At 33.3% G+C, this 127,482-nt stretch overlaps 2 protein-coding genes, 2 long non-coding RNA genes and 1 other non-coding gene across 14 annotated transcripts; 1 reads left to right on the plus strand and 4 right to left on the minus strand.

The window, feature by feature from the left end:
- Positions 1-3,121: 3,121 nt before the first annotated feature.
- LOC122519585 (protein hunchback-like) lies at positions 3,122-5,261 on the minus strand. Its single transcript, XM_043639147.1, has one exon. The coding sequence runs from the start codon at positions 4,195-4,197 to the stop codon at positions 3,661-3,663; it is 537 nt and encodes a 178-aa protein (XP_043495082.1). The 5' UTR covers positions 4,198-5,261; the 3' UTR covers positions 3,122-3,660.
- Positions 5,262-5,310: 49 nt separating this feature from the next.
- On the minus strand, positions 5,311-6,439 carry LOC122519586. The gene is made up of 2 exons (XR_006304323.1): positions 6,195-6,439; positions 5,311-6,042 (listed from the first exon to the last, which is right to left on the minus strand). It is a non-coding gene; the product is annotated as an uncharacterized LOC122519586 (long non-coding RNA).
- Positions 6,440-17,496: 11,057 nt separating this feature from the next.
- On the minus strand, positions 17,497-120,839 carry LOC122519931 (ecdysone receptor-like). 10 transcript variants are annotated; one of them, XM_043639745.1, is made up of 5 exons: positions 120,684-120,839; positions 119,411-120,381; positions 72,855-72,907; positions 54,715-56,125; positions 23,145-23,212 (listed from the first exon to the last, which is right to left on the minus strand). In XM_043639745.1, exons 4-5 carry the CDS (start codon positions 55,196-55,198, stop codon positions 23,160-23,162), a joined length of 537 nt encoding a protein of 178 aa, XP_043495680.1. In that variant the 5' UTR covers positions 55,199-56,125; positions 72,855-72,907; positions 119,411-120,381; positions 120,684-120,839; the 3' UTR covers positions 23,145-23,159. The 10 variants fall into 10 exon arrangements, 9 of the variants coding, with proteins under 9 accessions (XP_043495689.1, XP_043495688.1, XP_043495680.1 ...); XM_043639750.1 differs by having other exon boundaries at positions 119,411-119,745; positions 120,684-120,810; XM_043639748.1 differs by having other exon boundaries at positions 120,743-120,757.
- Positions 109,114-109,522, plus strand: LOC122519932. The gene is made up of 2 exons (XR_006304404.1): positions 109,114-109,205; positions 109,357-109,522. It is a non-coding gene; the product is annotated as an uncharacterized LOC122519932 (long non-coding RNA).
- Positions 120,840-125,650: 4,811 nt separating the features above from the next.
- Positions 125,651-125,734, minus strand: Trnal-cag. The gene has a single exon. It is a non-coding gene; the product is annotated as a tRNA-Leu (tRNA).
- Between the last annotated feature and the right edge of the window lie 1,748 nt (positions 125,735-127,482).

Raw genomic sequence — 127,482 nt, forward strand, 5'->3', positions numbered from 1 at the left:
TATCGATCATATATTATTAATTATACATTTCTTTCTTTTTCTTTCATGTATAAGTCGAATGAAAGAAAAGAAAAGAAAAGAAATTAAAAAAAAGAAACGTGTTATTGTTAGTAACGAAGAGTATCGACTAAAACAAAATTTGACTATAATAATATTATCCAATGATCGTGGATAAAATATATGTGTATGATGAAGTAGCTGGAGAACGAAGGTATTCCATTGAGACAATGTTGTTGCAACGCGATATTGAGAGACCATGACCTTGACGAAGGGACACATGAAAATGATACGACTGTGCGAGGAAGAGGAGAATGCATAATCTACATATATATGTACATGATAGCGTGTATATAGCATAATCGATGGGAAACACGGCATCCGGTGATGGTAGCGTTGCTACAATGGCGAACAGTAAAGGAAAAGAGAAACAGAAACAGAAACAGAAAGAGAGAGAGAGAGAGAGAAAACGAAGATATAACGCACATCACGCCAATTAAGCCATTAAATGCGTCAACCATTATAGTTTTATTGTATATATTCGTTTCTTTCCTCCTCTTTCTCTCTCCCTTATTCTCTTTTTCTTCTTATATTCTTTTCTTTCTCATTTTAGAGGTTATGAACGTTTTCAATGGGTAAAGCGACACAACTTACTACACGTACATAAGAATAAATATTGTACAGAGTGGTCCGAAGTAATTAAATAACTGGTTTAGTAAGGTCGATAAATAAATAGCAAAGAGGAAATAACAAGAAACATATACATATATATTTTTGTATGTATTTATATATATGATATAATTGTCCCTGTGTGTATGTGTATGACCGAATGGCTGACCGAGTAAACGAACGATGGAAAACTAATTGAATACGAAAGAATTATTCTTTTTCTTTACTTCTATATTTGTCTGCACGAGTTCCTTTCGGATGATAGGCAATAAGTGAAAAAGATAGAAAACAAGAGGCAAAAGCGCACGCGCGTTTAATTATACCACGTAATACAAGGTTACGTTTGATAATTTGACAATGAACGTAATGCCATTTAATTTCAATGAAAATTATAAATCCATGGTAGATAAAAATATGTTTAATATATGTATAAAATGGTAAAATATGTATAATATGTATAATAAACGTTTATATCTCAGAAACGGTTGATCTTCCGACTTATGTTGACTACAGCTTTTTTACTCAGTACAATGTATCCTATATAATATAAAAATATTGAATAGTTTTTTTTTGAACATCCTATATTCTATATATAGAGAAAAACGTATAACACAATAAAAAAAAAAAAAATCGAAAGGACATCATTCTACGAATTTGTATCCGAAACTAGAAAATTTCAATAAGATATCCTGGAACGCATTTTCCAGGTCAAAAAAATATAAAAAGATAGAGGGAGGGTGAGAGATGGAATAGAGAAGATACAAAGAATTTCTTCAAAGGGCGTGGTTGTTACAAAAAGAAAAGAATCAGAGGTTGAAGGATTTGTTAAATTTTCATGCTACGACTTACCAATATCATTGTGTCAAAGACTTGTAAGAATAGCGAATAAAAATTTCCAAAAAACTAGAATTTTAAACGATAGATTTAACCAAACAGTTTAATCAACATTTAACCAAAATACCGCTTTCATTGACAAATGTTACGATAGATTTGACCTAAAAATTGAATTTTTCTATCGAACGAATATCGTACAACATCAAATTGCATCATTTCTCGCAACGCGGTACAATAAACTATTATTTTTAGCTCCTTTTCTTCTCACGTTTTTTTTTTCCCCTTTTTAGTTTTCTTTCCTTTTTCTCTTTGATAAACAAGACAAATTGATTAAAAAAATAAAACAAGAATATTCTATACGTTGTAATGTATTTATTTTTAAGAAGATATTTTTGCAACCGTTTTTTTAATCAAAATTGTATGGGTTTATCATAGTTATATCATTAAATCGTAATTAAATTTCCAATTGAACTGAACAAAATTGTTTTTGATCAGTTGATTGCTATTAAAAAAGCTTGAATTCTGCAAAATCTCTTTAGAATAAAAAATAGAGCAAGTATACACATGCTTTAACAAAAATATCAATCGATTTAAATATATTATTAATAATTTAAAAGTATTTGCTTATATATATATATATACTGTGTTATCTAATTTGAGTAAACATGTCAGATTGCTTTTAAACATTACATTATTTGTATCAAGTAAAGATCTTTATTTTGTTTTTCTCTTTTCTTCTTTCAAATTGCAGTCTCGAGATAAATGAGCCCGCAGCAGATTGCATTTAATGTGTTTAATTTTAAAATACGATTCTACTTGTATAAAAGGGAAGAAGAATAAAAAAAATAGCGCATATCTTCGATGGATGGTTTTTTTAATAGAGAGGCTAAAAAGGAATATTCGTCGGAACAAACAGCAATAATTTGCTTATTTATCTTGGGATATTATCATTCTCGTTTCATTTTCCAAAGTCAAGTGATATTTTAACAAAAATTCGTACTGAAATATTACTCTTCGTTAAGAAGAAACGTTTTATAAACGAGTAAGTAAGGAAGAGAGAGAAGGAAAATAAGAGATGACTTCAATCGTTTGAAGATCGAAGATAACGTCGAGGTTTAATTCGTCCATTAAGTTTCGTTTCGATTCGAGATCAAATTGGCTGGTTGCGTGTACACGCCCGCGCAATTGTTCCAATTAAATTAATAAACGAAAGTATTTATTTTCTGCTTTTCATTTTAGTCGCGCAAAATCTAATAGGAAAACAATCATTTAAAATATTCGACAAAACTAAAGGCAGGGACAATAAAACAAAAAAAAATAAACTTGTAATTAATACGGTATTTAAATTTAAATTTTACATAACGATTTATGAATGATATGAAAAATATTTAAAAGAAAAAAAAAAAAGAAAAAAATACGTGGCATACTAATCAATTTTGCAATAAGATTGAATTTTTATTTTCAATAAAATTCCAAACAATATTCATATGAATTCGATTAATTTATTACAATAGAACGAATCGAATAATATAAATGCAGTACCGTCTAATTTTTATTATTATTGAAAGAAATTTATTGGGATGAAAGATAAAAGAGAGAATTTAAACACAAAAAAAAGTTACGCATTTTTAAAAACGAATTACTATTTAGGAATCGCAAAATGCATTATTATAAAATCCAATTTCAATCCGTGGCATGATCAAAAGCTTTCCCAAGTACGATCAATTGATGATAACACGACAGACTTCGCTTATTCGTCCTTCAATTTGTATATGTGTGCTGTGCATATTGTGTTTAATCAAATGACACGTTTCACTTTCCATTAACGTTGATCCTTACAAACAATTTCATAAACCGATTTTGTTTTGTCCATCAATTCCTGTCATCGTGTTTCTTCTCATCAACAACGAAATTCGACTCTTCCATTCCTCATCCTACTGCCATTTACGACAATACACCCACACTCTCTCTCTGTTTCTCTCGATTATCCATAAAAACAAATTTTTTTGAAGATTTACACCATTGACCAATATTCGATAAATTTTAGAACAATTTTGGATTCACATAAAGAAACAAGACCTAGCGAATGAGATATTTCTTTATGCAAACGAAAAGATATATAATAAATACAAGAAATGTAGAATACAACAAATAAATAACCTATAGATAAATTATTATTGGTATTAGTTGTGTAGTGGCAGTAGATGTTACAATACCTTCCGAGGTACTTTGATACGGTGAGGCAGGATGATGATCATTGGTAGTTGCGATGATATTACTTGTAGTTGTAACGTTAGGTGCAACGACCGTGCTAGTCTTATTGTACTGATCGATTGTCGTCGTAGTAATAGTGGTAGTGTTCGTTTGTTGTTGCTGTTGTTTTTGTTGTTTTTGTTGATGGATCTGTGCTTGTTGGAGCCCACGTTGAAGGTCCAGATCCCATAGTTGAAGATTCTCGTTACTTTTGACAGGCGTCGACACGACAACGTTAGTTTCCGGTGTCCCAGAACGATAACTGGTTGGTAACGGAGAAAGTACACCACTGCTAGAGACTTCCGGACAAGATTCTTGAAGATGATGATGATGATGATGATGATGATGATGATAAGCTGCCCCAGTAGTGGTATGTTGTCTACCACTGCCACCCCATCTTCTTCTTACACCCGCAACGGGTACTCTTGGAACAGTTTGAAGCATATTCACAATACCAACTCCAGCTTGTTCTTTCTCAACTTTATCCAATACCACCACCACCGTTTCTTCCTCCGCCAATTTCGCCTCCAAGGATTCTTCCTCCCCGTCGCCACCTTCCTTTTCCTTTTCCAACCCGTTACGAGTCCTCGGCTCCACCGTATCAATCTTTTCGAATTCCACAATCAAAAAAAGTTTGGCCGTCCTTATGAAGGACGGCCTTGAAAATAGAACTATCTCCCCCCGTCGTACGCTTGAATTCTTTACCACCTCCACTCTCGTTACTACCACCACCGCCTCCCCCTCCTCTTCCTCCTCCTCCTTCTCCCTTTTCGATCCGACCGTAGTATCCCTTGCAAACTTTCACCGAAAAGCAATTCGCTGTCAGGAGTCGTGATCGATGATCCAAGTTGAAATTCTTGTCATCTTTACTCGTAACTTTTCTTTAATATAATATAATTCGAAAGCATTAATTAGTAATACATTAGAAATAATACGAATAATATCAAAATGTCAATAGAATTTGAGAATATAATTGTCTTGATAAACGTAAAATAATAATGTTGTTGTTGTTGGTTGTTGGTTGTTGGTTGTTATTTGAAACTCGTCGAGATTGCTTCTTTATTCTCTCTTTTTATCTCGGAGTGTTTCACCGCGGTCGCGGGTAATGGCGTTCACCAGTGAGTCGCGGTGTGTCGGTCATCGAGGAAACGAGGTCACGATCGCGAAAAAGGGAACGCGCGCCGTCCGTTCGTTCGTTCGTTCGTTCCTTCGTTCGTTCATTCGTTCCTCGCGTTCTCGTGTACTGCACCGAATGAATCGAGTTCAAGCACAGTAGAAAACCAAAAAGAAAGAAGACAAAAATCTTAGTCCATCGTAGACAAACAAATGAATTTTTTGTATTCGGTTTCCTTCCTTGCTTGTTCTACTTGCTGCTTTGTTTCCTTGCTTCTTTTTTGTTTACTTTTTTTACTTGCTCCGATACACTTCAAATTTGTTTCCTGAATTATTTTCTTCTTCTTTTTCTCGTTTCGTTTATTTTTCAATTTAACGTTTTACTTTTTCTCCTTACCACCCCTTTTTTCTATCGAACTTTTCTTTTTACGTTCTTTAATAAAATTTTTCTTGAATATGTAGTAGTAGTAGTAGTAGTAGCAGTGGTATAATACTTCCTTAGTGGCCTTCGAGAATAACGCTCGATTCTCGTATTGAGGTCAGGTCCAGCCTCTCCCTCTTTTGCACATACACACATGTATATGTACACGCACACATGAATACACGTTAAACACTAAAGTACTCTTCTATTGGTTCGCTCTACTTTCGTGATATCTCTCTCTCTGTCTCTCTTTTTGTTTTTCTTTCTCTTTTCTTCTATTTTTTCCACTTTTTTTATTTTCCTTCTTATTAACAACAAGATATCTTGATGTATTTCTTCTTTACTTTTACACAGTTAATTAAAGTAATCCAGAGGAAATAGAAAACTAACAACACGACGAGTAATAACACAACCAATTGAAATTAATATCGGTTTGATTCAATTTGGTATAGATGCAGTAATGCACACGTGCGATTCCGATCCTTGCGTTTATTTCATACACAAAAAACGATAACTATTTATATAATATATTTATATACATATGTGCGCGTGTCGTGTATGTAAATATAATGCATATATATATTTATTTTATATATATATATATTTTTATATCTTCTATGTATAATTGTAGAACACTGATAAGTATTCACGAGAAATAACTAAAATTGTTGGAAGATACCAAGTCAGACGATCTCTTTCTCTCTCTTTCTCTTTCTCGTATTATTATAATGCACAGATGTTTTTCTATGTGGTTTCTTTCGAAGAAAAAAGAAGTGACATAAAAAGGAGAAAAAAGTAAAGGAGATGAAAATAAATTTCACTTATTTTTGGATAATATCATTTTAAAACGTCGCGAGAAAATAATGTGCAAGGACAACAGGATTAGATATAAATAAAAAATATTCACAATTTAAATGTCTCTTTTCTTGCCGATATTGTGACTTCTGTTTTGGGGCGTAATGTGTATATTACACACACATATATATATATTATACATATATACATTTATATATACATATTTATATATATATATAGATAGATATATATATATAGATATGAACAGATCGAAATAAAATGGCAGGTGAACGCGCAATCGCGTACTATACACAAAGCGATACCGCAAACGGTTCGCCACTGACTAAAGCCAAGCGAATGAACGACGCCGTGAGCCACTGAGCCAGCCAACCAATCCCCCACCTTTTCTTCCTATCCGCCAATCGCGTGAGCCGCCTTGTCAAAACTTTCACTGTCGACGCGCACCCTGCATCGGGTTCCACTCTGAAGAGAGATAGAAGTATCTCTCTCTCTCTCTCTTTCTTTTTCTATTTCTTATTCTGTTTCTTTCTTTCATTATTTCCTATTCTGTTTGTACCTGCTTGCCTGCTTGCTTGCCTGTCTGCCTGCTTGCTTACCTGCCGCCCCTTGCTCACCTATTAGCCAAACGAAACTTCTCGAGCTTTTCTACGATTCTTCATTTCTATCTTATTTTTTGTTTTCTTTCTTTTTTTTTTTTCCTATTTATTCTATCCTCATCGATATTGCAAATTATTGCTCTTTTATTTTCTTTTTATCAATCATTTGTCATTTTCGTTGCATATATTTTTTTTTTCCTTTTTTCTTTTTTGTATCCTATCCATTTTTGTTCCCCCATACTTGTCTTCAATTTTCTGTTTCTTTTCTCCATCCTCTCCTGCTCTACCCCTCGCTTACACGTGTGCAACGCGCTCAGAACGATGACATTGACCTTGAATCAAATACCTTTTTCTCCCCTATTTTTCGTCCCCACCAAAATTCTTAGAAAAAATCACTAGTTCTTGGCCCTTTTAACAAAAAGATGTGGGAATCTGAAGAACCGAGTTTGGATTCTATCGTTAGATCTTATGCGTTTCATCTTGAAAGTGTGAGCTTTCGTTTCAAAATCTAAGAAAATTTGTATATGCGTTACAGAAGTTATTATTATTATTATTTGAGAATAATAAGAACGGTGAATTGCTTTTTCTTATTTTTTTTCATTTTGTTTCTTTTTATTTCCACGAAAGAATGTCATCGATGTTAATACCGTAGACAAAAATACTGGATGCATTTGTATAGTTTTAGGTGTCATATATTACGTTCTTTCTTCGCAAATGTGATTCTCGTTCTTCTCTAATTCACGATTGAAAAACAACGATAAGTGGGAGGGAGAAATGAAAAAAAAAACAAGAAAAAGAAAAAAGAACAAGAAGAGTAAAAAAGGAAACAACTGATGGATTTCCAGGAAACAACAATAACGCACATTTAACGATCTTCGCGTTGAATTCGCAAGCATGTTGTGTTACGAGAAACAACAATTTTCATCGCACATTTTTCACTGTCTACTCTCAAATTATCATGAAAAATTTTTTAATCATTCCTCGTGACCTTTGCCCGTTGTTTATTGTTACACTTCTATCTGAAGTATAATACAATACCTTGAAGATACGTTACGATAAAGTATTACTCTCTTTTTCATTATTTTTTTGTTTGTTATTCCTCAATCAAATCTTTCTATTTTACGTCGAGAAATTAATTTTTCAAATCTTTTTTTTTCCCTACAATTCTCCTCGATGAAGACAACAATTTTATTTTTACGAAAGAATTCTAATCGGTCCCAACGAAATATAATCCATCCAAATAATTGTTTAAATCAAATCGAAGCCACTTGTTTTTTCTTTTCTGCGAGATACAAAAATTTATTTCTCCATCGTTTTTTTATTCCTGACATCGGGTAAGATGACGATATCTAGTTTAAAACAAAACCATAAAGTAATACGCATCGTAATGTATCGAAAAATTTCTCATCGGAGCACTGACCTAAAAAAGCCAATCAAACGAAGATACAAGTAAAAACATATATATACACATACTTACGTCAAGATTTGCATCATATTAACGTAAGAAATATGCTCATGCATGAAAATGTATTTTAAAAAGACACGTACGTGTATATAGGTAAATATCTATTTTTAACTCTCGAACTTGCAACTTTGTGCATCTCTAAAGAATTCTAACCTCGACAAAAAAGAAAAACAAGAAGAAAAAAGAGTAAAAGAGAGAAAAAATCCTAGAAAGAGATAAAGAAGAATAAGAAGATTTTTCCTATGCATGCATGCACACATACATATATAGATATCTATACTCGAGTCGCGTTTGCATTTGTTTAATGACGTCGACGGCACAGCTATTTCGGTTTACAGGGTTGAAAGAAAAGAGCAAAGATGCAGGGATGTGCTTTCTCCGTGGTTGGTTCGAGATAAATCGAGAAAGAGGGAGAGAGAGAGAGAGAGAGGGTTTGCTTGCTATCCTGTCGATGACGTCATCCACCTGTTACACCCCAAGCGTACACGAGAGCAATCCTTCTTCACCACCACCACCGCCACCACCACCACCACTACCACCACCACCACTAAACCACTACATTGAACACATTGCCATTTAACTCAGCGTCCTCGAAAACTTCGCGTGGAAACTCGTGACGACAACACTAATACATATATATTTATATAATATAAATAAGTAAACACGGAATGTGGAAAATGAAATTGTGTATGGTGTGAAAATGCAATTCATGTATCCTATTAAGTAAATTTTATCTTATAAAAGTCTGTGTTTGAACCTGGACTATCGTCAGAACAAGGGGTAGTAGTAAGTGGACGATACCAAGTTGGTATAGTGGTATATTCTAGTAGTTATGGTAGAGGTGGAAGAAATGCTGGTGCGGTGGTGGTGGTGGTAGTGTAGTAGTAGTAGTAGTGGGTGAGTGGGTCACGGCCAAAGAGAAATGAGGACGACCCTCGGTTCCCAGCGAGCCTGGAAAACCGGTCGGGCTAAATTCCAAATGTCCTGCACGTGTTGACGAGATCGAGGAAGAAGATTAGAAGGGGGAAAATAGGATCTTTTGAAAAGATATTTCAATGGGCTTCGAAATCATTGACCATACTATTTTCTTTTTTTCCTTACAATATTTTACTTCTTTTTTTCTCGTTTATGTTTATTTTATATTTCAATCGAGGATTGTGGTAAAACGTAAAATTTGAAAATTGGGTCAAGTTATTGTGGAAATTTTTAACAACGCGTTTACGATTACAACAAAAATAAATTCGTTTGACACGATTACAAATCGTATTTTTCTCATCTATACGCGTGTTAACTTTATTTAGTACAAAATTCAAAACCACGGAGAACAACTTTTACCATACACGATTATTAACATTTATATTAATTAATAAACTCCTTAAACGGATATATCGTAAAAGACAATAACGAGAAATCAAATGTAATTAAATATCCAATGGAGGAGAATAAAGTTAGGTTTTTCTATTTTCTTTATTTTTTCAAATGAAAATCTTGAATCCAAATTTATTCGATTTCAAATTATTTCAGATGTTCGATAAATTTTCGATTACTATGAACATTTTTAAATAGTACTTTTCTTCTTCTAATTTTTATTATAACAAACGTGAATGAAATAAAAATAATTGACGTAACCGATGACAATAGATCGATGATCCTGTTTTCTTTTTGTTATTTCTCACTCTATTAGATATACGCGTCATCTATAAAATACTTAAAGCGAAAAAATGATTACGTCGAATGAGTCTCTTGGAAAAAGAATAAAAAGGAATAAAAGCGTAAGCGTGGAAATAATTGTTATATCTATTACGTGTACGTACATATATGAAATTCGTCATTCTCATTGTATGATGGATCAAGGCACGCGCGTGTTATGATATCGATCTAATACTCGCTATCATAAATGTTATTTTCGAACGTCTCGCGGTGTGACGTGCGTTATTAGTTGCAAATATAAACTTGAACTTGTTTTCTCTCTTTTCGTTATAGAAGAAAGGAAAAAATACAGAAAAAAACGAGCAATGTTATTTTTAAACAACTAACTTTATAGGAAAGGATAAAAATGACTGTTACGACGTAAGAGACGTCTTCGATCTATTTTCAACAATAGATTTCTTGTTTTTCAATTAAAAAAAAAAAAAATAAACAAAAGAAAAGGAAAATATAGAATAAAATTTGGAAGAGAGAAAAAAAATATTCATGGATGATTTTTCTTTTCTGTTTCTTTTATTGTATAATGTTTCTCGTTATCCAATGATCAAAATTGGATTTTATTTTTGAAAACGATTTAATGGTATTATCGATTCAATAAATCGTGCTCGGTATCGAATTGGTAATAAACGTCAAATATGAAAGTGTAATTTTCGTATATATACGATGTCCTACTAGTTGACCTGGCATAGTTCAAATATGCAGGTAATATGCTAGACTGGAGATTAATCGTTTCTATGTTGGTTGTGTCAAGTAGGAAAACAAGAAGAAATTTGGGATCGAGATGAAGTTGACTATTCCTATACAAAGTATGTTTTTGTTATTTTAAAATATCACCAACTTCACACCTTTCATTTATCGGAAGTCCGATCTTTTCTTCATTCAGAAAAAATATCTTTCGATTTTTACTTAAAAAGGGACTGAAATGAAATAAAGATATTCACAACCAAATCCCATCGTACCTTGACATGTTGGGATCCTTTTCATTGTAAAAAAAGGAACAAATTTTACAGCTTTTAAAAACTTGTAAACACTTGTCATTTACAATCCTCTCACAATAGTCCGAGTTTTTTCAACACCTCAAAGCAATAATTCAATGATTCGAACTCAGCAGTAGTCCAGAAACCACAACAACAAATCTTTCCATTTTACGAAAACACTTCTATTGTCCCGCATAAACCAAATACATTTTCCGATATATTAAAAAACGATAGAAATCAAATCGAAATGATTATACTCGAATGAAAATGTTATTTCCAATCTTGGGTATTCAGTTTTGTATGAGAAAAAAAATATTCAAATACACCGGAGTATCGTGTTACGAAATGTAATATGTAATAGAAAAAAAAAAGAAAAAAAGGAAAAAAAGGAAAAAAAAGGGAAAAGAAAAAATATCTAATTGTAAGAATTATAGAGGAAAATAATATCTTGTATATTCGTACAAAAAGGACAAACCTTGTCGAGTTAGATTATTTGTAAAAAGAACAGAAGAGTCAAGGTGGAATCGAAGTTGAACACATAGTTACCTATTATAGGTAGCATGCCAAGCGTGACTAATGACGCGGGACCGTAAAAAGAACACTGAACACGTTGCCAGGAATTCATTCAGAGAAAAGTTTTACGCATTAGCTTGCATCCAATCACCGATCACGGAGGGGTAAGGTTATTGTCGGTAGTGGGAGGGATAAAAAAAAATGTATGTATTTAATGTCAATCGAAATCAAGGTCACTATGCGTATCCTCTCGTCGTGATAATTATTTTCTTCTTCTTCTCCTTTTTTTCTCAAATAAAAATAATCAAAATAATAATAATAATGATTTAATTGGTTTTTATCTTGTACAGAAAATAAAATTAATATAATATGTATTTTTTTTATATTTTTATATAATATGTATATGTCGAAATAAGTTATAAGAAAAATTTCAGTTGTGCTGATGAAATCCCAATGAAAAGGAACGAAACGTTCAACAAGATCAAAATAACGTTCAACAAGATTTTTTAACCCGTCCAATCTTCCTACGACACCTAGTTTAATAATAATAATAATAATAATATGATAAAAATAAAAAAAATAAAAAAAGAATAAAAATATATAAATGGCAGATGATAGATCGTAATATAGAAGTAGAAGAAGAAGAAGGTAAAGAAATAAAAAAAAAAATAAAAAAAAAATGAAAAGAAGAAAGAAGGAGGAGAAGAAGAATGAATAATAAAACCGAGAAGAAAATGTGTTGTACTGGCAAAGGCCGATTGTGCAACATGGAATGACCGAGTGTCAAGAGCACGAGAGCTAACTCCTCTCATGATTTTGTTTGAATGTATGCGTGTAATACGTTGCGTGCGAACGTATATCTCACATACATACATATCAGCATGCACACACACATATATATATGATCGTGTATATACGTTCCGTGTGAACGTACGCGCGCACTCGAACGTCTCGTTAGTAACATTATCGGTGACTAACGACTGCCATCTCGTCAAGGTCTTCTCGCCTCTCGGATGATGCACCCCTCCCTACCATTCCTGTCTGTCTTTATCTCTCTGTCTCTCTTTCTGTGTTTCTTTATACGTCGTCCATCAGTCACCAGGACGCTCCCCTTTTTTTCTCCCACTGAAAGTTCTATTTTTCTCTAGAATATTCGCTTCGAATAGATATTTTTTTTTTTTATTTATTTAATAATATTTTATTGACCCTAGAGCCTAGGCTCCCTAAAGGCCATTAATTACAGTAAAGTACAATATAATGTATAGATAAAACAAAACAAAAATTAAAATTATGTAGTTATTATTAAACTTATCATTATATTAGTAGTAACGCACAGTAAGTAGATAAATGTAAAAAAAAAAAAAAAAAAAAAAAAAAAAAAAAAAGAAAATAGTAAATAAAAGAAAGTTAGTTTAAATGAAAAAAAAAAAAAAAAGAAAGAAAATAAGAAAGAAAGAAATTATTATTTTTTTTTCGTATATATTTTATAGGCACATTTTTTTCCCCCGAGTGTACGTTACTGGCGGATACGAAATTCTTTTATTACGGATATTATGTGGATTTTTATTTTTTTTTTTTTTTCTCGTATATTTTTTTCCCAGGACACAATAGTTCATCGATTTTTATTAATTTCTTCGAAGGTATTGCACGTAGGTTTATTTTCTTTTCTTCTGTTTTTCTTTTTTTTTTTTCCTTTTTGTCAAACAAAAAAGTGAAACCTTTTCTTTTTTTTTCTATTCATCCTTTCGCATCATTGCAAAAAACGAAGAATTCTATTGTTCGGTTCGTTAGCTGACAATTGGACAGTATTAAACGCGAAGGATGCAACTGTATTATCGCCCCACAACAACATCCTGTCGCGTTTCCGTTTATTGAAAGATTTACATATTTCTATTTAATTTCTCTCTCTCTCTCTTTCTTTTCTTCGGATCATATTTTTTCATTATTTTACATATATCATGAGAAAATAGTAACATTTTAAACGGGTCACAAAGAGTGAGAGAAGAAAGATCGCAAATAATTAAAAAATTTGTTAGAAACATAACTAGAGAAGGAAAATATTTGTTATACAATTTTATAATTTATAATTTCGCAAACGAAAAATAATAAAATGGATTAAAAAAAAAAAAAAAGAAAAAACTCAAATAAATGTAAATGTGATTCTTTTTTCCTTTTCTTTTTTTTTTTTAGATAAACGTAGCAGTAATAAATTAAAGTACTCTATTACCCATGAACGTAGGAACGAAAATTAAACGTTAATCCTAATCATTACCTTAACATTTTTAATCCCGAAAATGAATAAAATTCTTTCCTTGAGAAAAGAACAATAAAAAAGGAAAAAGAAAAAGACTACAAAAGAAGAGGGAAAAAAATGTATAAAAATTACGTACATATATAACCAGATACGTATTGTATACACAAATTTAATATATGTATATACAAGAAAGGCCGTTATTATATCATGGTCATATATATATATATATATATTGCACTCGATCGCACTTATCTCACATTTCAGTCGCCCACAATTGTCCGCGAATCGTATTTTACAATGTCACACATGCCGACAGAAAACGTCATTTCACGAGAGAGTGAAGGCTTACTCATATTGGTCGGTAATAACGTTCGTTTCTTCCACGATTTTAGAAACGTTAAAATATCCGCCTCTCTCTCTCTCTCTCTCTCTCTCTCTTTCGTTTTCATCCATAAATATACATACACATACATAATCGTATCCTTGGTTCACTAATTTACTTGCTTATCCGTCCATCTGCATTCGTCATTTCTGGTATTTACATACTTACACATCTTCGATAACACGTATATATTTATTCACAGCTATACACAAATATTCATATAAATATATTATATACGTTTGAACATGTGCGAGGTTATCGGCTGCGTTTGCGAGTCGTTTGCTCTCGCAAGCAAAACGATATTCCTGGAAAGAAACCGCGATGATGACTCATTTTTGGCAGTCTCGCCGGTACTCTGAGGTTCATTCGCATCGACTCGTTTACACGCAACATATATATATATACATGTATATACATATATATATATATGTTATCACGTATACATAATTTTACAACATATATATGAGTTTACAAAGTGCATAGCTTAGCAAAAAGATACGTAAGATTTTGTTCTTAGAATATTCCATTTGACTTGTTAGAAATAAAGATTTTGCTATTACGTCCTTCCTATATATTTATATATGTGTATGTGTATTCGTAGATAAGTGTGCATAGAGAATGAGCATAGCCCTCTTATAAGAGCGGTGCAACGATCCGTTATTTACACAGTTTATGCATTATAATCGAGATTTCGAGGACTTCGAGAGGATGTATCGTTACAAGGTCGAGTTAATGCACGAGGAAACTGAACACGTGATCGAAGATCGAGAAAACTGGTTAAGTTCGAGGCTCCGAAGGAACTTTATTGCATGATTTTTAACGTTGACTAGAATTTATTTTCTAGACTAATCACTGTTTTTTGTTAGTTACTTTTCTGATAACGTATGGAGAGATCCTATCGAGAAGGTTGGCCTGTTAAATACTTAGGAAAATGATCGTCGTATATTAAGCAAAGTTTTTTCTTTCTCTTTTTTTTTTTTTTTTTTCATATATAGTCAATACATGTATATATATATACACCAAGTCAAATTGCATATAATTGTGCAGTAATATTCGTGGTTATAGGATTTACAACGGAGCCCAATTATTTACAATGTTAAAATGCACGTATACATATACAAAATAAAAGAAAAAGAAATAATTGTTTTAGTAATAGCGATGATATTAGTGATGACGATGAAAATGATGATGATGATAGTGGTGGTAGTGATGGTGATAGTGGTAGGAAGAAAAAGGAACGAAAGAAATAAAGGAAAAAAGGTATATGGAACTTGTGATTAACCCTACCACGAGTCGGCCTTACCCAAAATAGAACTTCGGTTGTTCCCTTCGATACTCAGGGGATGAGTAAGAGTGAGACAGAAAACAAGTATAACTAGCACCAATACCAGGGGACAACCACACTACTACTATTACCAAACAACGGGTCGAGTTAGCTATGAACCAACCAGTCGAGAATGGAAACCAGTGAACTTGAACCCTAAATGTTGGTCAGTTTTATATGTAGGTTGCTGAGTTGTATCAGGTGTGGTGAGGGGACCCCATTTCGACCTACATAAACGAGATCCTCTATCTCTCTCTCTCTCTCTGCCCTTTTTGTATTCCTTCACTTCCTTCTCCTCATACTCCTCCTATTTCTTCTACTTCTTCTTCTTTTTTTCTTTCCTATCCAACGTGCACCAGGATTTCAGTTAAATCAGGCGCACGCGCCACTAAAACGAGAACAGCTGTAACTTTCCTTCCTACTACTACTACTACTACTACTACTACTACAACTATCGTCTTCTCCCATCATCAGTGGTCTCCTTTTCCTGCTGCCTGTCCCCTGCTTATGGCCTTGGCCCAACAAACGTTCATGGGGATTCGGATCATGTCAAGGTTAACAAAATTCTAACTTAAAATTTAAACAGCAAGATTTTCTATTCTTTCTTTTATTTTATTTATTTTAACCCTTAATTTTTCTTAGTTGAATTTAATCTAGATAATTGAATGTTAGATAATTTTACGATACTACTAATTTTTTTCTTCATTAATATCATCGAGATATATTTGATTCAATTACCAGCTTATATGTCGATTCTTTTTTCTATTTCTGTTTTTTTCTTTTTTTTTTCTTAAATAAAAATCAAGAAAATTTATGTCATCCGATACTGAACCATTATTTTTTCCACTCTTACGTGTGAAGGAAAATATTTGATGCATGCTTAAGAAATTTATTATTACTTCTATCTATATAAAGTTACAAAAAAAGTATTGACAGGGTAGATCATTATAATGATAATGATGATAATGATGACGACAAAGATATGATGACGGTGATTCAAGAAAATGCTTAGAAGATAACGTAGGAAAAAAAAAAGGAAACCGCAGGACAAAAAGTGCGTATGTCGTCGACGACATGTCGCACGACCTTGAACGATTCCGTCTAACTATTACTAGTATTAGTAGTAGTAGTACCAGTAGTAGTAGTAGTAGTGTAGCAAATCGTACCTCTTTTTATGTACGTTCCAAGTGAAAGGAATTTTCTTTTCTATTTAAAGAAAATACGACGGATGAATTAACATTAGTGCATTAATATTAAAAAATATTAACAAATAAATGAGAAAAAAAAAGAAACTCATACGTCAGGCCGTTAATAATAATCTGAAAAAAGAAAATAATATCTAAGTAACTTTGAGATATTTCAACGAAGAATGACATCGATTGTTCGATCTGCAATATTATTGTTAGTTGTTAGCAATATAACAAGAAACATCATTCACGACGATGATCATTCGTGATCAGTGATTCATGATCCAGGAATTATAGGATCAATCAATTCGTTACCACGACATTAGTTTGCTAACGATTTATGTAACACGCTTTTGATTTAGACACGAAGAAGATTCGAACTATGATGATGATCCCCTCCCCCCGGGTATTTCTTTTTTATTATATTTAATCGTATTAAATAGAGATCATATTGTTTAAGAAAAATCGATTTAATTGATCATTAAGAATTATACGTAATAATTCATAGACATAGATACGATCTCTTTCCAGGAAAATTTACAAATTTTATTCCACGTCCCGTCACTTTGCATTATGGTTATTGTTAATGCTGTTGGCTTTAACAACAACAACAATTAAAAAATTGAATAGATATAATATGATGCATCCTTGAATTAACCCATACGGACATAATAATATATCAGGAAAGGTTTCTCACTTCGGATTAATTTTTTGTTTGTTTGTTTGTTTGTTTGTCCGTTGTTCATCTTAAAACAAATTTATCGCGGAAAGTTATCGCAAATTTATTCGCATGTCTCTGCTACTCGGGTCTCGTAAAACGAACGTACATACAGTGGTGTATGTCTCTTTAAAGTATTACCAAGCGATGCCGAGGAAACCGGACATGATTACAGTCAAGTGAAGCTTCGTTGAACACCGCGAGGCCTCCGCCACGCATCAAGGCTCTTCCATTCTCTCTCTCTCTCTCTCTTTCTCTCTCTTTCTCTACTTTTTCTTATTTCTTTATCTATCTCTATCTCTATCTCTCTCTTCCTTATTCCATCTTTGAATTTGCCGACTTGCGCCGAGATCGAGAATAATACGTTTGTGATACTTCACAGATCAACGTAGAATTGAATTTGCAAGTAAATTATTGTTAATAATCGTCGAGTATTTCGTTTAGATTAAAAATCATTTCTTTACGCGGCTTAAAACCCTATGACTAATTGTTTTTTTCATATATTTATTTAGTAAAAAAACTGATGTTTTTTTTTTTTTTGGTTTAGATTGACTTGCAATTATCCGAATTATGTGTTACTTATCTATCTATTTATCTATCTCTTTCTTATTCTATTTTTGAATTTTGCCGACTTGCGCCGAGATCGAGAATAATACGTTTGTGATATTTAACAGATCGCGTAGAATTACGTCTGCATGTAAATTATTGTAAACAATTGTCGAGTATTCAAGCGTTTTTTAATTTAAAAATCATTTCTTTGCGCGGTTATAAATTCTATGACTCATTTTGCTAAATTAATGAGAAATTTGTGATGTTTGATTTAGATTGTTATTTAATTACCTACATTGTTGCTTATCGAGTTGTCCTGATTATGGTTACTTCATAGGTCCGGATACTCACCTGAAACATAAGAAAATACTTTTCATTAGTATAACGATTTAAACGTATAAATCATAGTTATTACCTAAGACTATTGTTTTATTTTGTGATGTTTGAAGAGACATTATGACGTCAGATTTTCGCATAACGTCAATGATCGGAGATTCACGTACGCCTATATGTTTTTTTCTTTAATATTTCACGAATTTCATAGCGAATAAGAAATAAAAAAGCATTATTCTTCTCTTGGTTAGTTATTTTTGATAAAAAAAACAAAGTCAACAGGATATTACGAAAACGTTCAGACGTTATGTGGGAGTAAGTATAGTGAAATCTGGATTTGAGGAACCAGATGATGCGTTCATCTACCTACCTACTTCTTATGTGCAAACGTAATCATGGATAACTTTATCTCGTAGAATGTGTTGTTAAGTATAAAGCGTTTGTCAAGAAGAAGGTTTTTTTACGAAATTGAGCGTTGCAAGAAAAAATTTCTTATTATAATAAATATCCCTATTATTTTGTCATCGACGTTGACGTAAATCAAAATCCGGAATTTTTTTTATTTTCGTCTGCCCGAAGGTAGTTGAATACTTATGAGTTTTAATATTTTAAATTAAACAATCCAAAAAAAAAATGATTATATTTTCAACAATTTTTTCGATCAATGATTTTATACAAAAATACAAATTATTTCACGTCAAATACAAATGTGTTTATTTTTCTCGTTTGTGTATGTTTGATATTTTATATTTATATTTAATATTATTTTTGTTTCGATCTTAATAAACGACAATGGTTTATAATTTAAGTCGCTAAATACGTTCCATAATCATCGAATACACGATTGACATTAAATACAAATATAAGTTGATATTTGAAACCTATGCGAATATAAATATATGTACGCATATTATGTCAGATTATTGAATGAAGGATTTTTTTTATTCCTTCACTTTTTACTGACGATCAGATATACAAAAAAAAAATCATGCAAGCTCATAGTGTTTGGATAATGCTACTTGATCGGTTTAACGACACGGCATAGTCAATGTCAATCGAATGATGTATATCAGCGAACCTTAAATGGACACTGGTATATTGCATAATACCTGAAGAATCACGAACTTTTGCATTCAGTGCACGCAGCTTACACTGTGACACCGCTTTTGTTCCTTCCTTTGTCCTTGAATTTACAACACAATTGGTTACATATATATATTCATTGGTACAGGAGTTCTATGAGTTTTGTTTTTAATGATTACTATCTCCACTGGAAAGTATGCTACCTTTTTATTATACTAAATTTATACGGACAACAATCATTCAGCAAATATTTCTTCAAACGAGCTAAAATTTTCTCAAATTTCAATTTATAATTTTGAATAATGATATTGTATTCTTTACAAATACTACAATTTGTAATAAATATTATAATTGTAATATTATTATATATATTATATATATAATTATATTATAATATTTAACAGCCATTCCCCCCCTCCCAAAAAAAGAAGCGTCACGGAATACACTTTGAGAATCACTGTTCTAATCATCAATTTAATTATTTATATACATAAATCATCACATTTAGAAATGCTTGGTTAACGTTAGCTTTTGATGAATCTTTCATCAAAGATAACATTGAAGAAAAAAAAATTGAAAGGAGTAAGGAGAGGGTGAGGAAAATGTGGTGGGGGAATAGGAAGAGTTGGAGGATTAAAAGTCAAGTACGAAAAGTCGAGTTAACTCGGCCACCTGTTGTCCAACTTTCTTCTCTCTTATTCTCTCTAAATGTAATTTTACTTTTCTCCCTTCTTTTCTAGCCTGGATTCACCTAATTGACGAATACTTATAGACTCCGTTCCTAGAATGAAAATTGTTTAGAAACTTTTATGCAAAGGGTGTCTAAAAATATCATGAACTTGTTTTTTTTTATTCATTTTTTATCATATCACATTTATCATATCAAATTACAATCACATGACACATATATGTGGACACTTTCTTTTGGGGCACTCTCTCTTTCATTCATTTATCCATCCATTCATTCATTCATTCATTCGTTCGTTCGTTCGTTCGTTCATTTATTCTTCTTTTTTACCAGACCACATCTTTCTACGATAGACAAATTTTTTTTTTTTCCATTGAACACAGTTGTCAGTGTATGAGAATGAACGAAAACTCAGTTAAGATATTATACATCCGTCATTTTTAATATACTAATCTTAAACAAGATTTTATTTGACCCAATAACGAATCAAACTTAAAGTTCATAGTTCAAAAAATTTCACGATACGGTAGATAGAAAAAATATATTTCAGCTTCCGATTGAAATTCATGATCCAACGAAGATAAAAATAATTCGACAAATTAAATCTAATACATACAAGTTTTTAATCAAAATAATCGCAAAATTAGGCTATCGTTAAATATAAATGACGAGTATGAATAAATAAATTAATACGCGTGATTTTTAATAACACGAAGTCTTGGAAACAATGGAAGAAATTTTCTCTTTTTTCTTCTTTCTGTCCCTTTCTTGCTTACGCCCAAAGTGTCTGCTTTGAAAATCGTATGGTAAAGAATACCGGTTAATTCTCACAGTAATTCCCCTCCTCATTTTCCTTCTTCTTCTTTTTCTTCTTCAAAGTACGTTAGAAATAAGGAAAGAACACATACAGTTTAAAAACAAGTGGCAAACAAACGATTCTTTGGATTCAAACCTCCTTTTCGTGAGAATCGGTTAGAACGGTTGTTCCAAAAAAAAATACGTGTGAAAAAATAAATGTAGGATATTCGAAGCATTAACATGACAAAATACTATGATTGCTAAAGTCTTTCCTTTTTATTTGTATTATTTTTTCTTTTTTTTTTCTCAACAAGAGACTCCACCACCAAAACTGGACTCGCTAACGAATTGACGAATTTACAAAGGACCCCTCTCCTCGACAGGTTCTTTTAGGATTCGAAGAGAGAGAGAGAGAGAGAGAGAGAGGATTTCTTTTCATCATGTGAAGTACGAAAACAATGGCGATCGCATGCGTTTGAGAGAAGAAATTTTTCCAAATTAATCCGTTGGATTACAATCGGGCTCGTTAACGAACTAACAATTTCGAAGGTCCAATTAAAAGAATGTTTTTTTTTCTTTTAACCCTTTCTCTCTGTCCCTCTTCTCTTTCCCTCGCTTCTATCATTTTAAAACTTTTTGTTAGTAGTAACTTCTTGCAACAATTCTCATTCGATTCGATTAGAAACAACTGAGGTAAAATGTAGGTCAATTGAAGTCATATTTTAAGTGACTGCAGAGAGTATAATATTATCAGTTTGTTCCTATCGTGTTACTTTCCTCTTTTGACGTTTCTTTATCTCTCATCTTAATATATTTTCAGAAATATATCTTTGTTTTTTTTTTTCTATTATCTTAATTAGAGTTACATTACGAAATTTCTCCTCACGTTTCTACCACGCTTTACAAATGCGACCATAAATCTCGCACCGTTAAAATATATTCTCTACGATATAGATATATATATATATATTCAGTAAAGTAAAAAATAAAATGTATCGCACATGATAGATGATCGATAAGCGATCGATCGTTCAAAAATTTTCTTTACCAGCACACCATGTTAAAGATTTTTCTCTCTTCTAATTCTCGTATTACTTACAAAAATAGATTTACTTGTTTTTTAAATACAAATCTTTTATAACTGGTTAGAAACAGTTTACAGAATACTTTGGACCACGTAAGATAAGATCCCCTCGCTCCGACTCGACATAAGATATCAATTTTTATTAGGCTGATTAATAAGTCATTCAATTTTATTACAAAATATACTGGTGTTTATCTTCTTTTTTTTTTCTTATTTATACATGAAATAGTAAACCCTGTTTTTTTTTTGTTTTAAATAAACTATATTATCATTAAAATAATTTTATACTATGTCAAGTATAACCCCCTTCCCTCTCCCCTTAAAAAATATATAATTTCGAATACCAACCGACATTGAGAGGTGCATTACGCGATGCTAAATTTTTTTTTTTTTTCAAACGGAGAACATTAGATATTTATTAAATTGGAAACAAAGCGACAAATGGTCGTTCACAATTTTCATTTAATCCTTTTTCTATTAGTATTTTACTTTCAATATACGTTTTGAAAAAAACGTAACACAGAAATAGAAAAACCGTCTAAACGCCGTTACTGTTTTTCAACAGAGTTAGAAAGTCAAATTCAATATGGATAAAATACTCTCTGTATCGTTGGTGCTTATCTGATTTCTGTCGCCCCGTTGAGGGCCCGAAGAAGATCAAAAAGATCGCGCCTTGAATTTCATCGATTCTGCTATATGCTCTTTGCCCCTTCTTTCTCTCTCTTTCCTTATCTATCTTTTTCTTTTCTTTTTTTTCATTTTTATTTCCTTCCTCTTCTTTTTCTCGACTTCGAAGAACTATACACCATGAAGCTTCCGTCGACGAGTTTTCAGGAAGTACCGACCCCGAGTATCGAAAATTCGTTCGATGTATCCCACAATGATATATCGACGATCAAGTAAATCGCGTTTGAAAGAAAAATCAAGAATTACAGAGGTTCTCATTTACGAATGAATGCGTGAAGGGGAGAAAAGAAAAAGAAAAAAATATTTCTAAATTGTACTACCGTAATAATAGTAGATTTTGATCTGGAAACGAATTTCATAGCAAACGTGTTTCTTTTATGGGAATATTGATAAATAATAATACATTGAAACTGATTGTAATAATGTGCAGGTTTGATTTAACTAAATTAAACGGAATTGAGAATTCTTTTTGTGAATTATATAAAACAATGTATTGTAATATAACAAACACTGTTGGTTTCAATTTATTTAATATTGAAAAGTACGAGATAGGAATTTCTTCTATATTTTCTTTTTCTTTTATTTAAAAGAAAACTCATGACGAGTAGTAGTAACTTAATCTCCTAAGGAATTCCCATGACTCTCCATTTCGTAAAACGTCCCTGGAGTTTCTCTCTTACAACTATACACGTCCGCATCGTTGAGGAACTTTTAAGACCACTTTCTCAGCTCCGGTCTTACAATCTTTCTGTGCGGAGGACCGGCTGAAAAAAAACCTTTTATGTATTTAAGTTGAAAAAAAAAAAAAAAGAAAAATAACAAGCACGGCAAAATCAAACAACGCAAGCCGGATTCTTTTTATTTGTTCTATGAATTTTTGTTTCATTTTATATAATTTTTTTTTTTTTATAAAATCCATATACGTTACCATGTTATGAATGTGGATAAAAACCATGGATAAAAAGATACCGTAGAACGAAGGGAAAAAGAAAAAATAAAAAAAAAAAAATAAAGAAACCCCAATAAGTGGGGCAGCGGGTTTTCTGGGCGTCCTTGAGAATTAAAAAGGGAATTGACTTTTACTCCTTTCCTTTCGTTCTTCCTTATCTTTTTTCATTTTTTCCCTTTCTCTCTTTTTTTTCATTCTCCTTTACTACTAACGTCCTTCGAACGGGAAACCAGAAAAGGTAGACACGTGGCAGGTCAATATCCTAAACTACCATGCCACCCCCTACTTCTTTGGCTTTTACACGTCCATTCTGACGTCTAAAAAAAAAAAAAAGAGGGGAATTCCTACCTGTGGTGAGTGAGATAGTCGTTGAAAGGGAAAGAGTTAGGGGAAATGTAAAAGGAGATGAGAGATCTTCGATCTAACGGTATATTTAATGTGAACCTTTTCGAGGCTCGAAACGCACGTGGACACAAAAATTCTTCTTGAGGAATAAAAAAGTTGGGATATTTAATCGATAAATGTATTTAACCGATTCAAATGTTGGCTACTTTTTTCGGTTAAAAAGAAAAAAGGAAGGAATTGGAAAGAAAAAAAAATAAATTTTTGTGTAATTCTATCGGAAATCGATATTTGAAATATTTTAACAAATGGTTTTTACCGATCGTAGAACGTAAAAAGAACTGAAATTGAAAAGAAGGTTGATTCTAGATGAAAGAAATAAAACGGGACCACGGATCACGGACTTTTTCCAAGAATCAATTTCGTTACGGCGAATTAATCTTGCGTTATAGGACGAAGAGAAATCGAAGAAGGCGGTGGAGGAGGAAGAAGAAAAGAAGAATGATTCTGCAAAAAAATATTCGATGAACTAGCGAATAATACTACGCAGCGATAATGTTCCTTTTAAATCCGACACAGCTACTAGAATTTCCTTGATCAGGATTCGTTACACTCGGCTTAATCAATATCCCTCCTTTTCTACTTCAGCTTTATTATTATTCTCTTTTAAACTAGGATTGTACAAACAAATATTACGTATCTCCTTAGAATTACTTCATTTTTATTTCGATTTTGAAAAATCAAATAAACGTTACTTTTCGATGATATTTTCGAGAAAAAAACTGAAGTTTTTTAAGAACCCCCCCCGTAAAAGGAGAATTTATCATCGTCAATTTTTAAAACACGATTCGATATTTGATTCGTAACGTGAAACTTCATTTTTTTTTCAAAAGCCATATTTTATAAACTAGTTGTATTTTTGTTGTTCTTGAATAGGATAGTAGTATGAAGTCATTAATTAATGTATTATCATATTTATGACTTATGGTTCATTATATAGTTCATTGTGCGAAAAGTTGGAACTTAGCAAGGACCCCACCACCCATCCCTGACTAGGGTTCGAGATATTCGCATTATTATGAAACGAATTAGCAATGTTACTTATAGATAGATACATTCTAACGACTAACGTTTCTCTAACGTCGTCATACAGCACGTTTAGGACACGTCATCGTGTCGATCGACGATCAGGGTCGTGCATTAACATGCTCGGGTGTGTCTTCCGCGCCCACTCTCAACCTTCAGTTTCTCTTCCCTGCTACTACTACCACTACTACTACTATTACTACTACTACTATTACTATTCTACTACTACTACTACTACTACTACTACCATTACTTTATGAGAAAGAAAAAGAAAAAGAAATAGTAACAATAAGAGTAAAGGAATAAGGAAATAGGAAGAGAGAAAGATGAACGATTGCTTTATTGTCTCTTCACGAACATTAAAAGCATAGCGTGAACGAATGAACGAACGATACTTGTGAAAGAAAAAAAACACATAGGAGAAATGAAAAGGATTACGAAGTAGTCAGAAGATGAAAAATAAGAAGATGGAAATATCAATTAAAAAAATGGTAAATATCTAACGCACTTCGTGTTTATTCTTATTAAAATAAAAAAAAAAACCACGTATGCGTGTATTTTCTTGTCTACCCGTTTTCGTCTAATTGCAAAAGGCATCGATGATGCTGGACCAAAAAGACAATTGAGTAGTTGAAAACAAAAGAGGAGCACAAGTAACATTTTTGAGGTTATAATTCTTTTCGCGCGTTTGGGAAAAAAACGAGGAGAGTGACTTTTTACTACGACGCGAAATTAACAGCATGAAGTTAGTCGACAAATCTTCCTGAAATTTAAGTATATATTTTCTATATACACAACACGTGTTTTATATTTTTTTAATCGAAATAAATACATAACTACGAATTAGACAACGTCTATCTATCATACAATTCCGATTAGTCGTTAAATTTATTGTAGAAAGTTTGATTAAAAAATTGTAATTTCAGTGGTTTTCTAAACAAATGAAAACCATTGGCATCTCTCTAAGAGAAGACAAATTCTATATCACGATTTCGATCAATTTTTTTCCCTCAATTTATCGTTCTCTTTCTCTCTCTCTCTTTTTCTCTGTCGAAATCAAATCCTTTTTCATTTCTGACGACATTCGTTTAAAGATAATACACGGTTATATTTTCTGGGGAGCTGACTATAAAGAATAAAATCTACGAGAAAGAGAAAGAGAGAGAGAGAGAGAGAGAGAGAAAAAGAGAGATCAGAAATACATATTTCTGCCTGCGCAAGGTGGAATAAATTCGTCGTTTTCTAACGTCGGTTTCAGCGTCACAATCCACGTTCAACAGCGCCCACACGTAACCTTCGAGAAGGAGACGAGGAGAACGGAAAACACATTTTCCTCTTTGCCTCTCTCTCTCTCTCTCTCTCTATCTCTGTCTGTCTCTCTCTCTTTTTTTATCCTTCCATCTTCTGCACATATAGAGAGACAAGAATCGAGAAATGTCTATCTACCGTAGTGTGTACGACGTAATTCAAACAACGCATAATGTCGTAGAACGAGAAGTAAATAAGAAGAAGAAGAAGAAAAAAAAATAGAAGCGCATGCTAGACGTTAGCGGACAAATCGTGATCAAAGTTACAACGATTACCGCAGCAATTGTTTGTCACATTAATGTACGACCTATCACTCTTAAGTTGTTATTCATTAACACTTCGGAGACAATGGTCTCAAATCATTTCTTCCAAAAAATAAAGAATATTGAAATTCGTTTAGGCAAGTAGGTCAATTCGTTCAAACAGAAATACCGCAAATGTGAGTAACGCTTAAACCTGGAGAGAATTTGTTTTATTTCTTCTTTCCTCCCCCCACCGCCTTATTAAACCCCAAGTATTTAATATAATTATATTTAATTGACGATAACAATGAGAGAAGTTAAGAAATAATAACCGGCCGGTCGCAGTCACGCGAATGAATTTAAACGCGTAATATTTAATAGCAAAATTTAGATGTAGATAATTTCATTGTGTTTCTACGCCGCTGTAATACCAGTCTCTGTAAGTTTAGATTCGGTAGTGGGTGGAACGAAGAACGAACTTGAACCCTGATCCTTGACCTTTTGGATATCTCCTTCTCTCTCTCTCTCTCTCTCTCTCTCCGTCTGTCTTCCCTCGCATAGCAAACGAGCAATTAATAACGACAATGGCGCTGACCAGCGCAAAAGCAAAATTCAACCTTGATAGTGAAACTAGACTCTCTTCGAAATTGATACTAGTTTGTTAGCCTATCGTGGTTTATATAAAAACTCGACTGTATGCGTAATATGTGTGCATATATATATATACTTGTATGTATAGGTTTATGCGCGTGTGCTCATTTCGTATTTGCATGTATGTATGTATGTATGTATGTGACTATTCCCTGAGGGCTATCACAGTTTTATTCATCAGAAGTTAAAAAAAATACTTTTAGCTGGCCAGTGGATGACCTCAATTTTAAATTCTGCGTTCGAAAGCTACACGTATCGTACACGCGCGCGCGCGCGCGCGAACGCGAATCTTCTTAAAACCCACGCAATACGTATCTCAAGTTTTTCGAGAGTATTCAAAGATTGACGGTTCGTTTATTTAACTCTTGATTCGACGAATTTTTTCTTTTTCTCTTTTTTATTTTCTTGTCTCTCGAACCATCGCGTAACGCGTGAATATTTTTATAATAATAATAATAATAATAATTATTATTATTATTATTGTTACTATTATATATATATATAAAAATAGATTTACATTGAACAAAAGAAATTTCAATGCTTACTTATGTTTAAAACTTTTATTTATATAATAGAATAAACAAGTTTATAGGATTACAAAGATTCATATACCTTTCTACGTATCTGGAGTGTAGAATTTGTGTTCCAAAAAGTTGAATTATTCTATTCGGTTCTCTTTCAACCGAGTGTCTAATTTTTACTATTTATAGAAAATTTAATCAAAATAATATTAAATTTTGTGAATTTGATTTACGCGAGTTAAATAAACTAATGTAAACGTAGATAGTTCTTAAAAGTGCTTATTCACTTTTTGTTAAAAGCGTGTGCGACTTCAGTGACAAGCGTGGACAAAATATGAACTAAAAATATATTAGGGGAAGACCCATTATAGGTTAAATCCTTTACGATCCTATGTCGAGTGTGACTCGACATCGCTTTTTGTTCTGGCGCGTCCTATGTCGAGTGTGGCTCGACATCTTCAAATGTTTTCCAAAGTAAACGCTACCAAGCGACTAGTGAAATCTGTGCGGATCAGCTGGAACGAAATGGTCAAGAGCGCTTGGTCCGAAAAGGGTTAAAGATACGTATAGGTTATAACTCTTTCATGCCTACCTAACAGTTAGCCTAACATAAATTAGTATAAACTGAACTGATATTTCAATTTGCAGAAAAATTATTTACTTTTCTAAATATGATTTAAACAAATAAATAAACATTTATACAAAAATATCTAATAATCGACTCTTATTAAAGATGCATATTTATCTAATGAGTCTTTGATTATCAAAATCGAATAAAAAAACGCGATCGTGAGAATTAATTGCATAAACTCTCATAAACGTATAGGAAGAGAACGCCCTTAATGTAAATTCGGTATGAATGAATCATTAGTCGAATATTTACGAGCAAAAACTTCAACTCTAATAATATCCACGTGTTGGAACCGAATACGTCAAGAAGTAGTTCTCTCTCTCTCTCTCTCTCTCTCTCAATCTCCACTTTAGTCTTTTAATCTAATTCACTTTGATGTCAATGAACAATTTTTACGTAAACAATTTCGTAAATGATTCATAAATGATCGCAATAATTAATAGTAAAATTTCTAAATAAATATTTTGGCGAATGTATTGCAGTGCGAATTGAAGATGTAAGAAGACACATACGACACTGACCTACGCAAAAAGCATGTAGAGAGAGAGAGAGATAGAAGAAGAAGGATAGAGTGGGGGATTGAGAGAAAGAGGAGAAGGTAGGAGTACTACGGAGGGATCCGTGTGGCTCGGGGTCGGGTCAGGGCCGTATGCTGTAACAGGAGCAACGTCGCAGTGTGTCAGTCGGTCGGTGGGAGCCCCGGTTGCAGCTGAAAATCGGGTCAACACCACCCACCTTGACCGCCATCGTCTTTCCTCGGTGTCCCGTTTTACTCCCCATAACGTGGTCGCGAACACCATGACGTAAATCCGGACCTCGACACTTCGATACCTCCTCCTACTACCACCACCACCACTACTACCACCACCAACAACACCTGCTGTTTCGCATGTTTCTCTCAAATGTGTCCTTATTACCATATCTCACGTTTCGTTGTTCCAGTTGCTACGATCAATTACTATTCTTTTAGCGATACGTTAAATATGACTTTTTCTTCAATCCTCCAATCCTGATTCTCCTTTTATTTTATTCAGATAATTCTTTATTTTCCAGGAAGGTATCTGAATAAAAAAAAAAATGATATGAATTGATTAGATAATCTTTCGTGTAATTTATCAAATGATTTTATATTCTTAGAAACGTGAAAATAATTAGTAGTTCTTATTTAACGTTATAAAGTAATATCGTGAGAATTTGGGATAGCTATGGTCTGACACAGTTTCAGAGTTCATCATTAGAGACTACAAGCGCGTTCTTGGAAATCGGTCACCAAATGGATTACCGGTGTGCTCGTGCGCATAGGAAGGATATGAGCAGGGTGGAAAGGCTTGTTGGTGTGCCAAGTGACATCCCCCATTGGGGCTGACCTCATTCGAGGTAGGAGAATAGTAGTGAACCTTGGTATAAGTAAACGAAAAATATCCCATAGATAGATGGGGAAAGGCGTATTACTTACTTACCTATATGTGTTTTCGACGGACCCCTACATCTCTTCAATTTTATTTTGCTTTATCATCAAAATAAAAACGATGTCCTCGCAACAGGACGTATTCTCGTGAGCAAGCGCGAACATAACACTTAAATATCTTGCCTGTATTATTACTTCGAAGGACACATCTGTTCCATCAACCCAGCTAAAGTATTTTCATTTAAGTTTTCCCTTTCCCTTTCACTCTCCTTTATATCATCTGTTTTACCCTTGCCAGCCAACCTACGATCTCAATTTTTCCGACATCCCTTGATAATTATAATGAAAAGGAAAGTGTATACAGATCCTTCTCTCCACCCCTCCAATTCCCCAAGTGGATGATATTTTTTTGTCACGATATATTCTAACTTTATTAAAAATGAATCCAGTATCGTTTCAATTATGTATAACCTTGGACTAAATTTTAACGTCAAACATATAACCACACCATGAATGAATAAAAATAAGATAATCTCGAGAGTTAATGATAAATTTATTATTTAAAAATTCAATGCCGTATGTCAAAGAGAAAAATAGTAAATTGTATAATGTAGTCATCGTGTGAGTCGGTACTGCGAAATGGAATAATTCATTTCTATGATTACCTCGGTGAGAGAGAGAGAGAGGTATAATATTTAGAGATTATTTCTCATATTGGATTATAGTTGAAATAGAAAAGTTGGATAAGGTTTATTAATCTTCATTTGTGAATGATAATTCATTCGGACGATGATTGTTAACGTGTACGGTGAGAAGATATATCTAGCTGATTCTGAAGGGATGAAACGAAAATCGTAGGTTGAAGAGAAGAGAAGGGAAGGAAAGGGAAAGGAAGAGAAGAGGAGAAGGGGTTGCTGCTGAGCGGGAAAGCGAAGGATGTCGATATCTGGCTATGACCCAGTTATCCCAGTCTCCCGGGAGAGTATTGAAGCAGCGATAGAGAATCCTCGATAGCATGTATTTTGAATCAAGCTAAACCAAAGAAAGAGATAGATAGATAAATAGATAGATAAGGTTAGAAATTATATAGATAAGTAGTTAAATTTTGAAGGAAATTATCAAAAGGGTGGAAAGAAAATTGACGAAGTATATATATATATCTATATCTAACAAAGTATACATAGATAAATATATTTTTTCAAATGATTTATTTGGACAGATCAAAATTATAAGATAATGACAATGATTATTCCGAGATTGTATTCTATAAAAAGAAAAATTTGGTATTGAGTTTTATCTGGAGATAAAAGAAATATAAACACATAGCTTCGATCGAATACTGTCCTATGTACAGGGTGAGTCATTTTAATCGACAAAATATTTCCGTTGATTATGGTTTTATGGAAATGGTCATAAATAACGTAGATATTTTGTTTTAACTGGCTCACCTTGTATATACGATACTAATGGAGTATCAAATTTCTTTCGTAACTTATTTCATGCACTTACATGTCGATTCTTTATGTACTTTGTAAATACACATACGCGTATACTCTGGATGATGGTGTAACCGGATAGCTCAGCGATAATAGTTATCTTAAATCAAATCTTGTTCTTTCCCTCATCATAAATATCTTACTACTTCGTGTGGTGACTTTCTTTGCGAATCACATGGAATTCTCTCTACTCTAAGCCGTAGAATTTTTTATTTATTTATTATTTCTTACCTCAACCGATTGAACGCGTTAAGTGTCTTCCCATGTAATCATGATTTTTCTATATCCAATCTTTTTACTCTAACTGTATTTAACAAAAAGTAATGTATATAGTTGTTTCGACTTCCTAGATGTGTTACTACCTTACCTATAAGGTAAAGTAATGAGAAAATGGCCGACCGAAATAAAAGAAAACTCTTAAGGTGTATGATTAATGTGACTTAGGTGACCCCAATTAAGAACTTCCTAAGAACACTGATAAATTAATGGTCGTATTATACAAGATTATTAAAGCACGATATTGTGCTTAATGAACTAATATATTTACAAATTTTTAATAAACTAATTGTGTATTTTTTTATTTATCTATACGTATGCAATCATATGTTTGAACCTTTGTAACCTAATTTTTTTTCGCATTCTGAATAAAAAACATATTTCAGACAAAAGTTATTTATTTTTTCTTTTTTTTACATGGAAGAAAAAAAACACGTTGGCCTACAAATAAAAATTGAAGAACTTAATGCCATAATTATCTCTCCTTTATTAAAATCAATGAATTTTCTTTAGAACAATTTTTTGTCAACGAGCCTTGTATTTTCAAGTTGAGAAAATGTTCAACACTTGTGATTCAAATTTTTCCATCGATAATTATTTATGTAAATACGCGAGAAAGACTAGTATTAGTTTGTTAAATGACAAATAATAATCGTCGTTAGATCATAACACTGATTAGATCATCCATTCTACTAAAATTATAATTACAATATGATTAAACACAACTTAAAGTTAAAAAAAAGGAAAGATACAAACTGATAAAAACTTCGTATATAAACTGATAAAATGAAATAATATTTAAAAGATACACACAGATAGAGATAGAGAGAGAGAGAGAGAGTGTGTGTGTGTTACATAAATGTATTTGTTTATATTCTTAAATCTATGCTTTCAAGAGAGGATTAAGCAATAATATGAAGAAAACGAGAAAAAAAATTCAAGTCAATTATCATACCAAAGTGAATTTTTCTAAGATAATCGAATAATCAAGAGGATGATGATCCGTTATGATGAAGAAATATGCACAATATGCAAAATTATGTGGAAACCAATGACGTTTTAGATGAGAATAGAAGCAGCACATAGAGTGAAGTCTTAAAAGATATCTATCTCTCGGGATCAAAGATCGCAGACGCAAAGAAAACTGATATTATTCGCGTTATTAAGCAGTTCGAGCGGAGATGACACTTTCTTAAGCTTATCGCGTTATTCAAATATGATGGTTTCGTATTACTTGTAATAGGATCGATGTACGTGCCTGATATCCTAATATCTTAACATAAGATGTAATTTGCAAAATGACTATTACTTTCATTACAAAAATTTCATGATAAACTGAATACCAAGGATGAAACATTTAAATAAAAAAACATCCTAATTTTTTAATATAGGTGTAACACCAATAAAATAAAAACCGGCAATATTGTGACGTTTCCCATTTTGTTCAAATGGTTCATAATAAAATTGATATATATTTATTACTATTATTATTTAAAAAGAAAAGAAACGAAAAGAAAGGAAGAAAAATAAAACACGTGTTAGCAGAATAAATATCTTAAATATAAATATCAATCTACACTAAATTTAAGGGAGATTTATCGACTAACTTTGTGCTTTTAACTCCGTGTCGCTATGCGCGCGCATCATAAATACCGACTAACTTCATCCTGTTAATTTCGTGTCGCTGTACGCGCGCATCGTACAATTCACTCTCATCATTTCTTCCCTAACGCGCCAAAATATAACTTCAAAAATACAACGGTTGACGTAAAAATCCTTTCGAAATCACGCGATAGAATATTACAATATTTATGGAGTTATTGTTAAAGATTAAAACGTCGGTAAAAAAGAAAAAAAGGAAAAAGAAAAACTTAAGAAATTTTGTAAGGTGAAATTATTGAGGCCTTGTGTTCAATCTACACTTCGAACAAATTTTTCTATTATTTCTAAAAGACTACAGGACCATAGGTTCGATTGTAAAGGGCAATGCAAAAGTATGAGAGGTTATGTACCTTCTACCTATCATAGCCTCCTCTGAAAAGGAGGCTTGACCAGGCCAGTTAAACCACTCTCAGCTCGGTGAAATGGAAGATGAAGGGGGAAAGAAAAAGATAGAAATGAAGAGGAAGAAGTGAGGGAAGGAGGGAAGGGGAAGGAGAACACGTAAGATCAAGCTACTGCTCTTGCAACTACTACTACACTACTACTACTGCTACTTCCAGGCTAAGCAGCAGAGAGAAGGTTGAGGTCTTCGAGTTCGAGGCCAGCTCCCTCACTTTCCCACACTTGGCTGCCTTCGTTGGTTACGTCTAAGTTGTTTCTCTCTCTCTCTCTCTCTCTCTTTTTCTTTTTCTCACTTGCTATTTTATACTCCTTGTTCTCCTAGACCAGTAATTCTCTCTCTACCTTCTCGATTCTCTTATACACTGTAACGAGACTTTTGGCATTGGGTTATACGTAAATTATGATATTGTTAACTTTTGTTTGCCAAATGTGAAAATAAGTTTGCAATAATATTGTTATATATGAGCTGTTTATTTGTAAAATCGATTTATTCAACGAAACGAACGGTAGAACAAATTTATAAAATTATAATGAGACTTTTTATATTGTGGAAATTACAGCATAGCGAGTATTTTTGTGATAAATATGAAGATATTTTAGTATATTATAGTCAAATATGAATCCATTCATTTGCCATATTCATTAATCTCGCGTAACAAATAATAGAACAAATTGATAAAGTTATATGCATTGTCACATCATTTATTATTTGACTGCCATAAGAATTTATATTATTCACAGTAATGTGTTTTGTCTAATAATCACAAAGTAGAACAGCCAGTTTTAATAATAGATTAAATAAAATCTAACTAACCTATTACAATTAAATTTGCATTGACGTAATGTAGGAAGAAAACAGCAAGAGCACTTGATAATATAGACAACAATAACAAAAATGTAATAACATTATCGACAATCATGGATTCACAGTTGCATATGTAAAAGGAACAGGTTTCTTTTGCAGAAAAAAGAAATTAAATTATTCGATACGAATACAATAAGCATGATTTTCTATATCGAATAAATTCTATCTCGATAGACGACAATTCTTGCGTAAACAAAAACCAACAAAAAAAATATTAGCCATTCCCGATACTTTTATTATTCGAAATAATACGATAAGCGTGAAATATTTCAAGGACACGGTGGAAAAGAAGAAGAAGAAGAAGAAAGATAAAAGAAAAAAAGAATGAATATTCATAGTCAAAAAAAGGCGTGAGAGAAACGTTAAAGGAAAAGACCAAAAAAAAAAAAGAAAAACAAGAAATCGTTAGGATATTTTCCACGAACATAAATTCGTTCCAACAGTTGCAGCAGTATCGCCATAATCCACGAAATGGAGCTTTATGTTGATTCGTTGGGATTTCAAGAGGAGGAGGAGGAGAAGAAGAAGGAAGGGTTGGGGGAGGATTTAAAAAAGAAGGAGTAGAAGAGTTATAGATATACTTACGCATGGCGTGCGAAAATACGCGCGAATTCCGAACGTTCGAGAGTCTACGATTACGATCGGCCGCCATTCAGCCGATTCGCGAAGGGAATTTATAAAAGGTGTGTTAGCGAGGAACAACGTTGCAAACAGCAACACACGAATGGAGAGTGTGTGCTACGAACGGAGGCTGGCTGTTCCCACGAGAGAGAATACATTTGCAATTTAATTCTATCTTTCTCTCTTCCGCGATGTAAGCGAGTCAGCTTAACTCATTATAACACGTCGATCAAAGTTATCTTTTCTTAACGATCTTCTATCTCTTTCTTTATCTTCTAACTGTCATATAAATAGATTGTAATTGTTCGATTGAACAAATATATATTATTAACATTTATATTAACACAAAACTTTCCTTTTTATTTTAATGAAAAGATAACGAATATTTTTTATTGCGATTCGAGTTGAGAAGATCAACAGATATTAAATATAAATCAACTACTTAGATTATTACTGATTATTTTTGCGAATAAATTAAACGATAAATAATTTCATTTCACATTTAAATTGATCATATTTTTAATGTAACTTTTTCTCCAAATAAATATAAATTGAGAAATATTTATATATAATACAATATAACTATTAATTTGTATTTTCGTTAATAAAAAGATATGTAATAAAAATAAGTCGATCCTAATGAGACGTCGATTTTTATTTTACTATGAAATTGATATAAATTTTCAGATCTGTATAAGTTTTACATTTTTAGATTACGTCGATAGCGTGTTCTCCGGTAGCCATATTGCCGGCACGCATTACGACCAATGTGCAGCGCGAATCGAAACGTGTATATAAGTTTCTCCTTCTTCTCATCTTCTACTTCTCCTCCACACAACTTCTTCCTCCTCTTCGTCTTCTCGTTTCTCCTTCTTACACGATCGAGAAGAGAGTGGATATCCTTGAAATGGAGCATTGTCCTCGTGTATGTATCAGTGCCAGACTTACCACCCCTACAAGCCACCCATTCACCCCCTCTCTACTCCCTACTTGTCTTTACTCCTCCTCTACACATAAATACATATATATTTTCTTCAACAAAGTCCACCAAAGTTCGACCGTCCCAAATTTGTCCCGTAATTTGAATACGTGATCAAAATATTCAAGATCTTATCAATTTATTTCTTCGAATAAAAAGACCAATGGAAAGATCTATAAATAATAATAATAAAAAAGAATATATAATAAATTAAAGTAATAAAAAAAAAGAGATTTGTAGGATCTCGTGATAGAGTAAGATCAACGAATTATTGACCCAAATTTAGGATTATCGCTAAAGATATATTGTTGAGATTCAAATCGCGAGGACATGGATAAAGATATGGGCAAAAATGTAAATAGATTTAGAAGAATAAAATTTAGAAAAACGAAAAAAATATAAAACACGTGTTGTGTATATAGAAATACCTGAACTTCAGGAAGATTTGTCGACTAATTTCATGCTATTAATTTCACGTCGCTGCGCGCGCATCGTAAATGCCCCGACTAACTTCATCTTGTTAATTTCGTGTCGCTGTGCGCGCGCATCGTAAAGATTCATTCTCATTATTTTTCCTAAACGCGCCAAAAGGAGTATAACTTAAAAGAAAACATTAGGGATAAAAAGTTATATAAATTGTGTCGAAGAAACCGATCGATTGTCTTCGATAATCATTAACGACAATACCGCGGTATTCTCGTTAGGACAACACAGTAGACGTTATCGCCGTTCATTCGCACGTGAGCAATTCGCGTCCATCGAACCCTATTCGTAAAGCTACTACATACACTGACACATACATTCATGCATATACACGTATATACAAGTCCGATACGATACGTTCTATATTATTTTGACCTCGACTCTCGAATTAGTCTGACGATCGATCTTCCTTTTTCCCCGTACAAGTTTAACGCCGTTTTAGTTCTTGCGTTAGCGCGTACGAAAGTTAGCTAACGTTAACTAACTTTTCCTTATGTCGAGTGTCAAGTGGGTGAAAAAAAAATAAACATAATAAATCATATCCTTCTTCTATTAATATTCCAAATAGTAACTATAAATAATTCTATGAATAAAAATCAATTGTATGGCTTTTCTATAACGGGAGAACGAACCAGTCGAATTCCAATATTTCGATCAAAAAATCTATGAAATTCAGCAACCGATAAAATAAAGCTATTCGATTTCGATCATAAAAGCAAATAGAAGCTAAATCAAGATATAAATAGAAAGATATCAAGATATAAAAAAAGGGTCTTTTCATGAAAGAATGAAAGGAAGGATTAAGAAATAAGAATTGAAGAAGAGTGAGGAGATAATCTCTAAGGATAAGCACAATCTCAGTGTATCTCACGCAATGTGAGGGGTCTTGCGAGGCCAACTAAAAACTGGTTGAACGAGAGTACTACGTCGTTTCATACTTTTACCAGTGCGTTCTCGTGTCCTCGTAAGCCGAGGAGTTAAAGAAGGAAAAAGGAGAGTGTACAGGAGGAAGAAGAGGAGGAGAAGGAGGAAGGAGAGAGTACTGAAGGAGAAGAAGGGAAAAATAAAAGAGAGGGAAGATGAGAGGAGGATTGTTTTTCGTCATTCTCGACTTCTAACGTTCCAACCTGCTTCTAATGTCAGTGTCACGAACAGAGGCACGTTCCCGACCGTGTCGCGCAATAACTCGCGTATCGATGAGCGTCCTTTCTCCCTTTTACCCGTTTACACATACCCTTCCCCACCCCATTCCCCTAATCCTACCTCTCTTGCCACTTCACCACCACCACCACCACACAACCGCCATCACTATCACCTCCTGCACAGACAACTGACACTTGTATTTACGCAAGTCTTATAATGAACTCTCAATCGTATTTGTAAGTACATATAATTGTGTTGCTTTTCTGTAAGTTGAAGCAGCACAAGTAGTTGGATTTTTTCTAACGACTTTATTTTCGATTAGTTTGAAATGTTTACTTCAAGAATATTATTAATTTGTTTTATTGTAATAGCTGCTTGATGTTAGAGCTAAAACAAAGCTGGATCGTTGTTACCGGGGAATCACAAATGGACAGTGGTATTATATTTTTAAATTTATTAAATATTTTTCAGATTTAAATTTCGCGCCCTAAATGTTCACGTTTCTTTACATTTTCTGTAACATTTTAAATGAAGATTAACCAAATATTTCTTAATTACGTTTTATTTGGCAATAATGATCCAAAATTTTGACTTGATCATGTTCGAAGTTCACTTTCGTATAAAACCGGACATAAGTATGTAACACTATAAAAACCTGAATAAAATGTTGCAAATTTTTAAAATAGATGATTGATACTTGTAAAGACATTAAAATGACAATGCATTAAGAGCTAAAAGTTAAGATTATATCGTCGCGTCGCAATGCAAATACACGTTTGATTAAGCACGACAACATTAAAGAGAAAGTAATTTGTAATAATTTTACGAAATAAGGGGGCCGAATAGCCGAAAAAAAAAATGACTAACATTTTTTGCGACGTAGAAAAGATGCACTGCTAAGATAATAGTGGTGCCATCTATAGTTCATGATAAGTACTGCAATAGGTCTTTAAGAAGGATACTACAGGTGGCGCATGTTGTATCGTTACTTCGTTCATATATGCAATCCTAATTTAAATACATACTTTATGGTTACATCGAAAGATAGAAAATGTAAGAAGGAGAGAGAGAGAGAGAAAAAGAGAGAGAGAAAGTAAAAATAAAGAAATAAAAATTTGCTATCTCTATTTTATAATACGTATTTGTATTCTATTCTATTCTACTCTATCTATTTTAAGCACAGGAAATTATTCAACGGATGCACATGCGTACAAACATACACCGCATATGCGCGTAAATAAAACGTTTCGATATAATAAAGGAATTTTAAAGTAGAAATACTAATTGTAAATTACAAAGACGATTAGAAACTAATGAATAAAACTGAAGAACTGTTTACTGGTCAAAACGGAATAATTTTACTTTAAGTAGAACACGTTATTTTCATTTTTAGAGTCAACGAACACTGCTTGGTCGATGATCTTTGATTTGATTGTTTACATTTATATTTAATTTGTTTTAATAATTAAACACGAGAGTATTAAATGACAACTTAATGTTTACATATAAATGCACGTGCACACGCGTTAACATTTTTCACGAGCCCATGGATGCATATGCACGATTACTTTGAAATCTCATAAAAAAATATTTCTTCAAGAAAAATGCCTTTCTACGATAATTTGTATCCCTAATGAAATAGTTTAATATTGTTTCACATTTAAAATGAAAAATATTTCTCTGCTCGTTAGCTATTTTCCTATAACTACGATTCAGCTTTGTTTAAGCTGTGACATTATATGTTTTAATAGTGGGAAGTAAAGGGGGTTGAGAAATATACCATTTATAAGAATAAAAGTCCAATATCGCGAGAGAAAGAGAGAGAGAGAAAGAGTTTATAAGTTTTGCAAATATATATACATGTATATATATATTAAAAAGACAAAAATACGATAACCATTCCTTCTTCATCATAGTATTTCTATCCGTGTCGATAATAACGAAGGAAATTAGTGTGAGCTCGATATAAATTATCGCGTTCTCGTTCGTTTTCTTCTTATTTTCCCCTTTGGCAAAAGATAATGGATTATGCCAAGTAAGTTGCAACACGAATGAAACTCTTATTCGTTTCGAAATTTATAGTATAAAATTGAACAACAACGTAGTATAATAAGATTGGGCTAAGTTATGTAGAAAATTATACGAATCTTCGATGATTTGAAATTCAATGAATATACTTTGTTGATTTTTATTTTAATTTAAATTTGAAATGGAGAAAAAGTTGCTTAGTTTTTATTTAGAATTTTATTTTTGGGTAGATTTTAATAGTCATTAGTATAATTATAATACCATGTTATACTACTTTTGTTTTTATAAGCCTAAAATGAAAATACGCATCGGTAATCTTTTGAAAAATATAAAATTATGAAATGATATCTCTACTGTGTTTAATTAATTTTCTTGTTTTGTCAGTTTGACTTAATTTAATATAATTTACAGAAGAATAAAAAAATGTAAAACATAAACCCATGTAATAAAACATGTTTGAATTTTGTAATTAGTCGATAATATCTCAACGTCGATATATTTTTCATTTATTTGAAATTCTTTCAAAATTCTATCCGAACAACTAATTGTTCCAATGGAAATATATTTTATTATATTCGATAAAGAAATTTTATGATTAATTTCGAAGTACAATCAAATGAAATATGTTTAGATTTATTGCACTCTTTGATAAGATCTATAGCCAATAAATATTTCGATTATTTCATTTTCCATGCACAAGCACGCATACACACACACAGACAGATACTCGTACCACAGTTACCACACAAATATACACAGGTTCAGAAGGTTAAACTGATTTTACAGTTTGATCGATTAATCAGAGCATCGAGCGTGTATAATAATGTTTCGTGAAGATTCTCGTGTAAATTGATTGGTACACATGATACAAGGCTATAAGATTTATACGGTATATAGGCAAATTTCTATACATACTTATATACATAATATATGTAGCGTAATGTACTATAATATACTTAAATATCTAATATATTTAATATAAGTATATAAATAAATATCTAAGTATATATGTATGTGTATTGCATTAGAAACGATTTTATGGTCTACGTGTTCATTTTACATGCTTGCCAAGTTACAAGTTAGCGTTCATATATACATAAATACATATATACTTCTGAGTTGTGTTGTTTCTTATCTGACCCTGATAAAACGAATCGCGATAAAGCGCAGGTAAAGTAAGGCAAGGTGCGTCGAGAACGCTCGTGAGCCTTTCCAAGCAAACTCGAAATGAGTTGCGTGGTGACGTGACCCAAATCCTTGAGAGAGAGAGAGAGAGAGAGAGAAGAATTCCCCATTCGATGCATTTCTATCCTGTGTTTACGTTCTGCATATACATTGTTCTCCATAATCTTCTTTACTATAATACATACATTTATAAATACACATATGTGCACGTATTGGATGAATTTTTAGAAATTTTCATAAAAATTGCTAAAAAGAAATTACCATCCATTTCTAACACTGTGTATATTCTGAATATAAAATATACAAAATGGCATCTTTAATCTGATATTGTATATCTCAAAATATTATCCGAATTTATATTAAGCGTCATACAAAATTATTGATTATATTTTCCTATAACGTATTCCGTAAATTTGTTTAAAATATGATTCTTTATTTTGTTTTAATATTATTTTTTTAAATATATACTTCTTTCTAATCTACAATTAATAACTGAAAAGTCGTTTCTAGCTAAAAACTTGTCTTTAACTGTTTGTCATTTAATTTTTTTTATTTTATATCGATTGAATTTCCATAAATTAAAATATATTATAATTTAACTTTTTTCGATTCGACAAGATCGTATATTAGAAAAAAATGTCTACAGAGACATAGTCTGAGCGAATACTTTTATTCGGCACTGTACATGGATAGAATGATACTTATACAAAAATTAACGTAAGTATTAGAATTTAACGAAACGAAGTAAACAAATTTTGTTATGAATTTATCGTCGCTCATCCAAGTCAATTTCGCACATTTTACGATTATGTGTATATAATGTGAGTGTGTGTGTATATGTAAGATAATGCACGAATACGAAAATGCATAGGTGTGTGTTATCAGTGACAGTAAGAAAATATAGTGAAAACTCATGGGCCGTCGAACTCCAACATATGTTTTTTATTGCTGTTGTTGGTTTTCACGAATATTCTCATTCAGGTATTTTTCTACAAGAAATATTATATATATACATTGATATTATATATGAATTAGTGTATTCCTTTCTCCATCAAATTTCTTTTTTATTGTTTTTTTTCTCGAAAAAATGAAAGAAAGAAAGAGAAAGAGATAAATTACAGGGCAATGTGTCAACGGACTTCGCAGTCGTAAAGATAAAAATGTTAGATCGATGCGTGATCAAATAAATGTGATGCAATGTTTATTTTTATATTCTCAACAATTTTAGAACACGAAAGAGAAATTCGCGAGTTTTCGTTGAAAATTCCCAGGTAATCGGAACGACATTATTTTTATGATTTTGAAGAAATTTAGACGAATGTGATCGCGAGGGACTCGTTTAACTATGGCGCTGCAATCGCCCGTCATCTTTTTTATTTTTGGCGCGCAATACAAACGTTTATAATTTAAAAATTTCATAACAACGTGATCGTTTTAACTTTAATTATTAAATAAATTACGTATAATAAATTTAATCGTTATTTGTCAAAGAGGATTATAAATCGTTTAAAAAAATGTTATTTTCAATCGATCATTTATACTTGGTTATAAAATTTTTGTGTAAAATACAAATTTGTAATGTTTAAGTTAGAAGATACGGTGCGTCGACCTAGATCTGAAAGGGAATCGTTCGAGTATGTATCTCGGTTGGTTATTGCCATGTTATTTTCAGTTCAAGACGGTCAGGGAGTATTAATAGCGAGTAGTGCAGTGTTTAGTCAACGTCAAGTGAACGTGTCTTATCGTTATCATCGATAGAACAAATTAATTGGATCGAGACTAATGTATTCAAAGAAGATTCTGTTTTCGAAATTTAAAATTAATTCGATTGAAATTTTCCAAAATTCACGTTGTATGCATAATAACAAGAAAAAAAAAGAAAACAGAATTGTTAACTTGATTTTTAACGATCTAAACAATTTTTGTCCAAATAATTTCTTTCATGGGATAGAAACTTTCGGTTGTTTCTTTTTTCACGAATAAAGTTAAGGAGAATTGAATTACAGTAGGAGGCCTTTCGAAATCGATCGGTGCTTGCGATTTTCTCTTTCACGCGATAATCGTACCGGTAGTAGTCAGTCTATTACAGGAACTTCTACTATCTTTGGGCAACATCTACCTGTTCCCGGAAGTACTGGATTCTCGCGTGTTTTGACGTAAATACGCTCGCGACAAAGAAAGTAGGACGATTCTCTCTTCCCTCTTTTCCTTTTTAAATAAAAGCTTGCAAATATTCTACTACAATACGAAATTACACTTAGAAGATGTTAGGATGAAAATTAGAAAAGTCATTTATTATTTCTATGGTCACGAAAATTTAAGTTGACAAAGCTGAGCAACGATAATACGAAAAAGAAAAGAAAAAAAAAGGGAACGAATTAGAAAAGGTTTGAAATAAATGTTAAACCTAAAATAGACATTGTTTGCATTTATTTTTTACAAAGTATGATAAATATAGGAATTCTTCTCGTACGATAATAAAAAGTATAAATATTAAATTGAACAAATCTGATGTAAGATAAATTAAAATGAAAAAAATAAGTGCAAATAAAATGTGAGATATGAATAAATTGTTGACGTTTGTTTTATTTTTTTCTTTGGAACACGTGAGATATAAAAAAAAAAACAAAAATAATAAATGTATATATATATAGTTAAGAGAAGTGAGAATTAATCGATATAAACAGTACGAGTGAATATATCGAAGATTTTCTTGTAAATTCTTTTGATGTTTTACGAAAAAATATGAAAAGAAGGAAAGAGGGTAAGAGCGTCCTTCTCAGAAATCGACATTTTTCGATCAAAGAAAAGAATACAACGAACACTCTGGATTACATACTAGTAAAGTATATCGATCTCTTATGAAGAGGAAAGAAGTCTTTGAAAGAGAGAAGAAGTTCGAAAGAGTCTCTTAAAAGACGTGTGATTTATCTTTTCACAGTGACGGATGTGTTCACCGGTATCTTTTTTTCCTGAATCATCGGAGCAGCAACGAAAATGAAAGGGGAAGAGTATAAGTGGGAGAAAGAGTGAGGAAGAGAGACAGGGAGGAGCAATAAATGAAATTTCAGTGAAAAAAGAAAGCATTGAGGATCGAGTTCTGACTTTCGTTTTAACAGTATCGTATCATCAATCATTCAATTAATTTACAATTAGATGTAAATTAAAAAGTACAATTATTTAACGTAATTATAATATGTATATAATAAAATAAAGACATTCCTATAGGAGACTTTTTCTTTACTTTTTTTTAAAGATTATAAAATCGCTGGGATGCACACACACACGCACACACACAAATTTGGACACTTTTTATATATTAAAATAATAAAATAATAATAATAAATGTATATAAATGAGATAATGGTTTATCGTTAGCCATTTAAAATTATTGTACAAAGTGTACAAGTATTTTATAGATTACTATTATATTTTAAAGATTACTATTCTACAGATTACTATATACTAGAATAAAAATGAAAAGGGGAGAAAAATAAAAAATAAATGAATAAAATAGACGTAGTATAAAATTATTAAAATATCCTAAACTTCGTAACTGCATTATATTACCAAAGAAAGTTCAAGTTTAACGATCATAAAAATTATTAACACACAATCAACGTATATACACTTATAAGTTTTAATTTTATATTGCAGAAAGGTCAAGTCAAGCGGCTATAAAAGAAAAAAAAGAACTGTTCTAAGCTTATCAACGAGGAAGATAAAATAAAGAAAGAGGAAAAAAAAGAAATATATAAAATGGGAAAAATATAATAGATAAAAAAGAAACAGAAAATTAGAGAGGTAAGACTATTTTAAAGAGACTAAATACAACACGTAGAAGCTTACGAATATGTTTTGGTACTGATCGTTAGAACAATTTTTTCTTTTTTTTTTTTTAACGATAACGTGCTGTAGTGTGTCTGCCATTTTGAACAGAACGTTTGTTCGCGCGAAGCTTAGGCTTGGAAAAGGCAGCCGCCGGCAGCAGCGTGGTGTACATTAACACACGATGTGGGTCATGCACGCTCTCGGTGCAGATGATAGCGACGATAGATAACAAGCTACGATAAACGAAGCAACTGACTGATTACAAACCGACGACCTACATCAACTTCTATGTTGACTTTATATATATATATATGTGTGTGTGTGTGTGTGTGTGTGTTTATACACGTGTATGAGAAAGTTCTCTTATATACGTAACACTTTTAGTCTACGAATCCAACGATAGGTATGGGGAGAATGATATTCTCAATAAAATGGTATCAATAAATATTGGATAAATAATAATAGGAATAAGTAATATTAGATATTTTTTAATAATACATACGTAAGTAATATTTCTTTTTCTTTTTTTTACTTTGCTTTGAAAATTATTATTTATTTTTTATCTATACAAGAAACGATATATATGGGTGGGTTGAAAAGTTTTGAGCTTAACATAGAAACTAAATAAAATTAATAAAAAAGAAAGTGTATCCTTTTTCAAAAATTACAACTAATATTAGACTTAACGCGTACTAATGGCATTTAAGACAACGAATGATGGCGAACTAAACGTACAACAAAAATTCGCACTTTTGGTGCAATTAACACAACTACACGAAACGTCTTCTGTATTCCTTGGTTTGTTTCGCTTTCATATTGACAGAATTTAACGTTTTTGTAATTTATTTTTTCATTTTTTGTATTGGGCACATTTTTCTTTTCTTTCTTTTCCTTTTCCTTTTTCCTTTTTGCTTTTTAACGAAAACGATGAACCGCGAATACACGATTTATTTATTTTTAGTATTTGCCAAGCGAATTTATAAAGGATCATTATGAAAAATATTTATTTTTAAATATCGAATCAACGCTTAGTTTATATTTCATTTCGGTGATAAAAAATAAACGTGTTTAAAGGAAGATAAAAATTTATTACTCGAAGTTCCGATAGAAACGAGCGTTCTCGTATAATAAAAAAAGAGAAAAAAACTTGAATAACGAAACACCGACATAAATAACATTAATACCTTTATGCGAGATCGTTCAAATAATTTTTTGTTCTCGTTTAAAAAAAAAAAAAAATATCAAATACGAAAGAAATATAAGCAATGATTTATATCTCAGATATATATATACTGATCGAGATCATTGAAAAGAAATATAAAAATGATATTTCGCACAAACAGACAGAAAATAATTTTGATCTATAGAAACGTTGAATGTAGTGAGGTTGAAAAAAAAAAGAAGAGGAAAAAAATAAAATAAGAAGAAAAAAAAAATGGAGAGATGCAAACAACGGCTGTTAACTTGGTTGTCCGATTACGTAACGTTTGAGACGAAAGATCAAAGGCATGGAATATAAGATGAAAAGAGAGAGAAAGAAACAGAGAGAAAGTGCATCGTCGAGTCAACGAATAAAACACAAGGAAGAGGAGGATGAAGAGGAAGACGTTCAAATTCATCTGGAAGTCAGCTTGATAAAACTTGCCTGATAAGTCAGTCGCTTTGTTAAATATAGAATGTATTCGATGTGTTCTTCGGTCATGCTGTCACACACTGTCGATGAAAGTGAATTTTTCTCTTTTTCTTTCTCTTTCTCTCATACGATGATATAACAATAATATATATATATATATATCTTTCTCTTTCAATTGGATAAAACGAGTTTATTTATAGTTTGCTTTGAATTTTGTTTCAAACTCAAAGGAAAAAATGAACGTATTTTTTTATTTAGAAAGAAAAAAAAAAGAGGAAAGGAAATAAAAATTTAATTTCGACGATTTTTAAACATCTCGTACTTCAATGTCAAACGCAACGCATTACAGATTTTATTTGACGAAAAGATAGCAAAAAAAGAAAAAATAGATTAAAATAATTTCAAACGTATCGCACGCTCGCGTTTAACGAAAACATCGTTTTTTTTCGATTTTTAATCATTTCTATTTGTAATAAAAAATTATTTTCTTAAATGCGCATTTTAATTGTGTCTACGTATGTTTAAATATAAACTATATATATATAAAGAGTTTTAAGATTTATTTTTTCGCAATAATTATTTATCGTTTCTTGGTCTCTTTTAAAAAGCATGTTGACTACTAAGAATTGATCTGTTACTGCGAATCGAACGGCACTGCGAAAAAGCGAGATTTCTTTTCAGGGTCAAGGTCACAAACATCGCGGATCACACAAGGAAAAGAATTATTGATAAGAAAACTGGCAAAAGAAAATAAGTATACATGCATGAATACGTAGAAATTATCAATTATACATAGATGCATATTACGCACGAGAATGTGTTTATTTAGATAGGTGTTTAACCGCATTCATGTGACTCCTAACGTTGTGTTCTTGAAAGATTAAATTTAACTGTATTGTATAATTAGATTCATCTAAAATTTATCTCAAAGTTAATTCGAGTTAAAATAGATTCAAAAGTATTTTCTCCTTTCTCTGAATTATTCATTAACTATTTCACTAGGTACATACATATTTTGAAACATAGTTGCGAATAGTTGAAAGATAGAATCAATAAAGTAATATGAATTTTTGGAAGGTAAAAAAGAGTTATAATTCTAGGACAAGGTCATATCGAGCATATAAATTTATTGTCTTACTTTGATGAACTGAAATCATTCCTGAAATTATGCCAATATATTTTGAAATCTCCTGTGTTGTATATAATATATTAATAAAATATATTCATATAGATATATTAAAAATATTCCAATTTCTCTTAAAAGTAAAATTGAAAAAATTCTTGTAAAATAAAATGAATATCTTAATTAAATAGAATACCATTTCAGCTAACCCACATATTAGCAAGATTTTCTAAGTTTTGTCTTTTCATCGTTGCTAACATCTCCTCCACCTCCTTCATCCTCTTCCGTTTCTCTAAGTAACGATAGGAAGGACACAACGAATGCACAGGAAATGTAAGCGAAAGGTCGCCGGAATGTCGTCATAAAAGAGCGCGGGTGTATCACGCTCGTAAAAGTGCTACGGAAAGATAAAAGGGAAAAGAGCGTAAAACCGAGGGAGCTTTTTTATTCTTTTTTCTTTTCTTTTTGTCTTTTCTTTCGTTCTGTAAGATTCTCGTGTCACGATCGATTCCAAAAACCTGTGTGTTCCATAGGTTTTTATTAAAAGTAACCATGCTCACTTAGTTGCCAACCAAAAAATCCGCAATCACTTAGTTTTCAACCCAATAAAACAGTAAGTACTTGATAGTACGACAGATGGAATAAGAGAGAGATCAGTGAGAAAGGCATAGATTGCTGACATGTTGATGACGCGAGGAGTGAGGAATGGGTGATACCAGAAGTGAGGAAGAGGGGATACAGAAAGGGCTCGTACGTTGTATACGACAATAATTATTATATGGGCCAGTGGTTGGTAGGCGTGGGAGGGTCCGTGCTAGTCGACATATTGTCATTAACCTCATGTGTCTGTCGTCCCTAACAGAACAACACAACACAGTATACTACAGCACGGTATAGCACAACGCATAGCACAACGCATAGTGCGTCGTTCGCATCCTCCTCGATGGGTACTATACTCCCATGTGTTCAAGAGCGTGTTGAAGACACGTAATACATTACGTACACGTGTGAGTGCACAGACTCTCCTTCTACTGCCACCAACACACCAATATCATCATCATCGTCATCATCACTACCAGTACTCTAATTCTTCCTCGTCTTCTACTATACACGCATCAACTTTTCTCTCTCTCTCTCTCTCCTACTGTTATTCACGAGTAAAAGAGCATTTGCGAGCTATGCGCGTCCAGAGAACGCAGTCGTGCGCGCATTGCTAGTCAAGGCCGTATCTGCATCCTGCCCACGCGACTTTTGCACCGACGAATGTGAACGTTTTCTTTCTCGTCTCTTGATGAGTATACATTTATACTTTAGATTCCTATTAGATAATATTATTTTTATCATGATTTTTCTTGTCTTTTAACAGTTATCCGTGTTACTAACCACTTGTTATATATATTTCCAATATAATTAGCGTATGATTATAATAAATGTTAGTAGTAAAACATAAGTGTAATTTTTAATATATATGTATATGTTAAATCAGCTGATAAGTTCTGTAATGAAAAAATAATATTATATTTTTTTAAATAAAATTTGATAAAAAGAGATAAAAGATCGAAACGCCCCGTAGCCATCTAGCTGGCGATTCGATCAACTAAACATGAAGGATACATAAGAGACGCTACCGCGCATTAATTAACCTCTTTGAACTCAGTGCTCGCTTCCGATAAAATCATTTTGTTATCTTGGTTCGACGTATCCATAAAAATAGATTTCGATTATTATCTCTGTTATTTTATCATCATTACAGATCTCACATATTAAATATTTATTTTTCTAGCATCAAGTGCACATGTCTACATAAAATTGATATATAGGTATTTATAAATATATATGTAGGTATATATATACTAGATACATATCTACTATATATATAATAGATACATATGTACACATGTATTCATTATGTGGGTCGGATGACGTTAATTGCCACAAAAGTGATATTTCGCGATATGGGTTTACGTGTATTTAGGTATGTGTCTATGTGTTTAGATACGTTGCCAACACAATACCGTGTTAAGATATCATGTGGGTAAAAGAACATGACGTGAGTATCGTGCAGTTTTCTTCTCAATAATACCCGCATGATCGATAGGGCCGTCATAGATGATAGGATATCATTCTTATGTGTACCTATCTATCGTGTCTGTTAGTATTTGTTACATCTATATATATAAGGATAAGAAAACATAAAAAAGTTATCTATTCGTGTAAAAAAGAAGTTTAGAAACGACACGATTCAGAACTATGTTCTCGTGATTTCTCTGAAACGATTTTTGTCAGAGTTTCCCCTGGGAGAGCGCATTCATGGCGGAGAACAAAATTGCTAGCAATCGAGTGGCAACAAGTGAGAATACCTGTGGCTTCGTAGTCGTCACGAGTTCTCGTAGTTTTCGTCGTCAATATAGAGAAGACAACGACTAGAACGATGAACCTGTGCTTTTACTCTATCATAGATAATATGAAAATCGAGGATAGGTTTGCAAAATTAAAATAAATCGTAGTAAACGTATTTGTATCATGTTAAATATTTGTAATATTTCAAATATCTTTTAACATTATTTTTCTGCATATCAACTGTTATACTTAAAACACTATAGAAACAAGCGGTTTTTCCAAGACTTTTTTAGGTTAAGATTTACTTTTAATAACCATAATTTAAATTCATAAATGTAATTAGTGTCAAGAGTCGATTAATAAACGTGTAAACTATTCACATATTTTAATATTTACCAGAACCTATAATATGGGCATCATTACGATAGATTATCGTGACAAAGATAACTAAGAAGACAGACCATTATTATCAATCGTAAGAAAAAGAAGACATTATGGAAGTGCAATGTTAAGAAGAAAATGGCGACTCCACTTCGAAACTTTGAGATTTTGTTAAAAAAAGTAAAAGAAACTTAGAGGAAGGAGAATTCTACGATATAAATGAGAAAAAGTGAAACAAAATGAAAAATAATAAAAGGCTAAGAGAGGAGAAGAACGACAAGCTGGTATTCGAACGGCAACATTGAATAGCACCGCAGTATGGCAGTAGTGCACGCGGTCGCTGGATTGACGGAAGTGGACAGGAATTGCCGAGTGAGTGAGCAAGCGAATAAAAGAGAGAGAGAGAGAGATAAAGAACAGAGGCGGGAGACGAATGGAGAGGAAAAATTATTAGCGGTGAGAGTGAACGAAAGAGAGAGAGAGAGAGAGAAGACCTCGTGACGTCACGTCCGCTCGCCGAATCGGCTGCATTAACCTCTCCTCCTCGAAATAAACGAAGATGTACTACTACATACGTATGCATTATTTCTGCCTACACCAGTATAATAAAAAAAAAAAAAATAAATTAATTAAACTTCCCATTCGTATTTTTCCAATTCAAGAATTTTATTTTACGTTTAATCAGCTTCAGGGGCCGTATTATTAACGACAGCAATAACAAGGTAATTTTTATATCTTAATTTTATTATTTGATAAATAAAGAAATGAAAATATTTTTATCTATATATATATATATATATTGTGAAAGTGTGAGAGATAAAAAAATGAGAATTAATTATATTATTTAATCGATATTCTTTTAAATGTTATTGTTGCGTTATAAAAGACAGGAGAAAAGTATTTTAATTAAGACGTACTATGAATTACAAGTTCGAGGTGACGGAAGCTAAGTGGGCCATCCTGTAAATAGACGAATAGATAGAGGAAGATAGAGAAAGATAGAGAAAGATAGATAAAGAGTGAGAGAGAAAGAGAGATAGTCAGTTGGCTCAAAGAAAGCCCGACGGAAAGAGCTTTACGGTTCGATGCTCGAGCACGAGCCAGCAAAAGCTTTCCTCCTCCCTTCCTCCTCCTCCTCCTCTTGTTCATCTCTTTCCTGACCCTCCTCACCGTGTCTCACCGTCCTTACTTTGAAATATTAATAGCGTACGCATTCTACGTATTCAAATATGCTACGTGTATATGCGTCATCTATTGTCATGCACATGTATTACGCGAGAGCAACTGTGTTCTATTTTAGCAACAGTTCATTATCATAGTCGAAGGGTGAAAATAATCTACGGTATTATTTCTTATCTCCTTCTTCTTACTTACTATTACGTTACTAATCGCAACTAACATTTATATCGATTTTTTTCTAAAAGTACTGGCTTTACCAATAAAAATATTCAACGGATTTTTAATATTTTATATCTAAATAAATTTATATTTACGCAGTATAACAACGATAATATATTATTAGATTATCGATTAAAAAAAAAAGGAATTCTGTGTGTATTTGATATTGGAATAATTAAGCGAGACAAATCGATTTTATAACTTTTATATAAAAATTTTAAAGAAACTATTACTAATATTATTAAGATAAAATTTTAAACATTCCGACATTATTTATTGGTCAATTCAAATAATATCGAATTGATTATGATAAGTTTTTACTTGTAATAAGAAGAAATAGCTTTGAAAATGTTGTTCCAAATCATTTTGTAATCGTTTGCTCAAGTTCTTATAAATAAATATTGTGACATATGTAAGCACTTACATACAATGTGTGTGTGTGTGTGTGTCTGACTGTGGAAAATAATTCAAGAAGAGGGATAGGTCAGGAACGCTGTTCTCTGCTTCGAACGAGGGGAATGATAATGATTTACGACACGATTGGTCCCCTTATATATGTGTATTCGATATTATGTGTATGCTAATACAACGACCAGCCAATGCAATGACATCAATTGGAACGATAAGAGATGTTGCTCGAAAGGGGTGCTTAGATAGAATTAAATGTGCCAAGTAGGATGAAATAAGCATGAAAATCTTTCACAGATTTATAATTATTAACATATTTTGCGTGGGTGAGTAATATGTGTGTTTGTCTGTGTGTGTTACTATCTGTAGTTTGAAAACAGATAAAAAATGTTGTTACGAATTATGTATAGCAATCGAAACATCGGTAAATTATTGCGATATAAAATTTTATTAAAATTCAATGAACGACGAGTATGTTCTGAAGGAAGTAGTCTCGAATGGGACAAAAAAGAAAACTTAAAAAGAAAACTAAAGATCAAGAAGAGAATAACCACGCGATTAAAATTTTTAAAGATAAAGAAAAATAAAATATAGGATTAGAGTTTAGCATGACGCGGTCTCTGAGTTTGCAGAGGTGAAAAAGGAAGACGACGATTAGACGATGCGACTAGCGTAAGATCGTGCGAATTCGAGAATAAGAGAGTACAGAGGAAGTTCGAAAAACAAATAAAAAAAAACTAAAATTAAGAAAAACTTCATCAAATTTACTTTTAACCACGGCGAAATTCTTTCAAATAAACATATTTTCTACTACGATAAGATGATAATTCGAGAATGATGTGAGAGACGAATTTCAACAACGAAATAATGAAAGATTAATCGAAAAGTTTATCAGGAAAAACGCAAAGAAAAAATAATCAATACTCATTGCTACGGGAAAGTTGATTCGGAAGATTTTAGAAGAATTTTGTTTCGGGGAAAATTATTCGAATGGAAGTAGGAAAAGGAGGAGAAGAATACACGAATCGAGGTCGGTCGAACAGGAGCGCGGGGTGAGGTGAGGAGGCGATGGGAGGGGAGAGTTGGGGGGTTTGGGGAAGAGATAGAGGATGGTGGCGGCGAATTGGTGCCTCAGCGTCGCGACGACGACGTCTCGGTTTAAATTCCAGGCCGCGAGAATTGCATCTGGCACGGTAGAGAGTACAAAAAGAAAGAGAGAGAGATCGGTGAACACATCAACGTGCTTCCTCTTGAAAACGTGGACGAAGCGATATAAGAAATCCTATTTTAGTTTGAGAAATACAAGCGAAATTTCGCTTCCTTGGACGGTGACGCGTTTAAACGTTCAAATTTATTTATTTCCAATTTTTTGTTTCTTTATCTTTTGATTTTATTTGTTTTTTTATTCTGTTTTTTTTTTTTTTTTTATTTTCCCACATTTTCTCTCCGAAGAAACGATAAGAAGATATTAAAGATGACGTACGAACGCGACGCGCATACTTTTAGCGCGAATTTTTTTTCTTTTTTGCTAAAGAAATAATAACAAAAAAAAAAAGGAAACTAGTTTACTTTTTCTTTCAAAGTAAACCAATTGTTGTCACTGGTCAGACAAACAAATACGTTTACGTAGTAGATAAGAGATATACGTGGCGAGAATAACGAGAATCCTTTAAAGTGTCGAAGACCATGGCTTCCCTCTATCTCACGGAGAAAGGTAACGAAAAAAAAAGGAAGGGAAAAGAAAAAAGAAGAAAAGCCAAGAAAAAAAGAAAACAAAATAAATACGTTACGTGGTTGAGTTAAGATTGTAACGATCGATGGTATGTACTTATGGATTATAAGAAGCAAGAGAGAGAGAGAGAGAGAGGGAAAGAGATTAGGGTTAATGAAACATTTCCAAGGAGGAAGAGGAGGAGGGAGTTGAGAAAGGAAGAAAACGATGAAGAATCGTTTTTATAGGAAAAAAGAGTCCAAGAATTTGAGAGAGAACAATTTTCGAACCTATCCATGATGATGCCAACTGCTGAAACACAGTGAGCTCTCTGTTTCCCTTCCCTTACAAAGAAATGCTTTAATCAAAACGGTATTACAAAGGCGAAACGCGTCGGCAGAAGCGAACTGTTGCTCTCTTTCTCTCTTCCTCTTTCTTTCTTTCTGTCTTTCCCTCTCCTTCATTTTGTCCGCCTCCGCATCAAAGCTCAGCGTTTGGTCTGATTTAATCGCGCTGACGCGGACATTCTCGGTCCTCAAGCATTTTAATGAGCGTCTAGCTCGCCGGCGTTTTAACACGGAACGAAAGAAAGAAGAATACGCTAAGGGAGCGTTAAACCTGAACGCGTTTAATTCGTTTCGCCCGATTCCAACGACCTCGATTAATCATCGCTGTCGGTGAAACGACGATTTGCCATTATTCTCATTCCACGAGCCAGCGCAACGCAGCGCGGCGCGGCGCGACGGGCCGCACCCGCCATCTTCTTTCGAAACTAGCTCACCTCGCGATTTTGTAAATTAATCAACCAAAGAATATCTTCTCCTCCGTTCTTTTTAATCTCACCTAGAGTAAGAAAAAAATTGAACGAATACGGACGACCCACGTGACTAAGACTATTGTCAAAATAAATTATACTACCAAGAGTTATAATACCAAATAAAACCAAGATGTTCGATACTAGCAGCACATCATCCTGAACGGTGATATTCATCTCACAAAAATTCCAAAAAGTCCATTCCGTTAAGAACCTCTGTTCTATTTTAAATACAGGAGCGCAAATTATAATCTATCAAAATACTTGTCAAGGTGATATATGTTAAAATTGAAATAAAATGACAGAATTTAATGAGTTCTTTAAATCTAAGAGAACAAATTAAACTCACCTATCTTACTGTTGGGACTATAGGGATCATAGCTGCTGGTGCTCATCGGACTCGCGTAACCGTTGTTGCTCGCGGCAGGTTGCTGCTGTTGATGGGCTAGAGGGCTTGAGTGAGCTAGAGGAGGTTGAGGATCGGACAACTGTTGTTGAGGTGTTGTATACACGACATGCTGACTCTGTAGGGCTACCGGAGGTGAACCGGGACTGCCAGTGGCGAGCCAATCGTCCGGCCTGGATGTCTTATTACTGCTGGCGATCCCAGCAAAGAGACCGCTTCCGGTACCAACCGGTCCAGTGACCGCTGATACCGTCGCCGATGTCCCAGCCAGGTGTTCGGGTGCTTCGGCCTTGACCAGCGCCAAGGACGCTGCGCTAGCAACGACGGAGGCGATCGTACTGACCCCGGGAACGGTTCCTGGGACAGCAACACCGGTCGTATTGCCGGTGCCATTGCTCGTTTCCATACTCGAGTCGCTGGTGTCCATGGTGGATGTCGGTGGATCGGCCGCGGCTAGCCTGGACGTCGCTGCCAGGACAACACCCCCTGCACCGACCACCCCCGACGTTTCATCGTAACGCACCGCTACGTTACCGCTCACTAAGCTGGCCACCGTGACGAGTCCTCTTCTTTCTTACCTACGTGACCTCTACAACAGTACGCTTCTCCTTCCTTTTTTTAATCTTTCTTAAAGAACTAACGAAGTCCACCTTTGTCCTTATCCTTCTGCTTCTCCTTTTCGTCTCTCGCCGTACGAGAGAAGGCAGTGTTGATGTTTCGATGAGTCTATCTCTCTCTTTTTCTCTTTTCTTCTCTACCTTTATCTTATCTTTCCCCTTTTACATTCTCTATCTTTTTTAATTGTACGTATGAGCAATATAATGCGTCTTTTAACTCCTGCTCTCCAAAAGTACTCGTTCCTTCCTGAGATCTTTGAAAAGAGTGAGCTACCCTACTCTTCTTCTTCTTTTTCTTCTCTCTTTCTCTCTCTCTCTCTTTTTCTCTCTCTCTCTATCTCTTTACTCTTTCAACGAAACGATCGATACGCACACCCGACGAGACCACCGAGTTTCGTATCGACGTGTCGATGCTATTTCAAACTTAAGAACGACCAGATGATACTTATTTTGTAAACTCTAACCAGTTAGAGTAATGATTATACTTTATTATTGTTAACGTTCTTCTTGCATTAACGTATACGGCTATGTCGTGCTCAGCGTATTTACTATGAACGCCGATAAAAATATTCTCGCGATCTTCGAAGGATCACGAAATGATTCTCTTCCTCCTCCGCCGATTCCTTCTGTCTCCTCCTCATGCGGAAGGGTTCGAGTGTCGCGTGCTCGCGCGCGCATCGATAATCCCTCTCATAAAGTTCCTTATGCAATCGTCGCCAGTTGATGGCTTGAGGTATCTGGAACAAGAGGAGAAGAACGAAGCAATTAGAAAGAGAATCAGAGTGCTATAAATCTTGATATTTGAAGTACGCGAAGATCAGAGTACATTTTCAGTAGTTCTCAACAATAATGACGTATACATCATATTCGTTACTAGTATAAAATATATAAGTATTAATGTGTACAGTGGTCTTAAATCAATATATTATATCAACTTTACCATTTTACCGATAGAAATTCTCAGGAATTCTCATTCATAATCATACGAGTTCAATGTCTATCAAATTCTATCGCATTCGTGAGGAAATTCGTTGAATACTTTTTTGAACTTCGTTGTTGAAACGAGCGTAACGACCCCGATGAAAGGACTTACGTTCGCGTGTACAGCATACTCGTGACCTATTATTTCTGTCAAAAAAGAGAAAAAGGTAAACGGAAACCGATACTACTGACAACGCATTGTGTCACGCATGTCATGCATATGCGAATTTTAAGCAACTGTGTTGTTCACGAAAACCTATGGTTTTAACTGATTGTAAAACACGATGATATTTCGACTCGTGTCCAGTCTAACGTAATTTTAACTGCATTTCTACAATATAAGTATTTCTTTTTTATTGCAAATAATGTTTACTATATCAACTCGACGGGTCATAATACTGAAAAGAAATATTATGATGTTTGTAAAACTATTACATAACGTGACTCTCGTTCGACTTGTTGTATAAGAACATTCCTTAGAAAAAAACATATAAAACGAAAAAAAATAATAAACAAATTAGAAAAAATAATAATTCTTACCGATAAACAACGCTGAACAACTAACTGTTTTTTTTTTTAAATAAATAATATTATTCACATCGAATAAAACGGAGACCAAAAAAAGATATTTAAATTCACGAAAAAAAGAATCGTGGTCAATTCGATAAGATTTCGAAGATCATAAAAGAGAAGTACAATGTAAAATAAAGACAAGTTTGTCTGATAATCGCGATCGTACCGTGTAGCGTGACGCAGTTGCCGAAACTGCGCCGCGATCGCCCCCCACCACCGATTCGACTACGGTGGGCCTTGAAACGAGGCCGTGGTTGGGCGCGCGAGTCGTCGCTCTCAGTAATGGTGGGACGATGAGTTAACGGAGAGGGAGGGGCAGTGGGTCCGCAACTTTCTACGCAACCAAAGGCGAATACACCGGAGTTGGCCCCAAAAAAGTAACAAGACGCGCGTTCCCATCGATATCTCTTGTTTACCCATCCTTTTTCTCTTTCTTTCCGACTATACTTCGTCAACTTCGTCTTTGCTTTGATCCCCAACTCCCTACACCTTCCCCACCTCCTATTCATTTCTTTCCTTACTCTATCATCTGTTCGACTTGACTTTACTTCCAGAACAGAATTCTACCGATTCTTGAAACTTTTCCTCAGCAGATGGTCAGCTCTGACAATAATAACTCCCTTTTTCCAAGAATTCTTCCTGTTTCGAGCCTATATCTGTATTTTCTCTCTTTTTATTTTTTTTTTTCCATAAAAATGATCATATATAATTATTTATTCTATGAAGTCACTGCTGAGGTGATTATACGTATTTTTTTTTTCTAAAATTATTACGTTATTTAATTAAAAAAAGTAATCACTGTAGAGGAAATAGAAAAACATGAGATACCTATAAAACCAAATAAAATCATTATTACATAATAATAAACCACAGATATAATTATAGTAAATAAGAGTAATATTATTTACACTGTATACCAGACATCGTTGTAATAACAGTACATATCCAGTGTCTTACATCACAATTAATTTGTTTCGTGTCAGTCAAAAACGATTAATCAAAATGAGAAAAAATTATTAACATTGCCATTGGCCATGTCAACCGACAAGTTTTGAATAATCGTAAATGATTAGAACCATTTAACCAACACATTAAGAGAAAGTGCTAGAAACGATTCATAAAACTAGATTTACGAATGACCAGGAGCAAAAAGGTATATATACACACAATCATTGAAGAGAATCGAAAGTGAGTGCTTATGTGAGTCCTCCGGAAAGAAGTTAGCCAACTAACAAACTAGGCAAGCTCTAGGCAAAGCCAAGTAACTGGCCGACCTGTCCGACCGGACGCAACTATCGCTAAAACGCTATTTCATTCATCGTCTACGCCCACCTAAGTTACCGCACGAGGAACTACGAGTGCATGGAAACCTCGTTATCTCGCGTTTAAATATAAACTTGCGATCCGGACGGCACAAGATTGCACTTCCTGCTTGCTGTTAACACTAGAGAGAGAGAGAGAGAGAGAGGGGGTGAGGAGTAGCAGAGAGGAACCAGTCTCGTCGCGTGGTCTCTTTTCGACCTCTGAAAATATCGAGAGTGTTCCAATTATCTTCTACTCTCAAATCCCAAAATTAGTTTTCACCTATTTTCCAGAATTATTGTTTTCTTCGGGTGTTGGGTGGAATCAGATATGAAAGAAATCTGTTGACCATGTTTTTATGTTACCACATATACACTTATTTTGATGTATTCGTTATATATTATGATATCTATTAACAAGTTGAATGCTAGGGTCGTGTCAGGGTTTGCAGATAATCCATTTTACACACGCGATGAAAAATATTGGTAAAATTTATTTGCTAACATTTTGGAGATTGAAGTTTGAATGAAGTTTATTGCATAAATAACGACAATTAATTTTTCATTATCTGTTATCTAAAAAAAATGTTATAACGGTTGGATTTACTCGTGTATTTCGAAAGTACATAATCTGCATATATGTACCACATTTATCAATACAACTTCAATCGCTTAATCTGATGATCCTATATTCAATGTAAATACGAAGGAAATATCACATGCTTATCGACAATTAGTTGCAATTCTATGCGTTCAGGTTCATTGCAAATCAAACAACAGCGGATGCATCGTGCATCCGCATAATAATATACATGAATATAGATAACCAAGCTACATTCCCAACGTAGCTTTTATCCAACAATAAAAATATTTCTGATACACAGAAATTACCGTTTGACCCAAAAGCGAAGATATATTTGACGCGATTTCCGATTTCTCGTCAAAAGAATCTTACATTTTTATATTTGTAATTCGTTAAATAAACAAAGATAGAATAATAAACGTATTAATATATATCATTTCGGATTTTATTCGATTAAAATGGAATATATCTATGCACACTGTGTATTGATTCTATTTAATAATACGAACAGAATTCAACGTCCAATTTAAAATATAATTGCTTTGTAGTAACTTGTGAAGCAATCGTAACTCTGCACCTCTGGCTAAATTGGGAGGTTTAATTAATTAACTATTAAACGTATTATGGAATAAATGAACGAACGAAAGTGATTATTATCTGTATGACATTTAAATATATTGGTTTGCTCGGAAAGTTCGTGCCAATTCTTTCTCATTAAGAATACAAATCGACGCCATACTTTTTAGGCAACCCTTAGCATATATAGGAAAAAGAACAAAAAACAGAAACCTTTTAGACGACTAAATAATAATAATAATAATAATAATAATAATAATAATATTAATAATAGTAATAATATTAAAAACCTGACTTAACACAGAAACGTAAAACATAATCGTTTGGATTATAATAGATTCATACATCAGTCGAAACAAGTAGATTGGAATACATTGTTCGAATATAAGAACGAGACAAAAGATATGTCAGTAACTGCAATACGTCCCTCGCTAAATTCGCACGTTTCCAATCCCAGAGATTATCCCCTCGAATGCACGAAACGAAATAGCATCGTGACAGTATCCGAACATTAACCGAGGCACGTGCTCCCTTCTACTACTCCGGGTATGCATATTCTGCGTGCATTTGGCTCGATTATGCACACATTACACACTAAGATCGACACATAGAGAGAAACTGAGAGAGACCGGATATTGAATCCGCGTGATCGGCTTGACACGTGTCTGCGAGATGTTATCCAGAGCACGTCCCAATTGAATTTTGAAACGTTTATTGAACCCTTCGACAATATTTTGATTTTACATTCCTATCAATGAGAATTTTTTAAATAGCTTACAATTTTATAGGACATATTTAAAATTAATGAATTGGTGCATGCTAATATTACAGTAGTATCTCAAGAAATTCTAAGCCCGGTCAATTATCGCTTAATAATAATTCACGAGTAAAGAACTCTTCCCAAAACTCGTCATAGAAACGGTCTAATTCGAGTATTCGATCGAAATATTATAGATCGATCGGCAAACGGTTTCTTTTTTCTTTCTTTTACATTAAAAGAAGATTAGTCAATCTTTCGGTGGAGAGTTTGGCAAATAGTTAAGCACTTGGAAAGGGGATAGAGAAAGGGGTGGGAAGAGGGGTGGAGGAGGAAGAGTTGCAGGAGAAATAGGAAGGAGGGCAGTCGGAAACGTGGACAAGCAAGTGGATTCAGGGTCGATCAATAATACTGCTCTCCAGGTCTGGCACGAACTCTTCTTCACCCCTTTGCTGCTCTTTCTCTCATCGCGTATCCCGTAGGATAACAGGGAGAGGAACACCTCTCTGCTGAGTTCCTGATATCCTGATCCAACATATTCGAATTACTTCTACTAGCCCAATAACAATAACGAGAGAGGTAGAGATGGAAGAGAGAGAGAGAGAGAGAGAGATGTGATATGTTAAGAGGAAGAAGGAACCGTGACTGAAGTCGAGGCAGTTTGTCCAGGGCCAGGGTCTCGTCAGGAGACCTAGTCGAGCTCGTCGAACGAGAAGGAAGGCGGAGAAAGCTAACAGATAGATAGATACGAATAGAGAGAGAGAGAAGGATGAGAAGTAGAGAGGGCATCTAGGTCAATGCCTGCCCTCGCTCCAGGGTTCGCATCCCGGCTACAACCTCCAACCAACAAAACTCTCCCTCTCTCGTTCCAGACTCTGCACCAGCAGCTCCATAGGAAACCACCAATACACCAATAGAGCCCCACTAATACCACCACCATGGTTGCCAGCTAGGCGAGCGTGTCGCCTCTATCAACTCGAAGGCCGCCATAACCGACGCTATCTCTACTGGGGCTTCTCTAACGTTCCCTCTCTCTCTCTCTCTCTTTCTCTTCCTCTGCCTCTTCCTCTCGTTCTCTCTATTTTACTCTCTAGGTCTGTCCTTCTTCTCCTCTCGCTCTCTCCTGGTAACTAGGCCATCAGATCGATGCTGCTGCACCACCACGCCACCACCAGCCACCGCATTCTCCGTCGTCGTTGTCGTCGTCGTTGTCGTCGTCTCCAGCACCACCACCACCACCACCACCTCCACCACCTCCACCACCACTACTACTACTTCCAATACTTCCTACTCCTACTATTAGCAAAGCCAAAGTTAAACACAATGGAACTCGTCCTCATCGTCGTCTGTGTCGTCTTTAACCGATGCCAAGATCAGTGATATGATCAAGATCATTCCTACTATTCCAAAGATTTAGAACTTGAATTCCTTACTTCCTATCAAAAGCGTTTCCACCCTAGATTCTGTTGAAACCAAGAGAATAGGGTCCTAGAATTAAGCGATTATCCTTTGCAAATATTTGGGATATGCTTAAACAGTCATATCGGCGTTTAATAAAGTCATGTTTCATGAAATCTGAATTATCCATTAGCAAATATACGAGATATTTTTTCTTGCTGACGTCACCGTTTCGCATTTAATAAATTAAAAGGAAACGTACAAAATAAGCTGCAGTTTCTCATTCTTAAACTCAAATTAATCTCGATGAATATTTGAAGATGCCAGGATTGGACGATTATCGTAGCGTGATAGGAAATTATGTCGAATATTTGTGATAAACATACGATTCCAACAATGAAAATGAACGACGATATTTTTTAACTGTAAAAGATTCATGAAAGAACGGCTTGAGACGACCTTCTCTGACGTACCTAGCTTTCCGATCTAAAAGTACGATTTTAATGTACGCAAAGTTAAGATAGAAACAATGATTATCTACGATTTGTCGGATTAATCTTTTGTCAAACGATCAATATTTTAAATAGACAAGTTATCATTATAATTGACACAAATCTAGCCTCGTGAATATTGTAAAGTTCAAAGGCAATGAAAGAATTGTTATTTAGTTTGATAAAAAAAAAAAAAAAAAACAAAAAGAGAGAGAGAAGAAAAAAAAGAAACACAAAGAAGACAAAAGGTTAAAACAGTTAATGACTATTAAATGCTGTGCTACGTTCTATCGTTCTACGTTCTATCTAAGTTAGCTAGCTAGAACAGGTTGAATGTCGAGACCTGGACGCGTGGGTGGTGAGCGTCTAGCAATGAGGAGGGAGTGGAGGTGAAGGGGGTAGTCGAAATCGATTCCACCCTTGTAAGCCAGAGTATGCTGCTCGCGAGAGGCATTGCGTGCATGCGCGCTGCAAGTAGGGCAAAGCCGCTACCGACGACCACCCTTCCTTCCTTCCTTCCTTCCCTCCCTCCACTGGCGTTTCACTATTACCATCCTTGTCTTTTCTACACTTCATCCTCTTTCGCATCGTCAAAGCAGCCCCGACGAAAAGGGCCGTAGAGTTTTACTGGCGCCAAACAGACGAAAGGATTGACTTACTATGCAATAAATCCATTAATTATTGTACACTTTTTTTGTTTTTGTATCATACTTGATGTATTTTATGTTTCACATTAGTTATTAGTCATATTACACTACTTTAATAATAATTTTATAATCATTTTAGTTATATAGATAATATGGTTGCTAAAAAAAAAGTGTTTCATTTCGTACGATTATTAATTACGATTAAAAGTACATTTGAAAATAAATAAATAATTTGATTTCGATTTAAAATCAATTTAAATTCTAAATCAAACGTTAGGTTAAATAAATGACGTAGTGAAATTTATCGAATAGAAAAATAAAAATAGGAATTTTTTTTTTATGGTCAATAAGTTTGATATTCCGGTTGGACTCCGTCCCTGATCGAAATAGGAGAGTACACACAAGTGTGGGATGAGAGAAAAGGGTAGAATGTGCTTTGAAGTGGATGGGAGGAGGGCGGGAATAAGGGGTTGTCCGACTAGGTGGGGTGGCTACCCTTCTCTCTGTCAATGCACTGCGTCGTCGGCGATGTTGCACGGCGTCGACCTAGTTCATAGAGCAAGGCTAAACGCCAAGTTGAAACACGAACTAAACTTACAATTCTATTTTTCTTTTTCTCTCTTCCTCTCTTTCACCCTCCCTGTCTATTATATTTTTTGTTTTCTCTCTATATTTTGTTATTACGTTCTTTAAAATTTGATTTTATTTTTAAATAATAATTATTTCAATCTATGATTATTCGATCATAGTAATCTTTTTATTCACTTATTCTTGTCGTTAATAACGATTCATTCGCGTGCCACGATTAAGGCTTGATAAATCCACAAATTATTATCTTATTATTTATAACACAGTATATTTTATGAATATACGTTAAATTATATTAGAAACATCTGTTAAATCTTGCGAGAAAGAAATAGTAAAGAAGTTATCTTAATGTTAAGATCTAACGAAAAGAAAAATTCTAAAAAGATTGGTAGTTAACTCGAGATAGGTTAATTTTTCCGCCATTATCAAAGATTACCGACGCCATTATTGGCCGCCATTTAATGATTCATTTTTCTCGTAGCTCGTTCGTAACCTCTCAACGGTTATATGCCAAAACATAAATCTGTGAGATTTATTTTCACGGCATGCCCTTCGGCATTTCTACCTAATTAAAACATCCGTTTGCAAGAAGGTTAACGACGACGTTAAAGAAACGAAAAAAAAAATAAAGAAAAAAAAAGAGAAAGAAAAAAAAGAAAAAGGGATGAAAGAGAGAGAGAAAGAAGACGATTGAGATGAGCGACACATTTATCGCCGTCAACTCGTCGCCCTCGTGGAAAAACGCCCATGAAAAATTGCGTTTACGCGAGGGTGGATGCACGGCCATTAGTGTCTTATTTTGTGGAAGATTTGTGTTGGTTAAATGCATCGAGGAATTTCTCTCTCTCTCTCTCTCTCTCTCTCTCTCTCACACACACACTTTTACTCTCTTGGGAGTGCGTGCATGCGAAGCGTTGATGCGAGAATTAAATCTTCCAAGCTTGGCGAGGAGTGCTCGTAAAAGTTGTGCGATGAAAAAATGAAAGAATACTAATTTTTTAACCGTTGTCCCCTAGTTGGTCCCTATCGTTAATTTTTTTTGTTTTTGTTTAATTATCAATAGCAACGAGCTCGAACATAATTTCGAAATATTTATACTACGAAGAAATTATATTCCCATAAAAAATTCGGTTACTTTGATATGTGTGTGTGTGTGTGTGAGCGAAAATAAAAAAGAATTCGAAAATATAGATTATACGAAAAGCGTTGGACGATCAAAAGGTATCTGACATTTGGTTTAGTAATGCGGAGGCTAACACTCTGTAAACACAAAGTTGCAGAAACAATTCTGGCGGAGTAGGTACGGTTATCGGGTCAGACGCTAATAATACGATCTTTGATATTGAAATAACTCGGTGAAGCGCGAACTACGTTTCATTACGTTCTCGGTGACCACGGCCAAGGATACCACAGACGTTATTTCACGTAGTAAATTCGCATGATCCTTTTCGACGATAAATAATATTCACAAATACATTTACATTTTAATTATTAACAGGTTGTCGAATAAGGTAAACAAATTTACTGCAAAAATTTCAATAAAGACAGGCGTAACATTTATACCATTATAAATATCAATTGCATCATATATCATCAGCTTTTTTAGGTACCATTAATTATACAACGAATTAGAAAATTTTACATATAACATTTAAATTATACATTATTTCATATATATATATGATAATTCTTTCTTATAATTATTAAAAATTTATTTACAAAGCATTATTATTGTTAATATTTTAGATGATACTTTCTTTTCACCTCATTTATAACAAATTATATTTTTATTTAATACTTTTTCATAATTAATTGCAATAAAAAAATGAAAATTAAATAAATTAATATAACCTATTTATTTTATTTCTAAATATTTTATATTTAATAGGAATTAAGGGAATAGAACCCCGGAAGCTGCCATTTTGTAATCGGATGTCGATCCACATATCCGATTTCCGGTAAAGCCCGAACTCGAGAGCAAAAGCTCGTGAGCTTCTCGTTTTTTTTTTCTTTTTCTTCTTATTCTCTTTCTTCCTTTAGGTGAGACTCTCGAATAGCGCTGAGAAAGCGGCTATAGAGAGAGAGAGAGAGAGAGAGATGCAACTGGGTCCATGTTACTCGAAATAGCGAGTGCACCGCACGCATTTAGAAGCATAGCCCGGTGACTCTACGAAAAAAGAGAGAAAGAAAGAAAGAGAGAGCAAGAGAAAAAGAGTGAGAGAGAACATATGCTTCGTATTTCGCGCCACACGTTTCAAATTTCGCGCGATAATTCTTCTCAACTGTGCAAGCGACCGTAAACGGAATGAAAACCAATGCAAAAATTCAATAAATTGTATTTTGTTGTATGCATATAACAAAAAATTGATTTTATTAATATTCCTATATTTCATAGTCCATTAAAAAAATATATTTTAATATATCGTCGCGTTATTATTAATTTGATCCTAAATTCAATATGGACGACCTTAAAAATGGAGCTGCATTTCAAAAAGTTTGCGTAAAAAATGTATCAAACATTTATATTATTTAATAAACAAGAAGATTTAATAAATATATATGTAATTTTTTTAGCAACAAAATGTATTACTCTTAGCGACATTGTTGAATTTAAATGTTATTTTTATATTTGATTCTTTATTCAATATGGCCGTCACACTAGGTGATTCAAATGCACTTACATAAAAAAAGAATTTAACTACCGAGGTAATAAAAATTTAACGGGGCAAAGCTAAATGAATTTGACGAGTGTTTATCGCGAAAAGTATTACATACTCTTTATACATCTATGTATGTATCGTGTGTGTAATTTACATGGATGTATACATATAGAATGTGAAGAGGCTCACGCGTGCGTTAAAAATTGGCCCGGCATTGAATCACGGAGCATAAACGCCGATGAAAAAGAACGTGCCGACGAGCACAATTGGGTCCTTGCCTCGAAATAGCACGTGCGCCGAGCGCATTTAGCTAGCCGCATATATCGCACGTTCTTCCTGAACGTTCCTTTGCTATCAGGGCCGTACACGATCGTCCGATCACCTTGTAACAATTTTGCATACCTTTTTTTCTTTCGATATTTTAATATACAATTCATATATTTCGTATATAAAGATAAAATTATTCAGAAAGAGGAATGATCGTATGAGTATGAATACGATGATGTTAATAAGAGAAAGAAGAATACATATTAGAAAAAAATATTTGTACAGCTTGCGACGACCCAGTGTTATTCGAAAATATCGACTGCCTGGTGTCAATGCACTAGAATTTCTCTTCTTATTCTTCCTTTTTTTCGTGAACGAGAACATTCACTCGTGAGAATTTATGGATAGGTTAGATTTGACGTATACGTCACTGGCGTGTCCATAGCGGCGGCCACGAACGAACGCGAGAGCGCATAAATAAACGGTCGGTGCAGTCTCGTGCAATACAACGGATTACAGAGTCGCAGCTGGTCAAACAAGGCGGCGAGTCTTCGCGAGCATGCGCTCATGAAAGCTTAGCGAATGCGAGAACTTTACGGAAACAAGCTGAAACGATGTTCCGGCGCCATCTTGGAAAAAAAGCTACGCTCTTCGATCTATTCAAAGTTGTTTCTCCAAATTGTTTAATCATATTTTACGAGATAATCTATAAATTAAGTATACTGTATATATATATACCTTTACACGTTCATGATTTTGAGCATAAGAATGGTGGGTAGTTTAAATTTATAGTGGTATAGAACAGTTGCGTACGAAATTGCGAACCCTTTCGATATTCTCCTAACCTCCTGGTAACTTGTATGTCGCGGTATGCAAATTATTGTGTACGAAGTAGTGATGGTATAATACGTAACTGAACTTTGACTTGGTCGTAATAATGGTCTTGATAAAATACGAGAACTAATGACAAAACCATATTATATATACAGAATACATATTAAAAAAATGCATTCATTAAGAATTAAATTCGAAAGAAAAGGAAGGTTACAAGAAGAAGGACGCTCGTTTGAAGTTTTTTTTTAAACCGACACGTCTCGTCATAATCATTTCACTATCATCATCATCATTATCGTCATCATCATCATCATCATCATCATCACGATCACGACGACGACGATGATTATGATCATCATCATTATTTCAAAGAGGAATGAGTTACATCGAGAGAAACGTGACACCGTATATGTGGTAAGATGATATTCTATGTATATAGATACATACGTATATTCAAACATATGTAAATACATACATCGTCCATCTTCTCGTACGAACCTGTTTGGTTTTACTGCAGGCAACAGCTGGAATTATTAGCCCTCGCAACTAGTTCCACGTGCACGTATCGGCTCTTATCGGTTGGCGCTAAATAAAGCGATAAACGTTTATAAATAAATATAGCTTATACACGATTCATATATGTAAGTATACTAACATACGTGAGATATGTATATCTATATATTTATATATATATGAGAAAGACAAAAAATGTATGTATATTTAAAAAAAAATATTATTATACAATATTTTATCGTAAACCCACGTAAGAAACCACAATTGACGTGGTCCCATATTTTCCGTATAAGGTGCACCCATGTACCGGTATGAATATAATTTATCATCTCATTTTATCAGTCTCGTCTAATTAAAAAAAAACAACTCTTCAACCCCCGTTTAACGAGCTTAAAAATCATTTAAATTAAAACTTATCGTGTGAGAATCAATATCAAATAAAAACTTTTCCTATTTCCATTTGCATTTTTCATCAAACAATCAACCCCCAAACTCATTATCAAGATATTTACGACATGGATACGAATGAAAACAAAGAAAGAAAAAAAGAAATAGTAATGAAAAAGAGAATGATGGAAACAAGAGAAATGCGTTTATCGGAGCTATCATTTCGTGGAAAGATCAAAGAACTCGTCGATGGGTAACACACGCGTCGAACGAAAATTCTGAAACATCGTGAAAGAACGAGAGAGAGAAAGAGAGAGAGAGAGAGAAAGGAGAAAGAGTTGTGCGATTTCACGAGTCTCGGAGTATTGCATCTTGAGAACGACTGAAGTTACTGTAAAATAAAGGAAATACAATAAATTTTTAAACGGAACGAACGGGGGAATTAGTTCAAGATCCACAAATACATTCGCTATCCTTTATCTATCCATCTATCTCTCTCTGTCTATCTCTTTCTTTCTTTCTGTTCCTCACTCACTCTTTTTACTGGACCTCCCGCAGTCTGCGAAAAGATCACTAGCTCTCTTTCTCTCTCTTACTCTTTTTGTCCTGTATTTTTTCTCTTTCCATACCCCTTTTCGCTCTCTCTCTCTCTCTCTTTTTCTTTTTTTCTCTTTTTCTCTTTCAACTCGCACATGGCCGGACAGAATCGGCCGTTTGTGTACACTTTCATGGAGTCAGCGGCCGTTGGCTCTTCTTGATATTTTTGCACGACTCCCGAATAATCGTGGCACGCATGCACGCACGAAACTCGTCCCTCTTTTCCTCTCCCTCTTTACCATTCTCTTTCTCTTTCTCTCTCAGAGTTTTCACTACCCAACCAACGGAGACCTCCTGACATTGAAATTCGTTCCACGAACGTCGAAAATATAACGCGACGTTATTATTTTTTATTGCGATTTCATTCGATGGATATACATTTAAATATTAAAATGATAAAAATGATAGGAACAACCGATGTAGAAGACCTTGGTCGACGTTTTATCCATAATTCTTTGTCGATACGGTCGATCGGTTGACCTTGAAAAAAATATTCTTTTGTTATTTCACGTCTGCGTACAAACCCCGCGTCGTCTGTTTAATATTTCGAAATTCACGAATAGAAGAAGATTGAAAAGATATTATATGTTGAACGAGGGGGAGAATAACTGCATGCGATCGTTAAGGATCGTAATTGGGGTGTACAATTTCGAATTATACGGGCGATTAATTCGATGATCTTTCGACTATTCGAAAGAGAAGAGCGTGCGAAATGGGTAACTAAGGATAAGAAACCTCCTGGGCCTGGCTGAGAAGCGCGAATGAGATAGGCCGGTAAGAAAGGAGGGAAACCGGTCTCTCGCAAAAAGGAAGACATCTCTCGCGGTATGCTCTGACGTTGCACCAACTTCGCTCCTGCTCGGAAAGCCTCTGATGATAATCTCCTCTCTCTTTCTTTCTTTCTTTCTTTTTTTTAATCTTTCTTATTTCACTCCGCTTGTGGATTCTTCGTCACCATTTCTGGCCCCTTAACTCTTTTTCTTTATCTTTTTTACGTTAGCGAAATTTCCCTAAACGAGTCTTCCCACAGATTTATTGAACAATCGAACAGAAATCGTGTCTCTTCGCGAAAGAATAATAAAAAGTTACAGTTTGTATTACCAACGGTAGAAATCAAACGTAAGTACACGAATAGAATGAATATTTATTGAGAAAAAGAAAGGAAATTACGAGACAATTAAGAATATTTGAAATTATAGTGAACTTATCTTTTAAATTTCGAAGATAAAAAAAGAACGTAAGAACCGGATGTACATTACGATTCACCAAATTCCAGAAGCCAATAGTCTAACTGAAAGAGGATATTGTTAAAGTCGTTAAATGATTGGTTAGTCTCGTCGGCACGTCAAAGACTTTCCGCGTTTAATTACATTGGTCTTTGCGAAATCCCCACTCTCCTCTCTCTCTCTCTCTCTCACTCTCATTATTTCTCTCTCTCTTCGTCTTTCCCTCCTTCCTCTTCTATAAACAGATGGAGAAAGGCAACTGGATAAGATCTACGTTTGTTGAAACCTTCGACAGAAAATATTCACCATGTATGAATGAAAAATTCTAAGGAATTTTGGATGATAACACGAAAGCTGAAGAACGCTGATTATATCCAGTCAAAATTTCCTTGAAGGAGAATATCAATTAATTGTATAATTTTCTATCATTCTTCTATCCTAACGAACTATTATTGAAATTTTACACCAATGCGATAAAATGGAAACGTTAAAAGTAACAGAGAATTCAAATAATATTACCATTACTATTGACATTTTTTAACTTTCAACAGAACAAGACTCGTTGATTATTTTCGTTCGTATTTATTGACAAGTATTCGCTGTTTTTCTATGCTGGTTATCGTAATGTGTTTCTTTATGTTTTTAAACGGTATGTTACATAAAAGTATAATAAGTGATAGTTGAGGAATGAAAAATATTGTAAGCATCGCCTATCGTACAGACGTCTACCATATTTACCGATTAGAAAGAAAGGGAGAAGTAGTAAAAGAAAAAAAAACCAGCATCAACAACAACAACACAACGATAAAAAAGAAGAAGAAGAAGAAAAAGAAGAAAAGAAGAGCTAGTAAGGAAGATAAAAGAGAAACGAAAGAGATTGAGAGAATAAATTTGTGCGGGCATTTGTAATGACGCGACGCATACACGAAAGAGAAAGATGCATCTTTCCTTTTGTGTGTATGTATATATAAGTATATGCGTGATAGTCTCAAACACGTATGCATATTCACTATCACTGGATGGCATATTGTGCCAGTGCGGCGCGACAAACGTGCCTCAGGAACATCAAACGCATCATCAGCATACGCACACTTGTTCACAATGCGTTCGTATCGAATCGTCCATTTGTATTCTTCAGTGGTTCTCAACGTTGCATATTTCTTTCTATTTCATCGCCATCCAATGTCGCATTGCGCGGGACGCGTCGTTGTTCTCGAAATAATTATATTTTCTTTGTCAACAATACTCTTAAGTAATAGTCGATGTAAACAAATTTTTTAATATACTACATCACTAATTTTACAATTCGTTTACGATAATTATAAATTACGTTTATAAGTATGAAGTTAATCGATAAATAAAAAAAAAAAAACAAAATTAAAAAAAGATCCATCGTTTCGACTAGAAAGCTAATTTCCAGTTAGATACGATCGAGCGACTTTTAAATCGTTCCCGTGGGATGGATCGCTTTTTCTTCTTTCGCGAAGAAGCGTGACGCAGGAGATTAAAGAAACTGTCCATTCGAGGAAGGTTCGTTCGTTCGTTCGTTCGTCTCGGTACGCGGATTGTATTCGTGCTAAAACACGAATCCTTTTTGTACAAAAGCGCAAGATAAGAGAGAGAAAGAAGTTTCTAGCGACATTCCCAAGAATAGTTGGAAATATATAGGGTAGAAGAAAGAGAAGAATACGACAAAGTGAAAGAAAGAGAGAAAAGTATTCGACTTTTCTTTCGACTTGTACGAACTTTTATCTCTACATTTTCTGACGAAGTTGTACAATATAATACGTAAGAACCGGATCAGCCTTTAATCATAATTATCTCGAGATAAATTATTATTTTCTTAATATTATATACCAATATAATTAAATTAATTGCTTGAATAATAAATTTACGATTGAAATGTTGAAAAATATGATAATAATATTACGCGAATGCGTATACTGAAAGAAAATAAACGATGAGTAAGTAGTTATAGAGTAAAAATGGGGAGACGCGCAAATAAAAGATGGCGTCAAGTTTTTTCGGCCATTTTTGGACAAAATCTCGGAGAACTCACTTCGCGACTTTAAGCGTCGATCTTTTCAAGAATATTCGGGTCAAAATGGACAAAGAAGGTATCACCGGAACGGTCAGAATGGCACGAACAAAGCTACGTAAAGTCTTGTTACTTTTCTCTTGTCGTTTTCGAAAAAACGGAAAGAGAAGTCAGCGGTAGAGGACAGCAGGTTAGAAAGAAGCATGCACGCGCGGTAGGTAAAGAAGATTCACGATCCGCTGAAAGAGATTTTTTAACGCGATAACTTTGTCTCTCGCCTTTTCTTACTCGGGATACAACGAATGTTTCTTTATCGTTCTCTCTTCTTCTCTTTTCCTTACTCTCTTAAGCCTCCGCACCGATTGAAGAAAGAAGGATCCGGGCTCGAGAGTAGGTGCGGCACGGCTCTGATCCCGAAGGAATGTAGTTGGCCGTGAGAGGAGCAAGAGACTTCGGCAAAGAGAAAGAAAGAGAGAAAAAGAGAGAGAAAGAGAGAGAGAGAGAGAGAGAGAGGGAAACAGAGAGAGACAGAGAGGAGCATCGTGCTCTGGGAAAAGAAAAATTAAGAGAGAGAAAAAGAAACAACAAGTTTCGACTCACTACTACTATTCACTACCACAAAGAAACAACTTAAGCCTGTTATATATATGTATATACATGCGCGAACGTATCCGTGAGGAGAGCTTGGCGAAAGTAATAGCGACGACTCGTAATCGGCCTTGAACCTACCAGCAGGATCACCGATCCGTTCTGCGTTTGCGAATGCATCACGAGAGGAAGATGTGGGCGTTCATGAAAAACGACTCTTTCGTAGGGAGCCACCGAAAATGTATTTTTTAGGAACCACGTGTTGTCCTCATAAGATACGTAAAACCATGTAGTAGATAACTGCCAGACGTTGATCGAATGTGTCATAGGAAACGTGTACGTTTTGTAATTGTAGTTTTTAGAATTATCGATGGCACGTGAATATAAAAATTATTTTTAATGTTATCGATTAATCTAAAGGGTAAATTATAAAAAGTTACAAAAATAATATTCTTACTTACATATAACCAATCTATCGTAAGAATGAAAGTGCCTTTCAATATTGGAAACCCACCTGCAATGAGAAAGAAAAAACAGATAGAGATTAGGTAAAGAAACAATATTATCTTTATCTTACACATATATTCTTACTTATAGATACGTTTAGTGAGATAGTATATTTACGACTATAATCCAGTGGTTCTCAAACTTATGATAATGTAAGAGCGTTTATTTTTCTTGATATTAAAAATAATAACAATATTATTGTTTGCTAGCAAGATGATACTACTTTACAACTGAATAGAAGTAGTCTTTTTGTTGATCGCGTTGCAAACGAAAGAAAAAGAAAAAGAAAAAGAAGAAGAAGGAGAAGAAGAAGAAGAAGAGGAGGAAGAAGAAGACATGAACAGAACGTGTCTTCTTCGCGGTATGTATACAATACATACATGCTCTACGATATATCGTACAAGGTTCTCGTTTGCGAGCTTGCTCTCTCTTTCTCTCTTTATTTCTCTCTCACGGACTGAGAAACTGTTTGGCGGGACAATGGAGAGGTTGTATCCGAGTAGACAGAGCCGGTGTATTGTTGCTCGATGTCAGTGAGAAGCAGCAAGTAAAGGAGAAACGAGTAACATAAGTGTGTGAGAAAGAAAGAGAGAGATAAAGCTAAAAAAACGAGAGGAACTAGGAGCAAGAAGGACACAATATCATCGAGGACAAAAGCGAGACAAGTCGCATCGGAGAGGAAAATACACTAAACACTGGCCAAGTTCTCCACGTGCCTCTTCTCCTCATCCTTGTTCTTGTTCTTGGCTTTTCTTTGTGTTCTACCAGACGGGAATATGAATTTCGTTGTTGTACCCAACTGCTGTTAACCCTTTTTGTCATTGCTATATATATATATATATATAAGGATTTTTATTCAAAGAGACAAATTTGGAAATGTTAAATTAACATTGTTAATGTTAATTGTATGTTTAATACGATTAATATTAATGTCAACTGTTGTTGACAAATTGTAAAAATTGATATAAATTTGATTTTAGCATTGTTTTAATTTTTATGTAATTGTTTAAACTCATGTACAATTGTTGTTTTAACGTTCCTGTGCAGTGATTACTTCGGGGGATCAAAATTTCATCGAAAAGAATGTCACATCGAAATTATTTAAATATTCAAAGTACGTTAATAAGAATGTAATGTTTAAAACAAGCTGAAATATAAAGAGAGTACATTAGAGTATTAAAATAATTGTTAATTAATCGATAGAAGTGTTTATTGTTGTTTAAAAGCTCGGAGTATATGTTCTGTGTACCGTCTTCCTCAAAACTCCCCTTCAGATTGGCACGTTATCCTCTACGAAAGTACTTTTATTAAATGATGTTTATATGACTTTCCGAACGTTGCGCATGTTTATAAACGGAATAATCCACTTAATTACTAAAATTTAAGATTATAACGTTCAGATTTTAGTATCTTACCCTTGAATTCATCACTGTGCAGGAGCGGTTAAATAATTACATAAAAATGATAAAAATGCTAAAATCAGAACGTTTTATAATCTTAAATTAAATTTATTAGATGAATTATTCCTTTTATACACATGCGCAACGTTCGGAAATTCTTATAAACAACATTTAATAAAAGTATTTTCATAGAGGACAACATCCTAGTTTGAAGGAGAATTTCGAGGAAGACGTTACACAGGACATATACTCCGAGCTTTTAAGCAACAATAGACACTTGATTAATTAACAATTATTTTAATTCTCTAATACACTCTTCTTATATTTCAGATTGATTAAACACATTTTAGTTTAAACATTACTTTACTTTAAACATACTTTAAGTATTAAATAATATTTCTATGATATTCTTTTTAATGAGAATTTTATCCCCCGAAGTCATCACTGCATTATTAATTGACAATTCAACAGTTTTTTTTTTATCAATTTTTTGTATCAATCCGTGTAAAAAATGTTCATCGAACTTACGCGTTTATTCTGTCGTTTTTCTTTATAAAGATTATATTGTATTATAATTTTCGTATATTTATATATTTGATACGTGAATTTAACGAATTCAAATTTGTTGATGATTTTTTTGTTTTAATCAATCTGGGATCGAAAATCTGTAACATCAAAACTGTTGCCTTAACGTGTTAGTTTTTTCTTTCAGAAAGATTACTTCATTCGTATATTTCAATTCATATAAATAATTTAATATGAGAACTCTCCCCCGTCAAATGTGTGCACGTAAAAAAAGGATTTTTGTTGCTACTGAAATAAGGCTTAAATGTATTTAAATCATGCTCTCGTTTTTCGATCTCTCGGTTATAAGAAAAGAAAAGAAAATCAGATTATCGTCCAAAGGGGGAAGTTTATAATCCTAAAAGAATCTACGGTTACCATAAATGTCAATGATAAAACGTTCGTGAGGACAGATCGGTAGGATTTTCTTTAACAAAATCGTTCAAGTAATTTCTTCGTACTACCTCTTACAACGTTCTGAGAGTTTTTGAAAACAATGCCTCAGCTGGCTTTAAAAACGTACACAGGAGAACATACGCCACGTTGTGGATGAGCTTAATAAAGCTTCGGAGACTTGGCAAAACGATTCTCTTTTTCTCTCTGTCTCTCTCTCTCTTTCTCTTTATTTTTTCTCACGTTCGAATGCTCGAAAGAGAACGAAAGTTGGTATGTTTATGATCGTGTTCCTCTTTCGAAATGTCGGAACATTTTGCATTGTAACCACTGAAATGGCTAACTTTCATACCTTTTTAACGTAATACGTAATAATAAAGTCGTGTGTATTTATTTCCAGCTTTCGAGTAAAAACAATCAAAATCTGAGGATGTGAAAACGTAAAAGATAAATTTAATTAAATTCCCGAATCGGAATTACTTTTTAAATATTGGATAAAATTTCTTTACCGATAGATTGTTGACTTTTGAGATAATATATTTCGTAAAATAGAATTCATTTAATTCGATGGGAACAAAATAAAGGTGTAATATCGTACGTAGAAAGTAATGTTACTTGGTTGGAATCGTAGGATTCGTGACACGTCTAAACGAGTAAAGAAGAGAAGAAAAAAACAAAAAAAAAAGAAATAAAGAGAGAGAAATTGTTATAGTTCATTCGGCAACAATTTTGGCACAAGGCCGTTGCTGTCCAAAATTCGCTAACTTCTACTTTGCCGACCTATATTCTTCGTTGTCGACATCTAAACAGAGACAGAAAAGAGGGAGAGAGAGAGAAAGAGAGAGAAAGAAAACGAGAGATGAACCTAATTGCAATGTTTCTGTTAATTAACCCTTTTAACTCGTACGTCAAACTAGAGATAACAGAAAAGATCATCATTCGTTGTTGTAGCATAATTTTATTGATTATTTAAATGATTGCATTTCGATAAATTGTGTTTATGCAAATTGCCCAGAAGAAAATATTTTATATTAAAATATTTCATTTACATATAAAAGTAACATATTATATGAAATTAAATTGTAAATGAATCTAATATTAAGTTAAAATGATAAATAGATTATATACCCATATATGTGTCGGTAAAGATGAAAGAAGAAAAGGACAAAAATGTATGCAAGTATTGTAGGGAAGAAAAATCGTAGTGAAAAAAAAAAAAGGAATATGTATATATTGATATACGAGTATATTAAAAAAAAAAAAAAAATGAAAATATATAGATGGAAGAGAATAAGAGATGGTATATAAAATTTCATGACGTTTCTTGGCTACCTTGATAAATGATATTTCTCTATCAATTCACCGGAATATGCCGCAACTCACTGTCTGCGGGAGTATTTACGAATGTTTACAAACGCATAACTTCGACGAGTCGAGTACAATAGATTCTTGGCATGAGACCGAAATAGTGCAAACTGCCAAGTGCAAGGACCTATGTTTAGTTATGTACCTTCCTCCTCTCTCTCTCTCTCTCTTGTGATCTACGATCTGACGCATATCGTCTTACTAATCAACCCTGAAAAGATATCATTTCCTTGTTTAGATAATAACGTCATTCTCAATCGTCCACAATACGATTTCTTTTTATTTCGGTAATAATTAATTGAATTTCTTTATTTTTATTTTCCTTTCTCTTCCCTTTTTTTCTTCTGTATATTCGCATAAGCTTCACAATTGAAAATAAAATATCGTTTATTAAAATATCACAATTCGTCAATTAATTTGAGAAATAAATAAAATACGATTGACGAGTAAAATGAAATATCGTTGTTTAAAGGAAAAAAAAAAAATGATATATTATTATAAAAAGAGAAATTTTGCCCGTCACACCCAACCGAGGAAAGAAACTGAGACGCGTCGAGTTCTTGATATGTATTATATATAATACATATATACATGTATATACATACATAGTATATATCCGATAAAACTAATAATAAAGTTCACTTTAAAGTGAGCTATGTATAAAGTCGTTAATCCAAGCTCGAACGCGTTTCTTCTGGCCAATGTACCGTCGTCCTGACTCGGCCTTGCACCACCTTCGCCAACCCTGGCCGTGCCTATATTTAGAAGAAGCTCGAAAGTCGATGTCCAGGTCGTGGCGTACCACAAATATAACGATTCTCTCTCCTTCTCTCTCTTTCTATTTCTTTTAAGAAGAAGAAGAAGAAGAGGTGGGGAGGAAAGGGAGGGGGAGAGTGCATCGAGCAACAAAGTCTTCGCCCTCGTCGAAACTGAGGGTTGCCAAGAGTAGTGTGTTCCACTCTGTAACTGTGGCAGGTGCCAAGAAGCATCGGCTGATTGAGCATTACGTCACCAACAAGAGGTCTTTGTACAGAATTACTTTGCTACGTCTCTCGATCGAATATTCCTAAACGATGTAAACTAGATCCCCCATTATAGCGGTTAAAAGGATTCTATCTTAAGCTTCTGGAAATTTTGTTTTATGTTATTATTTTGAAAAAAAAAAAAGAAACAGGTACGTGAGGTTATATCTAAAGTATTAGGAAGATGAGGATACGAATAAAATAATGTTTATATTGTATAATTAATTAAACGTATTATATATAAAATAAGAGTCAAACGTATAGGGAGATGAACGTTGAAATTTTTTTATTTCACATTGCATTTAAGGCCCAATTTAAAACGAAGCTATAAGCAATACGAATGAAACAATGCATATATTGTATAATAAATAAACAAATTTAGGAAAGTTTAAAAATTATATATAATATATATGACTGTATATTTTTCAAATTAGTAGGGACTTGTATTCGTTGAATCACCACTCAACTTATAATATAATAATATAGGAAAAACAAAATAATTCGTTGCATTGATTTAGGTGATTACAATAAGTAAAACATTTGAACATTTAAATAAAACAAATTAGGAAGGAAAAGAAGATTTCAATTGGTCCATCGATGTTCTACAAATTTTTAATAAAATTGATAGATTATGATAGAAAAAATATAATTATTATATAGCGAAATTTAAAACGTTAAATGTTTCGAAGTTAAGAACTAACAAGAAAATATCTTCTTTTGCAATAGCCGATTAAGGGACTATCGCATTCGTTGGACGTTAAAAGTAACTTGTGCCAAGTAACGGCGAGCGTAGTTTTCCTTCGTGTCGCAGACTATCGGCCGCCGTCCAAAAGCATCATACGAATAGCTTTCAAATAAATACTTACACATAACGAAATAACGTTTAATATTGTAGTAATCGGATAACACTAACAGAGACCATATTTTAATTTATTAAATCATTAAATATGAGATGTGTCCAATTTCTAGCTGAAAATAATCAAAATAATCAGACCTTCCGTATATACGAACTATATGACGATCTAATATTTATAATAATAAAAAATATATACAATAATAATAAAAACTATTTAATATATGACGATCTAATATTTATAATAATAAAAAAAAAAGATTTGTTATCGATCGAAAATAAACGATCTATGATTTGATCGGCCGGATTAATCGATCTTCTTGTAAATTAATTTGTTCTATCAGAGACTGTAAAATTAGAAATATAAAAATTTGTTTGCAGTTCTTGCCTGGATACGAGGATGATTTGAAAAGTTTTCAATTCTCAATAAAATCAAAAATCAAAACGAAACGAATAAATTTAAACGTTGAATGAGAAATTAAGTGGACAATTTTTAGAAAAATTAATGCAACGAGTATTGTTAATCGCGTTCTCTTCGCGTTGCATTGAAGCGAGTTACGAAAGGATAGAAAGAGAAAGAGAGAGAGAGAGAGAGAGAGAAAGGGGGAGTAGAAAGAGAGGAAGGAAAGGAGAAGGGAAGAGAGATCGAGAGTGACCTGGTTACCCTTAAGAGGACCTTGCCACTTCGAGCAGGAGCATAGCTATCGGGTTACCAGTTTCTCTCATTACGCGGAACGCGTGCCAGACTTCGACCTTTTTCTTTACCATGAACGACAACTTCACGTAGTCGATCATCAATTTTTCTCTATTCGACTTTTTCTATTACATCGTATATACCTTTTCCTACAAAACTTGAAAGTTCGTTAAAAAGAAAAAAAAGAGACAAAAAAAGAAACAAAGTTCTTTTTCGCTTGCCACCAATTGAGTTTCCTCTATCGGCAAAAATAATTGGAAATTCGAACTTTTTTAAAATAATAAATATAGTATCATGTCACGTAATAATTATCTTTTATATTATAATGAAGTATTTTATTTTTCATATTTATAAATCATGAAATATTGATATTATTATTGTTATTTTTTCCTATTACAAATAACGGAAAATTGAAACGTTTCAAATGAGTATATCTGTTATAATATTATATTATGTACATCTATAGTAATCTATTGTTAATTATATTTGTTTTAATTCGTCAAATTTAATTCGACGATATCCACGATTTCTTACTGGGAATAATACAAAATTTGGAAACATTTCAAATGGGTATATTGTATCGCATTATGTATTCTAATAGGATAATAAATTTGTGGTCGATAAAATATTTTAGTTCTCGTGAGATTTATCTCGACCACGACACGTCGGTTAATTTATTTTTCCAACGGCAAAAACGTTACGTAAATTTGACAAATTCAAATCACGCGAATCGTACGTCATTTAAAATAATAATTTAATCAAAGTAGGATAAACGTAAAAATTAAAGGGACCAACATTATCGGTGGTAAAACCTTCTATGCGTTACTTCGTTAATAATAATTGTTCACATATTACGCTAATCGTAATGTCAAGATAATTTAACCCATTACAGAAACATCCGATTCATTATTTTTAAGTTAAATAATCTAAAAATTATAAAAAATATACATTGTTTAAAAGAATTAAAAGCCTAAAAACTTGTGCAGACGAAGTTTAAACTTTCACAATCCAATCTTTTAAAATATTTTATCCCATCTTGTATAAAACTGACATAAGATATAAAAAGAAAGAAAAAGAAATAAGAAAAACACAAGAACTAAAAGATAAAACACGTGGTATCTCATCTCGAGATTAATGAAATGTATTCGTTCTCGAGAAGTTAAATCGATCATCTCGGGTTCACCGATCACCTTGGCCCGCATTTTCTTATCGACCTCATATGTCCGCACGCGTTCAACGACAATGATTGTCAAAGACGGCTCGCAAAACGCATAGCAAATAAATCCCCGATAATTAAAGCCCGTTCATTATGCAAGCGTACAAAGAAAATGCAAACGCAAACAACTAGTGCTAACTCAAACGCGTTTATCATTCTCGTTGATCGATTGATACGAATCGACAACGTCATATAACGTCAACATAACGTTACAATTAGAGCTACGTGAATTCGATGCTAAGGCTAATCTTCAAAATTGTATACACATTACTATACCGTTTCGGAATAACAATTTATTTATTTTTTTTTCAAAACGACGACAGAGAAACCATTTGATTATTAATAGTCGTCAAAACAACGGGACTGTCCAATCTTTTGACTTCTTTTGGTCATATTTGAATGAAAAAAACAAAAAGAAAAAACAAAATAAAAACAATTATCTCTGGCCGTAGATTTAAAAGAAAATTAATTAATTTAATTTTTTTGAATGATAATCGTGTTAAGCAAACAAAGTTGGTAAATAATTTAACAATAAAAGTTGAAAATAATTGGACAATATTGATTTACAACATTTTATTATATACTCTGGGTGATTATGATGATGCTTGTAAAAATAGGTCAAAAACGAATAGTGGGGGGTAACAATTTTTTGTCGTTGGAGGCCTCGTTTTCGAGAAAATCTTCTGTCGAAAATTCTAAATTTAAATATCTTCTGCTGTTATTAGATTTATGATGATCATGGTAGGCATCTTACCCAATTAATCTCTGCTCTGTCCTCGGTATCATCCTACTGTCTGGACAGTGATGATTTAAAAATCGTTGATATATAATACTCGACTGCTGGCGTTGCGTGATGTTAACAATTCGACGGATAAACACAAACTAAACTTAAGAAGAAACAAGTAGCATAACCGAAGTCAAAATGTAAACTTTACGAAGGACAATTAATGCAAAAACGTAAACAAGAAATATGTTTGTTGTTATTAAAATAAGCGGAATAAGATAGTTCAGTGTACTTATACTCAACGGAATTTATTAAACGTAACCTGATTTTTTCTGATAACGTAGCCTTGACAAACCAAAAAATATTACTCTATTTTCGACTTACTTTACATTTAGAATCACCCCCCGCTTAGTTGTACCACTCGTCTAGATATAACCCGGATACCAGTGGGTCTTCTTTTTCAATCTTATTTTTACTTCATATATGTATTATATATAAAAAATTAGATATGATAGAAAGTTTGTAATTAACTTTCTGCAAATCCTAAAATAAATTTCTCTATATGCGAATATTGAAGCTTTGCATTACAAGCGTATATGAATTATTTTTAATTTGCAATAAGAGTTGGTACGAATGACTCCAATTAATCATTGTATTTAACTATTAATAATAATATATATTTCATTCAGGGAGCAATTATCTAATCATAGAAATCAATAAACAGTTTTAATATATCATCAAAATTGAAGATAGTTTGAAACAAAAATTACGTTACATCTTTTTGATTACTATCTATTATGAATAATTAATACAAAATATTTTTTTTACTTTCTCCAATCAAATTAATAATTAACGAGATTCTTCCTACTTTACACTCTTATCACGAATTTCAGATTAATTGAAAACAACGTTACGATTTAATTTAATGTCAATTATGTTCGGTAATAAAAATTTTATTTTCGTTTTTTTTTACTTCTACTTCTTCTTCTTCTTCTTCTAATCCATAATTTACGAAATGCTTGCATACTCTCTTTCTCTCTCTCTCTCTCTCTCCCTCTCCCTCTTTCTTTCTCTTTCTCTTCATGTTCTAATTAAATTGGAAAATGTAATTACCACGATTTCGATCCAACGAAAGGGTTGTAGAAACGATAGGAGAATATGAGTACGAGTACGATGAAAAATTAATACCTTTGGTGTAAATCTTTAAAAAGCTGACTATAAAAAAATCATGTTGATTCTATCACCGCTGAGATTTCATTTCTCTCGAGTATAATTATTAAGATTTTCTTCTCTTTTTTTATTTTTTTAATATTCTGTTCTCTCTTTGTTCGAGAAATTACATAAAATCGACGCTGAGAGAAAATTTTATTAAAAGACATTTTTTTCCCAAGTATTGTTTCGTATTAAAATGATAAAACGTAAGTGTATAACAAGAATTATTATTCAAATTAAAAATATATTAAATTAAACATCTCTAATGTGTAGCTAAAAAAAAAAGAAAAAAAATAATTCAAAATAGAAATTTATTGGTTGAACATTTCTGAGAAAAGAGAAAAAGTAATTATTAAAAATGATCAATTTATTATTTATGTATCACCAACTGTTATTATATCGTCTCGATTAAAATTCAAATCAGAAAGAAAATTAAAAAAAAAACTATCGTATCAAAATACGAGAATGGGTTGCCAAGGTTTTCAATCTATTCCTTTCTAAAAGTATAAACATTTTTTAAGTGTAACTTCATAGCCAAAAGTGACGATAAAATTCGATAGTCGATCGACAGTTGAATGAAATTATGGAATGTTTCAGTGTTAGTGTGGTATATGCGTGTATGCGTTGTTTTATGAGATACCTCGATCGATAGTTATTGTACGATACGTTTATTTATGGAACAATAAATGGGGGATGTTACATATCTTGACAATGTTCGACATATTTTAAATGATTGTTAATTAATCGAAAAAAATGTATATATTATAACTTAAAAACACGGAATATAAATTCGACGTACCGTCCTCTTCGAAATCAAACACTATACTGAGTCATTGTCCCCTATGAAAGTTCTTTTATTGAATATTATTTATATGTTTTTCAGAAGAATAAATTCTATTTATTACGTATAATTATTTTTTTTTATACATAAGTTACCTTCGGAAATTTATTATATGGGTGTCATATTAATTATGATATTAATTTTGTTAATAATAATGAACATTGAAGCATCGATATATAATGATGATGATAATAAATGGCTCTTAAAAAGAAATGAAACGTCAATTCTGTTGACTTAAATGGAATCAATGAAAAAGAATAACGCACATGACACGGTCTCAAACACTCGCGCTTTCGCGAGACGAAAGAGAAAGAGAGGACCGGTTTTCCATATCGGCTATAACGGATGTAACAGCTCGTCTGCGCCAGCAGGTAGTAGTACACATAGGAAGGAGAGCTCGAGACGATCATAAAGAACGTTATCGTCTCGCAAATCTTCCTTCTTATCGTGTCTTTCTTTCTCTTCATTCTGTTCTTCTTCTTCTTCTCCTTCTTCATCTTCTTTTATTTATTTTTTTCTTTCCTTAATTAAACGCGATCATCGAAATGATCGGTAATTTATCTTTCGATTATATTACTGTTATACATTATTCATTCACGTAAAATAACATTCGACATTTTATTTCGTAAAAAATGTTATATAACCTACGTAAAGAAAATTGATACTTATTATTATTTAATTATCTATTCATAAAATTGTGATTATTAGATTTTTATTTCAAAAAGAAAATAGAAAATATATTTCATATTTAAATTATTCTATAGGTATGTAATTATTTTCTTTCTTAAATACGAAATTCAGAAATTTGTCGTTATTAATTTATCATCGTCGTCAAATAATTATCCATTTTTTTTTTTAAATTAAATTGATCGAAATTTTTAATTATTATATGTAAGGTGTGTACGTTAACGCACTCACATTCAAAAATCTTTCAGAACGTAGAGACGCGAAAGAAATAGAAAAAAAAATTTCCGTTCCCGAGTAAGCGCGCGGGAGAGCACATACACACACACACACAGACAAACAAATACACGTACGCATGCACATATACATATTTAGTACTCATACGCAATACACACGTAGCGAGTGACAGAGGGAGGCTATATAGGCACCGATGGTATTGATTTCAAGGCATAAATAGACCGCAGTCTCTATTATTCAAAATGCGCTCTACCCGACAGCCCCGACAGTGCCACTCTCCGCGGGAAAATAATCGCAACTCTGACGTTTCCAACGGGAAATGTTCTCTTCCATATCCTTCCCTATCCTTCTCTTTCTCTCATTGTACTTTTCCATTCCTTCCGTTTAATTTCAATGATTTCCAGATGCTAATTTGATCCTTTCTTCTCTGTTTAATAATATTAAAAGCATTAAACGACGACAATAAACCGCCATCTTGACCGTATCCGTCAATTTGGCGGGAGATACTAATTCGTTTATGTCAAAACTTCTACTATTGATCTTTTTCTATCGTAATCACAAAGGTATACTAAAATAATCCTTAACGTTCTAACGGTACATCATTAATCTACATTCTAATAATTCCAGTAACTAATCTGTTAATCTTTCCTCTTCGTATTAACGTTAAAATATGAGAATTAAACGCCATCTTGTCCGTACACCTCAATTTAGCGGGAAATTTTAAATCAACTATATTAAGACTTACATCTACGTAATCAACAATTGTCAACGGATTTATTGTCTTATAATCGCAATGATACACTTCAACGATCTTCGAAAAAAGATCTCCTTAATTATAATACAAAAATAAATTAACGAAGATGAATCGTTTAGATCGACATGACAGCAGAATATAGTTACGTTAAATTCCGCGTGGCGTCTCTCTACTCGACATTCCTGCCATTTTGACGTTAAATCTAGTATTCTTAGAGAATGGATTCATGATAGAATAATGGAATGGTATACACCCGGTAGATGTATAGGCAGGTCGTTATAAACGTGTACTGATACGATGCGAGAACGCGAAGAGCACCGGATATGGACTAGACTACAGCCAGACGGCCCGGAATGGAAATCAATACAGTTTCAACGCTCTCCTCGGCTTCCCTCCCATCCAACCACCCACCCAACACCCTCCTCTTTCTCTTTCTCTTTCTCTCTCTTTCTCTCATACAAACTCGTACACGGCATCATTGGCTCCCGTATTTCCACAGACCAAACGGAGATTACACGGCGTTTCTACAATGGATTCTGCCCGTGAGCTGTTCAACTACTACCTCTCCTACCAACCCCCTTATCTACCCCTAACCACTGTGTTGGACTCCAGTGACTCTTTTACATTACTCTCTCTTTCTTTCTTTCTTTCTTTCTTTCTTTATTTATTTCTTTTTTGTTCTCTCAGCGAAGCTTTTAAATCTGCATTCAGGCCAAAGACACGAGGACCTCTTCTTCATCCTACATTTTCTCCCTCGCCTACGAAGAATTTTTGTTGAATACAACGGAAGAGAGAAAGAAAGAGAGAGAGAGAGAGAGAGAGAGAGAGAATAAAACGTTACTTCGTTGTTTTATACAGAAAATAGTTATCATGTTTGTGTCTACATCATATTTTTTGTATCAGTCAGAAAAAAGCTTCTGTCCAGTAAAACGTTGACATTTTTCTTAGGTATTGGATCGATGAGGGGAAGTTAGAAAGTAAAAAAAGAAAAAAAAAGGAAAGATGGAGACGGCGTGTCGTTGGCTTTTGCTCTTGAATCTTGACTTTGGAGAAAGGAAACTTTTCTTTTTTGATTCTTTACGTAGATAGATAGATACAGTATACATTCAGCGAGCCGTCCGTCAAAAGATAATTATTTTTGGCGCAAAAAATGGATTCACCATCGGCGAGAAAAATATTTGTTTTTGCAATTTATTTTGTTTATCTTAAATTTTGGTTTTATTCTTTTATTTTTGATTTTATTTTTTTAAATTATAATTTTAGACACGTGTGACACTGACCATGAGAGAAACGAAACGGGTACGAGAAATTCGTTGTGATATTTTTAACGAAATTTTTGCTTTTTATTTGTTAATATTTTTTTTTTTTTTTTTTTTTTATAAGGGAAATATATATTTTTGAAAAAATATCTGTTTCAAGCCTATGTTTCTTTTTTTTTTCTTTCCGCCTGTAAACGAATACCAAGTAGAATGATCGCGTGCAACAAAGTGAGCACACGGTGTTTCGAAAACGAAAAGAAGTTATTCGGCATACCACTTTTTCTTCTTCTTCTTCTTCTTCTTCTTTGTCGTGATGTTTCATTCCGACGCGTTTGTCGGAAAATGTTTACCTCGCACGAATACTGCAATGACGCACGTGCGCTTTCGAGATATATACGAACGCGAAGAAAGTAATTATGGTTTCATATATATATATATATATATATATAAACACACGTTGTATACTTATATGAAAAAAATATACGTGTCTGGAAATTGTCCAAAAGTAAATCACTCATTTTCTATATAACTTTTCAATCTAAAGTATAAGTGCTAATTGCAAATAATACTTTTATTTTCCCATTCGTCAAAAGTTTGCAGCATTGACAGAGAAAAAGAAAAAGAGGAAAAAAAAAAAGGAAAGAAATAAAAAAGAATTAATCTCGCTGAAAGTAGAACGGGCTCGAAATGAAGTCGTCCATTTCTTTCTTCTGTAAGTACGTACTCGTTTGAACGATAGGGACAAAGAAAAAGAAGAAGAATAGGAGGAAGAAGAAGGAGAAGAAAAAAACGGTTAAAAAGAGAAAGAATAAAGATCGTGGCAAAGAAGATAGAGAGGAAGGAAACTTCGTACGGGCAAAAGGCACACGGCATTGCCATAAATGGCCTTACGAAGGATTTCAAATGGAGGCCGATTCGCGATCCTTTTAAGGTTCCCGACACGTAACGACGACGACTCGATCGATCAGTTTTCCGAACGGTGTTTTTTTAAGACACCCGCTAGAAAGAAAGAAAGAAAGAGAGAGAGAGAGAGAGAGACAAATTATTAGAAGAATTTTGTCCTATGAAATTGGGTCTTAGAGAGAAAAGAACAAAATTTGAGTGCAGAAAAGTGAGGCCGAGTGTAATTATACAGGGATTGATTTATACAACAATGGGAATTAAATATGTGTAAGATAGAGACAGAGAGGAAAAATATAAGGAAGAAAAAACGAAACAAAATCTGAATAATGACGGAAAGAAAATTGTTCTTGAAAATTAAGCACTTAAATCTGAGATAACTATAAAACTAAAAAAGAAAAGTTCACGAAGAAGAGACTAAATTAATAATAATTTGGATATTTTTTTTATCAACGAAAGATATCACGAAACGAAAGATTATGATGAATATGAACGAAACTAAGAAAGAGAGAGAGAGAGAGAGAGAGAGATAGAGAGAGTAAGAAAGATTGAAAGAAAATTTGAGGGAGAAACGTAAGGCTAAGGGTAGTTTCGAAAGGGAGTTTCACATAGAAACAAAATATGTGTGTACAAGGTAGAGTAAAAGAGAGAGAGAGGTCCGGGCTGTGTGCAGTGGGCGGCACGTGCTCGAGAGGCACGCTGATCCAGATATTCGAATCGCATCGACGAGTCGGCCAGGCGGCCATGTGTGGGGTGAGAGAGTAACAGAGTGTATGTAGTGTGTGCATGTGCATGTATGTGTGCATATATGAAAAAGAGAGAGAGACAAGTGGGTATACGAGGTAGTGGGTAGAGCGGAGATATCCAGGTCACAAAACAAGTGTCGCAAGCGAGCGCGTTGGCACGCTCACGTTGACTCTGTCTTTCTCTTTCTCTAACTTTCAGTATAAGTGCACACGTATTTTTTTATTTTTTGTATATGTTTATATATATAAATGTATTTATATGTATTCATATATGTATGTGCATACATATATGTATGGATATATTTTTCAAAGGGTAAGAGAGGAAAGGCTTTCCATCGTCGAGAACACACATGTAAGTACTTAAGCACGCACACTGTATACTCATTTGCGTTCCAACCATGTAAATAAGTAAGTACACATCTATACGTTTATTTCTTTTATATTTCTTTTTTTCTCTTTTATTTTATCATGTTCTTTTTTCTTTATTTTTTCTTAAGAATAAATGTATATTTATTTGTTTTTGTAAATATTTATAAATATATATGTATATATTTGATAATATTTATTCATTACATGTGTATTTTTAATCGTAAAATATTAATATTTGTACATTTATTTCATTGTTCATATTATTTCCATTACGTGGAAAAATTTACTGTGCTCTTCTAGTATTGTTTTTCTTTTAGAAACGGTCGAGAAATTTGGAAATTTATCAAAATCTTTTCGTATTACCGTTACACGTATATTTCGGTGCTTTTGTTGTTGTTATTGTTGTCGGTATAAATGATTTTACTCGGATGTGACTTTCTTTTTCTCTTAAATTTAAAAAAAAATAATATTTATTCGGGTAATTCAACAAAAAGATCGGCAATTTATTTATCCCGTCACGTGTTCGTTGTCATATATCGTTTTGGCGAGCCACGGAAAAACGAGGACGTTTTTTTTTTTTTAACTCAAGCACGCACATCAAAAAACCGATCGTAGTTTTAAACGAATGCAATATGGTGCTGTTTCATGTGCACATCAAACCAATCTACCAATCGACCGATCGACTAACTACTCATGGACTTTGCACTTTTACGCGATAAAACTCCAGGGGACGCGAGAATATATATGTATCGTTATAGGAATTATTCCTTATATTAGAGAGAAAGAGAACAAATAGAAAAAAAGTCGTAAATATTTAACCTATTTTTCAACTACATTTTTCCTTTAATATCTTTTTCTCTTATAATTTTTATTATAAAATTCACTTGTTTTTAGTTCACAATTCGTTATAATCAATAATAATTATTCGTTCGAAGAATTTACTTAGAATTATTATAAGAACAGAAACGCAAAAAACAAACGAAATCGAAAATAAATCAAGACGCCGTTGTCTCCCCTCACCGCCGCCATTTTGATTCGTATACGAATTAAAATATTACCGCTTTAAATTAAAATATCCAATTTCAAATTTAACTTGTTTGCAATACTAAATTATTATTTATTCGATGGAATGAATTACTTTAAAATCTTTAGAACAAAAATCCACGTACGTAAAATTTCCAAGACATGAAATCGAATTAAAATTTGGACACGTGATCTCGTCTTCGCCGCCATTTTGACCCAGGTCCGAATGTTTGATATGACCGCGCCAATCATTCGATTGAAACAAACGTCGAATCTAACGATACACGAGACTCGAGGAAATATATTCGTCACTCAGCGTCCGAGCGCGAATACTTCGTGCGACACGTGAAAGAAATAATCGAAGCACGCGCGCGAGGTAAGCGTCGTCGAGGAGAATGCCAAGGAGTAAGGTACTCGATAACTGTAAAACCCGAGAGCATTTCTATCGCTATCTGCCACGATTTCTTCCCATGCGGATTCACTTCGTGGCAAGGCGGGAAAAACGTTATTCCCCAATTCGCAATTTCGCACAACTAGGTCGATTTCATAAATTTTTTTAACAAATTTCTTTCAAATCTTTGGGGCATTGTCGAATAATTTTTGCCTTATCTTTTATTTCGAACGTTAGATCTTTTTAATCCAACTTCTTTGCAACCCAAAAATCTTTCTTCATCTTAAAATTTTATATATCCCAAAAGTGTTAAAATTTCGAATTTTTTTTTTAATCGCGTAATTTTCCTTCGAATCTTATAAATTATATTTTAACAATATGTATTAAATTTAAATTCGTTTTGCGTTCCGTATCAGAAAGTCATTTTACAATTTCAAAATAGATAAGTATTAAGATAAAGACAACTTCCGTATCTCTCAAAATGGTGAAATAAAAGAAGGAGGAAGCAAAAAGAAAAAGAAAAGAAGAAAAAAAAAGAAATCGCCACGGAGCGATGCGCGACGTCGTACGTTCCGCGTGTTCCTTAGCGTTCTTAGAAATGATTTTAAAATGCGTGTAGCGTTCGAGTTGCCGATACAACGATGTTCGGAGACAGGGGGCGGCTAGGATAGAAGGGGAGAGGGAATTCGTCACGTAAAAGCCGGACAATGACTCTGCGGTACGCCATAGCTTGCGAACCGAGCAACGACTTCTCTCTCGAATATCGTCTTTGCGTGTCCGTTATTTCTTTATCCGAACCCTTCGCGCGTGTATGTACACATTTTATCCTAAGTATCCTTCGATATTAAACTAAATTCATCAACAAATGATATCAATTCGGTTTCGTAATGGCGCGTAGAATGCCACGAGACGCGTATTTTTGAAAAAAGTAAAATCAGTAGTTCTCAACTTTTGGAAAAAAAATAACAACGTTTTTAAGCGAATCTCGATAGTAAGTATACGGGATACGTTATACAGGTGCTCAGATAGAGTCACGTGGAAAGAGTATAACGTCGTAACATTTTAATAGGTCAAAGACTGACGACGAGACGAAGGTTGTTGTCGACGCGTGTGGAAGGATTTGGGACTCGTAAAACGTGAGACCCATACTCGATGGAAAATATTTTCGAGGTTGCTCGATTGTTGGCTCCTTCTTCTTATGAAAACAAGAAAGAAGAAACGAACGAACGAGTTCCAGTGAAAGTGACCGGCTATAGTATAATTCTGGTATATACCTATGTATGTTGGAAGTAGCGATCGTTAAGGAATTCGTCATTAATTCTACGCTTGAAAAGATAACAAAAAAGAGAGAGTTAGAGCCAAAGGAGCACGTGCAAATAAGAGAAATAAAGAAAAAGAGAAAGAGAGACATAAAGACAGAGAGAGAGAGAGAGAAAAGGAAGATATCAAGGAAGATCAGCAAGATAATAGAGTAAGCTGATCGTTAAAACAAGCTTTGTATAATACGTCTGCTTTTTTTTTATACCACTGCGCATACGATTTCGAGCCAACTATCTGGATCAGTGGATCTCAACCTACCTATCGCAAATATCTTTCGCCTTTATTCGCAATAAAAAAAAAAGAAATAATAATTTTCGAATTATCGAAGTACTTTAAGAACAGGAAACGTATGAGAACCATTATAAGCCGATCCAGCGATAAGTTTTCGAGCGATCTAAACGAGAGTGATAATTACACACGAAAGAGGTGGGTCCCAGGAAAAGAGAAAGAAAGAAAGAAAGAAAGAGAGAGACAGAGACAACCCATAGATCCACGACACACGTGTACGTAAAACCGATGGAAACTCGTTCTGCTTTTTAACGTTCAACTGTAGTATTGTTTTTACCAAGACAATTAAAAAAAAATTCTTAATTATACGGGTAGTATGTTGTATGCCAATTAAATTATAGAGGTGTACTCTGCTTTTTCGTGATGGATCACTTTCAATGTCGTTTGAACCATGTAAATATTGGATTGGTCAATAAGTAATGTCAGAATATGCCTAGAAACTTTTCATTCATCCTGTATTACATATTCAGAACTTATTAGTCAAAATACTATATTACTATTATTAATCCAGATATATAATATATCATCTGTAACTTGTAATTATCATTAAACTGGACTACTGTCCAATATCCAGTGAACGCCAAGATAAACGAAATTGACGTAAGATGATCGGATATACGATCGAACTGATCCGATAATTGATGTATCATCCTATCAAAGAGAATGAGGGCAAATAAAGTTGAGAAAAAAAAAATTAAAAAATTGTAGATGGAGAGAAGAAACATCATATCGTATTATCGATTTTGAAGCAGTTTTACTCACCTTAATCGTATAACGTAGAAGAAGCTTCCGTCACTGCTCGAATAAAGTATCGTAAAGTAGATTATATCGATACTTGCACATATATATATATATATATACATATGTATGAGTATGATGTATATATAATAATATAAGCGTTCACACTCTCAATTGTACGATTCTTTTTGTCTTCTATTTCCTCTTCTTCTTCTTTGTCTATCTTTGTCTTCTTTCGTTATTTTTCATTTCTTCCCTTTCACACCCCCCCCTCCTCCTCCTCATCCTCCTCTTCCTCCTCCTCTTGCCACACTTTTTTAAATTCCTTTAATATTAATTATTTTATACCCCCCTTTTTATTATTATATTTTATTATATTTATATTATAATTATTATTATCGATATTATATATATATAATTCTTACGATGTTTTTGTTATTACTGATATTTATTATTATTATTATTATTATTATTATTATTTCCTTCGAAGTCACAGCTTTAGCTGGTTTTCTTGGACCATTAGAGAAGCAATTCAGCTTATCCCAATGGAGTTAAGAATTTTCGGACAATATGTGTTGTCTACAGTATGGTGGTTTTCGATATTAATGGAATTAGATTTGCAGACAATCGAATATTCGGGAGATATCTTACAAAGTTTTTAGACACCAAACCTTCAGCTGAATTATTATTATTATTATTATTATTATTATTATTATTATTATTATTATTATTAATATTCTCTTTGCTTCTCCTCTTTAATCAATATTGAATAGTAATGTTTAAGAATGTTTTACTATTTTTGTTAATATAATATAATATAATATAATATAATATTAATATTAATATTATATTATAATTATTAGAATAATTATAAGTTATTATATTATAAATATATTTGTCTGCAGGTACTTCGCTGTCCTGGTTCGTAGTAAATAGAATCGAGGGTGTTGCGGCGTGAGGTGTTTTGTGTCTCAGACTACATATTATATATATATATATATATAATGTAATATAATATAATATAATATAATATAATATAATATAATATAATGTAATGTAATATATATATATATATATATATTTGTTCTTATCAGCACGTACGTGTGTAAGTATTATAGTGAAAGGATGTGTCTGAAACGGCACGTCCTTTACTCCTCGACACACGCCTTCTTGCTTTTTATTTTTTTTTTTAATTACTCGCATGAATTATTACCGACAATACAGTGCATTTATATATCATAATATATGTATATACACACGCTCATAGATACATATATATATGGCTTCCGTTTTCTGACTCACACAAGCAAACGGCTTTACGACTGTGACTTATATTTTTCTTACAGAACGTATACGAGCATAATTTGCGATTCCACTTATTTCTTCTTCTTCTTCTTCTTCTTCTTCTTCTCTTCTTTCTTTTTCGTTATTTTTACTTTACTTTACTTTTACTTTATTTTATTTACCTTTCCATTTATTTGAATAGTTGCGTTTGTATTTTTATTTTTATTACTTTTTATTTTTGTTTTTTCTTTTTTTACTTTATTTTATTTTATTTTAATTTATTATTATTATTATTTTTTTTTTTGCACGAGGGGCCTAGGCACTATTGCGCTGCGAAAGATTAAGTTTGAAGGTACTTGTACGTACGAGGTATATCTCTCAAGGTAGAAGTTTTTTAAATGTATTTTTTTTCTTTTCTTGTTCTTCTTTCTTATTCTTCTTTTATTTCTTTTGTAATATTTATATTATATATATTTTTATATATATATTATTAAGATTTATACATATATATACATATAAATGTATATAAACCTATATACATATATACCTTTGTATCATCCCATTCCGTCAAAGAAGTATAGAGATAGGTTTGATCACGTATAGAAAACGTGCCGGAATTGAAAAAACAAAAAAAAAAAGATCTTCGAAGATATTCTATCTCTTCCTCTTTCTCTCTCTATCTCTCTAACTATTTTTCTATTTAACGCATACATGCGAACGCGCGTTCTATTCCTCTCTCTCTCTCTCTCTTTCTCTCTCTCTCTTTCTATTTTTTCTTATTCAAACGGTCTTTTAATTATATCGCACGGATCTATTATATTTTTTATTTTCTCTCTCTCTCTCTACTTCCGTTTGTTCGTTTCTCTCTCTCTCTTTCTCTCTATATTTCTTTTTCTATTTCGTGATGTTGTTCTATGTGAACCCAATGATAATGATGATAATGGTTGGTGTTGGTGCGTTACTGGGCCCACTCCAACGTGACAAACGGGAAAAGGGTGGTTCTCCTCTCTCACGGAAGGTCAGAAGTCGTTATCACCTCCTCGAGTTTCCCCACTTACAAGCCACATTGCCCTGGGCCGTCGACGAGCCGTCCTCCTCCTCCTCCTCCTCCTCCTCCTCCTCTTCTTCGATATACTCAACTTCCTCCACCAGCATCTGCAACAAGGAAGATCGAGCGGAGATTGAGTTCACCGTGCCTTTTCCCCATCCTCCACCTCCACCACATCCTCCTCCTCATCCTCATCCTCATAGCTTTCTTCTTCTTAACTCCTTCCTCAATGCTAATTAACACCTATCTCTTATATTTAATTACGTATAAACTTCAACGAGATTTGCGTTATGTTCGTTGTTATTATTATTATTATTATTATTATTATTATTATTATTATTATTATTATTATTATTATTATTAATCATTGATAGATCTTAATCATCGGCTTCGAAAATATTTTACGAAAGATATGCGATAAATTAAGTTGGATGGGTTTTTTCTTCATTTCTTTTTCTGGAAGATTTTAATTAAAAACATAACTATACGGTATTAATTAGAGGTAGGATTTTTTAACGAGACTAAAATTATTATTATTATTATTATTTATTATTAGGATCTACGTTTGATCGTTTTATTTGTTTTTCTTTTTTTTTTGAGAATTTTTTCAAGAATTATAAAATACTAATTTTGGATGGAAATTTAAACGACACTGGAATTATTATTATTAGAATCAAAATTTGTTCCACGTTTAAACTATTCTATCGAGAATAGCCGATATTGTTCTTTTTTCTTTTGGGAGAGGGGGAAAGATAATCAGGAGAATTGAAAAAAAAAACAATATGGCGTCGAATGCAGGAACGCAAGAACATAATAAGATTGTGCGATAAGTGTCGTCATAACCTATATACCGCAAAAATGGCGGATCTAGGGTTAAAAGGATCGCACGGCACGCGGTTGCATTTTCTTCTCTCGTGAAAACGCAGAAATTCATTTCCACATAGCACGAAGAGAAAAAAAAAGGATTGCGAGGAGGAGAAGAAGAAGAACAAGAAAGAAGAAGAGAAGGAGAAGGAGGAGGAGGAGGAGGAGGACAAGGAAGAGAATCGTGCGTACACAAGACGAACACCTTTTTTCTACCCTTCATACTCACACCCTTTTTCCATCCATCTTTCCTCAAGCTATCCACATTTTATGACGACACAAAACGGCTATATAGACGATGCCACGTTCTGAAGAACGATCTAGAAAAAGGGGTTCTCAACCGAGGACTAAAACAGCAGAGGCATATCCTATCAGAATATGTGCTTTCGGAATGTAATATCATTTGCTGGGATACGATCAATTGTCAATCCAAATGACAATCCGATAAATTGGAGAACGATTATGAACAGTGGTACTCAATTTGATTGATTATTATTCGAAATAAATCTTCTAACGATTGAATCTCATATTATTAAGAAGATATACAACACAATATATATACATGTACATGTATTATTGAGAGATGATACACTGTGTAAAGTGATTCTTTAATAAATCATTCTATATTTTGTTAACGCGAAAGATCAATCTTTTACCAATAATCTTTGAAGGCCCTTCGATAACATCGAAAAGCAACGGGTGGTTTCTACAAGCTTTACTTTTATTTTATTACCTAGCAGCATGATACCTTCCTAGGAAACACGATAAGCGCATTTTCGTCAGGTAATATAGAAATATATAGTACTATATTCTTCATCCAAGCCAATCGACCTACAAACAAGCACAGTCGTCTCGTTAGAGGTTGAATTTCGAGAACCCGACGACACTTCTTCTGTCCAACCAGTGGAAATGTTTTTCTTCTTTTCGAGCATTTCTTTATCTTCTTCTTCTTCTTTTTTTTCTCCTCCTCCTTCTTCTTTTTCTTCTACTTCTTCTTCTTCTTAGTTAACGAACCGAGTTCTTTTATGCTACCTCTTGAATCATGTCTCTCACACGTAGAAGGACTCTTCATTAAGGTGTCTCTCGATATTGTTCATTGTCCTTTTCCGAGTACTGAGAAAGAAACTAATTGACTGAAGTCTTATCGAAAGAAACCTCCTGACTGTCATATCTTGTCAATGAAATAATACAATAAAGAAATGTTTAATTTTATCTCATCTATTAGATTTGTCTAAATATCTTTATCATTGATTTTAACAGGACATTAAAATAATCTATTAAAATGAACGATTGAAATAACATTAGAAATAACGTATCTTGAAATTCATTTAGTTACAGAGAGAGAAAGATAGAGAGGGGCTCGTGAATCCAATCTAGATCGTTACCCTGATGTTCAACGAATAACCTGAACTAGTATAAAGTTTCAAGATAACGACATTTGATTTTAACTTGGTTCCGAATAGCTTAGCAAGGACAGAAGAGACGAGAGAGAGAGAGAGAGAGAGAGAGATGCTAACATAAGCGTAATCTTAGCGTAATATCTAGCCTCTAGGCATATGTATACGTTCTTCGGCCCTTTTTCGTGCTCGACAGACCTGAACACTTGGCTTGCTTGCTCTTTCCATCTCTCTCTCTCTTTTTATCTTTCTTTCTTTCTTTTTCGTATTGGAAAGAAGGATAGAAAGACCAAGTGTGTACCTACAACCAGCAGTAACGTCAACAACACAGGGAGAGAAGGTTTCACGGTATTTTTAATTTCACCCTCTCATCTCTACGCCCCCTTATATTACTGCACAGTGTTATATACAGCGGAACTTTGCTAACCCTCACATCTTCTATATTACTATAGTATAGTAAGCTGGTAGGTTGATTACGATGACTGTTGTTACTAGTGTTTGTAAGAGAATAGGAGAGGGTGAAACTGAAAGGATACGCGCATGCGTTACCATTGATGCGTAGATAGGTACTACAAGATTTTTCAACGAGATTAACGAATTTTACCTATTTGCATAATAATACATATTTTTGTTTCTTCATTAATATCTTATTTTTCTTTTACCATTAATTTTATACTCCGTGTATATAATTATTAAATAAGACAAACGGAATACTTGAAATCTTATTTTATTATTACTATCCTAAATTTTGTTTACAATACGTCGACGATTTAATTCTAAATTGAATTACATTATTTTCATTATTATGCATAACTTTTAATAATAATTCTATCTTGTACTGATATACTTTATGACAACGACGACGACGACAATAACGAAAAATTGGAAAAAGGTACGACTGAAAAGAAATGGAAAAATAAATTCCAAGGTAAAAAGTTGAGATTACATTTTATATAGCCGTTTGATGTGGTGTGCGAGCTACGTGTAATATAAATAATCAATTTTATCGAATTATCAGCGCTCGAGACCCACTGGCAGATAAACTCTTGCGGTACTGGAAAGAGAGAGAGAGAGAGAGAGAGAGAGAGAGAGAGAGAAATACAAAGAAAAAGAAGGAGGAAAATTTAAATCGACGCCTATCACCACGTATCTCGTTGCCTTTCGAGCATTATTCTTACGATATCTCTCGATTTTGCACATCACAACCACCACAACCACCACCCATTCACCACCTCCAGTTAATTTCCTTTCCTCCTTCCTTACACGCGATTTTAGATCGGATCTCTTTCTCTTTCTTCCTTCCTTTCTTTCTTTCTTTTTCCAACACTCGTACGGCCGGGCACAGACCGCAACGTGGATAAATCCGGATGCAGGAATAGACTCGAAATTATTGCTGGAGATTCTTACCGCGATAGTACAAATGTTCAAGCACGATTCCTAAGACTACGAGACCTAAATCAGGATATTTATACGATACCTAAGTATATATACACATTGGTTTTTTTTTCTTCTTATTTTTCTTTTTTCTTATTTTTTTCTTGGATTATTTCCTTCTTAGTATAATGGTTATCGTAAGTTAGACGATATGAATATTTTCTTATAGAGGAATACAAAAAAAAAAAGACAAAATTCAAGAATAACGTGATAAAGTCTTTTTCTTATCTATCGCAACGATGTTGTACCATCTTCGTATAGATGTAAGATTATTATCATTAACCAATGATATTTCATTAATTACGTATATACATATTATCAGATTAACAATAACGATTTAAAGATAATTGACACCTCCTACTATAATATTTATTCATACAATGCATGTCGCATTAATTTAACAACACAATAGTTTTATAATACGTTCAAATCTAAATCTTATTTCTAATCAACGATTAATTGATCAATTAAGCACATACTGAATATCTCTACTATATAACTTTACTATCTATATTCTAAATATTTGATATCAAATAAATTAATTAAATTAATGACAAAAATAAAAAAAAGAAAAAGGTTACAAAAATATAATCGGACGCCACGATTGGTTATACAAGTGTCAACGTTTGACGAACGATCAAATTTACAAAAAGAAGAAAAAAAAAAAGAAAAGAAAATTGTGCGTATCCTTATCGGATTCCAATGGATTATAGAGCCACGCAAAAGTATATTTACACAATTTTTAAACCTCCCTCTCTTTTTTCTCGTTGGAATAACTCAAACGGGAATACAGCATGCTCCTTTTCTCTCTCTCTCTCTCTATTTCTTTCATTCTTCCTTCTGTATGCGCTTGTAAATAGAGATGAAAAGGATATGGGAGAGAAGAAGTAGCGGGAAAAAGAAAAGGAAAAAAAAATAGTAGCTACGCACTTCCGGACAGATGTTGAATCCTAGAAGAGCACACACGCGCGCGCTTCATACCCGCATATTCTCTTTGAAAGACTCTCCTCGCTCTCTCTTTTTTTATCTATCTTTTTTCAACCAAGTCATAATTTTTTGTCTTCCCTCTATTTCTCTTCCTTTTGTCCCTTTCACACAAGCCGCCCCTATTATGTAGTCGATTATTGGCGCCAACATGTGCCGATTCTTACCTGAATGCCTTCCAAAAGTTAAAATCAACGCTTTAGGGGAACATCTACGTCATCTCTACGAGACCAATAACTTCCCTCTTTATTTTTTCTTTCATTCTCCCCAAATTCCTAATTGAAACATTGCCATTGATTCTTGATTTCTGATACAGATCAATCAAGATTTACTATTTAGCGTCGTAATTTGCGTGAGTAAGAAAAATAATCACCCTCCCTGAAACATTTCGAACCCATTCATGCAATACAAAAGACTTTTTTCTTTGGTTTGTCTTTTTTTAGACCTGTCATCTATTTTTTTTTTATTCCCTCTAACCGTGTAATTTGACACTGGTATATGCAATTAGAGACACGACCATATACAAACATTTTAAGGAACATCGTCTTACCCTGGAGATTTGTTTTCTACAAAATTGGAAAAGAAAAAGAAAACAAACAAAAAATACAACTAAAAGAGATAGGGGCTACGCGAAATATGAGGTTTCAACGATGGGGTAAATACAAGGGGAGGGAGGGATAATCGATGAGGTCAACGATAATCACGATGTTGAGAGGGGAAGTACGACCGAGGGCCACAATTAAGCTACGATTACCGTCATTATCGAGACATGCGAAGAGAGAGAGAGAGATAAAGAGATAAATAAAGAGTGGGAGGGGGGGAGGAGGAAGTAGATGGGGTAAAGAATGAGAGAAGGGTCAGGAGAACCCATGCCAAGATATAGTGAGTAGGAAGAGAATAAGGGTGGAGAGGGGGGAGGAATCGAGGGTAGGGGGCAAGAGGATGTGAAAAGAGTGAAACAAAGAGTGAAAGAAAGAGAAAGAATGAGAGGGCCGTGAGTATATAGGTAATACAATACTATTAGTTGAACTTGAGCTACTTATAAACGGCCTTGCCTGATGGAGAATACGTATGCACGAACGTATGCGCCCCGTTCCTTCCTTCGTTCGCAATAGTGTGCGAGGTTATGGTTGTTGTGCTGTTCTGCTCGAACGTTACGAGTATGGGATCGTGTGAGATGATAATGTGTCGCCTTGTTCGCACAATCGAGAATATTATACAATACTAATTTAAATCGTTGTGCGAATTCGATTATAGGTCTGTTATTAATCGACGAAAACAAATGTGTGCAATATTTGTTATCTTATTCTATTGATTCGTGTTAGAATTTGATAATTAATTAAAAATATATATATATATATTTTTTTTTTCTTATATAGTTTTAATAATTTTTTAAGAATATTTCTGTAAAATTTTTCCTAACGTTTCTTATATGTAAAATTTAATTTTTTTTTTCCTGAAACAACAATATAGGTCAGCATGTTTCGATAGAAACTCTTTCGAAAGCAATAATAACGTTAATTTTGTTGCATATCAAATTTTGACATGTACACCAACGGGATAATGAAATATTAGTTTTATAAATGATTAAATAAAAAATACAAGACAAAGATCCTTAACCAATTAGCTATGACTGACGATTACATTCGTCACGGTGTAATGACAATATTTTGTGTTACTCGGTAAAATTTTGGTGACACAATTTAGGTACACTCTTTTCAAAGATATCACAACAGCTAATTGATTACACAGCGAATGGTCTACTTTATCCACATGATAAGTATACTCGTCAATCATAGCTAACTGGTTGAAAAGTATGATAAACTCAACCCTCTAATAACACGGTTAATTCATTTAGTGTTAGTAATACAAATCAAGGAAATGTAATTCGTGATGCACGAAAATTGGTTGTCCAACTTTATTAATCCATGATCTACAAAAAACTTGATGTAAAAAGTATCGTGTATAACATTTTGAAAAAAAAGATAGAAAAACGATTGAAAAATTAATAAGCTCGACGTAAGAGAATAGAACAACGACGTTCATTTGAAATAAGTATAAATCTGTCCTTCTTTCTTCAGCCAGTACTATTCAAAATAGATTGATTTGTTAACCAAGACGTCTGCTGGGCATATTATTTACGTGGCGTGACAATCAAACGTTTTACACGCATCCTCGCTCGAAAATAAAGGCTTCCGTTGTCGACACACCGAGAGAGAGAGAAAGAGAGAGAGAGGGAGAGACGTGTTACAAAAAGAACACAACATGCCGTTTATCTTGGTGCATGCGTATCTTCAACAGATACCGCAAGAATCGAAATACACGAAACACTTATCTGTGAAATATTTCAAGAATATTGATAAAAATCCAATGCCGTGATATTGCTTTTTAATTTTTTTTTTATTAGAAAGAATACTAACCACGTACGCAAAGCATCGTTCGAGCTTTTAAGGGATGATTTAGGTTTTCTATTATATCGACCACCGTTTCTGCAAAAAAAAAAAAAATACTATCAACCACGGTGGTAAATTTTTGCAATACTTTTTACATTAATTTGGTATTTTTTTCACTCGCACACAAGTTTGGTGGTAAAACGTTACGAAACAACCTGTTTAATTATCGCAAATAGATATCTGCATAAAAAAACGCATACATATTTTATCCGTTATGTATACGTATAAATAAATTAGATTACATTTTCTCAAAATGTCGATAGAAAGAAAAGGGACGGAGGAGAGATTCACTTTCGTTTCGAAGCCGGGGTAAATGTCGATGAAATTAAAAAAAAAATAGATGTACCGTGTTTCTATCGAAGGAAACTCTTGAAAGCTTAACCCCCACCGCCTTTCCTTTCCTCTTTTGATTACATAAGGCACCGGTTTCGAGGTAGACAGTATTCGCATGAGTGTCTGACCGACTGTTTCTGTCAACGTCATCGCGGTAATCGGTTTCTTTCACTCGACGAGCAGTTAGTTATTTCTACGGCGTATTACGTAAAAACCGATTAACGATGTTAACGCAAGAAGAGATATCATTGGTCGTCTGTCTGAATGATCCGAAAAGAGCCAAGAGTTTTTTGATATAAATCTATAACTCGATTGGATCACGTTTTGCTCGACTATAATTACTATTATTATATATTAATTAATGTTAAAGAAAAATCGGGATGAAAAAGTATTACATGTTTTTTTAAATTTTTCTTTTTTCCAATATCTTTTTCTTCTTCTTCTTCTTCTTTCTCTTTTCTTTTTAAATTAATTAATTACTTAACATTATAGAAAAAATATGCAAAAATGTAAAGACCAACAATGGTCTTTGCAATATTACAAATTCATGTTACAAAATAAATGTAATATTAGAATAATACAAATTTGATAAATTAAAAACCACTATGGTAGAAAAAATGTTTAATAATTAGTTATATTCTTATTATACTTGATATTTCTTTTGAAAAGAAAAGAAAAGAAAAGGAAAGGAAAGAAATAAAGATGGATTGATAGATAGAAATAGAAGGATAGGTATAGTGAGATACAGACACGTGCTACTTCGAAGAGACTCATATACCAAGAAAGATAAAGGTATAAAATAAAAGCTCTGGCGCTTCTTCAGGGTGCGATAATGAATAGCAGCTGATGCATAATGCAAAAGCCGCGTGTCCGTCCCATGTCGAAGCATAATCGACGCTTCCGCTTGCTATACCAGCTGCTATATCTGCTACTGCAATAGTCTCTGTGCCACTGAAGTCGACAAAACGAATGGACAGTTTGCATCGTATGTTAATGGACCCTTTCAAAAATGAACTCTCTTAATAGCTAATAAATAGAAGAAGAAGAAGAAAAAAAAGAAGAAGATACCAATCAACTTTCTTATCGATTAAATAATAATTATTAATAAATATCAAACAATATATGAAGTGAAAAGAGAAAATATTAAAATGACGCTGCCGCTCCTATAGAAAGAAAATATATTTAAATATATCTTTGGTAGTATTTAAAAAAAAAAAGAAAAAAACAAGACGCCGTGAATGATAAAAAGTAAGAATTCCGTGCGAATAAAACGTTATTAACCAAGGTTGAGACCTGTTAAGTCGGCCAACGATGCTCTCATTCATACGCTTTGCAAGTTAAATACAATAATTCTAATGAATGTTCCTGACGAGTTATAGAACATAAAAAAACGCGACGTAGAGAAAAAGGATTTCAACTTTTTTTAATCCATAAGTAAAATCTTGCAATTCTCTTCGCAACGTTCAATATATTTATAAGTAAATACTTTTTTTTTATAATAACTTTGATGTTAAAAAGAAAACTTACGTATTTAATATTTTATCTATTTTCTGTTTTTTCTTTTTTTTTCGATTGATAATACAGACTTTTTAAAAAAGTCACGTTATAGACGAATGTGAAATGCGATAAACAAAAATGAAATCTCAATTTTGATACACAAATAATATTATACGTATTTGTACATTTATGTTTTTATATCATAAATATATTATTATCTAGTTAAATTATACATAAAATTATAATAATATTAAAAAGAAAAATGTTTATATACATAAAGTAATAAATAATTAATTCTTTTTTTTCGAAGGCCTCTCTCTCTCTCTCTCTCTCTCTTTCTCTCTTTCTCACCGTTCTCATATTTACTGTTAATCGATTATCTAACTCTTCTCGTGCGATCCACTGAATTACTAGTGTCTTTTCATCGTTTGAATACGAATGATTCTATTTAGTAGAATCGATAGGATAATAATATTGAATTGAGCAATAACTAATAAAAAAACCCGATAGTATGGTATCGGGTTAACCCTTAACCAATAACGATATTTTCACCATGAAATAATAATCTTTACTTATTAGCATACGAAATATTGAAAATGTCGATATTGTTTATTAACCAACTTCATATATATATTATTTATAAATACATACACAATTATAGATTATATCGATTTCGTCGAATTAAATATTCTTCACACCTGTCTCAATTTTCGAAGAGAAATTTTTTATCCGCTTACCAATCGCTCTATTTTCTTTTTTTTCTTTTCTTTTCTCGAAGGGTTAAAAGAGGATTCGAATCGATCGACAAAAAGAACTTTTACTTCTCTTGTTTTTGATGATTACGTAGAGTACGATATAAAAATATAAAAAAAAAAAAAAAAACAGACAAGGAGAGAAAAAGTAAGTAAGCAAGACTCGCGCAAGTAACTAAAATGGCGTCTCCTAATTGCGCCATTTTCTTTTTATTTTACTAATATCTCGTGATATTATTTTTTTACCTCCACAAGATCTCGTATGACGATAAATATGATATTTTATTTGCCACAATATAGAACCATATGTATATATTATATATAAACGTACATATTAATGTGTGAACGTGTGTGGGAGGCAGAGAACTCGCGTAAATATTTATGGAGTAGCGAAAGGGTCATTCGACGGAAGTGGTAACATCGCCATTGGTATAGGTCAGTTTATTTTCAAACTGCATACATTATCCATCATCGTACCGTTAATCGTCCCTTCCTTGACTTACTTGACAACGTTACTATTCACTGTCCTACAGTAATTTTATATTTTTTTTTAATTATTTAATTGATAACACATAAATGTATTATAGAAAAAAACTGGTGTGTGTACTTATGTACGCACGTAAGAAGTTATACTTCTTTGCCGTACCAAAACGAATATAACCTCAATAACCTCAAAAATAACTTCAAAAAAATAACTTAAAAAAAAATAATTATTATTATATATATATATATATATATAAGAAAGAATAAAAAACTGGTGTGTGTACTTATGTACGCACGTAAGAAGTTATACTTCTTGGCCGTACCAAAACAAATATAACCTCAATAACCTCAAAAATAACTTCAAAAAAATAACTTAAAAAAAAATAATTATTATTATTATATATATAAGAAAGAATAAAAAACTGGTGTGTGTACTTATGTACGCACGTAAGAAGTTATACTTCTTTGCCGTACCAAAACGAACATAACCTCAATAATCTCAAAAATAACTTCAAAAAAAACTTTCAAAGAAAAAAAATAACTTAAAAAGAAATAATTATTATTATATATACATATATAAGAAAGAATAAAAAAAACAAAAAGAAAATATCAAAATATAGATATCAGTCCACACTAAATATAAGAGAGATAAATCTAATTACTTCACGCGTCAACAGCCATGACGCGGTTACAGCATTAGTTCTCGCTTCGATCATTTAAGTAAAGCAGCGCTGAGTACGATTAGTATTTGGATGGGTGACCCGCTTGAGAAAAAAAGGGGGGAAGAAGAAAAGAAGACAACTTCATGCTGTATACTTGAAATCGCTTTGCCGCGCGTCGTAAATACCGACAAACTTCATGGTATCGTTTTTCCAGACGCTCGGAACAAAATCACTCCCCATTACATTTTCCCCAACGCGCCAAAAGAAGTACAACTTCAAAAACTTTAATCTAAATACCAAAAAATCTACCCCTCGTAAATTACATCAATCAAAATGCAGACTTTAACAAATCCAACAAAATATGTCTTACAATTCGAATACTTCTTTATACTTAATAATATCCCATTTAAAAAGTATGTATGCAAAATCTTTTCTTTTTTTTTTTAAATATCAATAAAAATATCAGGAAAGATTTGTCGATATTACAGATCGATAAGAGAGAATTTTAAAGTATTTATTAAGAAAATATCGGAGTCATTCGTGCCACCGTAACAAATCTAACTTAAAAGAATACCCATTTAATTGTAAGTAATGTAAAATACCCAAGACACGTAGTGAATACGTGAAAAGAAAAATATCAAATGATATCGCCAAGTCACGAAAGAAACGAGAGAGAGAAAGAAAAAGGAAAAAGAAAAAACAATACGAAAAGAGAGAGAGAGAGAGAATCATGCAGCACTCCAGACGTCGGTTTCTCTGCAGGACGACAACACAACGACAACGATGAGATGGATGAAAAACAGAGGAGGTGGGGAAAAAAGAAAAGGAGGTATGTTGTATTCGTCGCGTGAGAGACATTAGGCTGTATGTAAGTATAAGTTACATAGATAGTATTTAGATGCATATATAGTGTGCTTTGAATATTACGAATAGAAAGAGAAGGAAAGAAGGGGGTAGGGGGTGGATAGAGGAGGAGAAGGTTGCAAGAAATTTGAGCGAGGCAACTCTTCACAAATTGCAGCACTAATTTTTCTCTCACACACACATATTCATCCCATTTAGGAAAACACAAATATGTATAAGTATACGTGTGTGTGTGTGTATAATTTATGCAGAATTATAATATTCACGTTCACGTATAAGTGTTTGTAAGTAGCTTATACGTGAGTTCCTATATTAAACATAAGTGCATATGTATATTAATATATGTATGGATAACTGCATGTATACACGTGACCACGCGAAAACACATACATACAGGCATATATAAATATGCAATATATATGTGGGAAACATAAGAGTGACGCGATATTACCGACGGAGGTCGGTAAACGTTTCTTTTTCCCGACGGCATAAACTAATAGGAACATTTTAGTGGCAGCCGCCTGCAATTGCGTTATGCAACTCCCAGCAGGCCGTGCTTGCACGCACGCATGTACGCACGCACGTATGTACGTATGCGTGTATGCATGGATGCATGCACGTGAATACCAAACACACAACAGTGTACACACACACACACAAAATATACTACCCGAATTGACTTGGACGAGTTCGTGAGAGAATTGAAATGGTAGTAGTGAGACTCCAAGGAGGGAACTCTTTCCACGTGGCGGAAGAGAAAAAGAAAGATAATCCGATAGTATATTCGTACTGTTGGGTAGAAATAAAGAGAAGAAGAAAAAATTAATAAGAACGTTGTCGGACGTGAAAAATAAAAAATGGCGCGCATGCGGATGGGAATGACGATAAAATTCTATTCGAAATAAATATTGTATTTTTTTGAATAATCGGGGAAAAGTAAAATAAGACGCCATTGCTAATGATTACCAAAGTGGCGTATGAGAAAATGAAGATAAAATACTGAAAAATAAAATAAATATCTTCAACTTATGCAGAAGTTAATCAATGGTTACCATTGATACGAAAGAATGGCGGATGGCATGGATGAAGAAAAAAAAAAAAAAGAAATTATTATTCGCAAATATAATAATAATAATTAACAAAAAAGAAATAACAAGCAAATAAAAATCTTATCTTATCTTATTGGTGAGAAAATTAAAGGATGTTATATCCAAATGGGTTAATCAATGGCTGCCATTGAAAGAAAACTACGCAACCAAAGAGAAAGCTGTTCGCAAAAATAGAGAGTCACATGTAAGTAAGGAAATAAGTATGTAAATATATGTAATACATATATACGCTCGGGTATTCTTTCTCTCTTTCTTTCTTCCTTTTAAAAGCCGTATCAAACAGCAGTAACATAGAAGAGAAACCACTCCCATGTATCCTATTAGAGATTCACCAAACGTTCTACAATAAAAATGCATCCTAAGCTATTGTCCTCCGTTTGTCCTTCTCTGTATGCTGGACAGACACATTCCCGGCTGTTTTCTGCGTGCTTCCACTTGTCCTCCATCCCCACCTCCACCCTTACCCTATTACACTATTCTTTGAATCTTTAGCCACCCTTTTTACTAAACTTCACGATTCATCAACTATCTCTCTCTTTCTCTCTCTCTCTTCCTTTTATTTCTATTTCTTTCAGTGTCATAAATATTTGTAATATTGTCTCATTGTTTCTCATAAAAGTTCGATGCATCTTCCCTAACTTTTTTCTTTTTTTTTAAGTTATACTTCTTTTGGCGCGTTAGAGAGAAAATGGATGAGAGTGAAGTTTTACGATGCGCGCGCACAGCGACACAAAATTAACAGGATGAAGTTAGTCGGTATTTACGATGCGCGCGCACAGCGACACGAAATTAACAGCGTGAAGTTAGTCGATAAATCTCCCTTAAATTTAGTGTGAATTGATATCTATATTCAAAATATTTATTCCCGTATTTCTATATGCACAACACGTGTCTTATATCGATACAAATAAAAATTATTTATTTATACGTTTTTAATTATTACAGACGGTGGTTAATTTTTTTTTCGACTGACTTCGATTTTCCAAGCAAGAGAAGACTCTTCGTCTTTTTGGTTTACATACATCGTCATACACATACACATACACATATGCATATACGTGTATGTGTACTCTCTTCCATCTCTCTTGAACTTTCCTGTGAATTGGTCCTAAAGCACCGGAGTGCCATCCTCTCGACGAAGAGGTAGACTTCTTCTTCTTCTTCTTCTTGTATCACTATTTCCTTCTCTCTCTTTCTTTGCCCACTGTTTCTCTCAAGACTCGAACATGCTCGGCCAATGAAACGCGACGTTTTCTGCTCGGTCAGTAGTGCCAAGGGAAAGCACCCACACGGGTTCGGTCGCGAAACATATTACTATCTATTGCAAAAACATTTATTCTCCCACTGCTATCTCTCTCTTTTCTCTCCTTAATGCGTTATTAAGAAAGAGAGAGAAAGATCCTTTCCCTTCCATATATGGTCATTTCGTTATTGTATATTTAGTTAGACACAATATGTAGGAATTTTTATTATATAATATAAAAATCATCACTTGTGTTATATATAATTATATATATAATTCATTTAATTATATAATATTAACGAATATTTTTATCTAACGTATAAAATAACTATTAATGTAATTAATAAAAATTTGTATTAATTTATCAAGCTATGTTTTGAATAAAAACCTCCAAAAAAAGAAACTAATACTACTGTACAATTCGAAAAATGACAGTAATACTTATTTTTTAATTGCATATGAAATACTAAACAAAAATTTGAAACGAAGAATTCTTATTTAAATATAAACATTCCGACATTATTTATTGATCAATCCAATATAGATATATATAATATATCTTTTCTATACAACTTAAAGAAAAGAGAAAAAGAGAGAGAGAATTGGTCACTCGCACCAAAATGTGTACGAACCCCATCATCCTGATCGAAAACTCACACAAAAACACGTCTATCTTTCTCTTTCTCTTTCTCTCTGCCTGTTTGTGACTGCGACTGTGTGTATATGTGGGCTAAAAATGATACGTTGGCCGAGGTGACGTCATGCAGAGTTACTTCGTCTACCGACAATTGCACTGGCTGTGTGCATCGACTGCGCCAACTTTCGACTCGTCTTATCGATGTCGTTGTCGTCGTTGGTTGTTTCTTCAATCCTAATCGTTTGCTGATTGGTCCAAATTTTGGCGGGTAAATTCGAACGGTCCAATATTCATTTTTCTCGCGTTTATATAGTTTCTCGGTTAAGTGACGCCATTTTGGTATTATTTTTTAACACGTAAATCACATTTTTGTTGCTTTTAATCATTAATAAATGCTCTTTTATAATTTTATTTTACAGATGCCTACAAAATGGAATCCAGTTGTATTTGAAGTATATTGAGTAACTACAAAGTTTGTTCGTTTTAGTCGAGTTTATGAGAATAATTGCGGTATGATGATGGTATTTTATCTAATGAGGAAGTTTTCTTTTTCATCGACAAGAAGGAATGAACTAAGAGGAGGAAGGAAAGAGAAATGACACTGATTGGCAATGGATCCCCCTTGCGACACGACGAAACAGCTGCAAAGGTGAAAACCGACTCGGCGACGTACAATTCTTATTGCGCAAACTGCAACACGCTGGCACTTAACGCAAATGATTTAATAGCGACTTTCTATATCATCGTAAGGAAAGGAATCTTGATTATTCTGTCCTTCCAAAGGGGTCAATTCTAACCTTGCACTAATACCCACGTAAACCTATTTGAATTTGGTTTCTTTTGCATGCAGGATCAAAATTAACGTTCACCTAATGGACTAAAAATAAGGAAAAATAAAATCTGTTAACAATATTTTCATATTACAAAGTACATAGTACAAAAAAGATCGAAAAATTGTAAAATACATTTTCATTTACTCGTTAAAGTCAACAGCACAATTATTAAATATCGACTTGGATACATTTTACGAATAATTTTTCTAATAATAACGTCCGAATATCGATAAGACGAAAATGTATATAGGCCCGAATTTAATTGCCTACGTACCTGCAACTTTGCGTTCAATTTGACGATAGAAACTTTGAAAGTGCGACGGTTCGCACGGCAGAGACTTTCTACGTTTCAACGTAATAGAATATCTCGATTACAAACCATTGTCACGTGACCACGATGTATATAGTCTACTCGGCATCAGAGATAATTTCGTTAACAGTAAGATAAAAATTGCGAGGGCTATTATCGACAATAAGAAACTTTGAAGAGGAGATACTTTAAATTTATTCTTCGAATATGAAAACAAAAATCCTTTTTTCTTTTATTTAATTAAAATGGAAAAAAAAAAAAACAAAGAAAACAAAAATTAACGACAATTTCTATATCCAAGTTATGTCTTTCATCTCATTGAATCATACTCATATGCATGGATGTATATACACATGTATGTATATGTAAGTAAATACGATGTACATAGTACAGTAGCCGTGTTTCAAGAGACCACATTGACTACGGTCTTCCACGCAAACGTGTTAGTGGGTTAATGATATTTAACTCTAGAACGCGTGACGCTGCTCTTACTACGCTTGTAAGATCACACAGTGCGAAGGTGAGACAGCACAGCAAACAGCGAATGGAAAACGTGATCGTAAATACGATATTTCCTTCTTCGGTCATAACCGTAAGCGCCATCTTGAAAAGATTGAAGTTTCATAATCACGTGCATACATCAACTGTCACGCGATACTCGAAAATGTTTCATCAAAATTTGCAAATTAAATAAAAGGAATGTAACGGATAATAAAATTATTTAGGCAAAAATGTTAAATTATCGTTTCGTGTTTGTTGCAAAAAAAAAAAACAAAAAATGAAAAAAAAGAAACTTCAATACTGTGGAGACGGACAATTCGGAAAAGTGCCAGGAGCGAGGGTTAATTTGCAACAGTTTGTTAACGCAGTGACCCCAGATAGTGTGGGGGGCAATCAGTCAAAAATACCTGGCACCTTACCCAACACTTGCGTAAGCAGCTTGGCGGACAAATAGTTATTGACCTTTATTGCAAGTAGGGTCTCCTGCCAGTGGTGATCATCTTTCAACAACTTTATAATCTCTAAACTTTTCAATTATTTTAGATAATTATATATAGTGTTAATAGTAAGAAGAGAAATGAAATAATCTTGATTTCTTTTTTTCCATGAAGTTTACTGAACATACGGTATTTTTGTATATGGAAACAGGATAATTACGATTAAGATTTCAGTGTATTCATCGATCCATGTAAAAGTACGGTTTATGAACATCGCATAGTTTTCCTCGGTGGAATTTAATAAAGAGATGTGCAATAACAAATTATTATCTTGATCCGTTCTAGCTTTATCTCAATCAGTGAAATGAAATCTTATTGTTACGATGTATTCAACAAGATGAATAGTATCATCCCGTTGATTTAACTTCACTGAAGAATCATTTCATTTCAAAAATGTTATGTATCTTTCTTCGATCGATGGATAGGTTATATCTTCATCAATAAGAATGTATCTTGAATCTTAACAGGATTTATGAGGAGAGTCTAATACCACGGAGTAGGTCAACAGACCTTTTTTAGACTGATTTGTTAAATTACCGGATCGTAAGACTACAAGTATTGGTTAATAAACTTAATCTATAAATTGAACAAGAAAAATAATCCCAAAAAGTGTAATTGAATTTTAAAATCATCTAACTAACATAAAAACTTTTTCTAGACTGGCAATAAAAGAAAGTTTAGCTAATCCATTATTACAATATACACACCAAAAAAAAATATCTTAGTTTCTTAGCTTGGTTACCAACACTAACAAACATTATTATAAGAAATGAACGTATAGTTATCGATTAAGCAATTGGACAGTTATAAAACTCAAGTAAAACAACCATGGCTGTTTCGTTCGCGTGTGGGCAGGCAAGTTCACACGGTTTGAACGAGACTATCTGGACGGTCACCCGAATGCGTTGGTTAACGGTATCTCATGTTAAATGCATCAAATGGGAGAAAGTTTTGTATATGTGTGCGTAACAAATGGTAAGTGTATAGGTGAGATATACTACTACAGATATGTATGTAGAGACACTCTGATGGTGTATCCGGTGGTTAAATACCTTCAAGATCGATCAGTGAAGTGCTTGATGAAGGAGAACAAATACTTGTTTTCCATTGCTTTATGGCCAACAGTTTGTAGTAGATAAATACTTTATCGACTGGTAAACCGAACGACGACAATCGTTATCAAGTTTAAACACGAATTGAAAAGGAAGATATAACTTGATGATCTACTTTCTCTTGAACATTTAACACCTGCGCTTGGTCAATGTCTTATCTGTAACTTTTTTTCTTTTTTTCTTGTCTTTTCAAGAAACAATAAACGAGAGAGAGAGAGAGACATCGTTTGAATCGTTTTATTCAGTTTTTAATTGGACACATCTTATTTCAAATATGAGTACACACTTACCTAATAATCAAGATAGAAAGTACAGTTAGTAGACGAGTTAACTACTCTCTACAATCGTCTAGATTTTAACAAATATCATAATCTTGATCAAAGATCACAACAAACGTAGACTTTTTAACGCGATACGATACACCTCGGTACGAAAGTGTCATGTTAAATAGCTTTCGAGCGATTTTAGAATTTCATAATGGTGGATCAGGTACGTACCAACAATACTTTTTTCAAAGTTAGGTTATAGTTCAACAAAAATAATGGATGAACGGAAAGATATAAAAAAATGAAAAGGAATAAAAGAAAGATAGAAAATAGTAGGAGAATAGTAACGTGGCATCGAAAAGATGCCACGCGTTATTTCGGAATTCTCTCGGTTGTTTAAATTTCAATTCAATTGTAAAGGTGCTGTGTTGTTTCAAAGAGAAAGAAAATAAATGGTGAAGGGGAAAAAAGAAAAATACTCATCGAAACATTTGCTCGAGATCCTAATCTAACTTCCTCTTTTTCTTTCTCTTTCTTATCTATGCGACTTTGTGCCGTCTAGGAAACGTGGTATAGTAGGAGGAATAGAATAAGAATAAGTAGAAAAATAAGGAGAGAAGGAGGAGGAGGAAAAGGAAGAAGAAGGGGTAGAGGACAACACGGGGACCAAAGTTAAAATACGCTTTATAACACGACCTCGAGTTACTAATCGCTCGGAAAACATTAGATCAGTAAGATGCACCAGACGATGCATGACGTGATTACGTCAGCGTTTGGATAAGAGAAGGAGAGCGGGAGGATGACGGAAATGGGGGAGAAGAGGAGAAGGCGGAGGGAAAACATGGAACGGAGAATAGGAACGTGGCCCAATTTCGTCGGGTGCTTTGGACGACGGAATTTCTAATAAATACCTCTAAGCTTTTATTCAATCTAATGTAAGCCAAAAAATACAGATAGAGATAGAAACAAGAAAAGAAAGAGAGATAGAAAAAGGATGATAATTAAACCATTTATTCGTTGAATAAAATACAAAGTACACTCTTTCTCGTGAAACATTTTTCAGAAAGATTTTTATATATAAACTTATTAACTTTTACATATATAACTTAGCCAGCTTTTTTAATATAATAAGACTAACGATGACATTTCTGTTTGAAAATTGAATTCGACGAAATAATCATGAATTTAAAATAAAAAGATATTGAACGTGTTTTACATGTTTGCTTTGTGTATCATATTAAACCGAAAAAAATACAATAATAATGAAAGAACATTTACCTTTTACAAATATAAAACAAATGAGAGAAAAAATGAACAAAATATAACAGTTAAATTAATGTAGCAATATGGGGAACAATAACGCTTCCTTCTAAACGATTGAAAACGATCGATCGAATCATTCAAAACTGTGCGTGAAATCTGTTTTCATTGAATATAGCAAGCTTTTATTAATCGTTTCAGAACGATTAATTGATATCACTGTTTCTCGTAATTATGCTGCCGATAAACAAACAAATTAGTACCTGGTATAAAATATCTCCGTTTTGCGGTGAATTGATATTTTTATTATTTGGTAAAAATCAACGAGCGAAGAACAGAAAATTTAAGGCTAAAAAAATAAATATATGTATATCACTGCGATAAGATAAGAAGAGAGAAATGTTTGTTATCAAAAAATTGATATTGTCTGAAAAATTGTATGACTAAATTTTTATATTTTCTCTCATTATTTTCCAGAGTGGATCGGCCCAACAATTTTTAAGTGGGTCAAGAAATTTGTTTAATAATTAATACGGATTTTTCTTATAAAAACTTTAAACTTTTTCTTTTCAAAACTTTTTAAGTTAAAATAAATTTACTATTATTGGCAAAATTTACTCTCAACAAAAAAATAAAAGGATAATTAATTTTTTAAATCATCGTCATAATTTTGATCCATCTCGTTGTAAAAATGCTGATTTGAATAATTTCTTCCGCTTCCATCTTCTTCATAATTTCGTACAAACAACCACAATTCAAACATAGAATTTCATATTTTAGTAAAATAAAAAAGTAATGAAAATAAGAATAAAAGAAAAGAAAAAACGTAATTCGGATTTAAGAAGGGGGTGTTCCGATTATCCCGGAAGAAGTAAAAATTTTTGAACGATCTCGATGTAAAAATAGCAAGTTAAAGAGGATAAAGTGGAAATCGTTTATATCAGGTCGGTCGATAAAACAGGATGAATATAACGTGCGACGCATCAGGCCGCAACTTTAAAACTTTGAAATCTCTCGGAGGCAGGTTATTGATTCGACGGAACGAGACGGCGAAAAATGCCACGAAGTTGCAGTGTACCTAACAAGAGAAAGGTCATTTACGAGAGCTTCGCATCAGTTGTTTTTTTTCAAACTTTGCACGCACACTTCTAATACTCCGTGAGAATAGACATACATTTTGAAAAAAATACAGATCTCCAACCGTTTACGAAAAATTGGTTGTAGAAATTTCGCAAACAAAATTCTCATATTCACTTATTTCTTTTTCTTCAGTAGCGTAATAGGTTAGGACGCAGTATCGTGTCCCTGATGTCCGGGGATGCCCCGATCATTCTACAGAATACCCGACCGAAGATAAAGAAATAAATGAATATAAGTATTTTGTTTGCGAAATTTCTGCCACCAATTTTTTGTTCGCAAACGATTAGAGATCTGTATTTTTTAAAAAGTATTGTACAATGTACTTTATATTCTCACGGACACTTTGCAAGTGTGTAAAGTTTGAAAAAAAGATCTGAGATGAGCCTCTCGTAAATGGTCCTGCCCTTGTAAGATATGGCCGGGTCAACGGGTCATCGTTTCTTTCCAACAGCATTATTCATCCTTTTCTTCTTTCTCTTCTTCTTCTTCTTCTTCTTCTTCTTTGACACAACCTTCGACTTATTTATTTTTACTTTTAAACTATATTTTTTTTTCTTTACTCTCTAATACAGTATCGTATATCAATATACAATAAAAAATTTCGAGGATTTAGACATTTTTTTTAATTTTTATGAATACGTTCCAGGTAGTATCCATCTATTTCATTTTTTTTTCTCTTTTTACGTATATATAGTGCATATATAACTTTTCTACCGGTCGTTGCTATCTTTTACTCCAATATATCGGAAAAAGGGGAAGCAGTTTGCTTTTTCTAGTTTCTAAGTAAACGCAGATAATGCATGTATATGACTTCTTTGGTATCTATTCTTTATTATTTTTTTTCTTCTTCATCCTCGAAAGAACAATGACAAAAATTATCTTACAGTGAATTCATCTTGATTAAACGCAAAAGATTAGATTTAAGTTTCATCAATTATATATTACCTGTACAAAAATTTCTCAGTTTGCATTTGTACAATTTGAAGAAAAAAATGATTAAGTTTTTACTTTTATTTAAACAAAAATAAATAAATAAATAGAGGCTTTTTCGGAGCTCAAAACTTTTCAATCCACCCTTGTATTTTTTTAAATATACAAGAATCGCACACTCATGATAAGTGGGCGTTGTTCTACTATACAAAAATTATTTCATTTGAACAATTATGTCTTCCTATTAATTCGAATAATTGAGATTTTTACAGCATATATATGTGCTTATGCTAGATATAAAATCGAGTTTTAATATTGGCGAGTCTTATTGTTGCAAAAGCGATAAGGTTGAGATACACTGTTCGAAAAACAAATCTTTACCTTAGATAATGCGAGAAATTATGCCAAAAGAAATCGACAATTTGATATCGACGTGATAATATTCGTAAATTTTCATCGTTTATTTTACCATATGCGTATGTGTATTCATACACGCATACTTATTTATTATACTTATTACAGCTAGTATCGAAATAAAAATTTATTTTTCGTTCAAATATAAGAAATATCAATATATAAAATAATACAAACTGTATTCGAACGAAATGAAATCTCAATTTTGCACTGAACGTAGATTCGATCGTTAAAAATAAATTAAAAGTAAGCAACTTATTTTCTGTGCGCGCGCGTGTGTGTGTGTGTGTATGTGTTTCTTTTTATCGCTTCTATGTTGATATACTCATTACATTTTCTCGATAATTTGCGCGTTATTTATGATCCCATTTTTTATATATATATTAAAAAATAATCGTGAGTGAATTGAAAAGTATTGAGGCTAATGTAGAAACAATTTTTTTGTTTTTTTTTTTGGTTTTCCGGTCAAACTTGTCTTAACATTTTAACGTAGTAGTTTCAAAACATTTAGAAAAGAATAGGATCAAGATACTTTTCAATTCATCCTCATATACTTATTACGTGTATCGATCGAGTCATAAGTAATTATCAATGATTAAAAATAAAGAAATTAACAAGAAAAAAAAATATTGCAAAATCATAAAGATCTTTTCGTTATCTTACATTAGATACGTCTTCACGGTTCGACGACACTGTTATAAGCCGCGAATGTGCAACCGAGATAATGCACGCTCTCTTATCACTCTAGAAGAGTTCGCATTCGCTTATCGAACACTATCAATCCGAGATTCGGATAATATCAAGAATACGATGGGACTTCTTTCATCTTCTGTCTCTTCGTTGGTGACTACTTTCTCTCTCTATCTCTCTCTTTCCTTTTTTTATTTTGTTTATCATCCTTCTCACTATCTAAGAATGTCTACATACATTTTTTTGTATTAACATTACATAAGAAAAAAATATGTCAACGATAGCCTATTCGAGAAGATTCAAGAGGAATACTCTACTTCATTATTTTTATTTTAAGTTATTTTTTGTTTATTAACGTTTGTTCGAATAATTTGTTTTAAGTAATGTTATCGTTTTGTAATTTTAAGTAATTTAGTTATCATTTTGAGCATTTTGTAGTTTCTGCATAAGTTAGGTGAAACCTAATGAAAAATTAAATACTTCTAATGCATCCTTTTTTTCTTTGCATGAAATGAAGACAACGATTATTAAGAATACGGATGAACATGTTTTCATAAGTTCCTTTTCTCGAGCAAGAAAGAGAAAATCAGACGAGAATTCTCTCTGGACATATATTTTCATTGGTATCAGGAGAACAGGAGGAATTAGTATAGTTTATATTGTAGAACACAAGACACCTAGCGAAATAGGACAAACTGCTGAGTCAAGATAAAGCTAATAGCTTATTTTTCTTAATTCGTGAACTATATGCACATGATTCTTTCTTTGGTGACATAAAAAGAAGTATAAATATGTATCATACTGTTTCTAAATTTTTATTTTTAAATATACACTTGGTTGGGTTAAAAAGTATTAAAGAATTGAGTCTTGATTATTTTAAAACTAAAAGTTTCTTTTTTTCATTATAGTTTTAAACTTTTCAACCTATTTTCGTATTTTATAAGAAAAAATAATTACAAATAATTATAAATCATTTTAATTGTAAATAAATAATTTAATATCAAAAAATATATATATTCATAGCTTTCAATTATAAATTTGTCACCATAAGTATCGACTTCTACAATAAAATTAAATACAAAATAATTGATTAAATATTTAAATTTAAATTATGTAATCTCTCTCTCTCTCTCTCTCTCTCTCTCTCTCTCCCTCTCTTTCTCAATATTATATATCTATATTCTTCAAAGCAAGATTTAAATAAAAGGAGAGAGAGAAACAGAGAAGAAAAATGACAATGACTTTTTTACCTCGAGCCTAATCAATTTAAAAGCAAGTAAGAATCGATAAAACTATTTTTTATCAGTGCCTTTCCCACTTTATTTGCTTCTTTACGCTACCGTACATCTTTACTTTCACTTGAGGATTTCTCGATGACGATTGATTTCACTTCGGCATATTATATATTTCGAAAATTTCCTTTCAAACCTATTACCAAGCTTATCATTTATTACTTTACTACTATTATCGTTATTACTTTTTTCGGCTAATAAAGAACATTAATAAAGAAATTCACGTGAAACAAAATAGAAAATATGTAAATATTTCCTTATATATATATAAGAATACGCTTTTCTAGCCTATATATAATATAATCTTTTACTTTTCTTTAGCAAAAATCAAAGTAATATTTACATACACTTGAAATAGATCACGATCAAGGTTAAGAAAAAAAAAATCGAGGACAAGAAGAAAGTTTCTTTTTAGTGAACGTCTTGTAATACTGAAAATATACTCTGTATATATATATGTTGTATAAAATTGATTTTAATTTAATTATAAAAAATTAACTCGAGGCCATCTTATTTTGCATTTAATCATTTTATTCGTGGAAGAAAAATGTTATCGTATTAGAAATTTATCTAAGATAAAATTTATAGACCGCAGCAATACCTCTTGACGAAGGACCTTCAAAAAGGGTTCAAAGTCAGTAGTACACATTACTTACATACATAGTATACACAAGTATCTTCCAAGTATATTTCTGTATATATATATATATACATATGTGTATGTGTGTATGCACCTACAAAAGGTAAAAGAGAAAGAGAGAGAGAGAGACAGAGAGAGAGAGAGAGAGTCGAGTAAGTCTCTGGAACACGAGACGACGCGCCAATGGGCGATCCGCGTGGTGCCGAATGGGGACCTTCGTCGGCAAATGAACGACCCCTTCCCTCCCCACCCTTCTTTACCCTTTCGAGCACCTTACGCTTTCTCTCTCTCTCTCTCTCTTTCTCTTTCTCAGCTTGCACGCATTCGCATTCGCAAACCTACCTCACCACTCTCGTTAGCACGTAAACACGAATGACATTCTTACCAAAAAAAAAAAAAAAAATAAAGAAAATAAAAATAAACGAATATGTTGAAAAGAATCAGAGATACAAAAAAAACAAGGACAGAGAAAGAGAAGTAATAAAATATAATAAAAGATGTGGACAAATAATCATAGTATTGTTGCGTGCAACAATTAGAAAATAAAAAATGTCAATGATATATAATATAAATATAGATTTAACTCACATAATGACGTATCCAGAGTGAAATCTCGACAGCCCGCGAGATCAACACTGTCCGTAATTTAAAGAAGAAATAAGATGATTGGCTGTCGTCCACCCGTGTCGTTCTCCTTCCGCTCCCTGTGATTGGTTAACACTTGACACTGTACAAAACACGTGTAAACACGGCACTATTATTATTATAATTATCAGTATTCTTCTTCTATCCTCTTCTTCTATTTCTTCTTCTCGAACTACTCCTGTTTTTTGAATTTGTATTTCTTATGCGCACACATCCAAGAAAAGATGAACGTTGATAAATGAAGAAGCCGCATTAACCGTGTAATTGAAATAATCAAACTATGCGAGAAAAAACAACGCAATTACTATCCCCTTTCTATCTCTTTTTTTATTAAATGTAATTTTGTCGTTAGTATTAATTATTATTTTTGACAAAAACACGTCAATTCCGAATCTCGTAGTCTCCTTTTCTTGCTTTCTCTCTCTCTCTCTCTCTCTCTCTTGCTTTCTGTCAGCTTCCTTCTCTTCTATCTTAACAACGTTGTGTGTACTTGTCCTTGTCACACCGCCGTGCTGTTTTCTCTCTCTCTCTCTTTTTCTCACAGCGCGCGCCCGACGTCAACGACGACGACGACGACGACGATGACGATGACAACAACAACAACGACGACGACGACGACGATACACGACGAGGACACCGCGGGAGAGGGTTTTCTCTTTAGCCTCTCTCGTTCCTCTGAACGATACCGACAACTACGACGACGAGGAGTAGTGTAGGAGGACGACGACGACGACAACGACGACACGATGACAAGAAAGAGATAGACAGCACGCGTACACGATTTGAGTCTCTCACGGAACGTCGATTTTGAAGGAGGGAACTTTGAAGAAAACTAACACGCCTCTTCTTTCTTTTCCAACCCTAATTGGGTACGTGCTAACGTGCTTGTGTGCTTGCGTACGAGGCAATGAAAACTTCACGAAAATATATTGATAATATTGTATATTATATATATTTTGCGTAACCTGTATGTGTGTATATGTTGTGTGTGTATCTCTAAATATATATGTATATATTGTGTGTTTGTTTACCACCAGTGCGCGCTTCTATGTACACAAACATAGGCTCGTGTAGTATATATATATATATATATATATACACATATATATGTATGTATTTTCGCGTTTATATATATATATATATATACATATACATTATATATACATATATATTATATATACATATATATTATATATACATATATATATATATGTACCACTGATTGTGTGAGAGAGACGTGTGTCCGGCGTTCCGTGTGTATTATGTGTTACGCACGTTAGAAGACTCCGCTCACCGCTGAGAGTGCAAGCGCGCGACTGCGGCGGCGCTTGACGCGACTCGTGCGCCGGCCGCGTGTTTACCGATTCGGCCGCCGGCCTCGACGGTGGCGCCACCGGTGCCTCCTTCGAACGACGTGAGACAGCCACTGACCCTGTCTCTTTCACCCGCCTCTCGACGCATGAAATTTCGATGCCGTCGTCGTCCTACTCCCCTTTCTCCTCACTCTTTCGCGCATTTTATCTTTCTCTCCTCTCTCTCTCTCTCTCTCTCACTCTTCTTTGCAAAACCAACGCGCTCACTTCGCGACCGAGAATGCCCCACCTCTTTACTCTCTCTACACTCTCACTATCTCTATCTCCTTCTCCTTTTCTTGCTCTTTCTCTTTCTTTTGCTTTTTCTTTTTCTTTTTCTTTTTCTTTTTCTTTATTTCTTTCTTTCTAACGACGAATCGCTCGATCTATTCACGTTTTTTTATGCCACGTACTCAAATGACTTTGACGATCAACAATTATTATGGAACGCGAATCTGTATTCTCTTTATTACAGCAGGTACTAGAATTATTATCGTTAACTAAGATTGTAAAAAAGTCTCGATCTATTAAAATTAATCGTTAAATTAGAGTAGATTTTTAAAAAATACATACCAAATCATTTTGTGATTTTTAACAATTATAGAACGCAAATTCGTATTATTTCTAATTAAATACGTTTACATAGAAAAATGTAATAACCTCTTTTATAAGTCAATCAATAAATTTGTTGGTTAAAAAAAAAGATATAGCGAGTAAATTTCACGATCAATGATTATCTACATAGAAGTTAGTATTTTTTACGATCTACCATACACACGACTATTATTGTAAATCGAGATTCAAAAAATCTCGATCGATAAGAATCAATATTATTCGAGATATATAATAAATATTTGATTTTTAAATAAAAAATAAGTAGCATTCCGTTATTATTATAAAACGCAAATAATCTCTAGCTGATTCGTTGATAACTTAAACGGGGATTATGAAAGGAACGATCGGATACGAATAGCAAGGCTAAAATTGTATCTTCCTGCATTTTTAAAGGGTCCGTGTGTTTACGGATGCGCGCACGCTATTACCGCGCATGCGCGTTTTAAACTTCCAAACTCGTGAAGCTTGTAGCTGTCGAAGACTCTAAATCGAACGCACACGTTGAGATAGCGTTTAGCATTAGTTTCCACGCGACGAATATAAATTTCTCTACAAATACCTACCAATCGATATAAATTACAATACGGTAATATAGTACATTCGAAATTGGAAGTTGTCGATTATCGAAATTTTCAAATTGGACGAATTTTATTAGTCGCGCGAATATTTCGCAATTTCCGCTTTTGCAATAATTACTTTACCATTAAAATGATTAGTAATTATGAATTCATGAAATATTTATATTTCTTATTTTTCAGCTATTTAAAACAATTCATAATATTCCTCCAATAATTTTTCTTACATTTCATATTTATAATTTCAAATCTATTTTGTTAAATCTGGCTTGACAGTTATGTTCTATGTAATTAAATTGAGGTTAAGAATATCGAATGTTTCTATGATTTTTATGAATTATACAACACATTAATTTATCCTTTCCCATTGGTACAACACAACATGTAAGTAATGTATCAATGTTCATACTCGAGGTTGTACGTATGTACGTTAGTATATACATTTATTGATACACTTATACATAATTCATATCGTAATTAATGTAGCAATATATTCTGATAAATAATCATCGAATATTTCAATGCTTACAAATAGTGGTAAGCACAGAGCTTTAAAAAAGATAAAATTAATGACATTAATTGTTTTTATTTAATATTAATTGTAAGATCGAAATTAAATCAATTAAAAAAAAATTTGAAAGATTCGACATTAACTTTTACTGATTGTGAGAATTGGAAAAATTAATATATAAATAAATCTAAATACATATGGAAGACACAATAGGTGTATTCATACTGCGAAGAATGATCGAAGGTGATTGGTCGTGCGTAATGAATTTGGTCCAATCGGAATGAGGCCTCGAGTAAGGGAGATAGAATTATAGAGATAGAAAGAGATAGAAATGGTGGGAGAAAAGGGGAGAGAAAATGAAAAGAGATAGAGTACAACTCCGTCGCAGGTGAAAGAATGGAGGGAATATAGAAGGAGGTGAGAAACTGTGGAAGGCTGCCTGCATTCTGTCTGTAATCTGTGGTAGGAGGCATGTAGGACGAACGGATGGAGAACACCAGCGTGATTTGCCGCGAGCTCTGGCGAGGCGAGACGAGACGAGAGTGAAAAAGAAAGAGTAAATGAGAGAAAGAGAGAAAGAGTGAGGAAGATGGGGGACGACAGCCAAAGCGGGAGAGAGAGAGAGAGAGTATACCAGCAACGTGAAGCAGAAAGAAAAGAGAGTAAAGAGGAAGGAAAGATGACGAGAGAAAGAGAGAAGAAAGAGTATACGAGCAACGTTAAGCAAAAAGAAAAGAGAGTGAAGAGGAAGGAAAGAAGAAGTGAGATAGACAGACAGAGAGAAAGAGAAATAGAGATAGAATAAAAAAGAGAGATAGAAGAGCGGACCAGAAGAGAAAAAGAAAGATAGAAAGAAAGAGAGAGAGAGAGAGAGAGAGAGAGATAGAAACCGGACGGAGACCAGCGAACGCGAGTCTTGCACACGGGCAAAAAACAAAAGTGCATCTCTCGGCAAGATGGCCGTCGGTTCTCAACGACTCTCAAGGTTACTTAGAGAGCAGCATAGGGGAGAGATCAGAGCGTGGCACTGCGTTGCGTATGAACTGGCGTATGTGTGCCAGCTAGCAGCCTTTAAACTTTCATGTAGGCCCCGTTATTTATTTTGATAAATCTTCGCGCCACGCTCGCGTTCGTCTGTGACGAGTTGCGCACACGAGCTCGAGCGAAAACGTAGAACGAAGCGTGTGTGCGAACTCTCGAACGCATTCGGCCAATTTCGGAGACGTTTCGTGGAAGATGTTCCTGTCCGAAGAAGATGAAGAAGATGAAGAAGATGAGAAGAGACGAATTTGTTTCGGGGCATCGTTATACATACACATACATGTATGTGTACACACACGTATTTACCATTGCTCATCGATGGGATCGATGACATCGATTGGACAAAAGTAATATGTAAATATATATATGTGTATATATATACGTAGATATATTATATTTAAGACTTTTTTATTCTAAAAATAATCAAATAAACAATTATAGCAAATCATCGTTGATAAATATGTTGTGAAAGATCCGTTTGCCATTTTGGAATCTTACCAAGGTCTCTAAAAATTAGAAATATTTCTCCTCTCTTTCTCTTTTTGCAAAGTTAGTTCGCGGCACGTGCGAACAAAAGATATCCGCGCGCAGTTTACAAATGTCTTGTTAAAATCTCGTTATATAAATAGTATATATGCTTGATGCACCACTCTTCGTAAATGTCAAGCATTTATGGCTCGAAGAGAAAGAAAGAGAAAAAGAGAGAAAAAGAGAGAGAAAGAGAGAGAGAGATAGAACTGGAAGGTGTAAATCTCTTTATCTAAATGAAATCCTACAAACGATATTCTTTCTTTCTTTCCATTTTTGTTCTCTCCTTTATTTTTTCTTTCCTTCTCACTCTTTCTCTCGGTTTACTTAGAATCTCGTTTCGATAATATATAATGCTTCTCGAATATCGGAATGAGTGTTTTAAACCTGGTATACCTCTCTTTTCCTCCTTCTTCTTCTAACTCCAACTTCTTCTATCTCATGCATATTCATAAGCCTTTTTAAAAAACAAACACACGCATCTACACGAACGCACACGTGCACACACGTATAAAAGATTTTCGTGAACGGCTAGGATATGCCGTTCGAGTTTGATTTTTCTTCGCTTGCGTTGTGGGTTTGCAACATACGTATACGTTTAAGTTGCATCTATCTTTTGGCCTTATGTTACCCCTATTCTCGTCTACGTTCTAACCAAGGTTATCTCCACCTCTTCCTCCCCCCTCCTTCTACTACCTCCTCCTTCTTCTTCTCTTCTTCTTCTTCTACTTCTTCTTCTCCGCCTCATCCTTCGGCTTCCCATGCAGAAAAGTACAGTCCACCGAGAAATAACACAGGAATGTACAAGAACGAAATGCGTGTGCGTTCTTGAACGCCTCCTTCTCTTCGTATCCCCTCGATAACATTCTTTTTTTTTCTTATTTTTTCTCTTGTTTTTTTTATTTTTTTTCTTAACCAACTTCTTTCCTCTTCCCTCAACTGTGTAATTTTATTACGTTACGTCTATCGTGAGATGATGAATCGTTACTGTTAAATATGAATCTGCTATGGAACTGTTTACTGTTCACCATTGATTATGCTACTCATATCCAATTAATACCATCGATTAAATTTATAAATGTAAGTTTAATATAATGAGATTGTTTCTTTTTAATTACATGTAAATTGATTTAAATATACGAGTAAGGGAAGCATTCATTTCCATATTAGTTGCAAGTTCGGGCCTAGCTATTTGTGGGATCACATTTTTAATCTATTCTCTTCAAAATCTATGTTGAAAAAATAGTATAGTATATTTGTTAAATAAAAAAAAAGAAAATCATATTTGATTAACTAAATGTTACTAATTAACTAATAAATAGAATCCTATATACAAATTATTATCAATGATTTGCCGTTCCTTTCGTATTAATTAAAATGAACAACATTCGTTGTTACATTTCTTGGATCTAATATAATCTTGTTAGTTTCTGTGAAACAGAACCGTAAAAATTCAAGTTGTACCTTCACTTATTCGACATCGGACGAATGGTCGATCTAAAGAAGAGTTTAAAAATTAATTGACAAAAAATTTATTGATAGAAAAGAAAAAAATTTATGCTGTCAGAAGTGGGACTCGAACCCACGCCCACATAAGTGGACTGCGACCTGAACGCAGCGCCTTAGACCGCTCGGCCATCCTGACATGAGCTGGCGAGATTTGTTTAGTACTCAACAAAGTAAGGACATATTGTTGCTCATTTCTGAGAATAAAATTTAAACGATGCGTAAAATTCGCGTTTTTTTCTGCTAAGAATAACGCAAGTGCATAACAACAATGTAAAACAATGTAAAAACAAATATGTCGGCCACGGCCGGCATATGCCAACAACTTTTCACAACTCACAAAGAGGAAATATATCAGTGGCTCGGATAAAAACATTTATGGCAAAAATAACCGTAAGACGTTAAAAGATCTAGACAAGTATACTGATAAGAAAGCTATGCAGGAAACACTTCTCAACGAAAAGTCGCCAGCTCCTAACCTAAACCGTGCTAGATCGACTACGAAGGAAAGCACGAACTTGATATAGGAGAACAAGGAAAATATGAAGGCAGAGTTCATCACGCCAAGAAAAATGGCTAAACAATAAGCAAGCGTGGGTGAGGGAAAACATTACTACCTACAAACGTTACGATTCAATCTCCAGCGAATAGAAAAATGGAGGATTCTGGAGGAAATGTCGTTAGAGGGCACTGACACACTACCCCCACCGAAAAGGCCCAGCAGCCCAAATAGCCAAGCATCCAATAAGAGGACGCTGACACCTAATGTGAAAAAACAAAACGCCAAATCCCCTCCTATATATACTTGAAAAGTGTGGAAATCGAACCACTACTAAAAAGAACCAAAGAAGCCCTAATTAATCTATATGTCGCCAACAAGGAAGCTCAGGCGCAGATAAAAAAATGTACTATTAAACAAGAATATTCAATTTTACAAAGATACTTTTTCAAAGAAAAACAAAAAGAAACATGTGCTCGATCAATTATTCTTAACTTTAATAATTTCACGAAAGAGAATGTACTCGCGTACTATTGAAAAACTGGTCTGCATCGCTAAATTTATCTCTGAGCTAGGCGAAAATAACTACCGGTGCCAAACGAACGAACGAATGAACGAGCGAATGAACGAACGAACTCGAACGACTGACTGATTCTCAAAGAAACGAGCGTTGCACTATGTTGAAGCATTATCTTACTATTATCGATAACGCAAGTTATCATAATAACAATAACCGGAATAATATCTTTATCGATTTTATTATTTAATTTAAATATAAATTGCGAATAAATCATATACATTTGAAATTTAATTATATTATTTATTCTTTTAAATTGATGTACTATTAATAAATATACTTGCTATCGCAACTATAACGATTTCTTACCGATATTATTACTGTAGCTGCATAAAACAGTCTAATGTGTAACAGAAGAAACTTTTATTTGATTATCTAAGTTTTTATTGATATACTTTATTGGAAATTACATTTTATGAAGACGATAAGAAATATTGTAGAAATATATCGTAAAATTTCTGATACTTTAATAAAAGCTATAGGTAGAATCAAAAGTATAACATTTGAAAAAACATACCACACATCAGGTTCTGGATACATCCACGCGATATACAAAACGAAACTACTAAATTTGATATGTAATTTTCGTATTAAATCGATTAACGGTTAATATACTTATTTAATAGTGAAAAATGATGTTAACACCTATTCAATGTTATTGGAAATATAAAAAAAAATGAAAAAAGAAATAAAATTTGTAACGTAATTTTCTTATTAAGACGATTAAATATGACTTTAGTGCCAATAAAAAATGACGGTAATAATAGTTTATGATTGTGAATACGATTAATAAAATGTGCAGTTAATATTA

This window comes from Polistes fuscatus, unplaced genomic scaffold (genome assembly GCF_010416935.1).
Source record: "Polistes fuscatus isolate 324 unplaced genomic scaffold, CU_Pfus_HIC Scaffold3, whole genome shotgun sequence".
Classification (NCBI taxonomy): Eukaryota; Metazoa; Arthropoda; class Insecta; order Hymenoptera; family Vespidae; genus Polistes; species Polistes fuscatus.

Bases quoted from the DNA above. Each gene is read 5' to 3' on its own strand.
- LOC122519585 (XM_043639147.1), bottom strand. From the start codon at position 4,197: ATGCTTCAAACTGTTCCAAGAGTACCCGTTGCGGGTGTAAGAAGAAGA.
- LOC122519931 (XM_043639745.1), bottom strand. From the start codon at position 55,198: ATGGACACCAGCGACTCGAGTATGGAAACGAGCAATGGCACCGGCAAT. The intron at 23,213-54,714 runs GTGAGTTTAATT...GTTTTTTTTCAG, and splicing joins TAGTCCCAACAGTAAGATAG to CCGGTCCTCCGCACAGAAAG.